Source organism: Delphinus delphis, chromosome 8, assembly GCF_949987515.2.
Source record: "Delphinus delphis chromosome 8, mDelDel1.2, whole genome shotgun sequence".
Classification (NCBI taxonomy): Eukaryota; Metazoa; Chordata; class Mammalia; order Artiodactyla; family Delphinidae; genus Delphinus; species Delphinus delphis.
This window is the reverse complement of record NC_082690.1, coordinates 29,793,744-29,937,922: the sequence shown is the minus strand read 5'-3', so window position 1 is coordinate 29,937,922 and position 144,179 is coordinate 29,793,744.

Below are 144,179 nucleotides of genomic sequence, written 5' to 3'. Positions count from 1 at the left end.
GCCTCATCCACCAGAGGGCAGACAGCAGAAGCAAGAATTTCAATCTTGCAGCCTGTGGAATAAAAACCACATTCACAGAAAGATAGACAAGATGAAAAGGCAGAGAGCTATGTACCATATGAAGGAACAAGATAAAACCCCAGAAAAACAACTAAATGAAGTGGACATAGGCAACCTTCTAGAAAAAGAATTCAGAATAATGATAGTGAAGATGATCCAGGACCTCTGAAAAAGAATGTAGGCAAAGGTAGAGAAGATGCAAGAAATGTTTAACAAAGGCCTATAAGAATTAAGGAACAAAACACAGAGATGAACAATACAATAACTGAAATGAAAAATACACTAGAAAGAATCAATAGCAGAATAACTGAGGCAGAAGAACACATAAGTGACCTGGAAGACAGAATGGTGGAATTAACTGCTGCAGAACAGAATAAAGAAAAAAGAATGAAAATAAATGAAGACAGCCTAAGAGACTTCTGGGGCAACATTAAACGTAAAAACATTTGCATTATAGGGGGTCCCAGAAGGAGAAGAGAAAGGACCCGAGAAAATATTTAAAGAGATTATAGTCAAAAACTTCCCTAACATGGGAAAGGAAATAGCCACCCAAGTCCAGGAAACACAGAGAGTCCCATCCAGGATAAACCCAAGGAGAAACATGCCAAGACACATAGTAATCAAATTGGCAAAAATTAAAGACAAAGAAAAAATATTGAAAGAAGCAAGGGAAAAATGACAAATAACAGATAAGGGAACTCCCATAAGGTTAACAGATGATTTCTCAGCAGAAACTCTACAAGTCAGCAGGGCATGTCATGACATATTTAAAGATATGAAAGGGAAGAACTTACAATCAAGACTACTCTACCCAGTAAGGATCTCATTCAGATTCGATGGAGAAATCAAAAGCTTTACAGAGAAGTAAAGGCTAAGAGAATTCAGCACCACAAAACCAGCTCTACAACAAATGCTAAAGGAACTTCTCTAAGTGGGAAACACGAGAGAAGAAAAGGACCTACACAAACAAACCCAAAACAATTAAGAAAATGGTAACAGGAACATACATATTGATAATTACCTTAAACATGAATGGATTAAATGCTCCAACAAAAAGACACAGGCTGTATGAATGGATACAAAGACAAGACCCATAAATATGTTTTCTACAAGAGACCCACTTCAGACCTAGGGACACATACAGACTGAAAGTGAGGGGATGGAAAAAGATATTCCATGCAAATTGAAATCAAAAGAAAGCTGAAGTAGCAATACTCATATCAGATAAAATAAACTTTAAAATAAAGAATGTTACAAGAGACAAAGGAGGACACTACATAATGATCAAGGGACAGATCCAAGAAGAAGATATAACAATTATAAATATATATGCCCCCAACATAGGAACACCTCAATACATAAGGCAACTGCTAACAGCTATAAAAGAGGAAATCAACAGTAACACAATAATAATGGGGGACTTTAACACCTCAGTTACATCAATGGACAGATCATCCAAACAGAAAATTAATAAGGAAACACAAGCGTTAAATGGCACAATAAACCAGATAGATTTAATTGACATTTTTAGGACATTCCATCCAATAACAGCAGATTATACGTTCCTCTCAACTGCACATGGAACATTCTCCAGGATAGTTCACACCTTGGGTCACAAAATCAAGCCTCAGTAAATTTAAGAAAATTGAAATCATATCAAGCATCTTTTCTGATCAGAATGCTATGAGATTAGAAATCAATTACAGGAAAAAATCTGTAAAAAATAAAAACACATGGAGGCTAAACAATACACTACTTAATAGCCAAGAGAAGACTGAAGAAATCAAAGAGGAAATAAAAAAATACCTAGAGACAAAAGACAATGAAAACAAGATGATCCAAAACCTATGGGATGCAGCAAAAGCAGTTCTAAGAGGGAAGTTTATAGCAATACAGTCCTACCTCAAGAAACAAGAAAAATCACAAATAAAAAATCTAACCTTACACCTAAGGGAATTAGAGAAAGAAGAGCACAGGAAACCCAAAGTTAGAAGGAGGAAAGAAATTGTAAAGATCCGAGCAGAAATAAATGAAATAGAAACAAAAGGAACAATAGCAAAGATCAATAAAACTAAAAGCTGGTTCTGTGAGAAATAAACAAAATTTATAAACCATTAGCCAGACTCAGCAAGAAAAAGAGGGAGAAGACTCAAATCAATAAAATTAGGAATGAGAAAGGAGAAGTTCCAACAGACACTGAAGAAATACAAAGCATCCTGAGAGATTACTACAAGCAACTCTATACCAATAAAATGGACAACCTGGAAGAAATGGATAAATTCTTAGAAAGGTATATCCTTTCAAGACTGAACCAGGAAGAATTAGAAAATATGAACAGACCAATCACAAGTAATGAAATTGAAACTGTGATTAAAAATCTTCAAGAAACAAAAGTCCAGGACCAGATGACTTCACAGGAGAATTCTATCAGACATTTAGAGAAGAGCTAACACCCATCCTTCTCAAACTCTTCCAAAAAACTGCAGAGGAAGGAACACTCCCAAACTCATTATGAGGCCACCAATACCCTGATACCCAAACCAGACAAAGACATTACTAAAAAATGAAAATTACAGACCAATATCACTGATGAATATAGATGCAAAAATCCTCAAAAAAATACTAGCAAACAGAATCCAACAACACATTAAAAGGATCATACACCATGATTAAGAGGGATTAATCCCAGTGATGTGAAGATTGTTCGATATACGCAAATCAATCAATGTGATACACCATGTTAACAAATTGAAAAATAAAAAGCATATGATCATCTCAATAGATGCAGAAAAAGCTTTTAACAAAATTCAACACCCATTTATGATAAAAACTCTCCAGAAAGTGGGCATAGAGGGAACCTACCTCAACATAATAAAGGCCATATATGACAAACCCACAGCAAACATCATTCTCAATGATGAAAAACTGAAAACGTTTCCTCTAAAATCAGGAGCAAGACAAGGATGTTCACTCTCACCACTATTTTTCTACATAGTTTTGGAAGTCCTAGCCATGGCAATCCGAGAAAAAAAAAGAAATAAAAGGAATACAAATTGGAAAAGAAGAAGTAAAACTGTTACTGTTTGCAGATGACATGATACTATACATAGACAATCCTAAAGATGCCACCAGAAAACTAGTAGAGCTAAACAATGAATTTAGTAAAGTTGCAGGACACCAAATTTATGCACAGAAATCTCTTGCATTCCTATATAATAATGATGAAAAATCTGAAAGAGAAACTAAGGATACACTCCCATTTACCATTGCAAGCAGAAGAATAAAATACATAGGAATAAACCTACCTAGGGAGATAAAAGACCTGTATGTTGAAAACTATGACACTGATGAACGAAATTAAAGATGATACAAACTGATGGAGAGATATACCTTGTTCTTGGATTGGAAAATTCAATATTATGAAAATGACTATACTACCCATAGCAATCTACAGATTCAATGCAATCCCTATCAAATTACCAATGGCATTTTTTACAGAACTAGAACAAAAAATCTTAAAATTTGTATGGAGACAAAAAAGACCCTGAATAGCCAAAGCAGTCTTGAGGGAAAAAAGCTGACCTGGAGGAATCAGACTCCCTGGCTTCAGACTATACTACAAAGCTACAGTAATCAAGACAATATGGTACTGGCACAAAAACAGAGATATAGATCAATGGAACAGAATAGAAAGCCCAGAGATAAACCCATGCACCTATGATCAACAAATCTGTGGCAAAGGAGGCAAGGATACATAATGGAGAAAAGACAGTCTCTTCAATAAGTTATGCTGGGAAAACGGGACAGCTACATGTAAAAGAATGAAATTAGAACACTCCTTAACACCATACACAAAAATAAACTCAAAAGGGATTAGAGACCTAAATGTAAGACCAGACACTATAAAACTCTTATAGGAAAACATAGGAAGAACACTCTTTGATATAAATTACAGCAAGATCTTTTTTGATCCACTTCCTAGAGTAATGGAAATAAAAACAAAAATAAACAAATGGGACCTAATTAAACTTAAAAGCTTTTGCAAAGCAAAGCAAACTACAAACAAGACAAAAAGACAACCCTCAGAATGGGAGAAAACATTTGCAAATGAATCAACGGACAAAGGATTACTCTCTAAAATATATAAACAGCTCATGCAGCTCAATATTAAAAAAACAAACAACCCAATACAAAAATGGGCAGAAGACCTAAATAGACATTTCTCCAAAAAAGACATACAGATGCCCAAGATGCACATGAAAAGCTGCTCAATATCACTAATTATTAGAGAAATGCAAATCAAAATTACAATGAGGCATCACTTCACACCAGTTAGAATGGGCATCATCAGAAAATCTACAAACAACAAATGCTGGAGACGGTGTGGAGAAAAGGGAAGCCTCTTGCACTGTTAGTGAGAATATAAATTGTTACAGTCACTATGGAGAGCAGTATGGACATTCCTTAAAAAACTAAAAATAGAGTTACTATATCACCCAGCAATCCCACTACTGGGCATATACCCAGAGAAAACCATAGTTCAAAAAGGCACATGAACCCCAATGTTCATTGCAGCACTATTTACAATAGCCAGGTTATGGAAGTAACATAAATGCCCATCAACAGATGAATGGATAAAGAAGATATGGTACATATATACAATGGAATATTACTCAGCCATAGAAAGGAGCAAAATTGAGTCATTTGTAGAGATGTGGATGAATCTAGAGACTGTCATACAGTGTGAAGTAAGTCAGAAAGAAAAACAAATATAGTATATTAACACATATATGTGGAACCTAGAAAAATGGTACAGATGAACTGGTTTGCAGGGCAGAAATTGAGACACCAATGTAGAGAACAAATATATGGACACCAAGGGGTGAAAGTGGTGGAGGGGGTTGGTGGTGCTGTGATTAATTAGGAGATTGGGATTGACATATACACACTAATATGTATAAAATGGATAACTAATAAGAACGTGCTGTATAAAAAAATAAATTAAATAAAATTAAAAAAAACCCAAAAAAGATCCTATTCCGTGGGGTTTCAGAGTGGATTAAAAGAGTGAACATAAAGCACTTAACATAGAGCCTGACATTTTAACAAGTGTTCAATAAATGTTAGCCTTATTAATAGTAGTAATAACATTTCCTTGTAAGTCTTTCTTACTATCTTCGACAACTTAGCCTACTATAAAAAAATACCATAAACTGGGTGATTTATCAACAACAAAAATTGATTACTCACAGTTCTGGTGTTTGGAAATTGGATATCATTGTGCCAGGATAGTTGGGTTCTAGTTAGGGCCCCCTTCCAGGTTGCAGATGATGACTTCCTGGTACATCCTCACATGGCAGAAAGAGTGAGCTTGCTCTCTGATCTCTTATAAGGGCACTAATTTTACTTGTGAGGCCGCTGTCTCAGGCCCTACCTCCATACCATCCCACATGGGGGTTAATATTTCAACATATTAATTTTGATGAGATAAAAACATTTAAATAATAATACTTACCTACTCTCAGGGAACAAATTATGTTCCAAGAGACACTGGAGCAACCCCTATACAGACACATTTATTCAATGTGAGTCAATGATTTTTAGTCCATCAGGAAAGATTGGATACACAAAAGGTTAACAGACACCATGAGACCTGGAGTAAAAAGAAGGTGTAGGACAGAGCTGGTATGATAAGAGGAGGAGACAGTCTCACAATTTTTTTTTTAATTTATTTTATTATTTATTTATTTATTTTTGGCTGCGTTTGGTCTTTGTTGCTGCGTGTGGGCTTTCTCTAGTTGCAGTGAGCAGGTGCTACTCTTTGTTGTGGTGCGCAATCTTCTCATTGTGGTGGCTTCTCTTGTTATGGAGTGCAGGTTCTAGGCCTGCGGGCTTCCATAGTTGTGGCACATGGGCTCATTAGTTGTGGCTTGTGGGCGCTAGAGCACAGACTCAGTAGTTGTGGCACACGGGTTTAGTTGCTCCTCGGCATGTGGGTTCTTCCTGGACCAGGGCTCGAACCCATGTCCCCTGTGTTGGCAGGTGGATTCCCAACCACTGTGCCACCAGGGAAAACCCCCCTCACAATTGTTTAAATACAAACTTTCAATCAGATGTATTCTCTTCAGTAAGGAAGAATATCTTATTGAGTAGAATTAATTACTTAAGAGAGGTTTCCAAATGCTTTCCTTAAAAAAATTGATTGCTTATATTTTTATAGCATGAAATTAAAACATTATATTTTATTAGGGACATTTTTTAATAATAAACATATAAAGAAATTATTTTATATTTTAGAATATTTCTATTTAATTGATATTTCTAATTCATCAACAATGACCAAATAATCTAAATATATATACCTTCTAAAATTATTAGACAATCACAGGGAAAAATATATTTTTAAAAAGCCTAAAAATCTATGGCCTTGTTTTTTTCTACCTTAGGAGAGAGGAAATATTTCCTTTTGAGATCTGGAGGTACAGCCTTCTTCTGTATAGAAGTAATAATTTTGTCAAACAATATTACATTGACAATTATTTTTATTCCTTTATCTGTGGTAAGCTAATGGGAAAATTTGCAAACTGGTCATCCTTATTGTTTAGACTATGGCTTCAGAATAGTGAATCTGATGGTGCCTTAACACACACACAAAAAAAAAGATTTTTCTTATTACCATATTTCAACAAAAACACTCAATATACCACAGCTTTAGGGATCTTAGCAAGACCACTGTGGTTACTTCTGTACCCCATCAGTCGCAAGCAGTCTTATTTTCTAAACTAGCTTTAAAATGGCTTCTTTATTATTAGTAGGTATTTATGCTTTCTTTTGTTACTCATTCTTTTTCTTTCCTTAATTGCAATAGAAATATCAAGTTCCATTAAAACCTAAATTTCCAGCGTTCTTCATACTGTAACTTAACTCATAGATAGAATAATTAAAAAAAATATTACTAAGATTTTTTTTTAATCTGATCATAGCCAAGATAGAAAGATAGTCCCTGTTTGTGGCCCTGATTTCATTAGCAGAGTGGCCAGAAGAATGCCAATTAGCTAAACTTACCTTCAAGAATAGAAAACATGGGCCTCCCTGGTGGTTGAGAGTCCGCCTGCCGATGCAGGGGACACGGGTTCGTGCCCCGGTCCAGGAAGATCCCACATGCTGCGGAGCGGCTGGGCCCATGAGCCATGGCTGCTGAGCCTGCACATCCGGAGCCTGTGCTCAGCAACGGGAGAGGCCACAACAGTGAGAGGCACACATATCACCAAAAAAAAAAAAAAAAAAAGGAATAGAAAACATGGCCAAATTAGCCAGACAATAAATATCTGTGGGTGATCCTTTACGGCAGTTGATAAGCCAAGGTTTTAGTTGAGTTGGGTTTTGATGCTTTCAGTAAGCTGTAGATATTTCCTCTTGAGAAAAAATGTGAAACAAAATGTAAATTGAATGAAATATGTAGAAAGTAAAAGTGGATTTCTTTTCCTTTTAAGGAATTATCTGTGCTCATCTGGGAAATTTATGACCACTTTTAGTATTGTTGTATTAGAATATCATACATAACTAATCCAATCTGCTTTATAAACAAGACATATCAAGTAACAACAGAACTATAGGAAAACATGTGCCTATTTAGGTTAAGAATTTATATTTATTTTGGTTGTCATGCTCTCTGAAAGTAATTTAAGTCACTAAAATCATGAGTCAGTTACTGTCTGATGTATATAAAGTTGAAAGCTATACCTTCTTATGTGTGGAGACTATAATCATAAACTTTCTGGTTGTCAATCTGTGTCTGCTCACCCGGAACCTGGAAATGTCAGGTCCTGTCATGTTTAGTGCTCTTTTAATGAGTCATGGTAACTCACATAAACTTAATCTTTTCTTTTTTTCCCCATATAGACATAGATATGGATTAATGGAATCTATTATTGGGATTTCCTGAGTCCCATTCTTAAAGTCAACCAATCCTTTCTGTAAATCTGGAAAGTTGGGAAACGAAAATATTAAAGATGAAAAAAATACAGTCCAATATTCTCATATTATAGATTACAAATAGTTTGGCTCTGAAAAGCTAAATGATTTGTCCTAGACCAGAAATTAGCAGCAAAACCAGGTAAGGAGACCAGATTTATTGATTCCTGTTTCCAGATTATAACTTATTTTCTCTTAAAAAACACATTATAAGTGTAAAATAATGTGTACAAGATGACATGAAATGGAAAGATTGTGCTTATAGTTATTTACGTTAAGATTATTTTGGATAAATTCCTTCAATTTTTCATTCAATTTCTACTTTAGCCAGTAATAATTTGAAAAAAATTCCATTAAGTTATTCTTGACATATCAACTCCTATTGCCACAATTAAAAAAAATAATAATAATTGACTTTCTCATTATATAGTTGACAGTCACTTGATAAGGCTAACACAATTTATGCATAGAAACATACATATGAACACACACAAAAATATCATATATAATCTCAACAATCTTAGATAATCACTGGTATCATTTTGGAGCATTTCCTTCTGTTTTTAATTTTTAATATCAATCAAGAAATCAAAAAATCTATGGATCATTTTTATTTACTCAGTTTATTTTGGAGTATCTACCAATGCACCATCTTTAGAAGCTGGAAATACACAAATATAAGGCAAAAACAGCTTCTTTTGTATGTCTATTTTATATTTCTTGTAAAAATTACAATTAAATACAGATGGCCTCAACTTACTATGGTTAGACTTATGATTTTTCAACACTACAATGGTGAGAAAGCAATATGGATTCAGTAGAAACTGTACTTTGAATTTTGACTTTTGACCTTTTCTCAGGTTAGTGATAGGCAGTACTGTACTCTCATGATGCTGGGCAGGGCAGCCAGTCACAGTGAACTCAGCCACACCATCATAAGGGTAAAAAACAGACACACTTACAACCATTCTGTACACATACAACAATTCTGTTTTTCACTTTGAGTACAGTATTCAATAAATTACATGAGATATTCAACATTTTATACTAAAATAGACTTTGTTTTAGATGCTTTTGCCCAACTGTAGGCTAATGTAAGTGTTATAAGCACGTTTAAGATAGGATAGGCTAAGCTACAGTGTTCAGTAGGTTAGATGTATTACATGAATTTTTTTTTTTTTTTTCTGCAGTACGCGGGGCTCTCACTGTTGTGGCCTCTCCCGTTGTGGAGCACAGGCTCTGGACGTGCAGGCTCAGCAGCCATGGCTCACGGGCCTAGCCGCTCCGCAGCATGTGGGATCTTCCCGGTCCGGGGCACGAACCAGTGTCCCCTGTATCGGCAGGCGGACTCTCAACCACTGTGCCACCAGGGAAGCCCTATTACATGCATTTTTGACTTAATACTTTCAAGTTACAAATGGGTTTATTGGGATGTTACCCCATCATAAGTCAAGTAAGATCTGTAATTTCAAAACAATGAATTACAACTATAATTACAAATGAGAGCTGTGTCATCTGAATATATAACAAAGGAAACTTAGAAAGAGGGCAGAGAAAGCTCCTCTAAGAAAATGGCAATGAAGTTGATTCTGAATGATGAGTAGAAGTTAGCTACATAAAGGAAAATTTGGGGGAGGAATTAAGGCAGGTGCCTCGCACGATATGTACCTCATTTTTAAATTTTTAACATTAAAAAAATAGCAGTAGTGGGCTTCCCTGGTGGAGCAGTGGTTGAGAGTCCGCCTGCCGATGCAGGGGACACGGGTTCGTGCCCCGGTCCGGGAATATCCCACATGCCTCAGAGGGGCTGGGCCCGTGAGCCATGGCCACTGAGCCTGCGTGTCCGGAGCCTGTGCTCCGCAACGGAAGAGGCCACAACAGTGAGAGGCCCGCGTACCACAAAAAAAACAAAACAACAAAACAACAACAACAACAAAAAAACACTTTTTGAATCTGGGAAAATTTCCCTAATATATATTCAGAAATCTGTAATAACAAAGCTAAAGTTTATGCCTTTATATATTGATATATATATTGATAAAATTATATAAATTATTTCATATTTAAAGTTATATATAGATAAAATTGTTTCAAGAATATATCAATTATCAGTCAGTTATTCTCACAGGATTATAGGAGAATTTTCATGTTACTGTACCAATGGCATATTTTTTATATTCAACAATAACTTGAAAATTTTGAATATTTGACAATTTTAATTTTATTTTTTTCCATTTCTGGCTATGATTATTTGCCACCATGGTAAGTTATTATCTTGTGTGCTCTTGCTGTGCATTAGTTTCTTAAATTGGTTTCTTCATTATATTTATTTTTGTTAGAAATTTCTTAGTGTTAAAAGTATTAACACATTAATAATTCTTTGGCAGTATTTTCCCTGTCATTTAGCTTTAATGTTAAAACATTTACATAGAACATATTGACATAGTCTCATTGCAAATTTTACAACTAATATATTTCATAGATTTTATATTCTATATAGACAGTTAGTAGAAATCCTACCCTGCCAGGATCCTCCACAACTAACCTTGGACAGCTACTCCATGTGTGTTCTTGTAGATTGAATTCTATGCATTTACAAATCTACCTAAACACTTATATAAGATTTTCTTTTCTACAAAAATCGTATTGTTATATAAGAATACCTTTTCAAGTTATTATTGTATATTAGAAATCATTTTATATCAGTAAAAACAGCTCTGCTTCTTTTTTTTAGCTCTGCCTTATTCTTGTAAGTGTTTAATAGTATTTAATAATGAGAAGTTAGAAATAAGAGCAGTTATGTGATAAGTGTTTAACAACCAGTTCAATGGGAAAAAAAAATTCTAAGCCCTGATTTTTACCTTCACTGACTTATGAGGTGGAAATATTCTCATTCTTGCTCATTTCAAACTACCAAAAGTTTAACAACCAACTCACAAAATTCCTGAAAAATTGTCTTCCTTGACAATTGTACAAAATTGATCCTTTGCAGTCCAGCTTTCCAGGTGGAACTGACTTTTTGCAGGATGTTGAAATTATTTACACCATAGTACTTGAAGGAAATAATGCCAGTAGAATGATGATGTGGCAGGTCAAGGTTAGAAACCACTGGTTTGTCATGTCATTTAGCTATAATCACAAGGCTTAGACCATAACACTTAATCATTCCAGGGGAACAACTGATACCCCTCTAATCATTAATGCAGAAAAGACAGAACAGATGTGGAAGTCAAATTTCTGCCATATTGTATGGCTATAACAACAGTCAGCCCCTGGTTCAGTCCAGAGGTCAGGTACTTCTAGTTATTCAGGTTATAACCTGGTTACCAAAGGATTGCATTTCTCTCTCTAGAATCTGACATCTTGCCTTGAACCTGTCCCACAATTCTGGATGCATTTTCTCCCAATAACCAATGTGGTAACATTCCTTTCAACTAATCCTCTATTAATTGATATTGTTTTTTTTCCTGTTTTTAATTCTCAGAAACATTTCATGAATGTCATTATACATACAAATATGTAACTCTTTCTGAAGGATAGAAAACTAGAAGTGGAATTGATTGATTAAAATAAATACACTTAAACTTGCAATAAATAATGCCAACATGTCCTCCTGGAAGGCTATGTCAATTTGGATCATCACCTCTAATATTTTGTGTGCCTGTTTTTCTTCAATGTTTACAGTATTGTTTATTTAAAGTTTTTAAATATTTCTAGAGTAGAGGACATAAAAAGAGATATCTCTGAGCTGGTTTAAGTTGTATTTTTCTGACGACTGTCAGTGTTGATCATGTTTTTATTTCCTTACATACATTTTTTTATTTCTTCGTGGAAAACTTTCATATATTTTAAGCAATTTCTGAGTATATATTTTTCTTAACAATTTATGGAAGTTTTTAACATATATTCTGGATGTTAATTTTGGTTTGTTATAAATGTTTTCAAATTATCATTTATCTTTTAATTTTGACTGTGATGCTTTTCCTCCTACAGAAGTTTATGTTATGTAACTCTTTATTCCTTACAGGTTTCAGTTTTTATATCTAGCTTAACAAGTCCTTCACTATTCTAAAATATAAGAATATTTTCTTCTTCTGGCTATGAATGCTTGACCTTTAAAAATTGCTTTTCTTTGTACTATGAAAGATTAATATAACTTCATAAATATTTTTTCAACTTGGTTACCTACTTGTTCAAATAATTTATTCTTTTCCCATTGATTTGAAAAGTTTCCTTTGTTTACAAGGATCTGATTATATAGACGCCTTATTTAGTTAAAATTGATTTATTTTTGTTTTAATAATATAATTTCATATAGCTTTATCATTGCCTTTCATTTTCAAAATTGTTTTGTGTGTTCTTGAGCATTTTATTTTCCTGTTGAACTTGAGAATCAGTTCAAGTTCTACACGCACTCCTTTAGAAATTTTCATTGGGATTGCATTGAATTTATAGATATGTATTTAGATATTCCATTTCTCTTGTAATTTATTATTATTGAGCCTTCTTTATCTTCTTTAGTAAAGCTTTGCCATTTTAAATAAATTATAACCATTTCTTGTTATATTTATCCCCAGGTGCTCATATTAGGATTCTAGGTTGCAAGCAACAAAACTCTGGACAAAATATGCAATAAAGATATTTTCTAAGCTTGGTGGAGGCTCAGAAACAAACACAAACAAACAAAACAAACAAACAAACAAAAAAACAGGAGCCTGGAAATTTATCAATAGGCAACATTGAAAGAAATTCTGGAGTGCTAAGAAAAAGGTAACACTGTGCTATCCAAGCACAAACAAGTATGTACTCTGCTACTAAAATAAATCGAATCCAAATATTTTTTTTCTGAACTTGAGTCATGAGCTCAACATTCAAAATCCTGGAGAGTCCAACAGACTGAGCTGAGATGGGATACCCATCCCCTCTCTATTCCAAGGAGTTAAGAAGGAAAGATTTTGGTCCCTTAGCTTTCCACAAATGGAGTTGGGTTCCTGGGATTATCTCCAAGAAAAACTACATTACATAGAGAAATGATTCCCTCAGAGGAAATGAGGGTGCCAGTAGGAATGGAGAGTGGGTTAGGTAGTAAAACAATATTATTTGTAGTAAAAAAATAATATTTAAACATATGTATAGCCAAGCTATTAACTTTTACATGTTTGTCTTGTTTTGCTTAATTCACTTTATGTTTTTATTAGTTCCAAGAATTTTTCACTTGACTGCCATGGATTTTCTTGGTAAATTATCATGTAATTTATAAATATAAATTATTATAAATATGTATAAAGTATTTATAAATAAAATATCTCTTCATGTCTAATATTGCATCTTAATTTTTCTTATTGTAATTATTCTTGGTCTTTCCTGAGATTACTTAGTTTTTATTTTATAGTTATTATAACAATGTTATATTATTTATAAAAATCAAATATTTCTATAATCATATTCAAAACAATTTCCCAATCCCACCGTTCCTTGTCTTTCACGTTCTCTCTGTTTCTAATGACAGTTACTTTTGATTCTTTTATCTATATTTTCTGATATTTACATTTATATTTCTGGACAATATAGCTTTAGAACTTCTTTCGAATTTTCAATTTTAGGCATATATTACTGATTTCCCATTATGGTAGCTGAGGCTTTAACTGCTTTATACAACTTCCTTCTTATTTTCCTACTCTTATCTTCCCAACATACTTACAATATAATTGGTTAAATCAGTAGTAGGCTCTTGGACTATTCTACTTGGGTAAATACATATTCTTGTGAAGCCAAAAAATATAGATTATGTTTTTTTCACTCATATTCCCCTTCCTCAATCATTGCCTTATTTCTTTTATTTACATAATTTTCTATTTTTCTACCATTACTTGTTCCAAAAGCAATAATTTCCACACAGCCGTAATTTTTCCAATGCTAAAACACACCAAGTGATATATTTGGTTTATCTGATTTTTCTTTAATTATTTTTTTTTTTTTTTTTTGCGGTATGCGGGCCTCTCGCCGCCATGGCCTCCCCCGCCGTGGAGCACAGTCTCCAGACGCGCAGACGCAGCGGCCATGGGCCACGGGCCCAGCCGCTCCATGGCATGCGGGACCCTCCCGGACCCGGGCACGAACCTGCGTCCCCTGCCTCAGCAGGCGGACTCTCAACCACTGTGCCACCAGGGAAGCCCTCTTTAATTAATTTATTTTTAGAATCTTGGATTTCTTCCCCTTCTGCTCCGGTCTGGACTGGTTGCTCCTAAGCCTGCTGAAAAGCAGTTATTGTGGGACTTTCTTTAACCATCCTTCTACAACTGAGGCCCTGCTTTCTGGATCCCACATCTTCCTCTTGTTTTATTTTCCACTAGCATATTTTCTAAAACTTCTTAGGAAAGGGTACTTGGAAGATTAAATGTTAAAGTCCTTGATTATTTTAAAATGCCTTCAATCTATTTTCCAATTTTAATGGTATTTGGTACTGGCAGAGCATGCTAGGTTAGAAAATAATTTTCCTCAGAATTTAGAGGACATTGTCTCTATTTTCCTATAGGATCCAGAATTGCTATCAAGCAATCTAAAGTCATTTTGTTTCCCACCCTTATGATATGCCCAGTTCCCCTCCCAACCCCTGTATGCTTTTAAGATTTTCTCTTTATCTACAAGTTTTTTTCCCCAGTTTTATTAGTAAAAAATTGGCATAAATCACTGTACAAATTTAAGGCACACAACATGATAGTTTGATTTACATATATTGTGAAATGTTTACCACAACTTGTTTAGCTAACATCTATCATCTCATATAGATACAATAAGAAAAAAGAAGGAAGAAAAGAAAAAAGGGAAAAAAATCTCCTTGTGATAAGAACTCTTAGGATTGACTCTCTTAACTTTCTTATATATCATACAGCAGTGCTAACTATAGTCATCATGTACATTACAGCCCTAGTACTTCTTTATCTTATAACTTATCCACAAGGTTTTGCACATGGATGCAATTTTTGATTTATTTTACTGATAATTCAATACAACTTTTTTAATATTGAGGTTTAATACATGCTTTTTCACTTGTAGGAAATTTCCTTGTTTTAAAAATGTCAATTTTGTATATATATAAACACATATGTATTACATATATACATATATATACATATAATATTACATATATTACATATATACATATGTATAGTATATATGTACATACATACATAATCTGCCCTTTCATACTTGTTCTCCTTTAGTTGGATTTCTTAGCCATGCCTAATAAGTATTATCTAGCTCCTGTCAACTTTGCTCCACAACCATCTTTCACTAGATTTCATTTTATTGTTCGTTATGTCCATTTCTTTTATTATGTCTTAATGAACTAGACCTGGTATTCTCTTAAAACCTGATTTTACTAGTTTTTGTCAAAATTCTTTCTACTCTTCAAATAAAAAGATTTTCTTAAAGGAATGTGACCTCAACAATTAGAAGCGTATGTTACTACAACCATCTTGTTAAACCTTGACTCTCACAGGCAAACATGGATAAAGAGGAAGGGAGCTGTTGTCAGGGTCTTTTCTGCATTTATAATATCTATATGTTTTCATAATACAGAAAGTGATGTTACTGATTCTAAGATTAATCTTGGAAATGATTAAAGCCCATTGTTACACAGTCATTCAATCTTTTATAGTTTTTTTCAATAAAATGTATGTCCTGTGGATTAGGAACTACTAGGCATTGACTGATTAAACAAAAAAAATGAGACATTCTCTGCATTTGAGGAGCTCTCAGTATGTTAAAGGAGACAAGTATGTAAACAAATTAGAATAAAATGTATTAATAATATACAACTGCATAATTGTTCACTATTGCCTGAATTAAATGATTAAGTTTTAGAATTTTAAAACTAACTATAACCCTAGAGTTTATTTTGTCCAGAAACAAACAAAAAACCATGAGTGAGTACTTACAGTTTGACTCTTTATTTTCATTGACTCCTCACATTAACTGGATACTATATCCAATTTTCAGATGAGAAATTATATTGTCTCATTTATTCATACATTCATTCATTATTTAACAAATGATAATTATTAAGTGTCAGACCCCACTCTGCACAGTTGAGACAATCAGAAGTAAATGTAATTGTCCCTGATTTCCATGGAGATTAGTCTGGTGGTGGTGGTGAGATACATTAGTCAAATGATCACAAAAATATATAAAATGTGTAAGTGTTTAGAAGGAATGTTACATGCAGTTGTCAGCATATGTAATAGGATTTGACCTTGTCATTCAATCAGCTATTTCAAAGTTTTGTCTCATTGCCAGGCATTGTTCTAGCTACTAAAAATACCACATAAAAAAGTCAGACATTGTCCTTACCCTCGTGGAAATTACAATCTAGCAGATGCTCAGAAAGAATAAGCGATACATTGGAGGTTATATATTTCAGAAGTGAGGGAGCCAAAATTCATGCTGTTCAGTCTGATGCCAAAGCCCATTATCCACTGTAACATGCCACCTTCCCCAATTTTATCTATCTGTGGTTTAGTGAGCATTTGCCTCTTTTTGTTTGTTTATTTATCTGCCCAAAAAATAGACTTTTTCTTTTTCCCCATGGTGAAGCATTCCCCACACACTCTATGAGTCTTAAAGACAGGCAAAGGCTGCTTTTCACCATAGACACTGAAAAGCCAGACACTCGTTTTCTGAGTCACCCATGCAGAAGTGAATGGCTTGGGCATGTGATTTTACGAATCCAGTATGCTTACCTTGCATTTTAATTATGTTTGGGTGTCTCAAAGAAGGAGGGAACATCTTTCACAGAAGTAACAGAGAAAACGCCTGGTGTTCAGGGTTCTCAGCTATGTAGGTGCAGTCTGTGCCTCTGATATGCAGCAGTGGCAACATCGATGGTCTCAGCGTGCTGTATTTCAACACCAGTCCTCCCTTTTTTCTTACTATTTTCTGAGTCTGGTTCTCCCACCTTTTTGGTGACTGAGTAAATCATCTAGATTTATTTTCTATTGCTTGCAACTAGGAACCCAAGCAAATTCAGTTTGAATTATTTCATGACAAACACTGAACTTCTCTGACCAATAGTGGATTGGATGATAATGGAATGAAATCTTCATTTGATTATGCAGAGTTCTATAGAACTTCCTCTTTCATTTCCTTCACTGTTGGGAAAGGTAAATTAACAAGAAATAGGATATTGATAGTGCTTTCAAGACTATCGATTGGTGTGATGGCAAATACAATACACTTAGAGTATTTGGGCTTATTGAAACCTATAAATTGATTCAACCTTTATGAATATCTACACATATCCAGACTCTAATTGAAAGCATCTTCAAAACGATTGAAATCAGAAATAAAACTGAGATATATTACTTTCCTTTTAATCTACTCCTATTAGCTGTCAACTGTTATTCTCATTTTTAATATTTTATTACTTTTGTGTGAGCATAATCCTCATTCTAAAAATGTGAACTGAAAAATCTGTCAAAATTTTTAATCTCATGATCAACAAAAAACTTAGTAGTTGTGATTTTTCACTTTTCAACTAGTTACTCTGATATTATATACATACAATCTAAAGGAGCTGTCAATCAAGGAATTTGTTGATCCTCAAAACTGTGATTTCAACTAGAGAAGTTTCCTTAACCACTGCTGCATTTGACTTTGATGACTGGTTTGCTTATCAGTGCATGTTTTCCTTGTAATTCATGAACAATTTGTTTTTCTGAGTTTTCACTAACATTTATTTATACAAACTTTTTTTGTTGAAGTTTATAATAGCTTTATGTTTGCTACAAGAGAAGTTTGTTAAATGGATACTTATCTGATGAAATGAAAATTTTCTGTGATATTTATCCATGATAGAAAGTATTCAAGAATCTATTGATTCAGCATGTTTAATTATAGGAATACAGTAACAATTCTGAAAAGGAGAATGAGTCAACTGTCTACTTTTTTCATATGTCAACCTTTAAAATCTTTCAAGGATATTAGTGAACTTAGCGACTGGTCATGTGGCTATATCAATTAATATTAATACATGGCAACCACTAAATATTAATCACCCAGAGGTTAAACTCTATATCCAGTAATCTGGATATTTCAAAATATCTGTATGTTTGATATTTGTTAGATGAATATCTAAGCAATTTTTAAAAATTCCAAATAAATGTTTATCTTTGAAGCCTATATTAACATGAACTTGATCTCAGGTGGTCTCGGCCTACAACTGCTTGAAGCAGGGTTTCGGTTCCCGTCCAGAAATTGAGGTCGGGTTGCAGAACTGAGAGCACCAAATCCTAGCCAGTAGACCAGTGGTCAGTGACAAGGCCCTGGCCCTTCGGCTTTGCAGAAGAGAACTCCCACAAAGATGGAAAGTAGTGAAACAAGTAAAGTAGTTTATTAGGAGAAAAAAACAAGAGTATAGAGTATGTGTGGATAGGCACTCAAGGGAGGACTCAGAGAGAGAGTCATGCCCTTGTGGTAGTTTGAATCACCTATATGGGACATTTCTTCCAGTTTTCCTTTGGCCAATCACTTTGATTTGCCTGGTTCAGTGCTGTATTTGGTATATCTCAGGATCCTCCCATGTGTGCACGTGCATCTCTCAACCAAGATGGATTCCACCGAAGATGCCTATGCGTAGTTGGTATCACTTACTATGACCTCCCTTTTTGACCTCCAAGGAGCTTTCTAGTCAGGAAGGTTCCCTTGACTTCAAGAATGAGGAATATGTGGTCTCTTCTATCTGTGCAGGGCCCAGCCTCTTCTCTCAATTGCCCTGCTATTCTCATCTTGGAGTATCGGTTCACAGGGAACGAATCTCCAATTGCTTACCCTGGCGGGGGGCCCATCTACCTCCTGCCTCAAACTGATGCCTTCAATGGCTTATTCCTATTTCATTGAGAATAAGCCAAAACATTTTATATTGATATCAAATAAAAATAAAATACAGCATGAAGAGGTAAAAAGATAGATCAAAGTGCCTAAACCTACAATATCATTAATATCTATGTAAAAGCAGATGCCAAATTTCTACAGATTGAGTTACCAATAGATGCTTTAAATCAATTCATTTTTGTGCTTTACTTATTTTGATAGTGTCATCACTATATTTCTAAGCACTTCAATGTCAGCTTTTTGTTTATTTCTTTTTGATTAATTTCTTTTGAGACACTATCTCTCAGATTGACTTAGTTTAATTTTAGCTATATTGTTTACGTTTTCACTCTAGCTTAGTGTACTCAAATATATTATCTTTAATCCTGAGTGACTTTCTGCATTACAGTTAATATTTTATAAGATAAAAGTTATTTACAGTAAATTTGTTTTAATATTACACAAAAACTTAGTAAAATCTTTCTAATCCAGATTTGGGGATGGAGACAAAAGAATTCCAGATAACTTGAACAGGATTGACAATATGGATGACAGGTGTTCTCACTGTTGACCTTCATGCAGTCACTTCCACCGTTCTTTCTTTTCTGTTTTTTAAATTACTGGGTGTATTCTGTGTAGATCATGATTTTAATTTTTTTTTAAGTTAATCTTTATTTATTTATTTATTTTTGGCTGCATTGGGTGTTCATTGCTGTGCACAGGCTTTCTCTAACTGCAGTGAGCAGGGGTTACTCTTCGTTGTGATGCACAGGTTTCTCATTGTGGTGGCTTCTCTTGTGGAGCACAGGCTCTAGGCATGCAGGCTTCAGTAGTTGTGGCACATGGCCTTAGTTGCTCCGTGTCACGTGGGATCTTCCCAGACCAGGGCTCAAACCCATGTCCCCTGCATTGGCAGGCGGATTCTTAACCGCTGGGTCACCAGGGAAATCACCATTCTTTCTTAAAGACCTTTATGTGAATGAAAGGCCTTTTGTTTTCATATGTCATTAGGAGATACTTAGTTTCATTCTCATCCAGAATTGGAGGAATTTGTGATACCCTATAATCTTACCAATTCTTGCCTTGCCTTCCTGTTTTCTTGCAGACACTACTACTGCTGTAATTTTATATTTGCTTGTGTCCTTATATATTGCAAATACTCACACATATTTTATTATTTTCTATGTCCAATACAGTCCAATAACTTAACAGTTTTTATCCTCATTTTATAGTTTAGGACACTAAGGACCAAATAATTAAGTCACACGTGATGGGTTGTTACATGGTTCCACAGCTGGCCAAAGCTAGCTCTATAACCTCTGACTCTAAGTTGTGCAAATTTTCTAATACACCACAACATCTCACTATCAGTTATTATGCTTATAGTAAATATTTATTGAGCCAAACTTTTATCTTTCAGTCCCATGATATAATCCATTGTCATTTTTATTATACTATGCCATCAGGTGACATAGTTTTAAGTTTGATAGTGAAGTATCAAAAATGTTGCTTTCTAGATGTTTGGAGTGTGGTAAGGGCAAGATAGAAACATTTTTGTCATATTATAAGCCAAGGCTCCAATTTGCTTCTGTATCAAAGAATTAAATTCCTGAGACCTGAGCCTGAATGAATGGCAAACAGACCCTTTAGTATTATTTACTTACAGCCTTTCTCTGGTTAGCTTCTTATGCATGGGGGCCAATTTCATCCTTTCTCAATCATCTTGAGAGTACATACTGTAAAAATGGAATAACAATACTATTCAGTTGAATTACATTTTGCAAGGTTTTAAACAGCTTGATCTGATAAGAATCTTGTGAAGTTCGTGGGTCAGATTTTATCACTCTCATTTTAGAGAGGAAAAACTAGGACTAAGGGAATAGGCCAGGTACACAAAGATCCTAAGCAACAGACTTGAGGCTAGAACTCAGTTTTCTTGACAGTTGGGTCTATATTTCTTCTACTGTAGTGCCCCACTTTTTCCCCAACTGTGCTGGTACTTAGAAGCCATCACAATGCTTCTGAAAAATGGAATTCTGTGATGGAGGAGTGGCAGCAACATTTTTTCAATTATGTTCAAGAGAGGATATATTCTCTGTACAGTTTCAGAAGGCTTCCCTCAGTTATTCACCAGGTATTGCACAATCAGGCAGTCAAAATTCTTTGCAATAAAATTCAAATTTAATTCCAGGGTCATGCACAAAAGAAATGCTTTCTGGGAGATTAATGTTCAGAAAAGTAAGAGAACATTTGTACTTCAAGGTGCTGGGTGCTGCTTTGTGCCACTACTGTGTGCACCTTGAGTTAAATCATTAGGCTATTGGTTAAACCAATGAACTTGGGTCTCACCAGTGGGTTATTATTCAAATTAGTATAGTGAAAAGTGTCATCGTCACAGTCATCTCAGTTTAAGACAAGGAAACAGAACACTTGTCTTGAAACAAAAATATGCAAGCAGGGAAAAAATGCTGACACTGGCTGTGTCAAAAGTAGTTTATCCCTGAGTTAATTGCCAATATGAGTTGACAGGAAGTGATTCCAGAGTCACTCTTCCAAGAGGCAGAACAATCCTGTACCCAGAAAGGAAGAAAGGTGCATGAGAAAAGAACACAGTGAGAAGCTGTGAAGAGGAGCTCAAATTGTTATGCAATGCACTAATGAGAACAAATAGATATTTTGTTCCAAAAAGATCTTCAGAGACAAATATCTCTAAATTGAATTTGTACATTAAAAAAAGGGATGTTTGTTGAATTGCATGTTATGTAAATGTCAACTGTTTGTTAGATCATAAGAAAAATATTATTCAAAACAGGCCAGATTATTTGGATGTGTGATCATCTCTAAGGCTCTAAAAGCTGAATGTAAGTGGCCGGTTGTATCATCAACCACCACATCATAATCGTGAACAGCATTTGACTTTACCTCACTTTTAGCTGAAATATTTCCTTATGCATGGACATTTTTCTATATTTTTAAAGTTAAAGTGACAAAATACTCTGTGAAGCTGTATTGGGCATCTAAAGAATTTTAATCTAGAAAAGATAACATACTGCTCAGGAAAACAGTATATTCAGCACTAGAAAAAGTTGCTATAGGGCTCAGTTGTAGGAATGGAAAGTTCCTTTTTGGACACTTCAAATGTTGCATTTCAGTGTCAACTCACTGTCCAATTATCTGTATTTACACTCCTTGGCTGAACTTCATGGCCACCCATTACTTTACTCTAATTTACTTTCATTATCTAATTTTCCATTAATTATTACTCCAGATTCCCTGTTTTCTTTTCACAGTGACATTTTCTCTTCCAAGTCTGTATTTATGCTCTTCCCACTGCTTAAGATGCCTTGTTCCCACTCTGGATCCCTCCGCTTAATTTTTTCTTTAAGTTCCAACTCAAATTTATCCTCCCCCTTAAAGTATTTTCTACTTCCCAATAGGCTTGAGGTCACCAGTTTAACCCTAATTGCAGACATCTGCAGGAGGTTACAACTAACAAGAGTCTTTTGTGAGCAATTTCTCTTTATTTCTTATGTCTTACTGTGAAGCAGAATAGGCAATGCCTCTAGGTATTGGTGACTAAAGAGGGAGACATTTTACTGATAAATGGTTACTTTATCAGGCTGAAACAACTAACCTGAGGGTGCTTTCTCTATGTTCACTGAGTAATTTTTGAGAGCTCAGGTAGCATTGAAGTAAAGATTTAAAGAGGCAGGTTCTATATTTATATTTACAGCATTTAATTTCAGAAAGATGCAGATGGACAGTCCATTTGTATTAACAATATTTTTATTATTGTAATAATGACTAAATCACTAGGTTCTTTCTATAAAATATTCAAGGTGCTTATGGTTGTCATGTGAAAGAACTTTGTCAGAATACAATGTCCCTGAAATTTTATGATCCTTAGAACATATTGTTCAGCTATCATGAGACATCCATTGTAATTGTTTTTTCTTATTTTGAATTCCAGAGATTATGAATAAACATTAAAATGTAAATTCATTAAAATTGCAGGAGACATTTGTATGTTTCCTTGGTTTGGGGATGCTAGGATATATATCCATTTTTCAACAAATAAATATTGACTAAGCACCCATTCTTTTCCTTAATATAGTATTATGGAAACTCAAGAAAGTTCCACTTGGAGGGGAGGGTGGTGGTGGTGGGATGAATTGGGAGATTAGGATTGACATATATACACTAATATGTATAAAATAGATAACTAATAAGAACCTGCTGTATAAAAATAGTAATAATAAATAAAATAAAATTTTAAAAAAGTCCACTTTACCTGGGGAATCACTATTTAAAAATATTTATTTTAATTTATTTTTTATTAAGAAAATTATATATATTAAAAAAAATCTCACAGTGCCTTCATGTAAAGTGATTTATAATATTGTTAATAATACAAAATTTTTTGAGCTTTGTGCTAATATTTGTCCATAAAAGTCTTACTTTATCTTCTATTTACTGGAACTTGTTTACCTACCAAATAAAAGGGAGTGAAAGGAAACATTGTAGGTATTATTGCTTTTTTTCCAACAAGCTTTTAGGGAGCATTTAATTATGTGTTTCAGGATTTATGGTCTCTACAATACAAAGGAGAGTAATATCAGTTGCTACCCTCAAGAAGCTCAAAGTATAGTGGGATAAAAGTAATATCTAAAGTTTAAATAATGCTTTATTGATTATATATTCAATATTTTACTTATTTTTATTAGCGCTACTTTATAGATGAGAAAATTGAATTTCGTGAGTCAAGTTGTTTGCCCAAAGTCACACAGTAATACAGTGGCAAAACCTATATTTAAACTAAGGTCTTATGTCTCTGAAACAGAGGCACCACCTGTTATGGATTTGACATTATATTACTGGGCACTGAAAGCCCTGAGGAGATTAAAACTTGTCTTCTTTCTGATTCTTGAATTTAGAAATGTTTACTGAAACAATGGCAACTTTATTCTAGATAAACAATTACTGTCTTCAAAGTTTTTCTTTATTAATGTTTTCAATTTGATCTATTTAGTGTTTCATAGTTTTTCAGGTGGGGGAGAAACAAAATCAATGTTGTGCCACACTAAAGACTCTAAAAACAGCAAGGAGCTATGGGAAAGCTCAGAGTCAATTATAAAGGGAGTCAAATCAGACAGGTAAACAGAATTCATCATTAATTAATGCAGAGTAGCTCTGTGAAGTAGCTGTAGTTGAGTGTTAATCAAACTTTCTGGTTGGTACAAAACGTTTTTGTTTTTGTTTTTAATGAGTCTAAATTCACTCAAGATCTTGCAGCACCAAGGATGCCACTGACCTCTCAATGGTAGTGACTGATGTTTCCACTAAAAACCAGAAAAATTCTAGTTTTGGAAACATATGACTGGTGGAAAGACAAGTAAAACTAATTTGAGGAAAAGTAAAGTTTCTATACCCTACTAGAAAATACATGTTAAAAATAAATTTGAGTTAGTTGAGCTAACTAGCCTAAGTCTAGAGAGTGATAGATTTCAGCTCACTATAAGAATTTTTTCTAAAAATTGCAACTGATCATGAATAGAATAAGCTGACTCTGAAGTAGCAAGGTTCTTATGATCAGATGTTTCAATAAAAGCTATATGAAAATGTTATAAGTTGTGGCAGAGGTGGTCCTCGTGTGTGGTAGAGGGTTGAAAGTGACTATCTTGAATTTCCCTTCCATTCCACGTTTTTAACACTATTCCTAAGTTAACTCTTTGCTCTTTCCTCTGTCTTAAAAAGGCTAATGACTTTAGAAAAAAAAATGAGGAGGAAAGCAGGTAGGAAGTATGAGGAGAGATGGAAAATTAGGAAAATAAATGCATATTGGAAGTATATTGAGTCTTAGCAGGAAAGGGCCAGTAAAAAATGACTGACATCTGCTAAATATGTCATAGTGTTTAAGCCACATACAACACCCAGTTCAGGCCTCTACGATGTTAAGGTATTAGGTAGATCTTTTCAAGAAACCAGCGTAAGCACTGACATTCAGTCTGATCCCTCACACATATACATCTTCATACATGGCCTGCATAGAGCACATAGTGGAGAAGCAACACTACAGTAAATATAAATAAAGCTGCAAGTTTCTGCACACAGCCTGTGGCATGTTCCTTGCCTATTCTGCTTTCAACTCTACATGTTTTCAGCATTGTCTCCCATCCTCCTGTTTTCTCCTGTCTTTTTCCTGTTTAATACAATGATTTCCTTCTGATTCTAACTTTACATCTTTCCAGGGAAATTCAGGCTCTCTGTTTTGACATTGTTCAGAGAGGAACATTGCATCTAACCTACATTCCCTCCATACTCGACTTGGCCCTTTCAACCCTTTTCATAGGCAAGACATGGTCTGATGACCCATCCTTATTACTCTCCAAATTCAAACTGTTTCTGTTTTTCACAGTCCCAAGGAAATTTGCTGATCTCTGTCTATGGTCATCTAACTCTAAAACGGATGCATACCACACTCTCCCAAAGTTTTCTTTGGGACAAGAAAGGTGAAGAAACTCTATCATTAATAAATCAAACACTGAAAAAAAAATCTTCTGTTCCTCTTGCAGTAAGAATAATATGTTGACCTATAAGTCGGTGAGTCTGAAGAAACTATGAAAGAAATAAATGAATATCAACAGTTGCTACTAGACTTTCAAGTCACATCAGTCTACTTATCTTTCACTTCAAATCATTAAAAATATTGTGCTTAATGTACACATATATAAATACTGTGATATGGGAATGAGCTCTGTAGTATATCCTAAAGCCTACACAGGAGTACAGGAAGACTCCCTTTTATATTGCAGACAACATAGGAATTATTCCAGCTATTTTCCTGAAGTTATTATATTTCTGCTTGTAGTTTTGCCTTTTAACATTTTCTCATTGATAAAGAATAGCTGAACCTCTCTCTTTGGAGGTCATCAAATATGAAATTGCTGTGGTATTTTGCTAGAACCACAACACAAAATGTGGGCAGTTTTAACATTTCTCATAATATCTCTATAATTTGGTATTTTGATTACAAAATACAAAAATAGTGAATATGTCTAGACTAGTAAGATATTAAATTGGAAGCAAACACTATTACAGTTTATATCCTTAAAACCAGAGTTGGAAATTTTTCTTCTGTCTATGAGGGAGTAGCATCTATCAAAGAAATTCTCTTGATTCCACATTTAAGCAAATGTGACATTTGTCCTTCTCTACCTGACTTACTTCACTTAGTTTGATAATTTCCAGGTCCATCAATGTTGCTGCAAATGGCATTACTTCATTCTTTTTAAAAGCTGAATAATCCATTGCATATATGTACCAACCTTCTTTATCCATCCGTCAATGCACATTTAGGCTGCTTCCATGTCCTGGCTATTGTAAACAGTACTGCAATAAATATTGGGGTGCATGTATCCTTTGAGCCATGTTTTTCTCTAGATATATGCCCAGGAGTGTGGATGCTGGGTCATATGGTAGCTCTATTTTTAGTTTTTTTAAGGAACCTCCATACTGTTCTCCATAATGGCTGTATCAATCTACATTCCCACCAACAGAGTAGGAGGGTTCTCTTTCTCCACACCCTCTTCAGCATTTATTGTTTGTAGATTTACTGATGATGGCCATTCTGACTGGTGTGAGGTGATACTTCATTGTAGTTTTGATTTGCATTACTCTAACAATTAGCATTGTTGAGCATCTTTTCATGTGCCTCTTGGGCATCTGTATGTCTTCTTTGGAGAAATGTCTATATAGGTCTTCTGCCCATTTTTGGATTGAGTTTTTTGTTTTTTTGATATTGAGCTACATGAGTTGTTTGTAAATTTTGGAGACTAATCCCCTCTCGGTCTCATCATTTGCAAATATTTTTTTCCCATTCTGTGGTTTGTCTTTTCTTTTTGTTTGTGGTTTACTTTGCTATGCAAAAGCTTTTGAGTTTAATTAGGTCTATTTGTTTATTATGGTTTTTATTTCCATTATTCTGGGAGGAGGAAGGATAAAGATATTGCTGTGATTTATGTCAAAGAGTGTTTTGCCTCTGTTTTCCTCTAACAGCTTTATAATATCTGGTCTTACATTTATGTCTTTAATCCATTTTGAGTTTATTTTTGTGTATGGTGTTAGGGAGTGTTCTAATTTCATTTTTTTACATGTATCTGTCCAGTTCTCCCAGCACCATTTATTGCAGAGACTGTCTTTCCTCCATTGTATAATCCTGCCTCCTTTGTGGTAGATTACTTGACCACAGATGCATGGGTTTATTTCTGGGCTTTCTATCCCATTCCATTGATCTATATTTCTGGTTTTGTGTCAGTACCATACTGTTTTGATGACTGTAGCTTTATAGTATAGTCTGAAGTCAGGGAGCTTGATTCTTCCAACTCCATTTTCTTTCTCAAGATTGCTTTGGCTATTTGGGTTCTTTTGTGTCTACATACAAATTTTAAGATTTTTTGATCTAGTTCTGTGAAAAATGCCACTGGTAATTTGATAGGAATTGCATTGAATCTGTAGATTGCTTTGGGTAGTATAGTCATTTTCACAATATTGATTCTTCCAATCCAAGAGCATGGTATATCATTCCATCAGTTTGTGTCATCTTGATTTCTTTCATCAGTGTCTTATAGTTTTCAGAGTACAGGTATTTTCTGTCCTTAGATAGGTTTATTACTAGGTATTTTAGCTTTTTTGATGCAAATGAACTTATTTACAAAACAGGAACAGACTCACAGACTTAGAGAATGAACTTATGTTTACAGAGGTGAAGGGTGTGGGAGAGGGATAGATTGGCAATTTGGGGTTGACATGTACACACTGCTATATTTAAAATAGATAACCAACAAGGACCTACTGTAAAAAAAATTAAATTAATTAATTTAAATAAATAAGTAAATTTTAAAATGTGAATAGTTTAGCTTTATGATTGAGCAGAGATTCTTTAGTTCAAATTGTGGCTTTTTTATTTGCATGTGTATGACATTTATTAAATTTCTTAAATGCACTCTGTTTCAATAAAAATAAATAAATAAAGTTAACAGTTTAGATGAAAAAAAAAAGAAATTCTCTTGAATAAAGTAAATGTAAAACCTGGAGAGAAAACAAAAACAGAACAAACAGCTAAGCTAAGAATTGTTTGAATTCTTCAGAGAACAATCCTTACTGCCAAGGTTTGTGGAGCCCAGACCTAAGACAAAAATAAATCGCATCGAAGGGAACCCCACATTTACCTCTATGTCTCCTGACCATTTATTTGCTGATTCTCAGTGGTGGGGATGAAAGATGAAGAGAAAGTAGGAGCCCTGAGTTATGAAAATCTTACTGTGATGGAAGGAACACAGAGCTCAGGGAAACCAAGTCAACCACAACTTGAGAGAAAATGATCCTGGAGCAGAGTGCAATGACTGCAGAGAATTAAGTTTAAATTCTGCATGCAATTTTGCCTGGAGCATTTGCCAACTCCTAGGGTGCACAGGTTTGAAGTGAGACACTGAGAAATAAGGCAGAGAATCCACTCATTCCATAGTACTAAGGAAGCAATTTTAAAGGTCTTATTTCAAAAAAGGACAGGCTCAGGAAAACACCTCAAAGGGTAGCCTCAACTGAGGTTCTCAGTTGAGAACCTCAAAGGGCTACCCTTAGCAATAAGAGTTACACTGAAAAAAATAAGGACCATGTTTAAAGGCAAAATAGAACTAAAACAGGGCTTAAAAAATGAAATCCACACTACACTATATGAAGATAATCTCATCATACTCCAGTGAAATGCAAAAGTCACACTAAATTTCTTTTGGAGGAAGATACTACCGTTCACTATCATTACAATACTTTTTATCTACAAAGTTCAGTTTAAAAAATATATTTGTCATGGAAGGAAATAAAACAAAATAACCAAAAAGGAAAAGAAAAATGCAAAGACAAGTGTAAACTCCCAAAAGAGATTTCGTTTTTGTAATTATGATACACAACACTTCAATATAACTATAATACATTTGAAAAATAGAGAAGAAAATGCAGAATTTAATCAGAGAACTGGAGTATAAAAAAATATATCCTAGAAATAAAATATATAGTAATTGAAATTAAGAAAGTAATAGAAGTTTCAATAGCAGTTTAGACACCATGAAATAAAGGATTAGTGAACTAGAAGGTAGTTCAGCAAGAAATTTCCAGATTGAAACCCAAAGAACACAAAAATGAAAAACACAAAAAAATCATGAGAGCCAAAGACAATAGGGTGAAAAATCCAGAACTTTTTGTAATTTGTCTTAGAAGAACTGCAACAGAGATTTGTAAAGAAGCAATAGTCAAAGAAAATAAAAGGCAATTATTTTTAGAAAGGCTTAAAAAAAAAAGAGCATCAAGGCCCATTTAAAATAACTTTCAAAGTAAGCCCAAATTAGAATAAACATACACACACACACAGACCCATTGTTCGTTTGGTTAAAAAGCTGAAAACCAAGGAAAAATTGAAAAGCAGCCATATAAAAAGTTATATTTTCTTCAAATGTGAAATAATAAGTTAAACTTTTTTTTTTTTTTTTTTTGTGGTATGCGGGCCTCTCACTGTTGTGGCCTCTCCCATTGCGGAGCACAGACTCCAGACGTGCAGGCTCAGCAGCCATGGCTTACGGGCCTAGCCACTCCGTGGCATGTGGGATCCTCCCAGACCAGGGCACAAATCCGTGTCCCCTGCATCGGCAGGTGGAATCGCAACCACTGTGCCACCAGGGAAGCCCAATAAGCTAACTTTTTATCAGCAACAGTGGAAACTAGAAAACAAAGAAATAATATCTTAAAAAATACTGAGAGAAAATAACTCCCATTTTATAATTATTAATATATTCATGATAAACATTGTCTTCAAAGAATAAAGAAAATAAAGACATTTATAAATAAACAAAAATTAGAGATTCATCATGGGGTGACCACAATAAAAAAAAAAAATCTATGAAAATATTTTATCAAGGAGGTAAAAAGAAGAGAATATTCACTGTTTAAAACAATAATAATGATGTGGTGGGGTTAATTACTAAATCTAATAGGCTACTACAATCACCTTACTACCTAGCAAGTTAGAGGAGAAGCTAAGTAAGAACCCTACAAAGAGTTTTAAACATGAAAGCCCTTTGGTCAAAACAGACAGGCAATCAACAATGGTTCTGCTCAGCTTGTACCAGCAGAAGAAATCTAAGAGGGATGACCACTGGCTGAGGGAAGTTGTCTCAACAAAAAGTCATGATCCCTTGCATAGTTTCTCAACAAGTTTCTCAACTTGAACCTGTTTTCAAATCTGGAATCCACTGACTGAAAAGGAAACGAGGTCCCCAGGACAAAGTACTCTGTGACAACACAAAAGTATATTCAATAATTCCCTCAGTTCTTCTTCTATGGGATCTATAGCAGTTATTCAGGATCAGCAATAGACTGAGAAAACGGTACTTTTCAAACATTTCAAGGACTATTGGACACCCATTTGAATTGGAATTGATCCCTGGAGACACAAATTATCATCATGGTCCTCCTGGTAATAGTAGGTAGGTAATTTGATAGGTACATTACCTGCAAATCTAGGTAATGTACAGAGTCTTGGCAAAGTTCTAACTACAGTGTATCTCTTGGGTCTGTGTATCCATCCAGTGGTTATTTTTCTGTTTCCCACATACATAATTAAAATACTTAACTTTTGGTGTACCTGTACTGATTCCTTAGCCTCTGGGGTAAGAGCAATTACACTGGGGAAGAACACGAAGCTGCTTCTGAAACTACTTCAATCCCTCAGCCAGGATAGTAACTAAAATAATATCATACACCAAGGTAATAGTGGACATTAGTACCTGCCTTCAGGTTAGTTTTCCCCTGCTTTCTTTTTTTATTCCTCCTGCTTTCCTCCACACCTTGTTCCAGGATCTCAAAGTACCTCATCTAGTCTATTTCAACATACTCCTTATAGGGTTTTTTGCAGTCAGTCTTACCACTCTTCACACTACAACTAGAGTAATCATCCTGAGACAAATTTAATCAGGCAATTACTTGCTTTCAAAATCCAGGCATGGTTTACTTCTGGATTAGTTCAAAACTGTGTAAACTTGCACACTCCAATAGCATGTACTTTTGAGTCCTCTCCAATAACATCTAGTATATGTTACCATGGTACCTTCTTTCATACTTTTATAAACCCATATTGAAATTCTGCTTTAACTTGTCTATACTCTCCAGCTGCTTTGACCACACTAAATTATATTCAGAGGCAAAATGGCTATGTCTTACTTACCTTTATTCCCAGTGCCTCATCTAGTGATTGATACAGAGTAAAGTGTTCAATTTTACATGTACAAATGAATCAATATTTGTAAAAGTATCTAGCCTACATTAGAAACAAAAATCAACAAGGGCTAGCTAAATCTGTTAGTTGAGTGCTTCCAGGAGGCATACTGAGGGAGCTACTAGAGTAATATTTTCTTTAGGAATGCAGGATTGACTTGTTGTCTTTTACAGAATTTGTTTTCCTAATTAATTTTTAGCTTAGGTAAACATTAAAATTAGTTGTTATTCCAACAGCATAAAGAATGTCAATAAATGGTAACAGGGACACTTAGAGTAGAAAACACAATAATATTGCAGTAGATAATTCTGATGCAGATACTGTAGATTTGGCTGCCATAACAATGTTGATTAATAATAAAAAGGCATGTTGGGTTCTTCTGCTCTTCCATGCAAATGACAGCTGCCCATTAATTCTTGCCAAACCAGTATTCAGAAAATATATATATATATATATAACCCTAGTCTGATTCTAAGTCCAGAGACTGGAAAAGTGACCACTTACCCCTCTGCTATGCAGCAGGTAGATTTGTCTTAATCTAAATATTTAACAATCATTATATTCTCAAATTTCTAGAAGAGTCAAATGTAAGAAATGGAAGAGTTTTAAATATTATTTTCATTTGACCCTGTCATTTTATAGTCTAGTAAATTTGGTCTAGAGGTATTCTAGCACTCTACCAAAAAAACTATAATCAGGTAGCATCCAGAGCCCTCAGGCAATTTTTTTTTTCAATGAATGATCCTACTCTGAGTGGTGTTGCCTTATAGGGCCTCTGTAGGATCTGACTTAGTGAAGTTCAGGTAACCACAGTATTATAAAAGTTGATCATAGAAGTAAACTCTGAGAAGTAGCCCAGTTCACGTATGCTTGTGCTTCTCAACTCAACAAGACTCCATGTAAATTTGGACATTACAAATTGTTCTTTGGAATATTTTCCTCTTTAATTCTTAAATGTTTTTCTTTTCCTCCTGAAAGCAGAATAAAATGCTCATTTAAATAACTTTGTTGTAAATTTGTCATCTATTGAGGTTTCAGGGAAATATAATTCATTCTTTTAATATATTTCTTTGGGTAAATTTTGGGGAGCAATGAAAATAATTCCATTCTCAAAGTATACTGAAAACTAATTCAACAACATGTTATAATCTAAGGAAAGCAAAATAAGTTAAATTAAAATTATGAAAAATATAAATTTTCATTACTAAAAACTGGTTTCTTGTCAATATATATTTAAAGGGCTACTATATTGTTAGAAATATTTTAATCTACAAATTAATCTAAAAGGATATTTTAATGCCAGCAACATTTAATTTGCTTGAAATTAATGTAAATTTTATTAAATTATCTATACGACAAATATTTTATCTATGAGTAAAAATTTGACAATTATAATTCCAAACTAAGAAACTTAAAATTTATTTTTGTCAGCTTCTATTGCCTTCTAGCATTTTCTGGGCAGCACTGATCTTGCTTGGAGATGCAGTAACTACCCTCTCCATACAATTGCAATGAACAAAATTCCAAGAATGTATGGATTCACTAAAAATTAATTTTTTCTCTCCTTTCTCAAACTGTGGTCAGATTAGTGTTTTAAGATTCTAGATTCACTTCTAGGAAGCCTCTAAGATTTAGAGAGATAAAGAGTATTTTAGAGATCATCTAAACTGATACCCTCCAATTCATGTATTTTTCAAGGTTTATTGTTAAAAAGCAAAAATTAAAATCTTTACATGCATTGAGGAATTAACCAACTTGCCCTCCAAACCTCTTAAGACTCATTTTCAAGTACTTTCCCTAATAAGCCATGCAGCCAACTAGTGTCTATGACATTTCATGTGAAAAAAAGCTACTATGTAAAATATCTATACCCTCAAAACTTCTCGCTCATTGCCCCTTCCATCCTAACAGGAGTCAGCAGGTTTACTGCCCAGAGAGTTTGAGAACACCAAGGGTAGCTGAGTACCTTACCAAAACAGGGCACCAATTGGAATTTTATTGATAAGAAAGGAAGAGAGGAAAAATAGAATTTAAGATCAGTTGTACTTCTAATGAGTCACTGCACCACCTCTGGAATCTCTCTGTTCAGATTTCTTGTACATCTCAAATCAGTAAATATTTTTAATGTTTAATCTACTATTTTCTTTCATTTCTCAACTTCCAGAAACACTGTTTACCAGGTCTGTAATACACTAGTCAGGTAAATAAAGAACTGTTATCTTATAAAATTAGTTCAGTAGAAAAAGTTTCTGTGCTCTACCTAGGTTTCTTTCTGCTGCAACCTCTAGCAACCACTTTTTACTGCCTCCATAGTTTTGCTTTTTCCAGAATGTCATGTAGTTGGAATCATACTGCATGTATAATTGGCTATTTTCACTTAGTAGTATGCATTGAAGCTTTTCATGGCTTGATGGCTCATTTCCTTTTAGTGTTGAATAATTATCTTTTGGAGGCTTCATCTCTGTTTAGAGGAACTACAACATCCTCAGATACATGCAAAATACATGGATACAAGAGAGGGAATAATTGGGACCATTTTCTGTGCAAATCTTTCAGTCCAGGCTAGCCAATTTATCTCCTGCTACTCACTGCTTTCCTTTTTATTAAAAGTATAAATGACATAAAATAAACAGGTTTTTTTCATTTTTTTTATTGCTGAGCAGCAGTTCATTTGCTACAATTTGTTCATTCATTCACCTATTGATGGAAATTTGGATTGTTTTCAATTTTTGTCTATTATGTATAATAGATAATAATGTTATGTATAACATCGCTATGAACAACCTCTTTTATGGACATATTTTTTCATTTATCTTTTGTACATACTTATGAGTAAAATGAATGTCTCCACATCCTTCACAACACTTGGTTGATTCAGTAATTTAATTGTAAACATTCTAAATGATGTGTAGAGATATCTTATTGTAGTTTGCATTTCCCTAATGATTAATAATTTGAGCTCCTTTTCCTGTGCTTATTTAGTATTCACATACTTTTTTTTTCCCTAAACAACAGAAATTTATTTCTCACAGTTCTGGATGCTGGGAAGTCCCAGATCAAGGCACTGGCAAAGTAGGTTTCATTCCACGGCCTCTTCTCTTGACTTGCAGGTGGTTACCATCTCCATGTGTGCTCACATGAACCCTTCTTTGTGTTTATGGTCGGGGGGAGAATGTGGGGGGATGAAGTGAGCTCATCCATACATGTTTTGTGAAGTCTGTTCAAAATTTTTGCCCAAGATTCAGTGTGAATTTATTTCTTATTTTGAAAGTTTCTTATATACCCTAGACACAAATCCTTTGCCAACTTTATGAGTTGCAAATACTTTCCCCTGGCCCATGGCTTTCCTTTTCATTCTCTTTACAGTGTCTTTTTATAAGAAAATGTACTTAATTTTGATGACATAGGATTTATCAATTTTTCTTGTATGTAGTTGTGCTTTTAGTTTTTTATGTAAGAAATCCTTCCTAACCCAAGGCAAACAAAAATATCTCCTACTTTCTTCTAGGAACTTTAATAGTTTTAACTTTACACATAACTCTGAGATCCATTTTGAACTACTTTTTGTATGAAGTATTAAAGCTCATTATTTTTTGCATGTAGATATCCAATTTCCAGCATTATTTTTTTTAAAAAACTATTCTTTCTCCACTGAATTGTCTTTGCATTTACCCTGAAAATCAATTTTTGGATTACTTAATCTGTTTCACTGATCTATTTGTATATCTTGATGCCAATGTCACACTGTCTTGATTATTGCATAATAATAATAATATTGTATATTTTACAATATTAATATATGATAATAATATTGTATATTGTATAATCTGTATTAAAGTCAGGTTGTCTAAGTCTTCCAACTATGTTAGTTTTCAAAGTTGTTTTAACTTTTCTAGACACCTTAATTTCCATACGAAAAATTAGAATTATATTTCCAATTACTGTAGAACAGCCTGCTGAGTTTTGGCTGAAATTGGATTGACTATGGATCAATTTGTGAAGAAGCAATATCTTAATAATATTGAGTCTTCTGATCTATGAACATGGACTGTCTGTCCATTTATTTATGTCTTCTTTAATTTCTCTCATCAATGTTTTGTAGTTTTCTGTGTCATGGTCTTCACATCTTTCATCATATTTATCCATAAGTACTTTATAAATATTTTAAAAGTTATAACAAATACTGTTTTTAAAATTTCTGATTGTATGTTGATAGAATATAAAATATAATGTATTTAGTCTATGTTCTTCCATCTTGCTAATTTCCTAAACTCATTTATTAATTTGAATAGCTTTTTTTGATGTGTGTGTAGATGCCATTGGATTTTCTACATAAGATAATCATGTTGTCTGCAAATAAAGAAAGTGACTTCTTTCTTTCCATTCTGAATGTGGTTGTTTATTGTTCTTGTCTTAGTACATTGGCTAGAACCTTCATTACAGTGCTGAACAGACATAATGAAATTTTCTTGTTCTTGATCTTAAGGGAAGAGCAATAAATCTCATAACACCAAGTATGATTTTATATGTAGGGTTTTTTTCAGATTTTTAAAAATCAAGTTGTCTTTTCCTCATATATTGAGAGTTTTTTTTTAATCAGAAATAGATGTGGATTTTGTCAAGTGTTTATTTGCTCTATTTATTGAAATTATGATTTTTCTTTTTTCATCTGTAAATATGGTAAATTACACTGATAAATTTTCAAATGTTAAATAGCCTTACATTTTCTGAAATAATCTGTACTTGATAATGAAGAATTGACCTTTTTACATATTGTTGGATTCCATTTATTTAGATTTGTTTATGAATTATTGTATCTATGTTCATGAGAAATATTTGTCCTTAGTTTTCTTTCCTTGTAAAGTTTTTCTGGTTTGCTAACAGAGTAATGCTGTCATCATTGAGTGATTAGAAAAGTATTCCCTCCTCTTCAATTTTTGGAAGATTGTATAGAACTGACATTACTTCTATCAATTATTGAGAATGAGGTCTATCTATTTCTCTTTGAAGTTCTATCTATTTTTGCTTCATGTATTTTGAAGCTCTGTTACTATATGTATAAATATTTATGATTATTGTATCCTCTTGATAAATGGACTCTTTTGGATAGTAGAAACAGGCAATATTCCTGGTTCTGCATAGTCTCCAAGAATTGTTCTCCCTAATTTTTCCAGGTGATTCTTTCCTCAGCTTCAGGTAGATTTATCTTTCTGACACACGTGTGCAGATTAGTCCTGTACTGAAAAATTTGAGACAGACCTTCTGCATATTGCCAGACATTTCTTTTTTTGAAGACCTTTGCCTTCTGGTACTGGTACTTGCTCTGTGGAACAAGCTACTTTGCCTCTAAACTATCAGCAGCTTCCTCATCTCAGCTGGAATGCCACATTTGGCCTCTGTCCCTTCTGTCTCAGCTAGGTGGGAAACTAGAGCTGATTACATCATTTACTAGTTAAAATAACCATGCCAATTTGTACAAAGGCCTGAAATCTCAGTTGAAATTGTTCTTGTGCTCTTCATTTAAGAAAATGATGTTATAATTTTGTTTTAAAACAGATGATCAAAAATATAAGAATAGAAACAAATGAAAGGATAAATAACATAGAATTTGTGAATAACACCATTGAACTAATTCACCTTTCTGATATCTGGGAAATAAAGTTTCTATAAACATTGTTAAAGCGTAATTACTCCTACAGTATGATATATTGTCACTATGTTGTAAAGAGAAACAAGTACATATAATCATTTTGTGAAAGATTGCTATAGGTGCATGTGCTTTAAATAGAAGAAAGCTAAAAAATACTTTGTTGTTGTTACTGCTTCTCAGAAAGTTTGGTGGTTCAGCTTACTTCATATAAACCCTCCAAATATCTGGGTCCTTGTCTAAGTTCATCCCAAACATGTTCAAATTCCTTCCCTCTCTCCTCATCACCTCTTGTCTTCTCATTTTCCGTCTAACCTTTTCCTGAACTCACTCTTATCTTCCAACATCTAATAGGCTTTCAATAAGGACTAAGCACATGAGGGCCAGATTTCTGTGCTGGAATTTTCTCTCTGTAGACTTTTCAAGTAAAATTCCACAATGTTCTGATTTTAGTGAATCAGTAACACTCCCTAATGTTTTCATTCTTAATATACCTCTACTTGTAATCTCTACCTCTTTTGTGACTTTTTGACACCCTCTTGATGTTTCCAAAATGTGGTGACAATACCCTTTCTCATTTCTGTCTAAGTTGACCTCAAATTAAGATATTTCTGTAAAGATTTGGTTGGACAAATATAGACATTTATTCCAAATTAAATGAATGGTCTTCTTCAGATTGAGTTTCAAACTGTGAACTTGAAAAGATAAGTTCTGTTTGATTAATTGTAAAGATCAAATCAATTACTTTATAAAAACAATTAAATTATTCTGAGCATAAGCTTTTATATTTGGAAAGAATAGAAGTAAGTTCTATATTCAAGATTTCTTAAGCATGTTGTCTGTGAACCACCATCAGAGGAAAGAATTTTCTCTTAAGATCTTAAAGCAGGATGTAGACAGGTAACCATAGTGGCATAGATGTCTCTCTGATACTGTGTGAACTAGGCTTATAAAAGTTGGTTCTGTATTGAGAAATTTTTGTGCAGTTTTTCTAATCAAAAACAAATATCTATTCCAAATACGTAGACTCGACTTTTTTCTTAGAGGCAACAGAATAAATACAATGATGAGCAACAGTGAGAGACAAGTGTCATAACTTTAATTCAGCTATGATAATGAGATGAACGCAACAATTGTGTGTGAAAAGAGCAACTTGATTGAACCCAAAAAATGTTACTTTTATCCTAGGGAGAATGCAGGCAAGCTGTGAAGTGTTGATGCAGTGAAAAAAGATACTGACGTACATTTCTGAGAAAATAACAGGTTGGTCCTGTACAAAGGGAATCTTGTCAAAAATATATTTGGGATCCTGTTCTCTTATTATTAGAACACCTTTAGGACATTTTATGATATTTTCTTCATTTTATGATATTTTCTACAGCAGGACTGTAGCTGTTTAGCTTGGTGTCTATCATTCCTTCTTTGGCAACATGTAGGATAACTAGCACATCTCATAAGACACTGGTATAAGACAATATGGACAACATAAAAATGGTATAGCATTCCTCAAAATGTTTTATGTAAAAAGATAGGCTGTTTTAGACTAGCTGATTCCCTAGAAGAATATGTCAAAATAAGGGCACAGAGAGGAACAGGTGATTTCAAGATGTTCCACATACAAACAACAAGGTGCCTTGTTGCACTGCTATATAAAATTTAAGAATGCCAGTATACTAATCCATTGATAGGGAAAGAAATGTCATAAATTCACTTACCTCTTACACCATTCTCCTAAATTGTCCAGTAAACATAGTCCATTGGCATCCTGGAGATGACATTCTGAAGGGAAAGTACTACATTCCTTGGTGGGTCAGTAGATGGCAGTATGTCTGAATTTAATGTTGTAGTAAGGGAAAACTTTTTAGCATTTTCCAGGAAAATGAGGGTTTTGACAGCTGTGAGGCCGCATGGGGCCTCACATGGGCCAGGAGACTTGATCTTTATTTCTGGCTCTACTCCTGAATAAATTTATTTGAATAAATGGAGACCAGCCACCTAACTTTTGTGTTCCTTGCTTTCCTGAAATTGAAATTAGAGAAAATACTCTGTCTCTTACTATCTCCTTCACAAGGACACTGTGAGTTTAATCATATTTCAGAATTATTTCTGTTCTTTGAAGAAAGACTATGAATTTGCTATGCTCTTTGTAATGTGGGTGGCAAAACTGATCTGGGTTGTTCATCTGGGACTTGAAGTTAATAAACACAAAGGCAATTGGCAAGAAGGGTCTTCTGTACTTCACTGACATAAACATTGGTGTATTTTGGTTTTGAGTAGCCAGTATTGGATCTGAGGATGCTAACTCCTGTTTCTTGGAATTAAAATAACTTTCTCAATGCCATGGAACTCAACAATTATGGAATGAAGCCAAAGGCCCCTGGCACCTTCCCAATTTAAAAGTTAACTGTTCAGAGCAAGTACAGATTCAGTCAGATACAATATTTTTTATTCGTGCCTGCTATTGAACATGAGAATTTTTACTTTGGCATTTTACTCTAAAGCTGGCACTATGACAAATGCAAAATGAAATTATAAATTTGAAATAGCATTGAATGATTGAATGATGATCCTTTCTCCCACTGAGATCCAGCTATGCATGGGAGTGTCACTTTCATTTGACCTTAGACTCTTCAACTGAAACATACTTGCAGATCCATGGCACCAAAATGAGCTGTGACAAGAACATGTGGTGTAAAACAAACTGTGATATCTGACCTGCCAACCTGGTTCTGGCCATGTTCACAGACACACTTCTCTGCAGGAGCCCTGCTACTTTGAAGCTGACAAAGTAGTGCAAAAAGGGATAAGATCACAAATACTATTTCTGGACAGGTGGGTATTGATAAGGAGGGGTAGAGTGTGTATAGTACGGACTCCTATCTCATCCAGTTTTCCTGGAAGCAAGAAATTGTATTATGTGGCATCACCAGAAAACTGCTTGCCATACATACAAAAAGTAAAATAATAAAACTTAAAAGATGTCATGACTTGAATATACACCATACCACAATTTCTAGCTAGCAGCCATTTAGTATATAGACAAATATTTGAAGTAAATTCTTGCCGTATAAGCAACCAGAAAAGCTGTGCTCATATCAAAATCCACTGTCAAAATGTTAGCAAACTGGGCCTTTTGGAAGTTTCCTGTGCAATAAGCATAGATTCGAGACTAGTGACTTTTGCTGTATGCCATCTTATTTGTCAGACATGGCTCTATAGTTGGATGGTGAATGGCTTGTTGGTTTGAATGTCAGGAGGTTAAATTTTAATTTAAATATGCATAAGCATTAAAATACGTTCAAGAGAATGTCACATCAATCTCAGCCTCAAGGTACCAATTATGTTGTTTGGGTTCCACATTTGACACTGTTCTGACTAAACTGATATCCCCAGCTCAGATTTTTTTAAAATGCTCAGATCTCAGTTTCATAAGACATTCTATTTAAAGTAGAAATATTAGGAAGAACTGAATTATAGGAACACTATTTCAGAGTTTCAAGGACATAAAAGTCAAAGCACAGTGCTTGCAGCTAATGAACAATAACAAAGATGTATAAGCGAGCACATTATCTACTAGCACTAAGATAAAAGAAATATACTTGGAAAGTATGTAACCATTACATAGGATGGATCAAAAAAAATGTTTAAGGCTGGAGTTGAATTAGAAGCACTAATTTGTAAACTGGATGAGAACATATAGCTATTTTTAATCCTTAGTTAACAAGTTTCATTTTTCCTTAAAGCCACTTAGTAAAAAAAAATAAATGATGCAGGAGAAATAAGAGGAATAACTATTAACTAATATTTTATGCATATTTGAATTTATTTAAAACCGGACTGTAGCACAATTTATATAAGATAAAATTTTACTTATCTATCAGGCAGTCAACCAAAATTCTCTATTAAGAATCTCATTATAAATCAATAGTAAAATGTTAACTGATGTTCATTGATTACGCTGAAGTACTTTCTGATTCAGAAAAAAATTAAATTAGATATTAAAGTATGCACAATACATTTTTAATGTTATGTATATTTATAATTTTGAATATTGTTTATTCATATCTAATTTGTGGTAATCTTATGAGTTCTATCATTGGTAAGTTGTAATACTTTCTAGATTATTATTTTTTAATAATTTACTCTATCAAAATAATTTTAAACTTTGGTACAATGATAATTAGAAATGGTTGCTCTGACAAGTTATGAATCAGGTTAGTAGTTACCTAAAGGCATGGAATATAAGAATTTATTTCTGCATGCTAGCTGCACACATCTATAAAATCTAAAATAAAAGTTGTAAAAAATAAGATGACATAAGAAACTGAGGAACTGAAAGCCATTGGGAGATCCATGGGAATGGAAATTGGCTTCCTGGACCAGAGGAAAAGGAATAAAATGAAGGAAAAAAACAAAGCACCAACAGGAATCAGAAAGCATTATATTTAAATTCTCTCTGTTACATGGATGATGATTCCTGAATTGTCCTGATATTTTGAAACAGGTGGAAAGTTGATAAAAATAGATTGACTTTCTACAAACTGAGAAGATCTCAAAATCTGGGAAGTGATAGGTCACAGATATACAAATGAAGAATTGCAACTAGTTGACTAAAAGATGATACCTATTAGGATTCTTTCTGCTCTAAATGGTTGACAACTTAAATTGGATTAATAAGCATGGCATATCATTGGCTAATGTAAACAAACAGTTCAGCTAAATTGTAAGCTAGAACTCTAATCATTAGGATTTCTCTTTTACACTACCCCCTGTTCCCTGGGCTAGCTCAGCTCTCAGGATGGTGTAAAATGGATGTAAAATGGCAGCTGCAGCAGCAACCCTCACATTCTCTTACCTCCCACTACAGAGTGAGTATTGTTATCTAGCACATCTAGCAATTGTTCTGAGGAACACACTTATGGGACTGGATTAAATGAATGGCCAATGCCTGGAGCAATCCTGATGGCCAGGAAAATATGCCTATTTGGTGAAGTCTGTATTCATCCATTGATTTGTGAACACATCCAGTAAATAAATCAATATGTTGAAACCTTTCCTTGACCTCAGTCACTATGGCCAATAAACCCTACGCAATACCCCCAAAAATGCATAACCAACAGTGGGAAAGTGGTAGTTTCCCCAAAGCAGCTGAAACGTTATTATTTGAAGGAAGGAAAATGAATTCTTAGAGCAAGAAACTGCAAGGGAATTCATAGCTGCTTTCATGATTCAATTCATAGATAGAATGGGTAGGTGTCAAGGAGGCTGAACGTAGAGAGTGAATTTCAATATTTGCAGTACTGGCTCAGGAAAAGGGGATATGTAAGTGACCACCAAAAAGGTGAACTAGTTCTATAAATCAAGGCCACACCAGCATTTTGGATCTGTTCACTGTCAATGACTCATTTATACATTCTATATCATTTATAGTTCGTTAAGTCTACACATATAACTGTGAGGCAGTTCTGTGTTTCAGATACATCCATGTGGATTCACTCATATCTGGAGACCAAATACTCATCTTTAAGAATCAGGCAAGTGTCTTCTTCTGTGAAGACAGAGCTGAACCACCTTCATGTCAGTCACAAGTATGCCTTATACATATACTGGGTTTGTGTTTAAGGCTCTGTTGTAATTATTTATTTTGGTTCCTGTCTTCCCCACTTAGCTTTGAGCTATTGGATAATAGGGTTATTCATTTTATCTCCAGGGTATGGCACCACAAGGTGTGATGCTTAACAAATACTTTGTTAAAGAATAAAACATATAATTTAAATTCCTCATTTATTATTTACTCAAATCTTAGCAATTTTATGTAGGAAAAACTCTCAAGATATGGAGACTAATTCATATAATCTGTGACAATAATAAATAACTTGTATTTATTTAATCCTGATTACATATCAGTTACATGCTTTACATGTATTATATCATTTAGTCCTCACATCAAACTTGTTTGGTAGGTGTTGCTATCTCCTTTACACAGATACATGCCTGAGGTTAAATAACTTGCAACAGACTGCAAATTAGTAATTGGTGAAAGTTGGATTTAGGTCATACCAGATCTGACTTAAATGCCAGGCATTTTCTGTAGTTCTTAAAATTTTCCTGCTTTGAAATTTTGCAAGGAGAGGGAAAATTCCATAGCAAACAAACAAACTAATAAAAAAATCAAACAACAAAAAAAACTTTCGCTCTGATACTGATACTAGTCAAAAAAGTGAAAAACTCATAAAAATGAAAAATCAGATCTGAATCTGGAAGCTCATCATATGTATAAAGGGAACTTAAAAATTAACACTGAAAGAGTGTTTGAGCTTGTCAGTATAGATTTATTTATTTTTGTGTGTGTGTGTGATTTTTGCCTGCGTGAGCTGTTAAGCACTCATATTCACATTGATCATGGTGTTACTCAGGAGAGCTGGCCTAGCACTTCAAGTATGAAAAACCAGAAGGAGGTCTATAAAAATTTCCAGAGAATAAACAATAAGGGGAATTGTGAAATGATTTTTCTTTTCTGATGTATTTTGCACAGTGTCCCTCTTTGCGTATATCAATATAAAAAATTGCTATAAATATAAAGATACATATGATAGGTATACAATATGCAGTATTTAACAGAAATGAATCACCTTAACAAGTCAGAGTGTGAAAGCTGAAGCAGCTTAATTTCCTTTCTTCCCTAAAAATCATGCTGATTTCTTAGGATTTATTTCAAATGTGACTTTTTGAGACAAAAGTAAAAAGTTTTGTGGGCTTTTGGGGGGATTGTATTTATACAATAACTGTAGTCAGAAAGGCCTTATCTGAAGTGGGTATAAATGATGGCACTGTGAATCAGTTATAGCAATATTTGGTCCTTTAGGAACCCCGGCCGCTTCTATAGTATCTCATGTCTTCTTTGGGTCCTCAAAGTGAGGTTTCCCTGGCTGATCTTTGTGTCCCCTCTGCCCTTGCTGTATGATTCTCCTCTAGATCTGCTTTTCAGTGCTTTCTTCTCTTCTGGGATAAGTTAGCTCAGTTTTCGATTTAACTTTGGGTCTCAAAATGTCTGACCATATATTAGCCCCTGACTCACAATTAACTTTATAAGATTCCATTTTTGTAACTGCTTTTTCCCCCTGAAAAAAAATAGTAAAATCATGTAAACTTCTAAGTTGCTGTGTTTTCCTCTTTATACTCTGACAAATCAGCTTTTTGTTTTTGTTGTTGTCGCATGTGAATCTAACCTAGCACAATGAAGTGGAAAAGAGCCAAATCATTAGGAACAGTTAAGTAGGTTGTTCCTAGAACAGATTTGGGAACTTCTATGTCATCGCATTTCTAGTTGTTTTGTCAGGAGAAAAAGTAGAGATTAGAGGAGGACAGGCAGCCTGGTAAGCCCCTTGTTATGACAGTGATTCTACTTATATGGACCAAATGGATTTACTGATGTGGATGGAATGCCTCCAGATATTTTGTCAACAACATCAGGGTAAACCTACTCCTCAGCTCCTGTTCTTGTGCATTTACTGCTCATCTGTTTGTATACTACTCCAAGTATGAAATTTCATATTATAGTCCCGGTTGAAGTGTACTAGCAATATTACAACTGCAAATTAGTGTTGGGTGGCCACTGGGAGGGAAGAAAGACATTAAGTAGAGAAAACGAAGGAAAATTCAGTGTTAAATTTCAGGGCTAAACTTAAGGAAATATGGGATGATGTAATCAAAAGGGAGTCCTTGACCTTTCTTTATTTTCCTTTACCCTCATTATTTTTTTCAAGTGCTCTTCCTCGGTTTAACCACCAATTAGACCATCAGATACAAGCCATTTGCATGAGCTCTAGATTCATGCCATGCTGCCAGCTCACTGCCTCACATCTTTATGGCAATGATGTTATACGACATTGAAAACTGGCTAAAGGATGAAGAAAATTAGAAAACACATCTACCAGGGAACTGAAAATTGAACATGCTAGAAGTACAAGGTAAGGAGCAGGTCCAGTGGAGAAGGAAAGAGCTAACTAGAGTGGGAGATGCAGCATGAGAAAAGAAGGGTAGAACTCAATAGGGAGTAAGGCCAGTAACCCAATCACTTAAGAATTAGCTTGGATAAGAGTAAGAAGGGAGTGCCACTGGAATTACAGAGCAGACACAGGGAGCACCATTATTTTCCATGAATATAAGAGGTTACAGGTGGGCCTTGAGATAAACAGAATGTCTGACATGGAAATTAGATGGATATGGGTCATTACAACTATATTATTGATACAGCCAATTAAAAGTTGGAAGGGAAGTATGATTATAATCATATTTGTTTGTTTGTATTCCTAGAGAATTGTATCAGGACCATTATAATAGTACTTAAAACTCCTGTAAGCTATATATCACATACATTAGGTGTGGAGGAGGCCAGAGCCAGAAAGGCTCATTCTTCTTCATTCTGTGTGTTCAAGAGAATGATTGGAGGGGGATCTGGTGCAAGAAAATATATTTAGCTTTCTCAAATAGCAGCTCCTTCCCTGAATGGAGAAAAAGTTTTCCACCTAACAGGAAGATATTGCTCAAGTTTTTCTCACCCAATACGGTCTCCTTTGGGAAGGCTGCATGTCTACCAGTAGATAAGGCCTTTGTGGGAAGCATGTATCATAAAAATACTCCATTCCAGACCTGCTCATATGTCCCAGAACTTCTCCCTGTGATGAGCCAGTGAGGAGAGGCTGAGGGTCCAAGACATGTGTCACACCTCAGTATCCCCAGGCCTTAGAATAGGAAACAAGTAAGAGCAAGACAGGGAGAATGAAGAAAGAAGGGATAGAGAATTTATTTCAATATCTAGTGAAGTAGTAAGGCACTGTAATAGATAGAGTTGGGAACAGCTTTTGTTGAAATTGGTTCAAATACAGAAAATAGAATAAATTTCTGGCTCTCAAAGTGAGTTTCCCCATCCACACCGGTTGTTTGTGAATATCTCAGACCTTATTCATTTCCTCTTGGCAGCAGCCTATGAAAAGAGGGGGGAAACTTTCCAAAGGCTTTTTCTATTGCAATCATAGAATGTTATTTTCAAAAATTGTAAAGAAGTATGTTTGTTAAATATTCCTCCTATTTTTTCAGGGACCTACAATTCAAGGAGAAATATTGCAATTTTATGGTTCTAAGAGGAACATTAAATGAACTTTAAAACCATAAAAGGCTTAACATTGCCAGCTCTAAAACTACCAAGTTGCTCTAGTGTCATTGAATTAGTTTACATATCTAAAATACTGTGCTACTGTTGTTATTCATAGAGAACCAATATGATACATCTCATTTCACTGTAGATTTGTGGCTCTGTTTTCTGAGGACAGTCTCTTTTTACCAAGGAATGTCTTTAATCATTATGGTCTTTTTATTAGCCTTTGTAATGTTCTTTATTGTACCTCTTTGTCAGAGAATGCAAATGCATGGATCAAAAGGCATATAAGGGTTTAAGGCTAGATTAAGTCTATGAATAATGTTATCCCAAGATGATTTTACACCCAGAGAGAAGTTGATGCTGAAAGTATCAAACACTAAAAATTCAGTATGACATTATTAGGTGAGTTTCCTGAGTGATTGGTATTACTTAAGTAAGTCAGCAGAGTTAACAAACCAGATTTTTCTTTTACAACCAAATATTTCCTGGAGCTATTGAGGCAAATTCTGTAAAGTTCCTATAACCAGAATTAGCTCAGAAAGTAGGGAATTTGATACCAGTGTTTGTTGTGCATAAATGAGCATAATATTTCTAAAATCTATATTGCTCCATTTCAACACATCTTATAAACTACTGCCAGATAAATATCTCAGAAACACAGTTCTGATGCTGTCACTCATGTCACCAAGAGCTTTTAATGGAGATTCTCAGATATGAAGAAATCTCTCTGGGAGACCTTGAAGCCGCCTTTTTCAACCTTGCTCTACAATATCTAAAATGGCTCAGAAAAACAGAATAGTCACAATATTGAGGCTCAACACTAATAGTCAAATGATTGTCATATTAAAAAAAAAATTCTACCTAATTTCAGGACAATGCAGTTGGACGGAGACAAAGATTTGGTGGCCCACCCCTGCTTTACTCTAAGAAATGCAGCAGCAAACATGGGCCATCTGGAAGAAGGCAGGATGACAGTCCATTTCTCTCTGTCAGCCCAGTGACTCAGAGAATTGGGAAGGCATTAGCTCTCTCTTAGCTTGTCAGAAACCTGATGAGCACAGTATTATGGTCATTAATGGACAGTCACATGTAAGGTGACACAAAACTCTGCCCTAAAACTTCATTCTTTTCCACTCTTTCCTTCAATCCTTGTTGAGACCTACTGTACAGGGGGCAGCATAACATGCTGGAAAAAAGATCAAGTCCTGTGCCCCAACTCTATTACTCACTGTCTCCATGACATTGGGCCTCTGTGGCTTAGTCACTACATCCAAAATGGGAAAATAAGAGTGATAGTTCTACTTCATGGAGCTGTTGAGAACTAAATGAGTAAATTTTATTATTAAGGCAATTTTTAGCCAGAGCCAGAGAGGTTGTTTTGTTTTGTTTTGTTTTGTTTTTTGCAGTGCTTTGAAGGAAGATTTTCTGAAGCTAGCTTAATCTTAAAGACCTTCCATTTACCCCACCCTATTCCAAAGGTCAGAGCAATTTAAATAAGCCCAACTCTGCTATCTCAGAGGACAGGGACAAACCAGTTCCAAACAGCTATGTCTGGGATTTGGGCAGAGGACACAGTGAAGGAGAGTTAATATTGGTAAGTCCTGCTATCTCAAATAGGACTTGAAGGGTCAAAGCAAATCCAAACAAATAGCTAAAGAGATCTAACTACTGTTTATGAAGATAGTACTTTAAAGTTTGAATTTGAGTAACTATGGACAGAGAAACCAAAACTGTTTCTTTTTATAGTCATTCCAATACAGGAAGTCACCAAGTCATAGAGGGATGTGGGCCATGGGAAGTTCCATGGGTGGATCAAACTCAGTATGTCTAACAGTAAATCAGAAATTATTTTTTAGTCAGGCTTTCTCATCCTTCCCTATTTCCCAGGTCATGGAACCACTATTTAGCTTCTGAAATTCCAGCTAACTATCCTGCCTTTATTCTCTATTATTTGCTAGCTCATATATCTTGTTTTGACTCCCTTTTCATAATTCTGAATGTGCTTATCTCCACCCATGGCTCTTCTCCTTTTTCAATTTGAATGACACTGGATTAACACAAGACTCTTTTCTTGACTCTAAGATCTGTTCAGTTTTTCAAGACAACTGGATCCCAAGATTTGTTTTTCTAAAGCCCCTTTCAAGAAGATGTACTAAGAGAGAAAGAGAAAAACAAATATTTTATATTAATGCATATATGTGAAATCTAGAAAAATGGTACAGATGAACCTATTTGCAAAGCAGAAATAAATAGACATACAGACATAGAAAACAAACGTATGGATACCAAGGAGGGAAGGTGGATTGGATGAATTGGGAGATTGGGATTGATACTATGTATAAAATAGATAACTAATGAGAACCTACTGTATAACACAGGGAACTCTATTAAATGCTCTGTGGTGACCTAAATGGGAAGGAAATGCAAAAAAGAGGGGATATATGTATACATATAGCTGATTCACTTTCTGTACAGCAGAAACTAATGCAACATTGTAAAGCAATTATACCCCAATTAAAAACAAAAAGAAAAAGAAATCAGTGATATGAAGCATACTAAGTTTCTTCAATTCCCTTGATCCCCATGGCATTTTGTCACATCTGTTCTTTGGATCTTCAACTCAGAATCAAACCTGGACACTGAACCTACCCTATTTGGGAAAATATATAAATATGCTGACTGGATTCATCCAAGAGTAAAACTTTCCAATATAGATGGGTCTCTAAAGTGCCCAGTGTTAATTTTATGTGTCACTCTTTCTCCATTTTCCAGTAGTTATTATATTTTCACTTCTTAACTTAAGCTGGCTATCTCTATTCCTATTATAAACTTGACTTTTATTTCCCACAGAAATAAAATCTGTTACATACTCTCTTGATTTATTCCTTCCCCCTCAAAACCTATATTTTTACTTATCCTTATGTAAATAGAAATTATGTTCTGAGTGGAATTTTCTTGTTATCTTAAAAATGGTGCTAAGCCCCAAAGTTAAGAAGAAAAATCCCTAAATATTCCATATTCTAAACTCAGAGAATGATCAACCATTGGACTGATCATCTCTCATAGGGATTACTAAAAGGTGTCATTGGAGAAACCATACAAGAACTATTGCCTCACAAAACCCTGCTAAGGAAATTTAAAAATTGAGGAGAGTCATGTGGGTCTTTTCATAGAGTGCAGTGTTCTTTACAAGAAGCTACTTCCTTCACTATCTATACAGAGGGAAAGAGTCTGCTTCCCCTCCACAAATAAAGAGAGAAAGGACACAAAGAAATCACTTGTAAAATGTGGAGTCCTGCAAAAAAAGGACATCAGCATTTTGCTTCCAGGTAGAAAATCATTTAAACTTTAGACATGTTGATCTGCCCTTTGATGCTGGAATAAGGAGCAAAAACCTAAAGAGAAAAAGCATGAAGAAGTGTATGGACAGCAAGGACATTCCCTCCATATCCTGAGTTTCAAGAGATCTAAATATATATGACAAACTTGCCTTTAGGTTATGGAGTTGGAAACCATGGAAGGAAGATGAAATTGTGGACTTGATAATAATATGGATCAGGACAAACTAGGAGAGAACTGAACCTTGACCACAGGCCTATAAGCCAAAAGATAAGGATGTCTTTGTCTCCACAACCCTTCTCCTCAGCCTAACAACAGAGGTGGAGCTCAGGGAAGAGAGAGTGAAGGTAGTTAGAGTACACTGTACCCCACTTCCAATCTGATAGAGCTACCAGGAATCCTTCTGTTGAAGAGTAAATGAAAATAACGAATGAACAAAAAAATTTAGAGAAATTAGAGTGAGGATATTGAATGATCAGTTACCAAAATAAAAATTAAGATTTTAATAACAAGTTAACTAGAAAGTGCTAAAATTGAGATAAATTTTTTAAGGGGACTACCATTTAGCAGGAAGAGTATAGTTGAAAGCAGGAATTCAAAAATTTTAAATGGGCTTCCCTGGTGGCGCAGTGGTTGAGAGTCCACCTGCCGATGCAGGGGACACGGGTTCGTGCCCTGGTCCAGGAAGATCCCACATGCCGCGGAGCGGCTGGACCTATGATCCATGGCCGCTGAGCCTGCGCGTCCGGAGCCTGTGCTCCGCAACAGGAGAGGCCACAACAGTGAGAGGCCTGCGTACCGCAAAAAAAAAAAAAAAAAAATTTAAACTGTCTCATGTTTATGTAAATTAAAATATCTATAATATCTTTTATAATCTTTAATAGAGGAAGAATTTTCTCTCTTCTTTACATCCAGGCTAATTTGGTCATTTGTAATCTTTGCCTCTAGGTGTTCTTTCCAGACCTTGCATACTTTCCATAGGCTTCCTCTCATTAGTTAAACATCCTAAGCTTCCCTCCTAAAATCAATGCAACACCACACAACACAACATAATACGAATAATAAAACTACCCCTCAACTCCATCTTCTACTTGTCAGGGAGAAAGAAATTTTGCTCTACACTTCTAGGTTCTTCCGGCTGGTCTAAGAATTAAATTGACATGAGACAAATTAACAGGAGAAAATGGCTGGAACTTTCACCTTAAATATCATCTTTAGCTAAAGAAAAAAGAGGGTGTTGGGGTCAGTGGCTTGGGACTTCAAAAGGGAGGAAGACAATTCACAGTAAGATAGAAAAGCAACTGTTTGGTAAACAAATATTTGGAGGGCTATGCTGAGACAATGGGGCACAGAGTGGACTCTGATCTCTAGGCCCTGTCCTCCCCGTCAACAGACACAGCTGGCCAATATTCTTTGCACATGTCTCTGGTGATAGCTCCATTCCTCCGGGGCCAGTGTCTTTATCTAAATTCTTTAGTGATTTAAGGGGGAAGGTCATTGTTTCTTTCTGAGTCTTTTGGACCTTTATTGTTTTCAGCTTGAAATAATCCACATGCCAAAGAGACATTTTGGAGTGACAAATTTTGTTCTCTTGCAATCTCAAACTACTATTATATTCTATGATGTTTTTGGTAATGAAAACAACAGGTAATGAAATATCTATTTTCATGATATTTTGACCATACGCTGAGAGATTTCATGAGCACATTTGTTGTATTATGAAAATCTACTTTAAAGCCTGTCTCTATTTTATTTATTTTCTTATTTTAATAGGGTCTGGGTCTATAAGCATTTTGAATTGGTCTAATATTCCCTAGGTGTTCTCATTTATTCCTGCAATACCTGTGACTCTTTTATGCTGCTATTTTTTAAGTCTGCATTTCCAGCCTTGACATCTGTTCCAAGCTCTGCAGGTATATATCTGGTTTTGTATTCATCTTCTCTACTTGAACCCTGCAGAACAGCTCATATTTGATATGAACTTATTCTCGGAACCTTTAAAACCATCTCTTTCTGAGGTCTGTGCATCAGTAAATGTCAATAGTGTCTATTTATTTCTTTTTCTAGCTCGTTTCTTGACATTTAATAGATACTCAATAATTCTTGGTTAAATGAAATTAATAAATTAATTAATATTAATTTAAAAATAAATCATGACTAGCATACAATTAGTCTATTAATCAGTATCTGCATTATTTTATTTCAAATAATATACTTTATTTTTCCTTTTTAAATCAATGCAAATTATTCTGCTTTTGCCCATGATGCTTGCTACATTTCCTTCTCCTTTCCAAGTTTGTACATCTCATTTAATTTAAATCTCTTAAGCTCTCAGGAATTCTCAAACTTTCCCTCTTTGATCACTGGTCTTTAAAATTCATATTTATTACATTCATTATTTTAATATTAAATTCAATCCTTGGTTATTACTCTACACTATTTTATGTGGGTTTGTTTTGTCAATTAAAGAATGCACTTTCCAATCCATTTCCAAAAGGATTGAGCCACTGCAATCATTGACCTTCAGCACAGCCAGAGAGGAGTTCAGGGTGGAGATCAGGAGTGAGGCACTCTGTGCTCTGGGGAAACTGGCAGAACAGGCCTTCAGATAGTTAAGATATCTTCAGGAGAAAGTTTTGTGAACTCCAATTCTTGCATTATCCCATACTTAGAAAAGCACTAAAACCATTAGCCAAGATATCTGTTCCTCATGAGTAGCAGCAGCCCTCTACTGAGACATGTGTTTGTTTACATGTACCCTTCACCAAAATCACATATATACTGAATTCCCTCCTTAAGTCTTCAGAACAGTTTCTCAGAGCTATTTGAGAGGTTGTCTCCTGGGCCGTAGTCCTCAGTAAGACACTGAATAAATTCGACTTACAGCTTATACATTGTGCATTTTTTTTTAAGTTGACAGTAATATCTTCAATTAATTTTCAACTCTGAGTTGTGATAAATATAATTTACATATTCCTTTAGACAAATAAGAATACTCAGTAGATACTCAAAAAATGCATGGCTAAATTATGCAAATAAGATTTATCTTATGTTTCCAGAATCACTTAGTGTTGCCCTATGTACCCTTTCTTGAAGTCTGGGAAATTGCCCTTGAAAAGTTACTAGTCATAGACCAATAAAGCCATGTGTTTTATTCAAAAACATAACTGTCACAGGATAATAAATAATGCTGTGGGCATTCATCTGGCTGATCCACTGACTCATTATTTGAACTGAAGGAAGACTGTTCACATTCTTTACTTCAACATTACCTAAGTGCCAGAGAGTCAAAATGAGATGTAGTGAGATAGATGTACACAGAGCTCATGCAGCCTCAGTCTAAAGGAGGCTTACTGATACAGAGCTCCCTCATTCAATTGTACAATTATCTGCTTAATTTAAATTTTCTCCTGGGGGAAAATGTTAGTTTGATGCTCTGTTAAAAAAAAAAAAAAAAAAAAAGGTCTTTGCACATGTATAATGAAAAAATTGTATTGCAGGGTGCAATTATTTAACATGTGTTATAGTTAAGTATCTAAAACATCTACAGGGTCTGAAAAAGCATATGGAAATGAGCTGTTTTCCAAGTTAATGTCACAGAAAATGACAGCTAAGCTGATCTCTTTTTCACACACTTTTAATGAAGTATTTCTCTTAGGGTTTGAAAGAACTTGCAATCTAGCTGCTTTCAACTCTGGGACATAGAAGATTCAAAAGAAATTAGTCTTGGGTTCTGATATATTAGTTCAGAAGTAACTGGCAGTTTCATTTATAGGTGTACAATTTCTATAAGTGATATTCAGGCAAGTAGGCAGACTAAATGAGCAACGTTTATCTCTAGCCCTTCAAGCCTTTCCATTTTCTAACCCATCCTTGATAATTTCTGCAACTTTTATATCTTTTCCTTCTTTCTAAAGATTCTCTCAGAACCTTCTTTCATACGCATCTATTCATGCTAAATGTAAGTTTCTTTTTCCAAGAAACCCTTTTTGGGAGGTCATTTTAATTTGTGCTTTAGAAGGTGGAGAGGGGCATCCACTAAGCTGCTCCCCACTGAATGTGTTTATAAGACAAACAATAGCTACCTCAGCAAATCATGTAAAGCAGAGGCACATTTCCACTGAATCCTGCCCAGGCTGCAGAATAATGACCAAATAATTCTTGCTGTTTTAAAACACTAAGTTTTAGGGTATTTTGTTACATAGCAATACTTCATTGGAACTTAGGAAAATAACGTGATATCAGGATATTGGTGTGGGGTGAATATCATGGGAAAATATATATGGGAATATTGTGTGTGTAAGGATTGAAAAATACATATTATTAGAACTAATGAAAAAAAGATGTGATGGTATATCTGAAATTAACTTTAAAGACATTCTAAACCAGACTTTATCTATGAGAAAATTGATTACAAATGAGGTGAAGAGACTAGCTATATATCAGTAGCTTAAATTTTGTGACAATTGCTTTCTGAATTCCTGAAAATGTTCAATATGGAGAAGAATAAGAATTAAAGCTCTTTTAGTGACAAATACAATAAAGGTTAATAAACATGTAACAGGTATGGGGGGATTCAAGCATGACTTTCTATTATATGTATGATAGAGAAATATGTATAGACCCTGATTTTTAAAAGGAAAAGAGCTGGTAAAATAATATCTTTTTGTAGTGTATTTATATATTGACACTCATGAAGTGTTTTGTGATACATCCTCCATGTAATACCTGAAACATATATGGGCAATCACAGAGGGAAAAAGGAAAATATGGATTTCATAATCACTTATGTGTACACGTCTATATATGTGAAAACATAGGGACATGCATCTCTATTTTACAACTGTATTTAACATCACAAAATTGGGAACCTATAATGTCATAGCAGACAAAAGAAGTTTACTGAAGCCGGTGTGTAAACGTAATCAGAAATATGAAGCTACTCTGAAAGTCCTATCATATTACTGGTATTTGATTAAATGTTGACTTGTAGAGCTAGACTTTCATTCTTAATGCCCCAATAGTTGTAAACATAATATATAAAACACAATTTATTACATACAATTTCAAAAGCTATAGAAAGGTGAATTACAAAGAAAAATATTGACATTTTAGATTTAGTGATCTGAAGAGTAATTCTATTAAAGAAAAGAAAAAAAGAGATCTTAGCTGAGAAGCTTTACTATAATAACTGAGAAAGTAATAAATTATGCATAGGCGGTGTCATTTTTAGGACAATTCTACACAGCCTGGTTCAGAAACTTGTGCTGACCTATATGAAATCTTTCCTTCTCATTAATTTTTTGAACTTTTCCTCTCTCCAGTACATGACATCACTTTTCCATTGCCAATTTCAAAATTCTGGCACAACCCAGATCCCAGTAAGAGAAGGAGGTACAATAACCAATCAAAGCATGTGGATTTTGGCATGGGGTTCATGCCCAGGTGATTCAGTTGCTCTGTACCCATCTCCAGAAAAGAAGGTCCCAGAGACCAGAAAAAGCTTCTCCCTTTAAGAACTCTGGGAGCTCTGCAGTCTATAGTAGTTTTAGAGAGGTAATATAGCCTAGTCAAAGTGGGTACTGGACACACTTAATCCCAGTTCAATCCCTTAATAGTTTTGTCTTTAGCAATCAATTTCAACAGTATTTACCCAATGAGTAAATAGTATAAAAACTTATACAGCTTCAGAAAATAAATTCTTAATAAATGGTAAATACTACTAGCTATTTTTCATGATAATTTCTTCTTATGCACAAGTAAACTTTTAATAAGTTTAATAAAGTTAATGTCAAGTTGATTATTACATGATGGATATAATTTCAATTTACTGTCACATATTTTAGTATAAAATATATCAATCCTGTGGAAAATATGTAAATTCATAAAGAACAGTAGTGTACTCACTACTCACCTTTTTTAAAAAATATCTTGATATTTGTTGTTCAAAAAATGAAGCAAACATAGATATTGGCAGCGCTTGGGAGACAACTCTCAATCACATTTTCTTCCTCCCCAATCCAAAGGAAAATCTTATATCTTCATGTCGAATATTATCCTTATGTTTTCCTATCTTTAAAAATACACTAGCATCAATAAACTTTAAAAAAATTGTTATTTTTTTTAGACTATGTCTTTCTATATATATATAAGCTGTTCATTGTATAACTGCTTTAAGCCCTCTATGAATATATCAGGCTTAAAAATCTGTTCTCTTATTAACGAGCATTTAGGTAGTTTCAATATTTTGCTGTTTTACACGCACCTATTTGCGTCTCATTCTCTTTATTTTTAAATTGGAAATATTAATAGTACCTCCCTCATAGGATTTTTGTGGAGAGTAAAATAGTTAATAAATATAAGAATTGTGCTAAGTGCAAAATAAATATGTGTCTGCTAATATTATAAATAGTGTTGCAAGCATCCTTGATGCACTCACCTCTTTGATTCCACCTGTAAAATGTAGGAATGACAACCAAAAGTGGAAATATATGGTATTTGGTATATACATTTCAACTTGACCATAATTTTTCAATCTGCTCTCCAAAGTAATTGTACTATTTTATGTTCTGAGGATTACATGGATTTTGGAATCAGACTCTCTGAGAACTAGCTACATGACCTTAGCAAGATACCTCTCTGTGACTTAATTTTCTCATCTGTCAAGTGAATATAACAATTATATCTATCTGATTGGGTTTCAATAAAGATTAAATAGATTATTTGTATAAAGCATTTGAAACAATGTCTATAACATGTTAAGTGTACAGTATATATTAGCTATCAAAACCATTACCAGCAGAATAGGAAAGTTCTGATTTCTCTACTAGTAGTTGAAATTGTCAGATTTATTTTGTTCTTTGCTTTCTTTCTTTATCCAGATTGATGGGTGTAAGATAGTACTTAATGTTTACTATAATTTACTTTCCTCTGAATAACAGATAGTCAGGTTAAGTATTTTGGAGGTGCCCAAATTCACCTTCTTCCATTTCCCACCTCACATGCAATGATTTTAATCCTTGAAGTGCTCATAAAGCCAACCCATGGCCAAACCTCCTGCTTCCAGCAGGCCAGAGGCTTCATCCTTATTCTCCTCTCTCTTCTACTCCATGCAGATAATTATCTTCTTTTTGAATCAGGATATATTCTTTTACTATTTCCTTTTTGTGTATCATATTTTCATAGTCATCTTATTGCTTTGTATTGGGAGCAAAGGGCTTACCTACAATCATGAACTTACAGACCATCTTAACCAGAAAAAAAAACATTGTTCCTGGAAAAATAATATATTTTCACTGTAGGCAACATGGGACTAGATGGCAGACATGACTACAATAAATAAAAGGTATCCATACTTCTACTAGCAGGAAACATTTCTTAAAACTATTTTATATTTCCATAAAATGAACTGTAAATAAAATTATGTAGATATTAATAGTACTACATTATCAAACTTATGAATTGTGGAAAAGCATGTTGTCAGAAGAGAGTTCCTCTTCTTAAACAATTTGATTATATGGTAATATAATATTAAAATAAATTGAATCAGAAATGAAATCTAAAGTTTGAAAGACAGTCACAAAATCAATGTAAGACAAGAAATTGTAATAACTTAAAAAAGTAAAATATGCAATTATCTAAGTAGAAAATGGAATAAAAGTTTACATTGTTAAATACAGGCATGAATTTCTTTCCTATAAACAATAAAATATATAAACCAATTGTTAATGTAAATGAAAAGTAGAGTAATTGTACAAACTTTAGTATGAGCAAAGAGATGTAATGATACTTTGTATTTTATGATACCAATAAAATTGAATCTGGTTGAAATGATGCTCTAGAACAGGGTTCCCAAACCCCCAGGCCATGGACTGATACAGGTCCATGGACTGTTAGGAACCCTCGCACAGCAGGAGGTGAGCAGCGAGCAAGCTATCAAAGCTTCATCTGCTGCTCCCCATTGCTCCCCATCTCTAGCATTACTGCCTGAACCATCTTCCTCCACCCCATCCGTGGAAAAATTGTCTTCCACAAAACCAGTCCCTGGTGCCAAAATGTTGGGGACCACTGCTCTAGGAAATATGTTACCTAAATCACCACAAAATGATGTAGTAAGTTGAATAGACAAAGAGCCTTGGAAAATTTTTGAGATAATTGTCAAAAACTACTAACAAAAGTGCTCCCAGAAGGCTTCATAGTTGAGTTTATTGTAAATTTCAAATAATTAATTCTGTCCTATTGACTCTTTCAGAAGTTAAAGAAAAAAGGAAAATTTCCCAATACTTTAATATTTTATAGCATAACCCTGACACAATACTATACATATTGTGCATAAAACTTGAAATAAATCTTACTCATAAAGATGCAAAATCTCAAGTAAAATTTTAGCAAATTAAATGCAGTAGATTAGCCATTACCAAGTAGAAAATGGAATAATGCTTAAATATTCAAAAAATCTAATCCTTCATGTTAATAAGTCAAAAAGAAAACCTTATGATCATCTCAATAGATGACACAAGTGTATATGGTAAATTTCCACACCCTTTAATAGTTTTTTAAAAAGTCAAAACATGCAAAAATAGGTTTTTATATGATAAAAATTAATTCTCTCACTTTCTATGCACCAGTATACATGTATGTATGTATACTTTTGTTGAAATTGAAATAAAAGCCTATGCTACCTCCAAAACTTCCTTACATCTTGAGTACAGCTGCATTAAATCTGTAAGATATTTGGGGCAATAGTTGTAATTATGCAATACTATTACATTTCCTAAATCTATGTGCTTTAGAATGCTAGTTCTACCAGATATTAATAGGTCTCCTTTGAATAAAATATTTCATGGCCAAATAAGTTTGAAGTGCACTGGGTTACCCAGATGAACATATTCTTTTGCTGCAAGACTACCTGGGAGAGAGATAAATTGTGTATGATTTCTAAAATGTATTTGGCCATCAGCTACACCCAGCTCATGTGTACACTTTCCTTTTCTACTTTTTAGTGCCCAGTGATGAAATGTACAAGTGAGCATTTGTAGCTAAGAGGAACAAGATCCCAGCTCTTACACTACCGATTTTAAGATTGTTTGCCAAAGAAGTGGAATCTTATTGTGTATTAAAGGATGTTACTCCAAAATTGCTCATATCATTTTCTTAAGCTGGATATTATAATTGTGTCTATTTAAAAGTCTTTTGCCTTAATCCCTTTAAATTTCCATTTAAAATGAAATGTGAATAATGTTGGTTTCATGCATGTATAACTTTCCTTCATTGAATAAACTTTCATGGAATGCTTTATAAGTGCCAGACACTTTCTAGAAATGGATTATTCAAAATTGAATAAAATAGGCAGATAAAGACCTAACTACAATCACTGTAGAGCATATAATCCCAGGCAGTAATTGCTTAATTTGTAAGAATGCATTCCCCTTTATGAGTGTGCAACTTCAAAATACATTGCCTTACTTATAAAGTTATATGCATTCACTGTTGTGCAAACATTTTGAGTAAATTATAAAATTTAACTTTTTGAAAACTTGAAGCTGTACAATATTGGGAATGATTGTGACACAGAGTCCAATACCTAAAGCATCTTTTTATGGGTAAAAATTCAGAATTTCATGCTCAGATTGAGAGCAAAATTAGATTTCATAGCAGTTCTGAAGTTTGACCCACCATATTGTACATCATAACTAAGATTTATTGAGTACTGGGGGGAAAATATGTTGTATTGGCTAGGAATTTACAATTTGAGGACCTCAGATAGAATCCTTGGTGGTTTCCTAATCACCTGCATGGGACACTAAAAGTAACTTACCTTCACACCTTGGTGAAAAAAATAGGTACCTTTTATTCTAGTATCTTTCATGCTGAAAACCTTAGGAACAAAGAGTGTATCCTGTAATATAATGATAGACCTCTGCTTGTCACCCATTTTATCCATGGATAGTAAAGTAACCTAATACAGTTTTCCTTTAGGACTAACAAAGTTATATGAGTTATAATAATATTATACTAAATTACTTTGACATTTCATATCCTGGAATGGAAAAATAAAATACTTCATTTTAAAGTTTATATTTTAACAAAGTGTATTTATATTTAAAGTTAACACTTTACAAAGCAAAGTTAAAATTTTTAGTTATTTTGTAATTGTGATGCATGGGCCACTAGATATACAGATGGGAGTTTGGTGATTTCTAAACCAAACCAATTAGTGGGAAAATCCTTTCAGTAATGAACTCCCATTTAGAAATGTACAATAGACAAGGCTGCCAATTTTATCAAAATGTAATAGAAATTCATGGAAGCAGATATGAATCATTCCTATTCATGGGAAAATGTGGAAGATATTTCCCTTAGCAATTGATCACCCTGAGGGAAAATAAGCAGTGAATATTCAATTGTCCATGGAAGTAAGGCTGAACTGCAAAGGCTATAAAATGTAGCACATTACAACCTGGCTCTAATTACCATTGCAATGTCTAAGCTATTCCTACCCATTTGCAATAATATATTAAAATGTTTCCACTTCTTTAAGTGAAGGAAGCGTCAATTTATACAAAGTCTTTAATGAAGCTACTGTGCATTTTTCTTTCCACTTCTCCCAATTCCCACAAAAAAATAGTTACCAATGTTGGCAATGTATTTTTTTCCAGAGGCAGCAAAATCATGATCTCAAAGAATTCTTACTTTTTGACCATATTTCAGTTTTGATGCATATTTAAAGGCTGACTTAGAGCAGCAGCCATCAAGAGTGTTTTCTCTGAAATGTACTTATGATGTTGAAATTTTTTATAAAGTTATTTTCTGACTTGACATTACATTCAAATGCAGAGTTGAGCATGGTTGAACAAATTGGTTTCTTGGAAACCCTAAAAATAAATTAGGATTCAGCAGCAGCAAGTCAGTTTTAAGCTGCTCCAGGCATTTTGCTATATTTATTATTATAATACTTGACCATGAGTGAAGCAAGTGGATCACAAGTACAGCAATATTATAAAACAACATAGAGAATAAGTGCCTTAAAGAACTAAAATGTTTGTTTTAAACACTAAACTTGCAAATTGAAAATCTTGAAGTTCAATTTGAAATGGGAAAAAGAATTATATCTCGTATATTAGTACAATAATATTAAAATCTAGCTGCATAAAGAAGAATGTCAGTAAAGTCATGACAAAGGATAGTGTTTTTCTTCAATATGAATGCATTGCTTTATGCAATCTCTCTTTGCTTGGTCTCAGTGACAATATGTTTGGCAACTACTATAAATTTAATATATTTTCTTTATTAAAATACACCACTTTCTTTCATATAAATATTTAATTAGTAATGAAGGAAAAGCTATTGGAACATTTCCCTCATTTGCAGAGTGACTCATTTGTCATTGAATACGGCAATTTCCTGGGGTTTACTAATACTAGCTAAAAAGCTCATCCATTTTCAGTCCTCCTTCAGAAAGTAAAAGAACTAAAAATTTATCCTCTGTAAGCCATCAGAAAACAATGAAGCAAAGGGTGGACAAATCAGGTTTTTTTTTTTTTTTTTGTGCTGTACGCAGGCCTCTCACTGTTGTGGCCTCTCCCGTTGCGGAGCACAGGCTCCGGACGTGCAGGCTCAGCGGCCATGGCTCACAGGCCCAGCCACTCCACGGCATGTGGGATCTTCCCGGACAGGGGCACGAACCCATGTCCCCTGCATCGGCAGGCGGACTCTCAACCACTGCGCCACCAGGGAAGCCCGACAAATCAGGTTTTAAAGATGGAAAGATAATTTATATTTTATTTATCTACAACTGTTATTTAAATTTTCTTCTTTTACTATCTTATAAAAAGATAATGGGGATGGTTCTGTTTCTCTGGAGAATCCCAACTAAGAGTTCTAAAGGAAGATACTTTAAAAAAATCCTAAAACATTCTGTTCTTTTCCTCTTCAATGATCCTTTTGTTTGCCCATGTTAAAATATCATGTAATTATGAAATATTTCTTCAGAAAAAAGAATAAAACTGTTTGGCGGCCAAATGTTTACGATTGTTTCTTCTTCTCTCTCTAATGTCATTTTAATAGTCACTTAACGCACTCAGAGAATAATGAAATTCAACTTTACTTTTCCTGTCTTTCCACAATTTTATTGCATAAGTAAACCACATAGGTCTATCATGATGATGATCTTTTCAGCACATTGATTCTGCGTCTGTTTCATTTATTATGGCTCCCTGTGGAAATCTGGTCAGGTCAACTATTTCTGCATTCTTTTCTCTAAATTGGTTAGATTGTCTCAGATTCTTTTCTCTTCAGTGTATACTAGATCTGGGAACATAACGTCAGTGCAGGCACCCTTGCTTGAGTTTATATAAACTTACTCTCTTTTCTCTTGGTCACATAAATGATATTTTGACAATCCAGTCAGAAATTTCTACTTGATTTGAAAATTTCTTAGAAAAAGTTAAGAAATATATATTTATCTCCATTTATAACTCTACTGCTCCTTTACATAACTCAGTATTTGTGGACACCTCCCCTCCTCCCCATCACCTTACCCTGTGACCCAACAATTTGGGCTTTTTTTTTAAACATCTTTATTGGAGTATAATTGCTTTACAATGGTGAGTTAGTTTCTGCTTTATAACAAAGTGAATCCGCTATACATATGCATATATCCCCATATCTCCTCCCTCTTGCGTCTCCCTCCCACTTTTCCTAACCCACCCCTCTAGGTGGTCACAAAGCACCGAGCTGATCTCCCTGTGCTATGTGGCTGCTTTCCACTAGCTAGCTATTTTACGTTTGGTAGTATATATAAGTCCATGCCACTCTCTCACTTCGTCCCAGCTTACCCTTCCCCCTCCCCATGTCCTCAAGGCATATATTTTAAAAATCTGTCTAGCTCTCTTACAGGTAGACTCTATTATTCTATCATCTTCATTCTTTCTTTGTATCTGGATTATAGTGCCTTTTGACTTAGGAACTAGGAATGGTGGTGACACCACAAAGACCTTAGGCCACATGCAGAGTTCGGTCCAGCTGTAGTTAATGTCTTGTGTTTTCTGAATCATTAGCTTCTAATTGTTCTAAAAACTCTTCAGAAATGGCTTCTCAAAAATCTAAATGCTCCTATTTCTAACTAATACTATTTCATTTAAAAAGTTGGTTTCAAATATTTTAGTAAAAAACATTGTTTTGATTTATATTAACACTCATTTCCTAGATATTTACCTCTTAAAAATGACATAAATGTATCTGGAATTAGTGACTTGACTATTAGATACATTGTAAAACAATTATACTCCAACAAAGATGTTTAAAAAATAAAATTAATTAATTAAAAAAATAAAAAAGAAAGAAACAGTCTGCCTTGTTGTTATATTTATCATTATATTTTCTCTATCATTCCTTGTGTACCATAAGCTCCTTGAGGTAAGGGACTATGTTTTCTAACTCTGTAAACTTAAGGTATCTTGCAAGCATTATACTAGTGAAACAGGGGAAAAGTTACAGACAGGTGTTGAATCTTTGTCTTATTGAATTGTGTGTATGTGCATGTGTGTGTGAAGGAAAATCTTCATAAACATTATAAATCTTCCTTAGAATTGCTATGTAAAAAATATTTAATACCCTCTTATGAGGATTTACAAGTGTCTGATTAACAAGTATAAGTGGCTTCACTCATGGAAATAATTAAAGTTGCTATTCACATTTACTTATCAATCATTTATTATGTGCTAGGCACTGTACTAGTCACAGCCCTTTGTGGAGGGCTGAGATATAATAAACATCTTCTTACTTAAGAGTTTACTAATTGTTCTTATTTATTAATTACATATTTGCCTAAGCTTGAACTTGTATTGCAAGACTTATATTATGCTACATATCAAGGACAAGAGGAATAGAGCCTACATTTTCTTGCCTCTCTGTTCCAATAAACTGCAATGCCATTGCTTTCACTGACGCTTTCATCCTGCAGGCAGTGCCTGACATGTAATACTAACTTCTATTTAGTAGGCTTTTTCTAATGAACGATAATGAGATTCTGTAATGCAGAAAGTATAAGTTATGAATCAGCATCAAATAAGGCTTTGCAAGTGAACTAAAGACAAATCTCACCAAGTTAGCTATTCATAGCCTGACCCTGGAATGAAATAAAAAGCACCAAATAGACTAACATCTAAAGATTGTGGGCCAACTGTCTTTTACAGCTGACAAGATGCTTGGCACTTCCACGCAAATCAAAAATTATTTCATCATTTATAATTTGCATTGGTCTTTCAAAACTGTGCAGAACAGCTAAAAAGGAACACCTATAGGCCATTAAAGGGGAGTATTTTTAGATGACAATAGCTCCTTGTATTGTCAGATGTTTATCTTGTTTTTAAAAATGTGTAATTTAAAAATATAAGTAATTGAGCTTCCCTGGTGGCGCAGTGGTTGAGAGTCTGCCTGCCCATGCAGGGGACACGGGTTTGTGCCCCGGTCCGGGAAGATCTCACATTCCAGCGGAGCAGCTGGGCCCGTGAGCCATGGCCGCTGAGTCTGCGCATCCAGAGCCTGTACTCCGCAACGGGAGAGGCCACAACAGTGAGAGGCCAGTGTACCGCAAAAAAAAAAAAAAAAAAAAATATATATATATATATATATATATATATATAAAGTAATTAAAATACACACCAAATCATTGACATAAAAGGTAGTCTTGAATTTTGTACAAAGGTCCATGAAACTTAATAATTCTCTTATTCTAACATGTACTATATATTTTCTACGTATTTGTGTGTTGAAAATTGAACTCATGATCTTTACCCAAAACCCTGTTCTTTGTTGAGAATTTTACTTTCCTGGTTTCCTGTCTTACGTCCCTTAGCTCAAACTACCCCATAATTAAGAGATCATAAAGCAAAGATAAATCTACTTCCTAAATATACCACTAAACTCTCCTCTTTTCTCTGTTCATCATGTCACTGATTCCTTTATTCCTGTCTTTGTCTCCTACCTGGACCAAGGGAAGAGGCCATGTGTAGGAAGGAGGGGGCAGGACGATGTCAGTATGGCTGCAATAAAAGATATGAGTGAACTACTTGTGCAAGTTAAGGATGGAAATGCAGATCTGCTGAAAAGAGTCCTGCATTGTAAGATCTTGGATTTTATCCAAAAATTGATGGAGAATCACTAAAGGATATTAAGAAGTGAATGAAGTTATCAGAAAACAAAATTATTCTTTTTATTTTATTTTATTTTATTATTCTAAAGAATCTAAAGGATTCTTTAGAAGGAAAGCATTGTAGGTAGAATCAAAGACACTCTAAAAATGTCTAAGTCCTAATCCCAGGAACCTGTGAATATGTTACTTTACATGCTAAATGTTAAGGAGTTTGTGATGGAGATTATCCTGGATTATCCAAGATGATTCAATGTAATCACAAGGGCACAGGGGCCCTTATAAGGGAAAGAATGAGGCTGGAATCAGAAAGGGCTGTATGTGTGTGTGTGTGTGTGTGTGTGTGTGTGTGTGTGTGTGTGTGGGAAAGAAAGAGAGAAAGATTTGAAGATGTTACCCTGTGGTTACCCTGGTGGCTTTGAAGATGAAGAAAGAAGCTGTGATCCAAGGAATAGAGATGGCTCTTAGAAATTGTTAAAGGTAAGGAAATGGATTTTCTCCTAGAGCCTCTGGGGCAAAGCCAGTCCTATTGACACCTTGATTTTCGCCGAGTGAAACCCATTTTGGAATTCCGACTTCCAGAATTATAAGACGATTCACTTGCATGATTTTAAGCCACTATATGTGTGGTAATTTGTTATATGTGTGGTAATTTGTATTTGTATGGAAACTAATACACAAGGCAAAAATGAATAAGAAAGTGGAGACAGCAGTCTCTCTGGGGTTGCATGACAGTGCATTATTGACCATTTCAGCAGTCCAGAAACACCAGGTTTAGAAGGTAAAGAGAAGATTAAGCATGATACTTGAATCAGAGTGCTTTAGAAAAATAATTAGGCAGTTAGGCTAAGGCATAGATTCTATTTTTTTTTTACACCTTTATTGGAGTATAATTGCTTTACAATGGTGTGTTAGTTTCTGCTTTATAACAAAGTGAATCAGCTATACATATGTTCCCATATCTCTTCCCTCATACATCTCCCTCCATTCCACCCTCCCTATCCCACCCCTCCAGGCGGTCACAAAGCACCGAGCTGATCTCCCTGTGTTATGCAGCTGCTTCCCACTAGCTATCTACCTTACGTTTGGTAGTGTATACATGTCCATGCCTCTCTGTCCTTTGTCACAGCTTACCCTTCCCCCTCCCCATATCCTCAAGTCCATTCTCTAGTAGGTCTGTGTCTTTATTCCTGTCTCACCCCTAGGTTCTTCAGGACATTTTTTTTTCTTAAATTCCATATATATGTGTTAGCATATGGTATTTGTCTTTCTCTTTCTGACTTACTTCACTCTGTATGACAGACTCTAGGTCTATCCACCTCATTACAAATAGCTCAATTTCGTTTCTTTTTATGGCTGACTAATATTCCATTGTTTATATGTGCCACATCTTCTTTTTCCATTCATCTGATGATGGACACTTAGGTTGTTTCCATCTCCGGGCTATTGTAAATAGAGCTGCAATGAACATTTTGATACATGACTCTTTTTGAATTATGGTTTTCTCAGGGTATATGCCCCGTAGTGGGATTGCTGGGTCATATGGTAGTTCTATTTGTAGTTTTCTAAGGAGCCTCCATACTGTTCTCCACAGTGGCTGTATCAATTTACATTCCCACCAACAGTGCAAGAGGGTTCCCTTTTCTCCACACCCTCTCCAACATTTATTTTTTCTAGGTTTTTTGATGATGGCCATTCTGACTGGTGTGAGATGATATCTCATTGTAGTTTTGATTTGCATTTCTCTAATGATTAATGAAGTTGAGCATTCTTTCATGTGTTTGTTGGTAGTCTGTATATCTTCTTTGGAGAAATGTCTATTTCGGTCTTCTGCCCATTTTTGGATTGGGCTGTTTGTTTTTTGTTATTGAGCTGCATGAGTTGCTTATAAACTTTGGAGATTAACCCTTTGTCAGTTGCTTTATTTGCAAATATTTTCTCCCATTCTGAGGCTGTCTTTTGGTCTTGTTTATGGTTTCCTTTGCTGTGCAAAAGCTTTGAAGTTTCATTAAGTCCCATTTGTTTATTTTTGTTTTTATTTTCATTTCTCTGGGAGGTGGGTTAGAAAGGATCTTGCTGTGATTTATGTCATAGAGTGTTCTTCCTATGTTTTCCACTAAGAGTTTGATAGTTTCTGGCATTACATTTAGGTCTTTAATCCATGTTGAGCTTATTTTTGTGTATGGTGTTAGGGAGTGATCTAATCTCATACTTTTACATTTACCTGTCCAGTTTTCCCAGCATCACTTATTGAAGAGGCTGTCTTTTCTCCACTGTATATTCCTGCCTCCTTTATCAAAGATAAGGTGACCATATGTGCATGGATTTATCTCTGGGCTTTTTCTCCTGTTCCATTGATCTATCTTTCTGTTTTTGTGCCACTACCATACTGTCTTGATTACTGTAGCTTTATAGTATAGTCTAAAGTCAGGGAGCCTGATTCCTCCAGCTCCGTTTTTCATTATCAAGATTGCTTTGGCTCTTCGGGGTCTTTTGTGTTTCCATACAAATTGTGAAATTTTTTGTTCTAGTTCTGTGAAAAATACCAGTGGTAGTTTGATAGGGATTGCATTGAATCTGTAGATTGCTTTGGGTAGTAGAGTCATTTTCACAATGTTGATACTTCCAATCCAAGAACATGGTATATCTCTCCATCTATTTGTATCATCTTTAATTTCTTTCATCTGTGTCTTATAATTTTCTGCATACAGGATTTTTGTCTCCTTAGGTAGGCTTATTCCTAGATATTTTATTCTCTTTGTTGCAGTGGTAAATGGGAGTGTTTTTTTGATTTCGCTTTCAGATTTTTCATCATTAGTGTATAGGAATGCCAGAGATTTCTGTGCATTAATTTTGTATCCTGCTACTTTACCAAATTCATTGATTAGCTCTAGTAGTTTTCTGGTAGCATCTTTAGGATTCTCTATGTATAGTATCATGTCATCTGCAGACAGTGACAGTTTTACTTCTTCTTTTCTGATTTGGATTCCTTTTGTTTCCTTTTCTTCTCTGATTGCTGTGGCTAAAACTTCCAAAACTATGTTGAATAATAGTGGTGAGAGTGGGCAACCTTGTCTTGTTCCTGATCTTATGCGAAATGCTTTCAGTTTATCACTATTGAGGACGATGTTGGCTGTCGGTTTGTCATATATGGGCTTTATTATGTTGAGGAAAGTTCCCTCTATGCCCACTTTCTGCAGGGTTTTTATCATAAATAGGTGTTGAATTTTGTCGAAAGCTTTCTCTGCATCTATTGAGCTGATCACATGGTTTTTTCTCCTTCAATTTGTTAATATGGTGTATCACATTGTTTTGCATATATTGAAGAATCCTTGCATTCCTGGAATAAACCCCACTTGATCACGGTGTATGATCCTTTCAATGTGCTGTTGGATTCTGTTTGCTAGTATTTTGTTGAGGATTTTTGCATCTATGTTCAGCATAGATTCTTTAGGATATATTTTTCTTGTTTTGTGAGAGGAAGATAAACATGGTGAAAAGGCAATTTAATGTTATTATTATAAGATGGCACATTTGAAATTTAATAATAAGTGTATCATTTTCAAAACTTGAAAGATTTCTTCTTGTTAAATCCAGTATCACTAATGTTTGCTTAGCCTAGGATAAGAATATACTGAAATCACTTTTGCTTTCATTCTAGTTCCCAAATACATGGTTAGAAGTAACACAATGAAGTGAGTGTTTGAATTTTGAGCATCACCACATTAATTCACATCTTGGGGAGTAGGTACTGCAAACAAAAACAAAATAGAGCTGTAGGTATGAGGGTAGAGGGGGAGGAGTAGTTTTTTAACTTTTTTGGTTGTACCTAAAATTTAAATAAAAATCTTTCATGATAAATTAGGTACCTATAACCATTTTACTAGCAAATCATTTGCACTCAAAGAAACGTAGACCCAGAAATACTAAACAACTTTCATAGATGATATAACCATAAATAACAAAACAAGGATTGAGGGCCTGATGTGCTGCTGACACCAGGGCCTGGACCCTATTTTTAACCTCTACACTATACAATTTATAAGCATATCATTGTTATATCTATTCTTTTACATTTGTGAACAACTACCCAGGTGAGTTAATATAAGTCTACTCAATATCTTAATGACTGCATAGTATTCAATGTAGTTTTAATTATTGTTGAACATTGGCTTACTGGATTCTTTTTCTAATGAACAGTGCTGCAATAACCATCTCTTTAACCAAATCTTTATATTTATTTTTATTTATTTACTTTCAGTTCCTAGAAATAGAATTTATAAATGAATTGTATGGTTTAAGGCTTTTCATTAAACAGCACTTCATTGACCTAAAGAAAGGATTTATTTATCATGACTATATATAAAATTTTCTTTCAGTAATGATCCTGTAATATGAGATGGTTTTATAATTACTTATAATGGTGGTTTAGGTTGTCATAGTCACATGTCCATCTTTTATCTGATCCCATGGATGCATTTCTGACATAGCTAAATGTAGTGGTAGATACAGACTGTGAACATTGAATTTTAAATGAACTGGTGGCATTTGATATTTCACTAAATCAGAGAAATACTTAAGTTATAAAATAGGAAACTTTCCACTATTCTCAAGGTAATTATTAAAATGGCTAACATGTTAAGGTCAGAGTCTACTCAAATTAACGAGGTGTTAACATCCTCTAAAAATAGTCTCATTAGAAGTACTGTTGGGTTAAGTTTTCATGCCTTCTGGGAGCTGGGTCTGATTGATCTAAGTCAATTTCCCTTTTCTTGTCAGAAAGTTTTTCAATATATTCTGTGCTCTTTTTTTTTTTCCTTTTTCCTCTTTCTTCCTTATAGTTTTGCTTAAGACATAGAGGGTAGAAATAACAGTATTTGAAAAAGAAACACATATGTCAAACTGCTATAATAAATGTGTTTCCTCTAATCCTTTCAGTTTTGTTCTGCATTGCTATAGCTTCTGCTTTTCCATTATTTTATTTTTAAAAGATTTGAAACAATTGCTTTTAGCTATTAGAATGGCTAGACTGCCTGTTAATTATTATATAATTATTTATATAATAGATAACTGAAATCCTCAGTTTATTGCCTATAAAATAATAGGCTCAGGAAATGCAAGACATAATCTTCATAATTAAGTCACAAAAAATCAACTTGGTACACACACACTCTCACACATATACTAACCAAGTTATTATTCATTCATTAATTCATTTTTCACACAACAAAGTATTACTCATCAGCTGTGATGTATAAGACATTAGGAGAGATAAAAATTAATAACATACAGTTCTTGCTTTCAACTAATCCAATAGGGAAATAAGAAAATTAAAAATAGAATGCAAAGTGAAATAAAATTAGATATCATAAGTTTGCCTATGCTTTTTTATAGGTGCAAATTCTGTATTTTTAAATAATGAAAAATACTAAAGGTATAAGGAATGCATGAGCAAAGATGTGGAGACAGAGATGACATGGGGTAGTTAAGGAACAGGTAGCAATTATTTCTACCTGATTGGGGTAACACAATATCTAAAAAGGCGCTTTTCAAATAAGGTAGAAAATGAACTACTGGAAGAGACATTTGGAGTTTATTCAGTTGGCAATGAAAAGTGTTTAAAAATTTCCACAATGGGAGTAATTTGATTCAATTTGAGGATGATTTACATCCTCAAGATTCATATGAAATCAAAGCAAAGGACAGAATTAAAAAGGAAACCTATCTTGAAAACAGTTATTATTATTATAAACTATTAACTTGATTAAACATTTAATGAGTTTCCAACATATTCCAGATTATTACACACAAAGCTGTAGAGAAAACGAAGGCAAACGTAGTGGGAATACAAAGGGAAATGTGTTTACTTGGGATAGTTCAGGGAGGGTAGGTGATTTAAAGCTTCCAAATCAAGGGCCCTGAGGAGACTTGTTCTAAAAATTAATAGAAGGTAACTTGTTTGAAAAGTTGAATATGTGCAGATAAAAGAAAATTATGACAATAGCACAAAGAATGGTAGTTTTGAAAAGCTAGAAGTAGGTGTGAAGGTATAGTAGGAGATGAGGGGAAGAAACATACCAGGTTTAAAAATTCATATATTTTCCTAAGACAATAAACAGCTATTGAAGAACTTAGTTAAGGAGTATCACGATCATATAATTGTTTAGATAGGTCATTCTCGCATAGAGTAAGGTTGGAAAAAGAGAGAAAAGTTATTTGTTACTTTAATAGTCCACTTGAGACATAATGTGGGTCTACACCAAAGCAGATATATAAGGAGGAAGCATTATGAAAGAAGCAACTGGTTCAACAGCTTTTGGAAGCTAGTTGGATTTAACGGTGGTGTTGAGAAAAATGGGAGTTCTCAAAAGGGAATAAAGTATTTTGCATAACAGAAGTAATTTCCAATGAGTTTCTGATTGGTGCTCTAGATAAGGCTTAAATGGAGAGTGGATCTCTTTTAGGCAGCAAAATTCATGGACCCTGAACCAAACATTCATATATCTACATTAAATTTTAACAGAGTGAAATATGTGACTGTGACATCATCAATAACTAGTCTGTATTATTGGTATCAGTGTTTTCTGCTTGAACTGTATCTCACCAGGGCATTTAGAACACTGTCTTATCCTTAGCAGACTCCCAGGAAATGCTGATTGATGACCTTGATAAAGATGAGAATTTGCTAGCTGGGCTAGGAGCCAAATGCCACAACTTCCTGCCAAATTTCTTACCTACTTCCTTTCCTTTGCTAACAACAAAGTGAATTTTATTTATCATTTTTTTCAATACAAAGCATCTGTAATAAAAAGAAAATCTTAACCAAGTTTTAAAAGTTGAACAGTTTTTTTCACAGTAAACAGAAATTGTTTGAACTTATGATGAGATGATTATTCCAGTATGTGAAATTCTTCCTCTTACTGAGCAGAACAGGCTCCATGCAGGTGGCTCTGGTTTGCAAATTTTTGAAAACAAATTGTTGATTAGTCTGCCAGTTTACTGATTATTCATTTGTTCTCTATTAAGTTTGGGGAATATTGTACAATTGCTGCAAATTCATCATGATTTTCATTGTTCTGGTATTCTTCAGGATCTGATGATAAACTCTATCAGTCTTTTTACTCCTTCTCTAACTTCTTGGTTGGAATGGGGAAAAGTGTGATAAATCCAGGCTTTTAGATCCAGCACATGGTTGATGTTGAGCAAATAAACAATAAATATATGAATGAAAGATCTTGATATTCTGATGGTAGGTAGAACAGTAAAAATATATATTTTCAAGGTCAAAGGAAAAATATGAAGCATTTTATTGAGGAAAGCTTTGAGCAAATAAAAATATAAACAGCAAGGTATTATGAAATCTCACATTTCCATCACAGAAGCTTTAATGATTATCTACTCTTAGCCAATGTTGCTTCATCTATATCCCTACCTATTTCTGACCCCTTCCTTCATGATGTATCTGAAGGAAACATTGCTATTTTCTGAATATTCCTTATTAACAATAAAACACTAGTATAACATCAAGAAATATAATAATTATTGGCCTTCCCTGGTGACACAGTGGTTAAGAATCTGCCTGCCAATGCAGGGGACACGGGTTGGTTCTCTGGTCCAGAAAGATCTCACATGCCGTAGAGCAACTAAGCCTGTGTGCCACAACTACTGAAGCCCGTGCGCCTAGAGCCTGTGCTCCACAGCAAGAGAAGCCACCACAATGAGAAGCCTGGGCACAGCAACGAAGAGTAGACCCCGCTCACTGCAACTAGAGAAAGCCTGCGTGCAACAACGAAGACCCAATGCAGCCAAAAAAAAAAAAAAAAGGAAGAAATATAATAATTATTAAATCACTACGATTGATTTACTTTAATACATTAAGCTTTGCACTTCACAACTTTTATTTTTTCCCCATTTTGAGTCCAACCCTCTATAATCTAGCTCTTGTTTCAACATTTTAGCCTTCCCCTCTAAATATATAATTTCCCTCTATGTATATCCTTCAGCTGCTATGTTGTCCATGGCAGTTAAAGTTGTTCAGATATCCATAGTGACTCTTTTTCTTCTATGGTTTTTTCTTTGAAACATTTCTACAGTTACTGAAATAATGTTCACCTTTGGAATAAATTGCTGTGTTAACCTTGTCAGATGTTATTTCTTCAACAAGTCAATAAGAGTTTTGTCACTGAATGAGTCATATAGTCAAGGCCTTCACTCTCTTTTTGTTTTTATTTAGAGAAAAATTTATTTACAGAAAAAAATATTATTTTCCTTAGAAATAGAGGTTCAGACATTTTTTGCCAACAAAATTAAAGAATCTATCTAATTGATATGGTTTTAGGCAGAAATACTACACACTTATAAAAATGACTGGTTTTAAAAATTATGGTTATTTAACTACAAAATCAAATCTCACATATTTATACAGATGTCAGCAAGCATGTCCTAGAAATGCTTTGAGATTAAAAGAAACCACACTATAAATTGTCACTCAGAATAATGCAAATATTTATTAATCATATCTTTTGTCACTACTTTGCTAAAGTCTTTAAATCAAAATAAGCAAATCATGTGCTGGGTAAAGTCTTCTAACTTTGTTTTTTCTTGCCTTTTAGCATGTCTTATAGTTTTTTTGTTGAAAACCAGACATGATGTATCAGGTAACAGGAACTGTGGTAAGTAGGCTTTCAATGTGAGGTTTTGATAATCCTGTTAGAAATTGCATTATGTTTAACGTTTGTTGTAGCTATAGGTGTCAGAGGCTCAGTTCCTTCTAGTGTCCTTGTCTTTATCTTGTTATTTTTGGTAAAGAGGAACAAAGATCTCCTTCTTAAGTAGAGTCTGTGTCATACAGTTCTTGCAACTGTAATCCACCATTATTATATTGAAGTTCTATTGATGTGGTAGTAAAGTATGTGGGAAGACACATATCCTATAATTTTATGATTAAATCTCAGGTTTTTAGGGGTTTGGGCCCTAGGGCTGCAACCTTCACAAGTGTTTCTTAACATTTTTTTTTTCTCCCTGTAGGTGAGATAGGAAGGCTAGCTAAGACTGGAAAGGGATGATTGCCCTTCCCTAGGTTGGATAAGGATTTCATAGTCCTTTTCCTCAGAGAGTAGGCCATTGTTATGGAGAATGCTCTGAGAATATTTCAAATGGTTAATTTTCTTTTCTTCTTGACAGAAACTCAAGGGGATTTTGTTTGTTTGTTTGTTTTTGATTTTCACCATGAGGATCTTGTGGGGCTTCTGGAGGTAATGAATATGTGGCTGTCCTCTCAGGCTTAGCCCCCAGGAGTTTCTCATTCTCATGTTAGTCCATATCCAGCATGTAGCAATTCATCAAAATTACCTTTTAAGGGTTTATGGTCCCACTGGGGTCTGCTCTAAATAAACTGATTTTGGCTTGATTCTGTGTATTTGAATGCCTCTCCAGATTTTACAGTTCCAGTTTGCCTTGTAACTTTAATTCTCTGATGGATCCAAAAAGTTGTCAATTTTCAATTTGTTTAGCTTTTTTCTTGTTGAAAGGACAAGAGTGATAAATTCTAAGCCCTTTACATGACAGAACTGAAACCAGAAGTCCTTAACCATCATTTTAAGCATTTATTATGAAAATTTTTGAACACACACAAATTATAAAGAATAGTAAAGAGGACCTTTATATACCCATCCCACAATTGATCATGAAAAGCAGCATTTGTTTATCTTGTTGCATCTATGCCTCCCATATTTTTATTTTGGCTGAGTATTTTAAAGCAAATATCAAACATCATACCATTTCACCTTCAAAAATATTTCAGCATGTATCTCTAATAAATGAGGTTATTTCAAAAATATAACTGTAATAATCAGACCCAACAAAATTAAACAATAATTCTTTAATAGTCTCTAATACTTTGTTCATGTTCAATTTTCCCTGATTGTCTCAAAATATCTTTTTACAGATAGTTAATATCAAGATCCAAACAAAGTCTAAGTACTTTTCTAAATATAGCTTTTAAGGCTCTCTTAACCTAAAATTTCCCTTTCCTTTTCCTATTTGCTTCAGGATATTAGTTCATTAAAGGAACTGTGTCATTTGTCTTGTAGTACCCTGCATGGTCTTGATTTGGTGCTTTGTATCCTTGTGGTTTAAAAAAAAATTGTTCTTCCATCTTTTTTATTTCCTATATTGGGTAGTTGGAGCTAGAGGCTTGGTTAGATTCAGGTTTAATTTTTTTTTTTTTTTTGGAGGCGGTGGGGGGGTAGGATACTTCAAAAGTGGTGGTGTGTACTTCCTATTGCATTATACCAGGTGTTTGATACAGCCTGATTTTTCTACTCTTAGTGATAAGGTAGTGTCAGAGTAATCCTCCCATTATGAATAGCAAACTCTAATATGAACTTTGGTAAGGTGAGACTGTTGGAAAAGACTATTGCAATAGAAGGTGAGACACTATTGTAGAAGGTGAGAGGGACTGTTGGAATAGGGTAAAGGGGACTACTGTAATAAAAAGAAAACTCTGACTATAAGATCTGCAGTTGTCTCAAAGATAAAGCAGAAGGGCTTTTCTTTTATTGAGTAAAGTAAATAAAGGTAGAAATAACCAGATGTATGTGTATGTGTGGTGGTATCAAAAAATTGAGCAATTGTTTCCCTTTGTGGTTTTCTTTTTTCCTTCCTCTCTCCCTCCCTCCCCCTTCCATCCTTCCTTCCTTCCTTCCTTCCTTCCTTCCTTCCTTCCTTCCTTCCTTCCTTTCCTCTCTTTCCAGTGGTTTTGATTTTGGCTCTCTCATGCTCACATTCTCACTTTTTAAAATTTTCTTTTGATGCTGGGCCTGGCTGAAGGGGGCTCAAAGCCCTAATGGCAGCATGGGAAAGAAACCTGAATGAAGTTTGGTCAAATAAACTTATCAATAATTTTTATCAGATTGGTCAGTGGAGACAAAGAGATCAGCTAATCATTCATGAGACAAAGAATGGGAACTTAGAGGGTCTGTGTATGGCCTAGTCTTCAATAAAAAAGGGAGTCATTTCTGAGACTTCTTTAAGTCATATATGGAAGAGTGATTCTCTGCAGTAAGCCACTTCCCCAAATAAAAAGAGGTAGAGGTAGTAAGATTTCCTAACCCTCATTGTTTTCCAGGAACACAGGGCTCAGGTAAAATTCAACATTATCATACAGTTCTCATAAAGCATTCACTTATGATTTAACAGCATTGATGGGTATCTCCTAGATCCATTAATTCATTAAAAGATATACTTATTGAAAATATCAGTCAAGATTTATTCCACATGATTAATCCTATGCATAGTCATAATTGTGTGTATTATTTTGTGGTGTTTCTATTCCTCACTGTTTAATTTTCCTAGCTTTGAGTTTATCTCTACTATGACTGCTTGAATGTTACATAACTCCATAAAAGAACTCATATTCTAAGCAATAAACATCAAAGGTCTTCAGAATTTTTGTTTCTATCAAATTCTGATTTTGAATTAGATACATGAAAGATGGTTTAGAATGTTAGTGTTGAAACAGGATAAATTAAGGCTTGGGAGTTTTTGTGTGTTTGGGTTTTTTTTGTTGTTGTTGTAGTTACTTAATAATTCTTTTTTTTTTAGACATAATAATTCAGAAAATTTTAAAAATTATTGACTTCTTATCTTTCTACATACCTGAAATTTCTTACCACTGAAGTAGAAAACACAATATGTGAAATGTTTTTTTACTCATTACTGCTTAAATTAAGTAACTGCTTAATAAAATTAACCTCTGCTCTTTCTTATTCTAATGAAAATTGTGTTTTATTTTTTTCCCAAAGATGGTTTCTTTGCAATTTTTCCAGACACTATCCATATAAAGGCTGGATATAGAATGCTAATTTCACATTAGGCATCAAGATGAGGGAGGTGTCGCTTTAAGAGGATGCAAGTAAATCATCTAAATATTTGGAAAACTATGAAGTATTTTTCTTAGCATTCATGTTCATAATCACTTCAAGGCAATAATAGAGTTAACAAGCAAAATTACTCTTTAAATTACTATTCATGACAATAAATAAAGACAATAAATAATAAAGAATGATTGATAGAATTAGGAAATCACCATTTTGCAACCTCTAAGGAATTAATGGATTGGGACAATAGTCATCAGTAGCTGAGGGCAATACGAAAAGAGATAGCCAGACATTGTGGAAGAACACACCACCATCTATGAAGTACGCTTGTGTTTTGAGATATATAGAAATAGATTAGCTATAGATTAGAGTATGGTTATAAATGTAGCTATAGATAACCAATTTCCCTGTATTTATAAATATTGGTGCTTAGATTCAGAGGCTTGAACAGATCTACCTCTCTTTAACTCACATTCATGCACACACATATTTCTAGTATTTCTTAAATAACCTAAGAATAATATCAATTCTTTAATTGTGGTAATTTAATTTATTGCTTACATGCTCTTATTCTCTTATACTAACAAATTCAACTTTCAAATATGCTTTTTTTAAAGTTGTATTATTTTATCTGAACTGGACAGATCATAAATGAATCTAAACTTACAAATATTTTTTTATAATTACCTCTGCTCACACTCACATTATGTCATAATTTCAGTTGGCCACCTGGGAAAGGCAGGTACATACGCACGATGCTAAGGAGTATCTTTGCTGGAATTGCCAAATATTGGTAATCATAATACTGAATGTAAACAATGTACCTGATTCTACTATTCTGTTTATATGCAAATTATCACTTATGTTAATATTGAAGGATACGGAAAATTGAAGGAAATTGAAGACTAAAGAGGATATGTAGCTTTCTCCACATTAGATAATTACTAAGATAGTAAAATGTAGTTATGTTTGACTCCCATGCTCATATTTTTAGTCGCAAAAATTAATTTATACTGCTAAAGTTAACTTCAGTGACAAGTCACATAGAATAATCTTGGACATACAATTTTCCTCCCCTTGGCACACAGTGTGTTTTAAGGTAATTTGATTATTTGAAATAATACCTATACACTTACTGTATGACTCTGCTTTTCCACCATCAAGAGAAATAAAGACATCTTTCCACACTAAAACATTGACAAACCAAAATCTGTATTAGTCCACTGCTATCATAACAAATTACCACAGACAAGTGGCTTAAGACAACACAAATTTATTCTTTACAGTTCTGAAGGACAGAGTCTAAAATTAAGGTGTTGGCAGGACTTCATTCCTTCTGGAGGCTTCCAGGAAAGATCTACTTGTTCAGCTTCTAAAAGCCACCTGCATTCCTTACTCACATTGCTGCTACTGTTGTTTCTATCATAACATCTCCTATTAGACCACTGTAACATATTCACAATAACTAAATTCTTTTAAAAATCCAAATGTCTAAAAATTATTGAATGTATAAACAAATATGGTTTACCCATACTGTGGAATACAACTCAGCAATAGACACAGCCACAATGAGGATAAATCTTGAATACATAATGCTATTAGATAAACCCACTTATACAAAATTCTAGAAAAGTCAAACTATTATAACCAAAAATAAATCATTGTTTGCCTAGGGCCAGGAGTTTAGTGAGGGAATTAACTGCAAATAGACAGAAAAGAAATTTTTAGAATGAGAGAAATGGTAGTATTTACCCAACATTATAAAATTTTCACAACTCAACAACTGTATGTTTAAAATGGATAGCTTTGAGTTTTTGTAAATTAAACCTCAATAAAATTGGAAAAATTTTGATATAATATCCAGGTTATTTTATGATTTCTTGTTTGTATGTCATATCACTAATTTTCCAATGATTGGGTTTGCCAATGATACAAACCTTGTCAACTTATGAACAGTGAGTTCCACCTTTTCCATGATGGGATACAAATAGGATTAGTTAGAAGTCATCAGAAATACAAATAGAAATTAAGATGAGACATCTTTCCTTTTAAAAACCTGAGATTAAGCATTCAAAATAGAAAATGTCACCAATAAAATTTCAAACCTTCTTGGATCATTTTCTTTTCTTTTCAGCAGCCAAAATACCTGAGCCAAGGATTGAGTACAATTTGGTCCCAGGAATGTTATGCAAATGGTTTTAAGTGAGAACCAAGTCATTATTTTCTATAAAGCTCATCCTGAAGATTATATAAGCACAGAAAGGCAAACTGTCAAATAAACTGTTGTGTGAATCCCTCAATGAAAGGAATATGGACAAAAATGACCCTCATTCTTTACAACATTTTCATTTGTAAAACTGTCCAAGGATATTGTTTTGATATGATGGAGCTAATTTTGTATAGTGCTGTAGAACAAAACATCAAGGAGATTTTTTCTTAGTTATGATTATTATAACTATAAAATGAACATATATGTCCTACTTTACATAAATTAATAGAGTTCAATTTCCTCTATTCTGCCAAATAAACCACAGAGCAACTTGAATTTAATTCATCCTTCTGCAGAATTATCTGAACAACTGGAGCAATTAATTTTTAAGTTATTTACAAATGCTCACTGAAGCACATATACTGCTGATTTTTGTGGCAGCTAAGGGTCTATGAAGTAGACAATGCTCACTAATCATGGACACCTGGGACATTATCATTATAAAGTAAATACATCCTGAGTGTCTGAAAACTGTCACATAAGGGTTTACATGCATTAGAGTCTGAGCACCAATGGCTAAAACCATCTATCCAGAGATAAAGCATTACTTAAATATTAGTATCAACTAAGTGCCCTGTGCCACTCATCAGGTATTATCTTCAACTCATCCTTTAACCCTACAACCAATCTTAGAATATTTCTTGGAATTCTACCACATGCATGTCTCTCAACTCAATTCTTCTTTCCTTCTATTTTGTCTGGACTGTTATAATGGCCTCTTACATAACCTCCCTGTTCTTAATCTGGTCCCACTGTACATGTTCAACTACCATGAACTATCTAAAACCAAATCTGGTCATATGACTTACCACTTAATTCTCTTCCTTACTTCTTGATACTTCCAGTTTGAAATTGGAATATTTTGACCTGACACACAGACCTCACTTGATCTGCCCCCCTACCCACCTTTCCAGTCACATTATCCATCAACCTTCCTCATGTCTTTACTGCTATAAGTACATACAAGTGTGTTACCATTCAGAAGTATTAAAATACTTTCTATATACATATAATTTTATTTCATGTCTCAAATATTTGTTGATACCCTCCTTCTGCTATGTCTTCCTGGTAAACTTTTATAATACATTTTATACACCCACCTTAGGATTACTTTCTCCCTGAGGCCTTCTCCAACTCAACATATTATGGTTATTCACTCCCTTCTCTATGTTTTTGCTGTATTACTGGAAAAAGTATTTTTTTTATTAATTACCTACAAACAATTTATTTCCTTGATCTTTTTACTTCTATACTGTAATTCTCTTGAGCACAGGAAATATCTTATTTATCTTTGCAAACCTAAAGGCTGGAACATAGGTGGTGTTTGCTGAATATTGAAATGGGCCCTGGAGAGAAAATTTTGTATTAATGGTAGGTTAGATTTTGTAATGTCCTTTTCAAGTGATGAATTATTATATCTCCTGCATTTCAATTTGACAAACCCTATCCCTTTCTAGTTTCATTGTCTTTATTAGGAAATTTTTGTTCATTATAGAACAAAATGCTCTACCTCACTTGTACATGAGGTAGAGCAAATATAACATTCTCTTCTATTTTTTTAAACAGCATGTAAGTATTGTATAGTGTTCTTTCTCAATACTTCTAGATCTCTTAGGGCATTCATGCTACAAAGACAAATATTAATTTAAGTTAACTCAAATTCACTCAGTTTTATTTATTAAAAAAGTCAAAAATTGTAACAACATAGAGTACTGACTCTAGTGTAAACCTACATACTTGCCACTCTTTAGTTCAGCAATATTACTTGAATCAATTACCTTTTGAGAAGGGTACATTTCCATTGGCTTTTAACTGAAGTATTGAAAAAATTTATTTCCCTCAAACTATTTTTGTAAAGGTTAAACATACACACTTTCAGTGTGGTGTGAATCTTAATATTACATTTTGGGAACACTGATTCATCCAATTTTCTATGTGGATAACAGACTGAGAATCCTTGCCCCCATAAAAACCATCAAAAAACATTATACTAAAAGAGGTTTCAATACCTCTTCTAGTCAGTGAGATAAGTGTTTAGGGTTATGTTTAAATTAGCTGATTTTTCACGACTCTACCACTTTACACTATTCACAATGATATTTATTACTCTTTCCTAACTGACTCCACGGTGCATAAATGAAGTTTATAGGAATCTAATGATTAAGTGGTGGATGCAGGCAAATGATCTATTCTATGTAATACCACCTCCATGTGTGCTCTTATTCTTCTCCTCTGAGAAATTGTTCTATCAATGCTTTACTTTCTCTTGTGTCTCTCTCTTGTGTTTTTCCATCTCTCCCTCACTACTAGCTTTTCTGCCCCTATACATCCACTTTTTACCTGTATTTTTAAGAGATCTTCCTTTGACCTCGTTAACTTTCCTTTCTTTAACTGTTAAAAATAATTTTAAAATAATTTATTCTCATTGTCTTCCTCTTCCTTGCACTCCCATCCTAACTTCTGGCAAAGTGGACTTATACTCAGTTTTTCTTTGTTTGTTTGTTTTTGTTTTTGTTTTTTTTGTGGTACGCGGGTCTCTCACTATTGTGGCCTCTCGCGTTGTGGAGCACAGGCTCCGGACACACAGGCTCAGTGGCCATGGCTCACGGGCCTAGCCACTCCATGGCATGTGGGATCTTCCAGGACTGGGGCACGAACCCGTGTCCCCTGCAACAGCAGGCAGACTCTCAACCACTGCACCACCAGGTAAGCCCTATACTCAGTTTTTTAAGGACTTTTCTTAGCCCTCACTGTCCTCGAATTCTTTGTTGGATTAGCTATGTTAACATTATAAATACTATTTCCTTCCTTTTCTAGAATTTCTTTCTCCCTAAAATTGCATGCAGCTGTACTCTTTTGATTATTTTATGTCATCTAAATCTTGGGCAGGCATAAAATTTTGACTGCCTAGGTCAAATTCTTACTCCATCATTAACTGCTGGGTGACCTGGCAAAATTACTTCCCCTCTTCATGTTTAAGTTCCTTCATCTAGATGAAGGTTTTATCGCTAAAGGAGGTAATCTGCCACTGACACTAAAGAAGAAGAAGTAATTTGCATTAAACTAATGGGTCTTCTCAAAACAAGACAGATCCAAAAGAAAGTTCTCAAGCAATAAAGTTAAAAATATAGCTATTTTTGAAAATTAAAATTGCACTATATATAATGTGCTGCATAAAACCTCACTGTTTTTGATGACCAAATAATAAAATGTACCTGAAACTAAAATTTAATAAATAAACATGTTTTTATGCAATGCTTAACAAATATTTGATCCTTTAAGTACCAGAAACTGTAGCAGGTGCCTGGATTTACAATTGTGAATGAAACTGAAATGGAACAGGACCCTGTTGGGGCCCTCCCAGGTACAAATCTTTTATGTGTCACCATTTCTTGTTTGTAGGAAATAGGCTTCAGCCTCCCTGACCTCCCTGAGTTCCAAAGGGCATATTCCCTGTTGCTTATCATGGAAGGGAGGGAATGTAGAAACAAAGGAGGAGCAGTCAAGAAACAATAGTGCCGCCCTGGGACAGGGTTCTGGTTTCTCCTCAAGGGATATACATAACAATGTTTCTTTGAGTTCTGGGCGCCCCCCCCCTCCCCCCCCCCCCCCCCCCCCCCCCCCCGTGGATGATGGTAACCTCAGGCTGACAAAAGATTCCTGGAACACCACCTTGTTACCTCACCACCAACCAATCAGAAGAAAGTCACACACCATGCAACCCTCACCCCAAATTTTGCCTATAAAAACTTCTCCCCAAAAACCATCAAGGATTTTTTGTTTGTTTTTATGTTTTTGTTTGTTTGCTTGTTTGTTTTGAGCATGAGCCACCTGTTCTCCTTGCTTGGCCCTGCAATAAACCTTTCTCTGATCCAAATGCCAATATTTTGATTTGTTTGGCCTCACTGTGCATTGGGCACACAAACTTGAGTTTAGTAACAAAACATGTCCATATAATAGATGTTAACAATAGACTCACTTATTTTGTAATTTAACTGGTGCCAACAGAATTTAAACATTTTAAACTTTCACTTGAAGATTGTGAATATGTAATTTATTAAGGCATAGATTTTCCTGTTGCAATGTAGACATCCTTTCAAAGCTCTAACATTGATAGTTTCAAAGTCTGAAGTGTTTGTGGACTAATATTTTACATCATTTAACCCATTTGTCCCAGGGTCTCTGAAATTATTTTATTTGCATACAAAGACTTTTATAATGTAAGCTCAAACCTAAAATGTTTACTTTCATTTTAGAGAAGTATATATTTACTTAAACTCATCATATTACAGACTGAAAATCTTATGTTGCACATTTTCCTGAGAGCAACCTTAGGGGAGGAGAAGGTCTTTAGCATCACTAGCATTTGGCATAGGAAATACTAATGTGTTCCTTATTAATACAGTTGCTGAAAACTCAGCCTCTGTGCTCTGGTGCCAAATCGAATCTTGGAGACAGAGTTTTGGGTGAAGGGGAAATAATAGCTTTATTGCTTTGCCAGGCAAAAGGGGACATAGTGGGCTAATGCCTTCAAGACTGTGTGTCCAACTTGGGGGGATTTGGTGAGGAGCTTTATAGCAATGGTTCAAGAGCAGGGTTGCTGATAAGGATCAGGGTGTGTGCAGGGCCTGCATTCCTTTAACCTGGCCTCAGGTTGTCTACTGATGAGTTTCTGTGGCTCTTGAGGTTATCAAACTGTGACTTCCTCTCTGGAATAAAGAATACTTCATCAAGTAGTTAAGTTCTTCCATTTGTTAGGAGTTTTGGTTCTGCAGAAGACCTCAAAGATATTGATGTGTGTATCCCTTGAGGCAGAACCAGGAGTCTGTCCCAAGGCTTCACTATTGCTTCTTGACTGCTCCTCCTTTGTCTCTTCATCCCCTCCCTTCCCTGCTTAGCAACTGTTTGAACCTGCTGTTTGGAACTCAGGGAAGGTCATGGAGGCTGAAACCTATTTCCTACAAACAAGAAACAGTGGGTAGAGGGGGAAACATAAAGGCTTTCATGCCCAAGAGCCCCACAGAGTCCTGCTCAGTTTCAATACCAATGTTGAAAATATGTACAAATACACAAATAGAAAGTTCAGGTTAGAGTAAAGGTAATAGGAGGAAAGAAAACTAAATCTCTTATTATGTGAGCTAATCTGTAACACATTTATTGCATGTAGTAATTTCAATGACAGTGTAAATCTATATTTTAATATACAGAATGTGCTCTGGGAAATACATTGCAATAAATGCTATTACTTTTGTAACATTATCATAATTTTTTAATGTAATGTCATATCCTCTTGTCTTAATATCAGTTCAAAATATTTATTAATCTATTTGAAGTTTCCTGCTGGCTGACATATTGGGATATTCTACATGGTTTGTAATATAATTTTTCTTTTCCTCTGTATTTTCTATATTTAGTCATTTCCCAGAAAGCTCATTACATTCTTTCCAGAATTTCATTACAACTTCTGATACTGTGAGGGGCATCATAGAAGTTTCTTATTGTATTGATATGGACACTTATTTTATTTTATTATTAATATACTTTTTAAGCAATGTGTGTTTCTGCTCTTTTCTTAGCCTGTTTAATTCAGTATCTCTAATTTTAAGGGGGACAAACCTCTTACTACAATCTTTACGCTTTTTTCCTTCTTTTTCTTCAGTCTCCTCTTCTCATTCCCTAGTGAGAGATGGGTTCAAGGGATATAAATGAACTTAACCAAAAAAGAGTAATCTGGGTGACAAAATACAGTTAGAATGGATAAGGTAGATTAATTCCGCTTCCTCCCTTACTTTCATAAGTCAAGATTTTGATACATTGTCTAACTTCAGAATATCACATAAGATTAATATTTGTATTTTGCATTTCAAAACACACACACACACACACACACACACACACACACACACACACACACACACACACACACACACACACCTTAAACAGATTTTGGGAAAATATTTACCCTTGATCCCTTCTATAAAAGAGAAGTTTAATGGCCCTTTGTCTACAAACCCCCAAATCTCAGCCTCAGGAATACAGGACAGAGCAGTGGTTTTAAACTTTATGTTGGAAAAACAACCACCTGGGTTTCCTGTGAAAAAACCAAATTCTTCAGAGATACCTTCAAAGACACTGATTTATGGGATCTGGATAGGCTCAGGAATCTGTATTTTTTGAATAAGTATTCCATGTGATTCTGTTCAAATAATTCAAGGACCATGGTTTGAGAAATTTTTGCCTGAATTTTGTTCCCTGGAAAAAAAATTTTAAAGCTCCAAACTGTCATCATTCAAATAATAATACAGACCTTTTCAACTTAGGATGGGGTTATGTCCCAATAAACTCATCATTAAGTTGAAAATATCATTAAGTTGGAAATACATTTAATACCCCTAAGCTACCATACATCAGAGCTTAGCCTAGCCTATCTTTTATTTTTAATAAATTTATTTATTTATTTATTTTAGGCTGCATTGGGTCTTCGTCTCTGCACACAGGCTTTATCTAGTTTTGGTGAGTGGGGCTACTCTTCATTGCAGCATGCCAGCTTCTCATTGTGGTGGCTTCTCTTTGGTGCGGAGCACGGGCTCTAGGCGCATGGGCTTCAGTAGTTGTGGTGTGCAGGCTCAGTAGTTGTGGCTCATGGGCTCTAGAGTGCTTAGCCTAGCCTATCTTAAATGTGCACAGAACACATACATTAGCCTATAGTTGGACAAAATTATGTACCAAAAAGTCTATTATATAATATAATATTGAATATCTTGTGTAATTTATTGAATACTGTGCTGAAAGTGAAAAATAGAATAGTTGTATGGGTACAGAATGGTCGTAATGTGTTGTTTTATCCTCCTGATCACATGGTTGACTGGGAGTTGTGTCTCACTGCTCCACCCAGTATCATGAGAGAGTATCGCACTGCATATCACTAGCCTGGGAAAAGATCAAAATTGAAAGTTTGAAGTATGGTTTCTACTGAATACATATGGCTTTCCCACTGTTGTAAAGTCAAAAAATCTTAAGTCCAACTCTTGTAAACTGGGGATCATCTCTGTTAAGGTCTAAACTGTCAAGGTTATGAAATTATGGGAGGAGGAAGTGACAGGTTTCTCATCATGTCTTTTGTGGAGCTAGCAGTCAAGTCAGCACCCTAGTGATGTATAGGGACCCAAGTAAATATTTCAGGGACATTCTGTCACTGTCTACCAATTCAGGGAAAGTGAAACAAATACTGTAAAGAGCTCAAACATGGTGGAGGATGAGGGACATAGTGCAAGTGAGATTTTCTCCAGATTTCTCAGAAAATTTCTACTGGCTTTTCTCAGACAATGCTTGATAAGTATTTTAGGAACAGACTAAAAATCAGACAGAAGTTATCCCAGGTTTCAGTAGGCATTAGGATACTGATGAAAGTTCAGCCATAGACTTTCTGTGATTTCCCACAAGCATCCAGAGAAAGGGAAGCCTGTGACTAGAAGAAAACCAAAACCATTGTTCAGAACTAGTTGGGTGATTATGTTTTTCTGAAATAACTTCTCAGTGTTGGACTTAGAGGTCTAAACAAATTATCCAGATTGTATCATTATTTTGTCTCTTTTGTAATGAAACTGTTAAGACCAAAGTACCAAATGTGTTAGTGAGAAAAGTTCAGTATTCACATTCCCTCTTCTTCAATACTCTTCTTCCCTTGAAGAGGCACATAAAGATGACAAAGAAGAAACACAAATATGGTCAGATACAAGTTAATGACTGAGATTGGTAGAATATTGTGAGAAATTCTAACACCCAGAGTGAGAAAACCTTGAAAAAATATAAAATTTTTAAAAAGGCATTTATAAATTTTATTTTGTTTAAAGCAACTTTCTTATAAAATAAAGTCTTAATCCTGATATTGAGGCAGATGGTCAATATGTACACAGGATGACAAGAGAGAAAATACTATTTCTATTTTATTTACAATTATAGTTTGGGTCAACAAAACCTTTTTTTTATTGACCATTGTATGCCTAGCACTATTTCTGTTTCTGAAGATACAAAGATGATTAAAAACAGTTCTTAATTTGAAGAACTTACAGTTCAAATGAATTGGCTAAACAAATTGCAGCACTTCTGTTGGTGCCTTTTTATTGCTGTCCACATTAAAGAAAGAGGGACCTAACATAGTGATATTCTTTCTGTAGTCCTGGATCTCTGTTAGTAGAGTTCCATCAACAACTCTATAACTTAGATTTTTTTTTTAATTTTTAAAACAACAAAACTGAATTGTTGATTAAAGACACCTAGCCTTAAAGTGGTAAGTCACAAATGACATACCTGTGTATATGGTCCATGGATTTTCTTTAACACCAACAATAATGATGATAAAATAACTATGCAAACAAATTGAATAAAAATGAATTTGATTTTAATACATAAAATAAGATTATACAAAAATTCATAGATGGTTTAAATGAATCCAACACTCCAAGTCCAAAAGTATGCATTTCTGTTATAAGGAGAAAATTCAGAGATAATTTTGGTGAACCAATGTTCCAAAATAATGGAATATTAAGACACATTTGAATTTTGGAAATGTGACTATTTTCTTAGCTTTTAAAAAGAGAAATAAGGTTGGCTGTATATATTAGAAAACATGGACCTGAAAAATAGTGGTTTGTTTCCTTAGAAAGAGAATCCATGATCACCAGTACTTATCATAGGTAATATATATGTATGTTTCTTTATCTATAGAATTCTTATACTCAGGCGTTGGGAAATGCACTTAGGTACTGTATCTGAATTTCAAAAAGTCACTAATCTCTGAAAATATTTGTCAGGTGAATTAATAATTGATAAAAACCTTATATATTAGAGGCATTGAATAATGATGTGTTCCCCTGGAGGAAAATTACCACTAGTAAACTGGACATTTCATCCTATCTCCTGTTCACAAATCTAGGCCATGCTTCAATAGGGGATAACTTAGGAGGGATGTGCACTGGTGAGAGAAATCCCAGTTTAAGGATGAACTGGAAACTTACTAAAAATATTATTCATGTGATAGTCAGGCAGAAAAAATAAGTTGAGATCAAGATACCAAGAAACAGACTTGGGGTCAGAGGTCTAGAATGAAGAGATTAGACACTCAATCTGGAGATACTAGATTTAAACAAAGAAAGAGTACAGGTTAGTGTGGTAGCCTCTAACGTAGCATTGTGTATCATCTACATTAGTGTTGGCTGTTTCTCTAGGTGTTTTTTTTAGCACAGGGACAAATGTACTGGGCCAGTCACAGTCACTAATAGGATTCAAATCTGAAGATACACTCTTCCCCTACCAGAGACCCACCTTAGTAGTGGGCCAGACATTGACAGATATCCATAGTCCACTTGAGGCATTGGAAATCATTCAGAGACTCCTCAAGGTCAGAGTGATTTTTATAATAACACTAAAACACTCTGTCTATTTTACTGTGCTGACGTTTTCACATTTGCTGATACAGCTGCTGGTGACATCATAAATCAAGGCAGTGGCAAAAAATTTCAGTCATTATATTCCTCACTGTCATGCAACATGCACGCACACACACACACACACACACATGCAGAGAAACCAATTTTACTTATGAATGTCTTTGATAAAATGATAAAAACTATTAGTTCTATTACTATTGACCCTTGAGTATATATGTCATTTTAATATTCTGTGGGACAAAATGAGGAATGTTTATAAAGCTCTTCTGATGTTTGTCTCTAAGTAAAGCCCTTGTGTGATGGTTTCAGTTGCTAGCTGAACTAGTCCCTTTATTCATAAAGCACCATTTTACTTGAAGATACAACAGGCTGACAAATTATGATTATTCAGAATTGAATATTTTGCTGATATATTCTAAAAGAAACCCAACAAGACAAAAGATGAAGCAAACCTGCCACCTTAGGAAAACATCTGATAGTATTTTCTGCAAATGAGAAAACTGGCACTTTCAAGTAAAAATTAGATTTTTGCAAAAATTTATCTAACACCATGCTCTTTAGAATTTCTCAATACTTAAAGATGTTTCTATTGAGATTTGAGGAAATATTAACAAATGTATAAAGTAATGTATTCAACTATGGAAAATATTTTTTTTTGTCAGTTAACCAGTATTTTCCAACTAGTTTAGGCATGCTGTTACACAATCAGCACGGGTAAAAGATCCATTCAAAGTGCACAATAGGAAGTACAATAAGCATACAATTCATATAAGTTCTTTCCTTTTGTCATATAAAAATAAAATAAATATCTATTCACACATACAACATACAAATCAAAATAATCTACAATATCACATTATCTTACAGTTATCCTACAGCTTATAATGTTGCCATAATACTCACAGTCTCTATTATATGGAGAATCTTTTCACATAAACTATGCCTATAAGTTTGTTCATCATATTTCACTGTTGCGGTCACTCCATTGATATTCTTACAGCTTGCTTCTTAGTGTGTTTTTTTTTTTTTATCTCCTGCCTCCCTCTGGCTGTCCAAATAACCACAGTTCACAATAAGTTGGGAGTGAGAGATTTACTCTTGACAGTTTTCTGCATACCCAACAGCAGACACCTTACCCTAGCTATTTCTTGCCTTTCAACAAGAGCATTCTCTTCAGGTTTAAATCTGAACTATTCAATACCCACAAATACAAAATACACAGATCACTGTTACATAAACCATTTGTTTTCATTTATGATGTTCTAATATAAATAGCTTCAATATCCCTAAATCCCAATTAGAAGGTCAAAGAAGAGGTGAAATAAAACTCAAGAGTTTGGCCAATGTATCTTGATTTTTTCACCATCACTGGTGAAATATATCAATCAATATATTTAGGAAATTAATAATGGATCAATGTTTCCCTTCACTTTGGCTTCGGAAATCTGATATCTGATCCAAATCATCTTTTACTGTTAAAAAAAAGTCTTAGAATTTGAAAGCCATGGATCCATTCTCATGTCCCCAAGTAGGTAAACGTCTAATCTATCCATTTAAGCAATTGTGAAAGGTGTCCAGGCAAAACGTGCCTCACCAAATCTTTTTTGTTTATTTGACAAATGAATAATTCTAGTAATCAAACATATTCAACTTATATCTAAGAAAATTCTTAGAGAAATTTACTTTTCATTTTTTGTTGTTCAAATAGAGGTCAGTTGATCAGCACACTCACTTAATAAATAACTCTTAGTATACTTTTTTTTTTAATTGGAGTATAATTGCTTTACAATGTTGCATTAGTTTCTGCTGTACAATGAAGTGAATCAGCTATGTGTATACCTATATCCCCTCTCTCTTGGACCTCCCTCCCACCCACCTCATCTCACGTATCTAGGTCATCACAGAGCACCGAGCTGAGCTTCCTGTGCTTTTTAGCATGTTCCAGCTAGCTATCTATTTTACGCATGGTAGTGTATATATGTCAGTCCTAATCTCCCAATTCTTCCCACCCTCCCCTTCCTCCTCTGTGTCCATATGTCCATTCTCTACATCTACATCTCTATTCCTGCCCTGCAAATAGGTTCATCTGTACCATTTTTCTAAATTCCACATATATGCATTAATATACGATATTTGCTTTTCTCTTTCTGGCTTACTTCACTCTATATGGCAGACTCTAGGTCCATCCACATGTCTACAAATGACCCAATTTCATTCCTTTTTATGGCTGAGTAATATTCCATTGTACATATGTACCACATCTTCTTTTTCCATTCCTCTGTCATCAGACATTTACATTGTTTCCATACCCTGGCTATTGCAAATACGGCTGCAATGAACACTGGGGTACATATGTCCCTTTGAATTATAGTTTTCTTAGGGTATATGCCCAGTAGTGGGATTGCTGGGTCATATGGTAGTTCTACTTTTAGTTTTATATGGAAACTCCATACTGCTGTCCACAGTGGCTGTATCCATTTACATTCCTACCAACAGTGCAAAGTGTGTTCCCTTTTCTCCACACTCTTTCCAGCATTTATTGTTGTAGATTTTTGAATAGATCTTTATTAGAATATAAATGCTTCACAATACCGTTTTAGTTTCCGTTGCACAACAAAACGAATCAGCCATATTCATACACGTGTCCCTATATCCCCTCCCTCTTGAACCTCCCTCCCATCCTCCTTATCCCACCCCTCTAAGTCATAGTAAAGCACCAAGCTGATCTCCCTGTGCTATGCTGCTGCTCCCCACGAGCCAACTACTTTACATCTGGTAGTGTATGTATGTCAAAGTTACTCTCACTTTGCCCCAGCTTCGCCCTCCCACCCCATGTCATCAAATCCATTCTCTAGGTATACCTCTTTATTCCTGCCCTGAAACTAAGTTCATTAGTACCTTTTTTTTTTTTAGATTCCATATATATGCATTAGCATACAGTATTTATTTTTCTCTTTCTGACTTTCTTCACTCTGTATGACAGTCTCTAGTTCCATGCACTTCACTACAGGTAACTCAATTTCATTTCTTTTTATGGCTGAATAATATTCTATTGTATATATGTGCCACATCTTCTTTAACCATTCATCTGTCAGTGGACATTTAAGGTGGTTCCGTGTCCTGGCTATAGTGAATAGTGCTGCAATGAACATTGTGATGCATGCCTCTTTTTGTATTATGGTTTTCTCAGCATATGTGCCCAGCAGTGGGATTTCTGGGTCATATGGTAGTTCTATTTTTAGTTTTCTAAGGAACCACCATACTGTTTTCCATAGTGGCTGTATCAATTTTCATTCCCACCAATGGTGTAGGAGGGGTCCATTTTCCCCACAGCCTTTCCAGCATTTATTGTTTCTAGCTTTGTTAATAATGACCATTCTGACTGGCATGAAGTGATACCTCATTGTAGTTCTGATTTACATTTCTCAGATAATTAGTGATGTTGAGCATCTTTTCATGTGCTTCTTGGCCATCTGTATGTCTTCTTTGGTGAAATGTCTATTTAGGTCTTCTGTGCATTTTTTAATTGGATTGGTTTTTTTTTTTGGTATTGAGCTCCATGAGCTGTTTGTGTATTTTGGAGATTAATCCTTTGTCTGTTGTTTCATTTGCAAATACTTTCTTCCATTCTGAGGGTTGTCTTTCTGTCTTGTTTATGGTTTCCTTTGCTGTGCAACAGCTTTTAAGTTTAAGTCCCATTTGTTTATTTTTGTTTTTATTTCCTTTATTCTAAGAGGTGAGTCATAAAAGATCTTGCTGTGCTTTATGTCAAAGAGTGTTTTTCCTATGTTTTCCTCTAAAAGTTTTATATTGTCTGGTCTTACATTTAAGTGTTTAATCCATTTGGAGTTTATTTTTGTGTACAATGTTAGGTAGTGTTCTAATTTCATTCTTTTGCATGTAGCTGCCCAGTTTTCCCAGCACCACTTATTGAAGAGGCTGTCTTTTCTCCATTGTGTGTTCTTGGCTCCTTTGTCATAAGTTAGGTGTCTATATATGCATCAGTTTATCTCTGGGCATTCTACCCTGTCCCATTGATCTATATTTCTGTTTTTATGTCAGTACCATACTCTCTTGATTACTGTAGCTTTGTAGTATAGTTTGAAATCGAGGAGCCTGATTCCTCCAACTCCATTTTTCTTTCTCAAGATTGCTTTGGCTATTCAGGGTCTTTTGTTTTTCCATACAAATTGTCAGATTTTTTGTTCTAATTCTCTGAAGAATGCCATTGGTAGTTAGACAGGTATTGCATTCAATCTGTAGATTGCTTTAGACAGTATAGTCATTTTCACAGTATTGATTCTTCCAATCCAAGAACATGGTATATTTCTCCATGTGTTTATGTCATCTTTGATTTCTTTCATCACTCTTTTATAGTTTTCTGACTACAAGTATTTTGGCTCCTTAGACAAGTTTATTCCTAGGTATTTTGAACATCTTTCCATGTGCCTCTGGACCATCTGTATGTCTTCTTTGATGAAATGCCTGTTTAGAACTTCCACTCATTTTTATAATTGGGTTACTTGGTTATTTTTGATATTGACCTCCATTAGCTGCTTGTATATTTTGGAGATTAATCCTTTGTCCATTTCTTCATTTGAAAATATTTTCTCCCATCCTGAGAGTTGTCTTTTCATCTTGTTCATGGTTTCCTTTGCTATGCAAAAGCTTTTAATTTTAATTGGTCCCATATGTTTATTTTTGTTTTATTTTCATTTCTTTAGGAGGTGGGTCAAAAAAGAACTTGCTGTGGTTTATGTCAAAGAGTGTTTTGCCTATGTTTTTCTCTAAGAGTTTTATAGTTTCTGGCTTTACATTTAGGTCTTTAATCCATTTTGAGTTTATTTTTGTGTATGGTGTTAGGGAGTGTTCTAATTTCATTCTTTTACATGTAGCTGTCCAGTTTTACATGTAGCTGTCCAGTTTTCCCAGCATCACTTATTGAAGAGGCTGTCTTTTCTCCATTGTATGTTCTTGTTTCCTTTGTCATAAATTAGGTGGCCATATGTGCATGGGTTTATCTCTGAGCTTTCTATTCTGTACTGTTGATATATATTTCTGTTTTTGTGCCAGTGCCTTACTGTACCTTTGTAGTATAGTTTGAAGTCAGGTAGCCTGATAGACCAATATCACTGATGAAAATAGATGTAAAAATCCTCAACAAAATACCAGCAAACAGAACCCAACCACACATTAAAAGCATCATACACCATGATGAAGTAGGATTTATCCCAGGAATACAGGGATTCTTCAGTATATGCATATCAATCAATGTGATACACCATACTAACAAATTAAGGAATAAAAAACATATGACCATCTCAATAGATGCAGAAAAAGATTTTCACAAAATTCTACACCCATTTATAATAAAAACTCTCCAGAAAATGAGTATAGAGAGAACCTACCTCAACATAATAAAGACCATATATGACAAACCCACAGCAAGCTTCATTCTCAATGGTGAAAATCTGTAAGGATTTCCACTAAGATCAGGAACAAGACAAGGATTCAACTCTCACCACTCTTACTCAATATAGTTTTAGAAGTCCTAGCCATGGCAATCAGAGAAGAAAAAGAAATAAAAATAAATTGGAAAAGAAGAAGTAAAACTGTTTGCAGATGACATGATATTATACATAGAAAATCCTAAAGATGTGACCAGAAAACTACTAGAACTAATCAATGAATTTGGTAAGGTTTCAGGATAAAAAATTAATACACAGAAATCTCTTGCATTCCTATACACTAAAAACAGAAAATCAGAAAGAGAAGTTAAGGAAACAATCCCATTTACCATCACAATGGAAAGAATAAAATACCTGGGAATAAACCTACCTAGCAAAAGATCTGTACTCAGAAAAGTATAAAACACTGATGAAAGAAATCAAAGATGGTATAAACAGATGGAGAAATATGCCATGTTCTTTGATTGGAGGAATCAATATTGTGAAAATGACTATACTACCCAAAGCAATCTACAGATTCAATGCAATCCCTATGAAATTACCAGTGGCATTCTTCACAGAATTAGAACAAAAAATTTTACAATTTGTGTGGAAACACAAGACCCTGAATAGCCAAAGCAATTTTGAGAAAGAACAATGGACCCAATATATACTTTTAGATCTTTGAGATAATGTTATCCTGGGCCCTTCTTTTTTTTTTTTTTTTTTTTTTTTCTTTTGATAAACAATTCTTACTTCCTCAACCTTGGGAACTTAATTCTATGCATTTACTCATTTTTATTGCTTGTCACTGGACTTAAGTTTTGTTCTGTCTTCTTTTCAAATATCACTTGAAAACATAAAACAGTCTACATTGTGCTCTATTTGAGCCATGCCATTCACAGACACTGAATACCAGCCACTTCATTAGGAGCAATTTATTACCATTTTTCCACCATAGGACAATTGGTTCCCATTTGTATTCCAGGAAAATTTCTTTTCCTGGAGGACTTTCAGAATAAAATAATTCAAACCCACATGGCCTACTCCTTCCTGCAGAACCAGACATTTTAGAGTAATTTGATTGTTCAAAGTTTTAAAGCATGTCCACACCTATGTTCCTCTCCTATACCTTTGTTCACTCTTTGCCTATCACATCTTTATCTTTCTATAAAACTTATTGGTGATATAAATTCAACTCTGCTTCTACCACAATAAGATTCCAGACTCATTTTCAGCTCAGTCTGGCTTCTGCCTGCAGGAGATAACCATCTCTTTAAATGTAACCATAGATAGCTTCCGTTTTTCACATTTAACTTTGTGTTGTTAATACCTGACCTGAATCTATAATTTTTTTTCCTTCTATGCTTTGATAACAGTTAACTCAAACCAACAAATCACCCAATCTTTGTAAGTACCATTGTCCACATATCTCTTAAATGTTTGTTTTTTTCCACAAGCCATTTGGGGTAGACAGAATAATGTCCTCCAAATGTCTCCATCTTAATTCCCAGAACTTGTGAATGTTAGTTTACATAGAAAAAGGGAATTTGCATATGTGATTAAGTTAATGACCTTCAGATGGTAATATTATTTATATTATCAGTGTAGAATCAATATAATTACATGCATTCTTTTTTAAATCTTTATTGAAATATAGTTGATTTACAATGTTGTGTTAGTTTCAGGTGTACAGCACAGTGATTCAGTTATATATATATATATATATATATATATATATATATATATATATATCCTTTTTTAGGTTCTTTCCCATTATAGGTTATTATAAGATATTGAGTATAGTTCCCTGTGCTATACAGTAGATCCTTGTTAGTTATCTATTTCATATATAGTAGTGTGTATATTTTAATCCCAAACTCCTAATTTATCCCTCCCCCTACTCCTTTCCCAATCACATGGGTTCTTAAAAACAGGACCTATGTAGGGTCAGAGGAAAATGTGGCTATGGAAGAATAGTGAGAGACAGGCAACATTACTGGTTTTGAAGGTAACAGGAAGACAAGGAATGTAGGTTGCCTCTTAAAAGCTGAAAAGGTAAGAAAATGGATGCTCCCTTAGAACCTCCAGAGGGAACACAAACCTACTTACACCTGATAGTCTATTGAGATCTGTACTGGTCTTCTTTAGAACTCAAAGAAAATAAAGTGTTGTTTTAAGTCACTAAATTTGTAGTAACTTGTTATGGATGCAATAGAAAGGCAATACACCAGTGCATTCCACTTTATTCATATTTTGTCTTAATTCTTCTCAGGTAAGAGCATTAGTAATTGTGATGTTAAAGTGTGCCAGGAATTATCTCTAGCCACTTCAGTTAAATCATTGGTGATATATTCCTAGAAACATTCCTTGTTAGTGTTTCAATCTGAGGATGTGTAGGACTACTTCCAGCAAAACTGTCTTAATTTGTGTTCTCCTACAAGAAGGTCTTGAAAAAAATAATTAGAATGCAAGTAGTATATTTGGGGAGTGATCTGGGGACAGCGTTGGAGAGAACATAGATAATACAAGGAAGAGAGTAAAGCTAATAAGAAGTATGTTACCATGTGAGCACCTGGAACTTAAACTTATTGAAGAATTGAGGGAGAGAGAGAAGAACAAAACTTGAGAATTATCCCACTCAGGGGACAAGGGAGACGGGGGTAATGATTCATATAGTTCCATCAGCTACTGGTTAAGGGATCCTAAAGACTACTGATCCACCAGTACTTCTAGCCTAACCATCTAGAAGGTAGAACAGGCTCTGGTGGTCATGGACACCTCGGCAACAAAAAATCAGAGGCATTGACAGTTGGAATTTGCTCCAGAGTGCACGGAGATGGTAAAGGCTGAGGGGAGATGGGTGAGTCATTTACAATATCTGCTATTATCAGCAATTCACATTTGTTTTACTGTAAGATAGTAACACATCCGTTATCTTATATCCTTGCCTTTTGCTACTCTATACTTCATATGTTTTTAAATGTATTATCTGACCTCATCTAATTAATTGGTAGTTGTTTTTCCTGATTCCACTCTCTTGTCCCCTTCTTCAGTAATTATGTTACTTGTGTTCTCAAAAATGTTTTATTTGTTCTCAATATTTTTTTAGCACTTCTTTATCATTCCACTGAAAGTTTTGTAATCTGGCTCAAAAACTCTCCAGGATTTCATGCCACTTTTTTCCATACTTCTTTTGTTTCAAGGACATCCACATAGTCACATATTTTCGCAAACATTAGATATTAATAATATGTCATTTAACGTATTTTTCTGGTTCTATATGCCTTACTACTTCTATTCATACTGAATTCTAACCCTGAGTTATTCTCCCTTTCCCAAGTATATCACAAGCTTTCATATCACAAACTTTCATCCCTCCATATCTTTGCTCCTATAGCTTTTTATGACTTGATTCAATTCATTCTTCATTGCCCAACGTAATTGTCACTTCTTCTGTGATCATTTCCTAATTTCCTAGATAAAATAAATTATTCTCATATCAGTGCTTCCATAATACTGTTTATTCTTCTATGAGTTTGTCTTGTATTATTGCTATTGTCTCTTATCTCTGTCAATAAATTTTGAACTTTTCAGATCATGCACCCACCGAAGTGCTTTACATGTAGTAGATGTCTAACAAATGGATCTTTGATAGCAATCAATCAGAATCAAATGAACTAGTTTACAAGATGAAATGAGAAGCTGTATTAGAGGATATGATTGTTTGATAGGAATAATATCCAACCAACAACTCTCAGGATTAAAGAATATCTATCTTTAGTAATCTTTGAAACATGCTACCAATGACAATAAAATGAAATAAACAAATTTTAGAATGACCATTTTCTCATGACATAATTCTCATTTTCTTCCTTATTTCAGACACTGCATGCAAGAAAGTGGTTAACATGCTTTCTGGATATAGGTTTATCTTCACTGTCTCAGCTAGCGTCACTATCTCAGGCTCACAAAGTATCAAATTTATGATCATGGAATTATCATAACACAGTTTTGGGTTAATGAGCCTATTTGACAGTGAAAGAAATATTTAAATATAGGAACATGAGATCCATTTTTCCTATATTATACTGCATCATTTAGAAACTATTTCCTGATAGAACATTAGAATGACTTCAGAAAAGATACATTTGAATTGAACTCTTTGGGATGAATCCTTGTGGAATTCAAGTCTAAGCCAACACCTATTGTATGGTACTACATCCTCAACAGTAGAACAGATGTCTCTGAGAGTAAAAGTAGGAGTACATACTTTTCATCATCAGTGAATACTATTGACACATTTGGGTAATTTTTAACACTTTTCCTCCAAACTTAACTAGAGTTCCAGTTTTAGAAGGAGGGCACTTCTACCAGGGCACACAATACGGTTCTCTTAAGCCTGGAGGTCTATCTGCCACTGGTTATTTTGCCCACTGCTATGTCAGTGGACTAGCAGGGAAAGAAAGGAATTACTACTCTAGCAGAATTAGTTGACTTAATACATTGAGGTGAAATTGTTGCTGCTATGTTACTGGGGTAGGGGGAAGTGTGTCTGAAATCAGGACACACTGAGGTTCCTCTTGATTCTCTCATGCTCAGTGATAAATTTAGGTGGAAAATTATAACAAGTATGGTCTGAAAGGATATGGTAACCAGGATGAAAATCCGAGTTATCCCACCATGGATGAAGATCTGAAACCCTAGATCAGCAGAATTGTTGACTGAGGGTGAGTAGCACCTAGAATAGCCAGTAAAAGAAGGAGGTTATGAATATCAATTATAACTTTGGGATCAATTACTGCAGCAGAGACAATAATAGTGAATATGAGAAAACAGAGAGAATTTTAAAGTTCTAAAGAGAACTTTAGAACTAAAGTTCTAAAGAGAACTTTATCTAAAGTGCAAGTAATATAAAGGCAATGGTATCACCTATAAATATCTTGGAGATTACAATTTTGGCAGCAACAAAGGTATGTACTCTTTATCAAATATTATTTTATTTTCCTTTTTATAAGCCCATTCTCCAAACTTCCTGGCTGTTAGATTAACTGACTGGGTTACAGACAATGTGATGTGAGTGAAAATTTTGTAGGCCTGGTCCTTAATAGTATTCTATGTGTTCATTTAGACTTTGCTCCCCTGACATTATGACCTGAAGGCTACATATTTCTGATTTCAGTGCCCCCAAACAGAGGAAGATTCCCTGAATGCCATCATTTTATTGAGTCAATAATAAGTTATTACTGTATTAAGCCACTAAAATTTCAAGGTTAATGAGGGCCATGTGTTCACTGAGCAATGAAGAGAAAATACAGATTCCTGTGGGATTTGTAGTACACATGAGGTCAGGCTATATTGTGTTTTCTGTCCTTACATACAAATAAATTTCTTTTTATCATTCCCTCAGTTTGTCTATTTAGGGTTCTCTGTGCCTTGCAACAGAAGAGCAATGTCTACAATAAACATAAACAGTATTTCTCAATTTTATTTATATCTAAATATATCTTGTATCCTGTAACATCTTCAATACATTTCTCCTTATTTATTACTAATATTTCACCATTTTTCCCGCACATATTTTCCCTTCCCATATAATTGTTTTTGTCTGACTGAAATGCTTTTTTCTTTTTCTCCGTCTGGCAAACTCATATTTATTCTTTGGCACTCAGATCAATTATATCAAACCTCTGTGTAACTTTTTCAGGTGCCTTAATGGAGGTTTAGTTTTCCTTTCCTTGTGTTTCATGGTTTCATGTTCACATATGTATAAAACTTCACTGGGCAGTGATGCATCAATTTTGTTTCATGTCTGTCTTGCCTTCAGTCCTTGGGCACAAGGTCCATGCCTTTTTCAAGTTATGTACGCTAGTGCCTATTACAATGGAAGGCATACAGTGCCTGCTCAATAAATGAGGGATCAAAAAGATGGCCCTGATCACATTAAATAGCAAGATAAATTGTTTACTTTCAGTTATTTTACTCTATGACACACCAATCACAAAATATCAAATCTGGGAATGGTGGTGATTTAATTTCATGAGACTGCTGAAATAAAATGATTTTACTTTAATTTCATTTTTATTCATTTAGCTTGGTACTCTAAGCAAACTAAAGAATTTGGGGTCAGGAGAGCTGAGCAGACCATTAATTCAACAACCACTAAGGCATATGACAGCCCTCAAGGCAGTTCAAGAACTGCTAGTCTCACCAACTGCTTCTGGAAGAGTCTGCCAAGTAGTTATACACTGTAGAAAGTGCAATTGCTCCCCATATGACATCTGTGGGCTAGAGTGTTCCTTTGTACTCAACTAGGGACAAAAATATTCATTTTACTGTTTTCTTCAATATTGGGGCAGAAAGAACATTATTAAAACCTTTACATTTTTCTCACTCATAACAACAATCCTGGTTGCATTGCCTTCATGCAAATAATAATCAAGAGAAAATTATAGATGGCATAAGCATCTATTTTTCAGGAGGCCAAAGGGCACTGTGTTTGCATTTCACAGCAAATTTAATCTGTAGTCGAGATATTTTCCCAGTTAGCAGTTTAGGGAAATGTAAGCTAACCACACATGCACACACATGTATGCACATACACATGCACACACGCACACAAACTTTTTCGTTTGAATTTTACATTAAGTTACTAGAATGAAAATTTTTTTTCTAAAATTACATGGTAGTAGCACTTACTCAAAATCTTTTATTGGTCCTAAAATTAAAAAGCTGATTAAAAACTAGTATAGAATTATTATTCTTTTTGTTTTAAATATGCAATATTTTGTTTAAAGTATTTTGTATTTTACTCAGTATTTCTAGAATATTGCTGCAAATTTAAATATATAAGCCTAAATTGCATTCCCTACCAATTCAACTTGCTATTTTTAATTGAGCTTTCCAAATAGACTGTTCAGCTATTTACAGCTTAGTTTTAAAGAAAAGAGAGCAGAATTATGATGAAAACATTTACACTGGTATTTGGTTGATCTCTAAAACTAAAATTGCTTTTCATGCTTCTCTTCTCGCTCATCAAGCCAGGGACAATGCTCAATTTATAAAAGAAGAGGAGGTTTCATTATATTATTTTATTTTCATTAGGATATAATTTACATACAGCAAAATTCACCCTTTTTAGTGTATAGTTCTATGATATGGACAAATGCATACATTCATGTAACCGCTAATGCAATCAAAATACAGAATAGTTTGGTTTCATCACCTCAGAAAAATTCATCCATGCCCTTTTGAAATCAAACCTTAACTCCACCCTAACCTATAGAAAGCTCTGATCTGTGTTCTATCACTATATTTTCCTCTTCAAAATGTAATATAAATAAAATTGTTTTAGTATGTACCTTTTCCATTCTGCCTTCTTGTACTTAGTATACAGTGAATGTGAGATTCATCCGTGGTGTTGAGTGTATCAGAAGTATGCTTCCTCCTGTTATTGACTACTATTCCATTTTACAGATGCATCACAATTTGTTTATCTATTCACTATTTGATGGATATTTAGGCCGTTTCCCGTTTGGGGTAGTTTGAATAAAACAACTATAAAAATTCACATATAGGATATTGTGTGAATAAAAGTGCTAAATTCTCTTGGGTAAATACTTAGGACTGAGATTGTTCTGTTGTATTGTTTATAAGAAACTGACAAACTGTCTTTCTAGACATGCCTCACCAGGGCCTCTTCCCTGGTCCAGATCTTTCTGGCGAGCACCCAGTGATGGTTTGTGAAGAAGAACCTGTGACTGTGAAGGAAATACCTGTGTGTCTGTGGCTTCCAGGAGTTCCATTCTCTCAAGCTCTTATGCTAGCCTGCACTCTACCTTTAGGAATGTATTAAAAATGTAGTTAAATTCGTATTGCTTTTTACGGCACCTGGCCTATTTTCCTCCATGCTCTGTCACAGGTAATCCTGGGTTCATGTCCTATTTCTTCCAGGAAAGAATGATCTTTAGATTTCAAGTCTACTTTATTACCATGCAACGCTAGCTTTCTTATGGGTTTAAGAAAATGTGTGATTTTTTAGTCTGTTTTTTCTAGTTGTTAGAGTGGAAACAATGCTCCTTCCAGTTTTCTTGTTCTAAGTGGAAGTTTAACTAAGCTGAGCTTTTAATGAGACTAAATTATAATTTCTGATGCTCTTAAGCACATTTAAACGAAAAATCTTTAGGTCAGTGAGCTACCCAGTGAAGGTGTACCTTGGTGGAAATATCTTGGCTAAGCTAAATAAATGCAAATTCATTTCTTTAGCTTAGTCATCTTGGAAACCTAAGAAGATGTCCTCTGGAGTTGACTTGAACTTTTACAAAACATAATAATACAATACATAAAAAAGGATAACTACTATGATCATTGTATATTCACATCATTAAGACAAAACTGCATATAAAAATGGAGACATTTTTGTATAATTGACCACTAGAACTTGTTTCAAAAAGCTAGTGAGGAAATCCATCCTCACACAGGACTTGTTGCCTCCTTGTCATGTTATCAGTTATGTATCATTACTTGTTTTCTCATTTCTTTGCATATTGTTTGCTTAGTTCAACATCCAGGCTCTGCTGGTGAAATTTTGCATATTCCTTAAGACTGAAACTATCTTTTTAAAATCCTGCCCCTTCCCTCAATGGAAGCAGTCATTTCCTTGCTTTTGATTGTAATCAATTTTGTACAAATATGTTATAGTGTAGTGGCAGATATCATTTGTTACCTAGGCTTTGTTTCTCTCTGCAGTTCTTTTTTAATCACAGAACTCTAGTTTTATTCAGGGTTTAATTTTCTTCAAATGTTCCTATTTATCACTTCTTAGATAAATTCCAGTCTTTTTAATTGGGAATATGAGAGATTCCATGATCTAATTCCATCTAAGCTCTCCGGCTTCATCCCCTTACTCCCTCATTCAAGCAACAAAAGGCTTATGGTGCCCTTCACAAACCGTGGTATTTCTCTTGTCCATGCCTTGCCTCAGAATGCCCACTTTTTCTGCAGTCTTTTCCTTACTCACTAACATACTTTAAATGTCAGGTCTGAAGGCATTTATTCCAACAGACCTTACCTGATTCTCTATGGTTTGTTATGTTTACCCAGAATATGTCCTCTTTATCATCCCTTTCATAACATACATTGTGGAGTAATCATCTATTCATTTTTTCCACCTCTGTCCTTGTATTCTGGGCTCCCTGAATGCTAAGATTTTATTCAGCATTATTTCCTTAGCACAATGCCTGACAGCATTATTTCCTTTTTATTCAGCATTATTTCCTTAGCACAATGCCTGACACATTCAATAAATGTTTCTGTTTGATGTTTCACTTAGAGGACTGTGTTTTGCTTGAATGAAATTCAGTGAATTAAGAGTTTAAAAATATAAGCCAAAAAAAATAAATAAATAATAAAAATATAAGCCACAGACTGGGAAAAAAAAATAATTGCAAAAGACAAATCTGGTAAAGGACTATTATCAAAAATATACAAAAATCTCTTGAAAGAATAATAAAAGAAAAACAAACAACCCAGTTAAAAAACTGTACAAAACACTTTAACAAACAACTCAGCAAAAAAAAAAAAAAGATATATAAGGCAAGCAAGAATATGAACAGATGCTCAGCATCATATATTATTGAGGAATTAAACATTATAGCAATGAGATACTACTGCACACATATTTGAGTGGCTTAAATCCAAAACACTGACAACACTAAATGTTAAAGAGGATATAGAGCAATGGAACTCTCATCCATTGCAGGAAGGAATGGTATATATAGCCACTTTGGAAGACAGTTTAGCAGTTTCTTACAAAACTAAACATACTCTTATATAATCCAGCAATCATATCTTTTGGTATTTACCCAAATGTGTTGTAAATGTATGCCCACAAAAAACCTGTACATGAACATTTATAGCAGCTTTATTTATTCATATTTGCCCCAAATTGGAAACAACCAAAATGTCCTTCCATAAGTGAGTGGATAAACAAACTGTGTTATATTAATATAATAGAATATTATACATTGTTTAAAAGAAATGAACTGCCAAACCACAGAAAGACAAAGAGGAAACTTAATGCATATTGCCAATGAAAAAAAAGAGAAAACAGTCTGAAGAGGCTACATAGGGTTCGAACGCAACTATGTGACATTCTGGAAAAGGCAAAACTATAGAAACAGTTGGAAATGTGATTGGGAGGGAAAAAGGGGGGAAGGGAGGGGTAAACAGATTGAGTACAGAGGACTTTTAAAGCAGTTTAACTATTCTGTATGACAATATAATGGTGAATACATGTTATATATTTTTCAAAACCCATTTGATGTACACCCTAACCCTAATGTAAACTATGGACCTTAGTTAATAACAATGTACTAATATCGATTAATCAATTAAAGTAATTGTACTACACTAATGAAAGATATTAATAACAGTGGAAACTGTGGAAGGTATATAAGAAATTTGTACTTTCTGCTTAATTTTTCTATAACTCTAAAACTGCTCTAAAATAAAGTGTATTAATTTTTTAATTTAATGCACAGCAACTTATAGGATATTATGTATCTTCTCCTTGAGGACTGTGAAAATAACTTAGAAAATGATTTGAAGAAAAATATCTAATATATCCTAGAGAGAGGTGGATAGCTTGGGACTGGCTGCAGCACTGATTTGTGAATGCTAGAATCAGCCATGGATCATGAAGGAAGACAAGATCATGGTTAAACCTACATATGTTGCCAAGACAAAGTCCTGCTTTTGGTAAAATTTGATTCTCCATGCCCATTAGTCAAAATGAGATGGATGACGAGACAGAAAGCCAAACAACTGGCTCACTGGCCTCCTCAAGACTTGACAAACTTTCCTTATTCAATTCCTGTTGAACTCTAAAAATAGCCTTGGGACATATGTAGGACAGCTATTATTAATACCATTTTACAGATGAAGATGCTAAGGCTCAGAAAACTTGAAGTTCCACTTAAAATAGGTATCTAATGAAAAATGATGGTGAAATTATCTAATAAGCTATTTCTCAAGAGATTATCAACCAAAAATATAACAAAATATAAAGAGATGCATCAAATACTTCAGAAACTCCAGAAGAAAAAGCAAATGACTATATAGGATAAGTGAGAAGAGTATAGCCCTTTCACTCAATGAGTAATGGAGACAAAACAAAAATAAAGAATTGATTAATTAATTAATTAATTAAAAAATAGGTATCTAGTTTACTTGTCCCCAACTGACTCATTTCTGCTCTCTTGTTAATATGGTACATGTATATCTATGTATCTCTGTCTCTCTCTTTCTCTCCACATGACACCTCTGGCAAAACTGCTACTTAAAATAAACAAAATATTTAAACAATTATATTTCACTATCTAAAAAGAGGTTATCAGCTTTAGTACTTTTGCCTTGAGTTTGGTGTCATAATTTATCTTCCCATCTACATTTTGCTCCAATATACAATGAGAGCTCAACTTTTCAAGCTAATCTTTTCAAGAGGACTTTTTCTTATTCCTCTTTATTTTATTTTCGTCTTTTACTTATTTATCTAAACTATTGTATTGCATTTTCAAGTATGCTTGACTTACATATACTTGGGGATATTTGATTATGTAAGTTCTTTGTCCATTTCAATTTCCTTTATGTTTGAAGGAATTTCATACAATTCTAAATTAAACACAATTTCGTAATGAGTGGAAGCAAGTAATTCAGATTATATTGACTCATGTTAGAATTAATATTTGACTTTGCCGCATAGAGAACAATGAGGCATTTGCCTAAGGCAGATTTTTGTGCTATCAACATAGGGGTATGGGAAGCATTAAGCGAGAGTCTGGAAACTAAACTAAAACTGGCATGGGTAAATGCCTTATATGTACAGCAGCAGTGTTGAAAATTTTATAAACAATTGAAGAATTCTGCCAACTCAAACATTTTATTTTTCCAAATGTTTCCTTCGGAGAAATTTGAAATCAAGTTCATTTGATAAATGTATTTTTACAATGTATTTGTAAGGGCAGCTGTTTTAAACTCAAACTGCTTATGTATACAAACCATTCATATTTGTAATGTAAGCTTTAATTATAGGTTGAGCTAAACTGTAAGATCTATACGGAATATAAAATTACTCTAATGTGATTACTATTTTTATATTGATTGTTAATTAAAATTATTTCACACTAGAGATTTATTACATTTAACAGAACTGAAATTAGAGTATATCAATTAAGTATATTACCCAGTAATTACATGGAACAGAAAATTGAATTACTATGTTTATTGCTGTAGGGATATACTTTGTGAAAACCAAGGTAATATTCTACCTTGAAAGTATAGCAATGCACAGCATGCACCTTTGTTGTGCATGGTCTAGAAATTATATCTCATTACCTATAGTTTTGTATGCCTCTATAGCTGTCCATGATGGCTCTCTTGTGTATTTCATTATGTCTTAAATTAACTAGTACACATTTTACAACCATCACTAAAATAATGAAAATCTAAAGCTCCACTAAGCTAACTCTCCATCCTCTTATCTCTCCTTGTATTGACTCCTTTCTGTGACTTGCAATCTTGGTATAGAATAAAGCAGGAGTCATAGACACTCCAAACTTAGCTCTATCACCTAGATTGACTGGCAAGTCATAATCTCCAAGAAAAAAAATTCCCGATTATTCATTCTTTCACTTATCCATTTGACAAATATTTACTGAGCACCTATTATGTGAGACACTGATATGAACACTGGCGATAAACCAGTATTCAAAGCCGATTGCTATGGTAGTTCTATTTTTAGTCATTTAAGGAAGCTCCATACTGTTCTGTACAGTGGCTGTATCAATTTACATTCCCACCAACAGTGCAGGAGGGTTCCCTTTTCACCACACCCTTTCCAGCATTTATTGTTTCTAGTTTTTTTGGTAACGGCCATTCTGACTGGCGTGAGGTGATACCTCAGTGTAGTTTTGATTTACATTTCTCTAATAATTAGTGATGTTGATTATCTTTTCATATGCCTCTTGGCCATCTGTATGTCTCCTTGGTGAAATGAGAGTAGCATCGACATATATACAGTACCGAATGTAAAATAGTTGACTGGTGGGGAGCAGCAGCTTAGCACAGGGAGATCCGCTTGGTGCTTTGCAATGACCTAGAGGGGTGGGATAGAGATAATGGGAGGGAGGGGCAAGAGGGAGGGGATATGGAGACATGTGTATGCATATGGCTGATTCACTTTTTTGTGCAATAGAAACTAGCACAGTATTGTGAATCAATTATACTCCAATAGAGATCTATTAAAAAAGAAACAATTGAATCTCTGCCCTCATGGAGCTTTCATATTAATTGGAGGAAGATGGAAAGAAATAGGCAAAAAAAAATAAATTATGTCATGCAGTGATAAGTGTTTTTTTTTTTTTTTTTGCGGTACACGGGCCTCTCACCATTGCGGCCTCTCCCGCTGCGGAGCACAGGCTCGGGACGCGCAGGCCCAGCGGCCATGGCTCATGGGCACAGCCCGCGGCATGTGGGACCCTCCCGGACAGGGACACAAACCCGTGTCCCCTGCATCGGCAGACGGACTCTCAACCACTGCGCCACCAGGGAAGCCCAGTGATAAGTGTTTGAAAAGAAATATAGGAAGGCAATAAAATTAGGTTGCTCAAGGAAGGCATATCTGAGGCAATGACATTTGGTTAAAGAAAAAGAGTGGGAAAATGCTATGTAGCTTTCCAGTAAGTGTGCAGAAATCAGGGATCAGCATGAACAATGATCTTAAAGAGAAAGAGAATTCCTGGTAAGCAAGAAGAAGAGCAAGAGAGCCCATGGACCTAGAGTAGAGTAAATGATGGGGCCTGTGGCAGAAGATAATTACTGAGCATAAGGGAGATGATAGATCATTAGGGCCTTGTTGACAATAGTCAAAATGCTGGATATTTGGATAAAATTGTGAAAATCCAGTAAAAGTCTTTATTATGTCTTTATCACTAGAAGTGTCTTCTAGAAGGATCCCTGTTTGCTCAAATTAAAGTGGTTTATGACTGACACAGAAATGAAAGTTTGGGAATGTTTAGTTGTTAAGGATTTAGCCATATAGAGTAGTGTGCATATATAGGTAACTGAGCCAGGAAAAACAGTATTCTTCAAAAGAGTATATAAAACAAAAAAGTGCATGGCTGAAGAGCACAGGGATAAAAAAAAAAATCTGGATTAGAGCAACCATTAAGAGCTAGAGAATTGGATTAATTGGGACAGCAATTGCTACTCAGTTAAGTAAATGAAAGCACAATTCTGGAATAGGACCACTGCAGAAAATGGGCCAGAAAAAGGCAGTTTTATTGGTTAGTCTTTATGGTTGGAAATTTCACAAGATGACTATGGTAAATAGAATGTGATTCTATTTCATCTTTCCATCTTTAAAATAGAAATTCAGTCTAGTTAAAATATTACAGAACTAGTTTTATTGGGTCCTGGAAACAATTTGATCCACTGATCCTTGACCTTGACAGTATATTAGATTCATCTAGGAAGATTTTTTAAAAATACTGATGGCCATGCCCAATCCTACAGCTATTAAATCAGAATCTCTGGGATGTAGGGTCTTGACATTTTTACATTTGATTACATTCCTGTTTGACACTATTGTGCAGGCATATTTTATAATCACTGATCTATTTCTTAATCACCTCTTCCAGCTCCATATTCCAAGGATTCTCATGGAAGTGATCATAAATGATTATTTTTCATTCTATGTTATATTGAATCAACATTTGCCTCTGTCCTTTGGTCATTTTTCTCTCCTATGGGATTATATAGAACAGTATGCTCCATCTTCTGTATGACAAGCCTCAGATATTAGAGAATCTCCCAAACCTCCTCTTCTCCAAGTATAATATTCTTTCTTTTAATATTTTTTTAAATTGAAGTATAGATGATTTATACTTATACATTTATACTACAATGTTGTGTCAGTTTCTGGTATACAACAGTGATTAGGATATATATTTTAATATTCTTTTTCATATTCTTTTCCATTATAGTTTTTTACAATATATTGAATATAGTTCCCTGTGCTATACAGTAGGAACTTGTCATTTATCTATTTTGTATATAGTGGTTTGTATCTGCTAGTCTCAAACCCCTAATGTATCCTCCTCATTTACCCTTTGGTAACCATAAGTTTGATTTCTATGTCTGTCAGTCTGTATCTGTTTTGTAAATAAGTTCATTTGTATCATATTTTAAATTCCACAAACAAGTAATATCATATATTTGTCTTTGTCTGACTTGCTTCACTTAGTATGACAATCTCTAAGTCCATCTATGTTGCTGCAAATGGCATCATTTTATTCTTTTTATGACTGAGTAGTATTCCATTGTGTGTAAATCCATATAAATATATATATATATATATAGATAGATATATATATATATATATAGAGAGAGAGAGAGAGAGAGAGATATCACATCTTCTTTATCCATTCATGTGTCGATGGACATTTAGATTGCTTCCATGTCCTGGCTATTGTAAATAGTGCTGCTATGAACAAAGGGTTGGACATATAATTTTGAATTAGAATTTTCTCTGGATATAGGCCCAGGAGTGAGATTGCTGGATCATATGGCAACTCTATTTTTAGTTTTTTTTTTTTTTTGCAGTGCGCGGGCCTCTCACCGCTGTGGCCTCTCCCGTCGTGGAGCACAGGCTCCGGACGCGCAGGCCCAGCGGCCACAGCCCACGGGCCCAGCCGCTCCGCGGCATGCGGGATCTTCCCGGACCAGGGCACGAACCCGCGCCCCCCGCATCGGCAGGCAGACCCTCAACCACTGCGCCACCAGGGAAGCCCTATTTTTAGTTTTTTAAGGAACCTCCATACTGTTTTCCATAGTAGCAGCACAAATTTACATTTCCACCAACAGAATAGAAGGGTTCACTTTCCTTTACACCCTATTGAGAATTTGTTATTTGTAGACGTTTTAATGATGGCCATTCTGACTGCTGTGAGGTGATACTTCATTGTAGTTTTGATTTGCATTTCTCTAAAAATTAGTGATGTTGGGCATCTTTTCATATATCTGTTGGCCATCTTTATGTCTTCTAAAGAGAAATATCTATTTAGGTCTTCTGCCAATTTTTTCATTGGGTTGGTTTTTTGTCATGAAGTTGTATGAGCTGTTTTTATATTTTGGAACTTAATTCCTTGTTGGTCGCATCTGTTGCAAATATTTTCACCCATTCTGTAGTTTGTCTTTCTGTTGTTTATGGTTTCTTTTGTTGTGCAAAAGCTTATGAGTTTGATCAGGACCCATTTGTTTATCTTTGCTTTTATTTCTATTACTTTGGGGGACTAACCTAAGAAAACATTGTGATGATTTTTGCCAGAGAATGTTTTGCCTATGTTCCCTTCTAGGAGTTTTATGATGTCATGATGCATATTTAAGTCTTTAAGCCATTTTGAGTTTATTTTTGTGTGTGGTGTAAGGCAATGTTCTAACTACATCGATTTACATGCAGCTGTCCAGCTTTCCCAACACCACTTGCTGAAGAGGCTGTCTTTTCTCCATTGTATGTTTTTGCCTCCTGTGTTGCAGATTAATTGGCCAGACATTCATGGGTTTATTTTGGGGCTGTCTATTCTGTTCCATTGATTCATGTCTGTTTTTGTGTCAATACCACACTCTTTTGATTACTGTAGCTTTGTAATATTGTCTGGGAGGGTTATGCCTCCACCTTTGTTCTTTTCCCTCAGGATTGCTTTGGCAATTCTGGATCTTTTATGGTTCTATATAAATTTTAGGATTATTTGTTCTAATTCTGTGAAAAGTATCATGGTAATTTGATAGAGATCACATTAAATCTGTAGATTGCCTTGAGGAGTATGGCCATTTTAACAGTATTAATTCTTCCAATCCAAGATCATGGGATATCTTTTCATTTCTTTGAATTATCTTCAATTTCCATTATCAATGTTTTATAGTTATCAGTGTATAAGTCTTTCATCTCTTTGGTCAGGTTTATCCTAAGTATTTTATTTTTTTGGATGCAATTTTAAAATGGATTTTTAAAAAAAAATTCCCTTTCTAATATTTCATTGTTAGTGTAAAGAAATGCAACAGATTTCTGTTTGTTAATCTTCTATCCTGCTTCCTTGCTGGATTCATTTATCAGTTCTAGTAGGTTTTGTGTGGAATATTTAGGGTTTTCTATATATAGTATCATGTCACCAGCATATAATGATAATTTTACCCCTTCTCTTTCAGTTTGGATATCTTTTATTTCTTTTTCTTCTCTGATTGCTATGGCTAGGACTTCCAATACTATATTGAATAGAAGTGGTGAAACTGGACATACTTATCTTCTTAATGAGAAGACTTTTAGCTTTTCACCATTGAGTATTAGGTTGGCTGTGGGTTTGTCATGAATAGTTTGTTTTATTTTTTTTTGTGTGTGTGGTATGCTGTGGCCTCTCTCGCTGTGGAGCACAGTCTCCAGACGTGCTGGCTCAGTAGCCATGGCTCATGGGCCTGGTTGTTCTGCGGCATGTGGGATCTTCCTGGACTGGGGCACGAACTTGTGTCCCCTGCATTGGCAGGCGGACACTCGACCACTGTGCCACCAGGGAAGCCCCATGAATAGCTTTTATGATGTTGAGATATGTTCCCTCTATACCAACTTTGGTAAGAGTTTTGATCATGAATGGATGTTGAATTTTATTAAATGATTTTTTTTGGTATTTTTTGAGAGGATCATGTGGTTTTTGTCTTTTATTTTGTTGATGTTGTGCATCACATTGATTGATTTGCAATGTTGAACCATCCCATATGACCCTGGGAGGAATCCAACTTAATCATTGTGTAATATCTTTTTTATGTTTTGTTGGATTCAGTTTGCTAATACTTTGTTGAGAATTTTGCCTCTATATTCATCAAAGTTATTGGCCTGTATTTTTTTTTTTTTTTTTGTAGTGTCTTTGTCTGGTTTTGGTGCCAGGATGATGGTGGCTTCCTGCTGCTAACTTTAGGTTTTGGTTTTGTTTTTCTAATACTTTCAGGTGGTAATTTAAGTTGTTTATTTGAGATTTTTCTTGTTTTTTGAGGAAACCTGTATCACTATGAAATTCCCTCTTAAGACTACTTTAGCTGCATCCCATGATTTTGTATGATAGTATTTTCAATGTCTTTTGTCTCAAGGTATTTTTTAATGTCCTTTTTGATGTCATCATTGACCCATTGGGTTTTTAGTAGCATGTTGTTTAGTCTCTATGTAATCATTTTTTCCTTATTTCTCTTTCTGTGGTTGATTTCTCATTTCATGCTGTTGTGGTCAGAAAAGATGCTTGAAGTAATTTCTACCCTCTTAAATTTGTTGAGGTTTGTTTTGTGTCCTAGTATGTGGTCTATACTAGAGAATGTTCCATGTGCAGTGGAAAAGAATGTGTATTCCTTTTTTTTCCTTTTTTTTTTTTTTGGAATGTAATGTCCTGAATATATCAATTAAGTGTAACTGTTATATTGTGTCATTTAGGATCTCTATTGCCTTATTGATTTTCTCCCTGGAAGATCTGTCCATTGATTTCAGTAGAGTGTTAATGTCTCCTACTATTATTGTATACATGTCAATTCCTCCTTTTATGTCAGTATTTGTTTTATATATTTTGGGCTCCTGTATTGGGTGCCTGTATGTTAACAAGTTTAATATCCTCTTATATTGATATATTTGTCATTATATAGTGTCCTTTATCTTTCTTTAATGCCTTTGATTTAAAGTCTATTTTCTCTGATATGAGTATTGTTACCCCCGCTTTCTTGTCATTTCCATTTGCTTGAATATCTTTTTCATCCCCTCTCTTTCAGTCTAAGTATGTCTTTTGCCCTGAAGTGAGTCTCTTATTGGAAGCATATTTTAGGTTATTGTTTGCTTTATCCATTCTGCCACTCTATATCTTCTTTTAAATTATTTTATTGTAGTATAATTGCTTTGCAATGTTGTTTTAGTTTCTGTTGTACAATGAAGTGAATCAGCTATATGTATACGTATAGCCCCTACCTCTTGGACCTCCCTCCCACCCCCCATCTCACTTGTCTAGGTCATCACAGAGCACTGAGCTGAGCTCCCTGTGCTTGATCAGAGCATTTAGTCCATTGTCCTTCAAGGTAATTAATGATAGATATGTACTTATTGTTATTTTAGACCTTGTTTTCCAGTTGATTTTTATTTCTTCTTTGTTCCTTTCTTTTTTTTTTTTCTTTTGTGTTTTTTTTTTTTGTATTATGGTTATGGTTTTCTTTTGTATTATGACTGAGTTACCTTCTTTTTGTTTTTTTTAAATATATCTATTATATATATTTGATTTGTGATTACCCTGTTTTTCAAGTATGTTAATCCGTTACTATATCCACTTGCTTTAGACTTGTAGTCAGTCATATAGGCTCAAACACATTCTAAGAAAAAAATCTCCATTTTTCTCACACTTCTCCTCCATGTTTTATGATTTTGATGTCCTCTTTTACATCTTCATGTTTATCTCTTTTCTGTTAATTGTAGTTATCATCTGTTTAACAATTTTTATTTGATTTTTTAAAAAAATCTATGTACTGGCTTATTTAGTAATTTACTTTCCAAATGTGGTTTCTCTTTCCTGTATATTTTGCTTCTTTTCTCTTTAGAGAAGGTTTTTCAATATTTTCTTTAGGATAGATTTAAGATAGCTGTATTTTTAAAATTTTTGCTTGTCTGAGAATTTCTTTATCTCTGTTTCTATTCTAAATTATAATCTTGCTGGGTAGAATTTCCTAGGTTGCAGGTTTTTCCCATTTATGAGTTTGAATACATCTTGGCACTCCCTCTGTCCTACAACATTTCTGTAGAGAAATCAGATGATTACCTTATGGGGGTTCCCTTTGTAACTAACTCTTTATCTCTTGCTGCCTTTAGAATCCTCTTGATCTTTAACTTTAGCTATTTTAATTGTAATATGTTTTTTATAGGTCTGTTTGGGTTCATCTTGTTTGAGACCTTCTGTCTTTCCTGTACCTGGATATCTGTTTTCTTCTTTAGGTTTGGGAATTTTCAGCCATAATTTCTTCAAATACATTTTCAATCCCCTTTTATCTTTCTTCTCCTTCTGGCATCCCTATTATGCACAGATTGGCATGCTTTATATTATCCCATAGGTTTTTTAGATTGCTTTCATTTTTTTTTTTTTTTTAAATTTGGCTTTCTCACTGCTGTTCTGATTGGGTTATTTCCATTATTCTCTCTTCCAGATCACTTATTTGTTCTTCTGCATTATTTAGCTTGCTATTCATTGTCTTTAACTTGGCTTTCATCTCAGCAAATGCATATCCTAATTTTAACTAGCTCCTCTTTATATTTTCCTTGTTACAGTGATATGCATTTCTATAAATAGTCTTTCTTAGTTTCCTCAGTATTTTTCTTTTAAGAAGATGTTGGGGGTAGGAGTTTATTAATTAATTAATTTATTTTTGCTGTGTTAGGTCTTCATTTCTGTGCAAGGGTTTTCTCTAGTAGTGGCAAGCGGGGGCCACTATTCATCGCGGTGCATGGGCCTCTCACTATCACGGCCTCTGTTATTGCGGAGCACAGGCTCCAGACACACAGGCTCAGTAGTTGTGGCTCACGGGCCTAGTTGCTCCGCAGCATATGGGATCCTCTCAGACCAGGGCTCGAACCCATGTCCCTTGCATTAGCAGGCAGATTATCAACCACTGCACAACCAAGGAAGCCCACCTCAGTATTTTTATTATCTCCTTGGACTCCAGGTCTGGTAGGCCAGAGGAGTCTGTTTCATTGTTTTTTTTTTCTTTCAGGGGATTTCTCTTGTTCTCTTAACTGGGTGTGGCTCTTCTGCTTCTTCATTTTACTTATATTTCTCTGACTCTATGAATTTAGGAGAACCGTTATCTATTGTGGTCTTGAAGGGCTGTTTTTATGTGGGAGCATCCCTGAGTAACATGCGTACTCGAATTTTTTAATGCAAGGACTGTTTTTTTTATGGATGCATTCCATGTCTTTACTCAATGTGTACTGGTTATTATCCCATTGATAGGGATCTGATTGGTGTTGCGGTGACAAAACCCTGTGCTGGATGTTGAGCAGGGCCTCCTCTTTTCTCTGTGGTTGTCACAGCCCTGCACATACCAGCTGTTGCTTGTCTCAGGCTGGGGAGTGCAGCAAGGTGGCCAGGAACGTCTGTGCTAGTCTCTTTATGTTCTGCCTGCTGCAAGCTGGCTTCTACACCCTTCTCAGTGTCTCTGAAACTGTCTATCTTTCCCAGATGACCTCCCAGCTGGTTAAGGGGGTTCCCAGGATGAGGGAACCTTTCTTCTTTCACAGCTCTCTCCCAGGGGGCAGGTCCCATATCAATTCCTTTTTTTAAAATTTTATTTTAATATTATCAGGTTATGTGGTGATCTTTCTTACAGCTTTGGTTGCATTTCTTCCACCTGTATTCAGTAGGTATTCTTTGAGAATTGTTCCACATTTATATGTATTTTTGATGTATTTGTGGGAGTAGGTGAGCTCCATGTCCTTCTATTCTGCCATCTGTGTCTCCCAAGTATACTATTCTTTCTTACTACAATTATTTTTTCTAAGGCATGGTTTATAAATGTCTTGCTTGTCTCTTCCTTACCTCATTCCTAATTGTCAATATCTGCTGATGAAAATATTCTTTTGCTAAAGTAACTAAAGCATGCATTGGTTTATTTTCACAGTCACATCAAGATGTCTTCTTATATTTAGTTTGTAGTCAACTTAAAATTCCATCCATATTTTCCCTCATAAGAACAGTTGTTAATCCAAATTTTCCCTACACTATCTTAGGCAAGTTTAAGTCATACATCTGAATGAACTTTTTGTTCATTCAGTTTGAACTGAACTGCTGGGATCCTAGACACAAGTGAATTTCATATTCATTCCCATGCTTTTTTCCATGACCCTGAGAAATGACCCTGGATACATATGGAAAAATTAAGGGCAAAGTGTGGGCACAGCAGAAAGAACTCACCATGGGGTGCAGAAGCTGAAGATTGTATGAGGATCTTTAAGATATCACTTTAGTGAGGATGAATTACTTTTCCCCCAATTACTATTAATGTATATTTCCAGTTACAGTGGGCTACAAGAGGTATTATTGGGAGATTTGGGGGGGTGGGAAGGAATTAGCCATTTTGTAATTTATGCACATTTTTGTTAATAGACTAATTCACCTTTACAGAATGATACTTCTTTACCCTTCCCTGAATCTTCATACCATCAAATTCGGAAACAACAAAACTTGACAGGGTTTGGGCTTAGAGGTTCCAGATTGTGTCTTGATCTTCTCACATTATATTCATCTTCTCTTCCCAATTACCTGCCCTATGGATTTCAAGTTCCAGTATTAGATTAAAGGACCTACAGGAACTGCTTAACCAGCTCTCACAATTGATTAAGGTCAAATTTCAATAATAAATCCATATGTATACTCTAGTGATTTATTTCTCTTATTAAATTCCAATTGATATAGAAGGGATTAGTCTGTGCTTCAGAAAAGGCATGTAGCTTCACTCCCCCTGCACAGTTTATTATCTCATATGGAGAAAATGTTTAAGCATTTGAGGAAAGACTGTGATCTATGTCACCTCCAAGGAATAGTTAAATAGCTATTGTTGCTGGGAAAAGAGTAGGTGAAAGAATACCCTCAGACATGGTCCACCATAGATATAAAGCAATATCTGTCTGCCTTGGAGAAGAGTGGCAGGGAAGCTATGAAATTCTCACCTCCAAGATCCAGACACACTAGCCTTATTATATAAGACTGAAGTTGGACAATAATAACAGAGAACTCTCCCTTCCCATCCTCTCACAACTAACCTAGTAAGCCCTTGTTAAATAGTCAGTGGATTCTACTGATCTTGTAGGGTTAGAACATGGAGAGGGAACCCCATGTAGCAAAGATGTTCAACATTGACTGAAATCTGAAGGTGGGACACAAATACTGAGAACCTTCACCACTAGGTTCCCAGTACATGAAATACATTGGAGGATTTTGAAGCCTACATTACAGTGAAAGTAGCCAGAGCAACCACACACAGAAACTCAGCTCAAATCCTGACAAAACTGACTCAACGTTGCATACTAACTGCATGATAGAATAGTATTTGCAGGTGTTAATATCATTTGCCTCAGTCTCTAATATTGTTCATATGATGTCACTTATGTGACCAAAATTTACAAGATTCACTGTAAAACAAGAAAAAAAAAAACACTCATTTTTCAGAAACAAAAGGAATTAACATAATTTAGGGAAGATAAAATGGTGGAACTATCAAACCAGGACTTTGAAAGTTCTATGGTTAATATATTAAGGTATTTAGTCAAAAGATAGACAGCAGGTGGGCTTCGCTGGTGGTGCAGTGGTTGAGAGTCTGCCTGCTGATGCAGAGGACATGGGTTCATGACCCGGTCTGGGAAGATCCCACATGCCACAGAGCGGCTGGGCCCGTGAGCCATGGCCACTGAGCCTGTGCGTCCAGAGCCTGTGCTCCACAACAGGAGAGGCCACAACAGTGAGAAGCCCGCATACAAAAAAAAAAAAAAAAAAGATAGACAGCAAGCATGGCTAGATTAAAATTTTTTAAATAGTTACAGAAGCTATAAAAAAAAGAGTCAAGTTAAAATATAAGAAATAAAAAGAACTGACTGATGAAAAAGTCCTTTGAGAAGCTTATTATTAGATTCAAGGAAGCTGAAGAATCAGTGAACTTGAAGAACTATACAAAAAATAACAAATTAGAAATACAAAAAGAAAAACAAACTCAATAAAACAGAGCAAAGTATACAGCGTTGTAGAACAATACTGTGAAGGAAATCAGAGAAAAATACTACCATTTAAAAAACACACACCAGGATTATAGTAGATTATTTGTCAGAAACTATGCAAGACAGAAGACAATGTAGTAGCACCTTTAAACTGTTGGAAAAAAATAAAGCAAATAAGCTGACAAACAAACAAAAACTGATAACCCAGAATTGTATGCTAATGAAAATGCCTTTGAAAACTTAAGGTGATATAAATATTTGTCCAGACAAAGAAAAGTAAGAAAATTCATTGTGCTATAAGAAATATTCCAGGAAGAAGTTCTTCACAGAAGGAATATAAAACCAGAGAGAAACATGAAACCACACAAATAATAGCTTCAGAAATGGTAAACATGAATATATATATGAAAGATATTATTTTTTAAAATCACTTGAGATGACCATACGGTGTTTAAAAATAGTAATAATGTACCTTCGAGTTTATAAACTATTAAAAAGTAAAATGTGTGACAAAAATAGCACACAGAATAGGAGGGATGACTTGGCAGTATGTTTATGTATGGGTTTTTAACTGTATAAGAAATGGTATGCTATCATTTGAAAGCAAACTTTTGATAAGTTACATGTGTATATTGGACACCATAAAGAAATCACTAAATTAAAGAAAAATTTTAAATGTGGTATAATAAATAAACCAAGGGTGTAAATAAAATAGAATCATGAAAAACAATCCAACTAACTCTATTAATCCCAAATAATATAAAAACTGAGGGAAAAAAAAAAAGAGCTGGAGGGTCAGTGGCAATATGGTGGAGTAGAAAGAAACTGAGCTCACCTCCTCTCACAGGCACACCAAAATCACAATGATTTACAGAACAACGATTGAGGACAAAGATCAGAACCTACTAGAAAATATCTTCTACAACTAAAGATATAAAGAAGGAACCACAACAAGAAAGGTAGGAGGAAAGTCACAATATATTCAAGTCCTATAACTTGGGTGGGCAAACAACAAACAGGAGAATAATTAGTTTTTTATTGAAGTATAGTCAATGTATAATATTATATAAATTATAGATGCAAAATATAGTGATTCATGAGAATAAATACTATTGCAGAGTTTCTCTCAAATGAGTGAGAGGTTCAAGCCCCACACTGGGCTCCCCAGCACAGGGCTTCTGACCTGAGAATTTAAACCCCAGAACATTTGGTTCAAAGGCCAGCTGGGCTTACTTTCTGGATTCTCAGAAGGCTGGAAGAAAGAATTCACTCTTAAAGTGTGCACACAAAATCTCACACACTCTGGGAGCCAGGACAGACCAATAATTTGAAAGTACCCAGAGTCAGATCTACTTGTTGATACTGGAGAGCCTCCCAGAGAGACAGTAGGCAACAGAGCTCACCCTAGGTCCAGAGACACAGGTGGCAGCCATTTAAGGGAATTCCTTCTACCATGTGGACACTGACACTGGCAAGTGTCAGCCCACCAGAGGGTCAAGGACCTGCCCCATGCCTCACTGTGCAGGTACTAGACATGATACCCCCAAGGCCCTCCAGCCAGAGACTCTGAGGCCCAGCTCCCAGTGGTCAGGCACCAACCTCAGAATCCCCTGGCCTTTGCCTTGTCCAGCAATGAGACTGCTCTAGCCTTGGGCCCAATCTTACCTAATAGAGGGCATGCGTTAGCAGCAAGAAAATCACAACCCCATAGCATAAAGACTTGGCCCAACTAGCAGGCCAATTCCTGTCCTGGAACTGGCTTGGACCTGGACCTGCCCACTAGTAGGCCAACACATCCTTCTAGACAACTCAGACACCATAGCCAACTGTTTCAAAAACAGTTTCCAGCCACCATTGATCTGAAACCAGCTTGGGGATCCCTGGACCCTGTAACCAGACTCTAGGACCTGGCTAACCAATAGACCACCACTGGCCCAAGAAACTGGCTTCACCCACCAGTGGGCAGGGAACAACCTCAGGGTCTCCTGGATGTTGACTCCACCCACCACTAAGTCAGCACTAGTTCCAGAGCCCCCCAGGTCCTGTAGTCAACTGCCTCATGACCTGGTCCCACCAACCAGTAGCCAGCAGCCTTCACACAAGTCAGGGCCTGGCCACCAACTGGACTGGTGGACAACAAAGCCTACGAGACTGCCCACAAGATTAACTAACCACAACAGAAAGACCCATATAGTCCTCATAGGGGGAAATCCTAGAGCATATATCTCTAGTGATAAGAGATGCTGGGACACATAGGACATTTCCTACAAACATCACTTGTCTAAGATCAGAAAACATAACCAGGGACTTCCCTGGCAGTCCAGTGGTTAAGACTTTGCCTTCCAATGCAGGGGGTGCAGGTTCAATCACTGGTTGGGGAGCTAAGATCCCACATTCCTCATGGCCAAAAAACTAAAACATAAAACAAGTAATATTGTAACAAATTCAATAAAGACTTTAAAAATGGTCCACATCAAAAATATCTTAAAAAAAAGAAAACATAACCAACCTACCAGATACATATATAGAAAAAACAGCAACTTAGGCAAAATGAGGCAACAGAGGAACATGTTCCAGAAGAAGGAATAACACAAAACCACAGAAGAAGAACTAAGTGAGGTGAAGATAAGCAATCTACCAAAGGAAGAGTCAGGTTAGTGATTGTAAAGATGTTCAAAAAACTTGGGAAGTGAATGGATGCACAGACTAAAAAGTTAGAAGTTTTTAACAAAGAGTTAGAGTGTATAAAGAACAACCAAACAGAGATTTAGAATACAATAACTGAAATGAAAAATACACAAGAAGGAATCAACAGTAGACTAAATGACACAGAGGAACAGATCAATGAGCTGGAAGACAGAGTAGTGGAAATAACTGACTCTGAACAGAAAAAAAAAGAAAGGAGAATGAAAACAAATGAGGTCAGTTTAATAGATCTATGAGGGAACATCAAGTGCATTATTACTCATATTTAAATGCCCCAAAAGGAGAAGAGAGAGAAAGGGGCTGAGAACATAATTGAAGAAATAACAGCTGAAAACTTTCTTAACCTGGGAAAGGAAACAGACTTCCAAGTCCAGGAAGTGCAGAACCCCATATAAGATGAACCCAAGAGAAAAACGCCTAAGACACATTGTAATTAAAATGGCAAAAACTAAAAATAAAGAGAATATCAAAAGCAGCAAAGGAAAAGTAAAAATTTACATACAAGGGAACTCCCATAAGGCTATTATTTGACTTTTCAGCAGAAACATGGCAGGCTGTAAGAGCATGGCATGATATATTTAAAATGATGAAAGTGAAAAGCCTACTATTCACAAGAATTTCTACTTGGCAAGGCTCTCATTCAGATTTGATGGAGAGAGAAAAAGCCTTATAGATAAGCAAAAGCTAAAAATGTTCAGTACATCAAACCAATTAAAGAAATGTTAAATAAACTTCTTTAAACAAAAAAGAAAAGGCCACAACTAGAAACATTAAATTTATGAAAGGAAAAATCATATTGGTTAAGGCCAGCTTAAAAGACAAAAGTAATAAAATCATCTATATCCACAGTTAGCAGTTGAGTACACAAAACAATTAGATGTAAAATATGATTTCAGAAGCAATAATTGTGAGGGGAAGAGAGCACAAAAGTAGGATTGTTAAAATGCATTTGGAATAAAGAGATCAGCAATTTAAAACAATCAAGTATATATATATATATATATATATATATATATATATATATATAATATATATATTGCTATGTATAAACCTCATGGTAACCACATACCAAAAAATCTATAGTAGAGAAGAGTTAAAACCAATCCTTCTCAAACTACTCCAAAAAATTGCAGAGGAAGGAATGTTTCTGAATGCATTCTATGAGTCTATCATCACCCTGATATCAAAATCAAACAAAGATATAACAAAAAAATAATATTACAGGCCAATATCCCTGATGAATATAGATGCAAAAATACTCAACAAAATATTAGCAAACTGAATCCAGTAATACATTAAAAGGATCATACACCATGATCAAGTGTGACTTATCCTTGGAATGTAAGGATTTTTCAGTATCCACAAATCTATCAATGTGATACACCACATTAACAAATTGAAGAATAAAAACTATATGATTTTCTCTATATATGCAGAAAATCTTTTGACAAAAATTCAACATCCATTTATTATGAAAATTCTCTAGAAATTTGGCATAGAGGAAATATAACTCAATGTGATAAAGGCCATATATGACAAACCCATAGCTAAAATCATACCCACAGATAAAAAGCTGAAAGCGTTTCCTTTAATATTAGGGAAAAAACAAGGACACCCATTCTCATCAATTTTATTAATCATAGTATTGGAAGTCCTAGCCACAGCAATCAGACACACACAAAATAAATAAATAAATAAAAGGAATCCAATTGGGAAAGGAAGAAGTAAAACTGTCACTGTTTGCAGATGACATGATACTATACATAGGAAATCCTAAAAGTGCCACAAAAAAACTATTAGAGCTCACCAATGAATTCAGTAAAGTTGCAGTATACAAAATTAATACATAGAAATCTGTTGCATTTCTATACAATAAAAACAAACTATCAGAAGGAGAAATTAAGGAAACTATCCCATTTACAATCATATTAAAAAAATAAAATACCTAGGAATAATCCTACCTAAGGGGGTAAAGGAACTATACTCACAAAACTATAAGACACTGATGAAAGAAATTGAAGACAGCACAAACAGATGGAGAGATATACCATGTTCATGGATTGGAAGAATTAATATTGTTAAAATGACCATACTACCCAAGGTAATCTACAGATTGAATGCAATCCCTATCAAAAGACCAAGGGCATTTTTCACAAAACTAGAAAAATAATTTTGATTATATAATAGAAAAACATTTTCTGAAATAAAGATTACATCTTATGATTGAAAAGATATCTCAAGGACCTTAAGGATGAGTGCAGGGTATATCCTGATAATATTTCTTAATTTTAGGGATAAAGAAAGAGCTATATAGTCATGCAGATAGAAAAGAATGAATAATATACAAGAAAAACAATTGGACTTGCTTCAGACACCTACGACATAGTGATATTAATGTCAAACAAAAATTTCTGCAGATTTCTGAAATACAAAAAAAGTGTATCTTATACATATATACATTAATTTCAAGTTTAAGTCAAAAGAAAACCATTCTTAGTTTGCAAGAAAAAAGAATAATAGTATCAATGACCTTGGGTGGATATGACGTGTCAATGTAGGTTCACCCTCAGTAAAAAGTGTACCCTTTTGATAAGTGAAGTTGCTAATAAGGGAGGCTATTGATGAGTGCGGGCACAGGCTATATGGGAAATCTCTGCATCTTCGTTTCATTTTTGTTGAAAACTTAACACATGTCTAGAAAAATAAAAGCTTAAAAAACCCAACTCTGTAAGGACTAGGGAGGTTACAGTGCTGAAAGGTAGAGGTATAAGAAAAGATCATTCAAAGAGACAACACATTTTACACATTCAAGAGAATTTGGGTTTGGGGTTTTGGCTATTTTTTAAGGTAGGGGTGTATGAATATACAAACACACACATATACACATGTGGAAAAATTATCAATAGAAATAAAAGCTAGAGATAAATGTGAAAGGAAAGGAGAGGTTGGAGAGCTTCTTGACAGTGTGATACAACGAGATCCTTGTTTAGGAGGCCAGGAAGGATGAGATCGGTATTAAAGAAAAAGTAATCTAGGAAACAAGAAAGTTGAATTTAGAAAAAGGAACAACTTTTCTCTGAGGCAGGAATAAGTTCAGGATATTTGACGGCATAGAGTATCCTGAGTATGACATAAAGATACAGAAAGTTGTGGGAAATAACAGAGGTAAGGTTTACAAGTGACCTAATATTTTTAGGAGAGTAACTACAAACAGGCTAACTACAAACAGGCTTTCACAGCAAATAGCAAATCCTTTTTAAACTAAAGGATTTGTTATTTGCTGTGAAAGCTGGTTTTAAACTAAAGGATTTGCTATTTGCAGTGAAAGCTTGTTTGTAGTTAGGTGAATATAACATCCGTGTAGCTTTGGGATCCTTATTGTGAGTCTCCTTGAAATTGCTCAGATTATATCACACAGAAGTAACTACTCAAGAAAAAGATAACCCTCCTATAAAAATCCAGACTCCTGAGTAATCAGCTCCATCTGTCAACCAGTTGTAGCTTTAAATTTATAAATCTACTTTTGCAGAAGTCTTCTAAGTTCTTTTTCTTTTTCTGTTTCTTTTTATTTTGGTATTTCAAAATTACAGAGAAGTTACATGAATAAAACAAGGAACTCCTACAGATATACCTGTCCAGATTTACCAACTCTTTATGTGTATGTATGTAAGAATTTTCTTAACAATCATGGTCCTAACTACTCTTAAATACATTTTTGTCTGCTTCCTAAAATCAAACACCCTTATAAAACCAAAGAAGAGTTATCAAAATTAGGAAATTTAACACTGATACATTATCATCTAAACAACTTTCCATATACACAGTTTATTACTTAACACAATAATGTCAATAACTCAATTCTTTTTCCTGGTACAAAATCTAATCTATGATCACCTTTAGGATTTAATTGCCTGTCTCTTTAGCCCTTTTTCATATGGAACAATTCCTCAGCTTCATTTTTGTTCCTTGATCTTAATTTTTTGAAGAGTAGATATATTTTTTAAAGAATATATGTGAATTTGTGATTATCTGAGTTTTCCTCATAATTAGATTCATATTGTGTCAGAGGCACTGATGAAGGCATGCTCTCTGTCCTTTCCAAATCATCACATCAGGAGACACATGCCAGTTCACCCGAATATCAGCCATGTCAGTTTTGTCACTTAATTACAATAATGTCTCCATACAACAATTTGTGGGAAGATGCTTTGATATAATGTAAGTATTTAATTCTCATAAAATTTCCATCCACTGCTTTTAGCATCAATTGACACATTTCAAATTACATTATTATTTCTATATTAATTAGTTGGCATTCTATTATGAGGGAGAGCTTTCCTGCCCCTTCCATTAGTTTATTTATTCATTTTTTAATCAGTATGGACTCATTGATTCTTGTTTTATTTGATGGTTTATAGTCTATTACTCCAGTTATTTATTTTATTGCTAAAAATTTCCCAGATTTGACAAGTGGAAGTGCTTTCAAGAAGGCTTCAGTGTCATTTTGCCATGTCCCTTTGATTCTTCGATTCTTATTTTCTGGCATAAGATGATCCAGGCTCATCTTGAACTTTTCCTTCCTCAGACTTGGAATCAAGCATTTTTACAAAGAGTCTGGTTCCTTTTTGCATTGAATAGTACATACAGAACAAGATCTGGGTCCCTAATGTGCTCATTACTATGGTTGTACCATTGCTTCTAGGTCTTCTCATACAAGAGAGCCAACGTATATATGTATATGCACACATAAAAGCATGTATTATTTCTATATATTCATATACATCCATAATTTCATACTATCTCCAATTTCAATCCGATAAGAGTAGATACATTCTAGTTGTTGCCATTTTTACATTTGTACCACTATAACAGTGAGAAAATGTACTTCCATTATTCCCAATGTATTTATCCCTTTGCTTAAGCTTAAAAGAAGCTAGTTTCAGAAGTTAGTTTCTAGACACAGAACTTAGTTTCAGCTTTTCTAGCCCATATCACTGTGAAAAGCAAAATTAATAATGAGAGTCAATATTTGTTTACAACTCCTTTTTTGAGGTAAAATTGACATCCAGGTGAAATGCATAAATCTTAAATTTACGATTCACTAAGATTTTAGAGTAAGAGTTTTAGAGTTTAAAGAGGTAAGTTACATCTCTGTAGCCAACATCCCTATCAAGACACAGACTATTTTAGAAGGATTAGTTTTGCCACAATTAGAATGTTATGTAAATGGAATCAAATAATATGTATTCTTTGAGGTCCAACTTCTTTCATTCAGCATAATGACTCGGGTTCATTGATGTAGTTGTATGTATCAGTAGTTCATTCTCTTTATTCCTGAATAGTATTTTATGGAATGAATACACCACTATTTGTTTATTCAACCCCATTTTAATATACATTTATGGGTTTTTTTGTTTGTTTTTTGTGTTTTTCTGTGGTACGCGGGCCTCTCACTGCTGTGGCCTCTCCCGTTGTGGAGCACAGGCTCTGGACGCGCAGGCTCAGCGGCCATGGCTCACGGGCCTAGCCGCTCCATGGCATGTGGGATCTTCCTGGACCGGGGCATGAATCCGTGTCCCCTGAATAGGCAGGCGGACTCTCAACCACCGTGCTACCGGGGAAGCCCTACATTTATGTTTATTGGCTATTGTGAATTAAGATACCATGACTATTATCTGATATTTATAAATTTTTTATTTCCCTATACAAATACCTAAGAATGTAATTGTTGGGCCATAAGCAGATGAATATTCAACTTTAAAAGAAGCTATCTCTCCCCAAAGAAGTTGTATTATTTTATACCACCACCAGTAATCATGTGCATCCTGATTTTAATCATTCCGGGGTATGTGTAGTGGTATCTCATTGTGATTTTAATTTTCCTGAAAATCAAAAATATTGAGCACTTTTAAATGTGTCATTGGCCATTTTTAATATTTTCTTTTGTGAAGTGTCTGTTCAAGTCCTTTGTCGATTTATATACTGAACTTTAAAAAAATTTTACCAAGGTGTAGGGGTACTTTATAGTCTTGATTCAAATATTTTATGAGATATGGCCATTCAATGTCCTCTCCAGTCTTTGCCTTGTCTCTTATTTATATGTTTTGATGAGAAGTTTTTTATTTTGACAAGTCTGTTTTATCAATTGTCTTTACCTATTGGTTTCTCTGTCCTGTGTAATAATCCTTTGTTAACCCAAGGTGGTAAAAATATTCTCCTATGTTTTCATTTGGAATATTTATAGCTTTGACTTGTTTGTTTAAATATATGATCCATCTCAAATTAATCTTGTTTATGGATATGATGGAGTGATGGCTTTCTTTTCTTTTCACATATGGATGTCCAGTTCTTCCAGCATCATTCATTGAAAATAATTTATTTCATAAGTCAGTGGATTTAATGCAAATAACCAAATTTCTTTATATGTGTGGGTCTATTTTATAATCATTATTGAGTTTAATTCATCAGATTGGCTCTCTTTATGCTGATATCATACATCTGGATTACTGTTTCTCTAAATTTATGTAGTGAAGTTATGTGTTATGAATCCTGGACCTTTATTATTCTTTTCCAAGTTATTTTTGTCTACTTTAAATCTTTTGTATTTCTATATAAATTTTAAATCAACTTATTCATTTCTGTTACAAAATCTGCTATGACTATGACAGAGATTATAGACTCTGTAGATTGATTAGGGGAAAATTGACATCTTAACAACACTGAATATTTTAATCCAAAAACATGGTATATTGCTCCATTAAATTATTTCTTCTTTATTTTGATAATGATTTATAGTTTGCACTGTAGCAATCTTGAACATCTCTTGTTAATTTTATACTTTCTTTTTGAAGCTGATATTCATGGAATTTGTAATTTTATTTTTCAATTATTTGCTGCTAATAATTAGAAATAAAATTCATGTTTCTCCTGTAATGTGTTAAATTTATTGATTCAAGTAGTTGTTTTGTATATTCTTTAGGACTTTTTTGCATAATCCATTGTGCTGTTTGTGATTAGTGCAATTTTATTTCCTACTACCCAAACTTTAAGCTTTTAATTTCTGTTTTTTTCTTACCCATTTATACCAGATAGAACTTCTACTGCAATTTTTAAACAGAATTGCTGAATACTAACAACTTTACCTTGTTCCAGATATTACTGAGGCACATTCAATACTTCAGAAATAATTATTTCTCCTAGATATAATTCTTTGATTCCCTTTATTGTACCAAAACTTTCCTTTTCTTCCTAGTTTCCTAAGATAATTTTCCCTTCTTCAACTTAAAAGAAAAATCCTGATAGGCATAGCATTATGTCAAATGTTTTATTCTCCATCTATTGAAATGAGTTGGCATGTGCTTTTCACCTTTATTCTTTTAATGTGGTAAAAGAATTGGTTTGAGTTTTAATCAAATCTTGTAATTTTTTTTACATTCTTGCAAACTCCCCTTTGTAATGATTGTATTTTGGTTGCTACTATTTTCTTACAAATGTCTAAGTCTATATTTTTAGAGAGAATTTTACCTTCTAAAGTCTTACCAAGTTATGGTATCAGGGTTATGCAAGCCACATAAGAACAGCTGTGACATGTTCCTTTTCCTATACAGTCTGAAAGTTTATGTACAACTTAAACTTATGTATGGTGATATTTTTTCCCTTACATTTTAGACTTCATCAGTGAAGCCATCTGAACTTGATGTTTCTTTTATGGGAAAATTTTCGATAACTTTACTTCTTCTTTTGTTTATAAACTTATTCCAACATCTTTTTGTTGAGTCAATTTTTAAAGGAATTTGTTCATCTTAATGATCAAATTTATTAGTATAAATCGTTATCATGTTTCTTGTTCCAAAAATATACAAGCTTCAGTCACATAGGCTACTTCATTCCTGAGATTGAGAATATGTTTTCCTCTCATTTCTTTCTTTAGCATTTTCTATAGGGCTATTGGTTTTAATACTTTTTCTTTTTTTAAATTCACTTCCGTCTTTGGTTCTTTTTTCTATTTCACAGATTTCTGCCTTTATAATAATAATTTTCTCCTTTTTACTTACTTTGAGTTTAATTTGATCATCTCTTAATAATTTCTCTTTGAAAAAAACTTAGAACGTTACTTTTAACCTTTCTTGTTTTTATTTATTTATTTATTTATTATTTTTTTAACATCTTTATTGGAGTATAATTGATTTACAATGGTGTGTTAGTTTCTGCTGTATCACAAAGTGAATCAACTCTACATATACATATATCCCCAATCTCTTCCCTCTTGCAACTCCCTCTCTCCCACCCTCCATATCCCACCCCACTAGTTGGTCACAAAACAAGGAGCTGATCTCCCTGTGCTATGTGGCTGCTTCCCACTAGCTATCTGCTTTATGTTTGGTGGTGTATATATGTCCATGCCACTCTCTCACTTTCTCCCAGCTTACCCTTCACCTTCCCCATGTCCTCAGGTCCATTCTGTAGTAGGTCTTCAGCCTTATTCCCATCTTGGCCCTAGGTTCTTCATGACCTTTTTTTTTTTTTTAGATTCCATATATATGTGTTAGCATATGGTATTTGTTTTTCTCCTTCTGACTTACTTCACTCTGTATGACAGACTCTAGGTCCATCCACCTCATTACAAATAACTCAATTTCATTTCTTTTTATGGCTGAATAATATTCCATTGTTTATATGTGCCACATCTTCTTTATCCATTCATCTGTTGATGGGCACTTAGGTAGCTTCCATGTCCTGGATATTGTGAATAAAGCTGCAATGAACATTGTGGTACATGAAACTTTTTGAATTATGGTTTCTCAGGGTATATGCCCAGTAGTGGGATTGCTGGGTCATATGGTAGTTCTATTTTTAGTTTTTTCAGGAACTCCATACTGTTCTCCATAGTGGCTGTATCAATTTACATTTCCACCAACAGTGCAAGAGTGTTCCCTTTTCTCCACACCCTCTCCAGGATTTACTGTTTGTAGATTTTTTGATGATGGCTATTCTGACCGGTGTGAGATGATATCTCATTGTAGTTTTGATTTGCATTTCTCTAATGATTAATGATGTTGAGCACTCTTTCATGTGTTTGTTGACAATCTGTATATCTTCTTTGGAGAACTGTCTATTTAGCTGTTCTGCACATTTTGGATTGAGTTATGTGCTTTTATGATATTGAGCTGCATGACCTGCTAGTAAATTTTGGAGATTAATCCTTTATCAGTTGCTTCATTTGAAAATATTTTCTCCCATTCTGAGGTTGTCTTTTGGTCTTGTTAATGGTTTCTTTTGCTGTGCAAAAGCTTGTAAGTTTCATTAGGTCCCATTTGTTTATTTTTCTTTTTATTTCCACTTCTCTAAGTGATGGGTCATAAAGAATCTTGCTGTGATTTATGTCATAGAGTGTTCTGCCTATGATTTCCACTAAGAGTTTGATAGTCTCTGGCCTTACATTTAGGTCTCTAATCCATTTTGAGTTTATTTTTGTTCATGATGTTAGGGAGTGTTCTAATTTCATTCTTTTACATACAGCTCTCCAGTTTTCCCAGCACCACTTATTGAAGAGGCTGTCTTTTCTCCATTGTATATTCTTGCCTCCTTTATCAAAGATAAGGTGATCATATGTGCATGGGTTTATCTCTGGGATTTCTATCCTGTTCAATTCATCTATATTTCTGTTTTTGTGCCAGTACCATAATGTCTTGATTACTGTCACTTTGTAGCATAGTCTGAAGTTAGGGAGCCTGATTCCTCTGGCTCTGTTTTTCTTTCTCAAGATTGCTTTGGCTATTCGGGGTCTTTTGTGTTTCCATGCAAACTATGAAAATTTTTGTTCTAGTGCTGAGAAAAATGCCAGTTATTCTGGTGAGTGCTGGGTCAGCACCGATCCCCTGTGTGGGAATATCTCTGCTTTGCCCTCTGCACCCCTGTTGCTACGCTCTCCTCCATGGCTCCGAAGCTCACCCCACCCCCCACCACCCACAGTCTTTACCCGCAAAGGGGCTTCCTAGTGTGTGGAATCCTTTCCTCCTTCACAACTCCCTCCTGGAGGTGTGGGTCCCATCCCTATTCTTTTGTCTCTGTTTTTTCTTTTGCCCTACCCAGGTACCTGGGAAGTTTCTTTCCTTTTGGGAGGTCTGAGGTCTTCTGCCAGCATTCAGTAGGTGTTCTGTAGGAGTCGTTCCACATGTAGATGTATTTCTGATGTATTTGTGGGGATGAGGATGATCTCACGTCTTACTGTTCTGCCATCTTGAAGCCTCCAGCCCTTTCCTGTTTTTAAATATGGCCCTTTAAAATTATAAAATTTCTGTTTGACCATTGCATTAGTTACATACCATAAATTTTTATTGTTCCTTCATTATTATTCAGCTTGAAATAGTTTCTAATTTTCCTTTTGATTTTTTTGTTGATCTATCACTGATCATGAAGAAGTGAGTTTTTTAATTTTCAAATACTGGAAGTTCCCTGAATATTTTATTTTGAAGTTTTCTAATTAAATTCTACTCTAATCAGAGAATACATGCTGTTGAAGATTCCATATGTCCTTGTACAGAATGTGTATTCTGCAATTGTTGGGTGTAGTATCTTATAATTTTCATTTGGGTCAAGGCATTTACTTGGTGGTATTGTTCAGATCCTCTGCATACTTGTTGATCTTTGTCTGAGTGTTTTTCAGTTTCTAAAGGCAAGATATTAAATTCAAATATAATTTTCATTTTTTTTCTATTGTTCTTTCTCTTTTTAGTTCTGTCACTTTAACTTCATATTTTGAAGCAACTTTTCAGTAGACAGTCTTCTGAGGTTTTTGCATGTTCCATTTGTTTGTATTGGTCATTGTATCTTTATGAAATGCCCCTCTTTAGCTATATTGCTTGCATTAAAGTTTATTTTGTCTGATGTTTACATAGGCTTAATACTTGCATAGTATATATCTTTCCATACTTTTGCTTTCATCCAGAATTGTATTTATATTTAAAGTTCATCTCTTATAGAAAACATAATATTGAACTTTGGATTTTCAACCAATTGGACAGTGTCTCCTTTTTAATTTAGGTGTTTAATATATTTATGCTTAATGTTATGTAAATAAAAATAATTTATTATATTCATCACAATGGTTCTTAATTTGTTTTTATTTGTCTCATATAATCTTTTATTTTCTCCTCTACTTTTTTTCTTCTTTTGAATTAACTGATTTTTTTTGTCTTATACCATTTTTATTCCTCTATTGGCTTTTCAAGTATTCCTCCTTGCATTATCTTTTAAAATAGTTATTGTGGTTAAATATGCTCCTTTAATTTATCATAATCTACTTAGATTTAATATTATATCACTTCATGTGAAATATAAAAATCTTGCAACAGAATAATTCCATTTAACCATTATCCTTTGTGTTAGTTCTGTTACTTATATTTCTTAATTCCTCCAGTAATTTTAATTCCTCTCTTTCCATCCTGTAATTTTGGATGTGAATAAGGTCACAGAATATAAGAATAAAACACATAAGGGTATAAGAAGAACTTAACTTCAAATCCCTGTCCTCAGTATTCTGTGTGATACCTGGAAGAAGGGGAAGATCTCTTTCTCAGCACATGCAAACAATGAAGGTTTATAGGACTTAAAAAAAAAACAAAACCTAATACACCCCCTCCCCAAATGAATGTGTTAAAATGGAAAGAACGAGAATTTGGGAAGTAAATTAACTAATTCTGAGTCTTGGAACTTTAAATTTTAGTGGTATTATTGAGAATCAACTAACTTTTTTTGCTTTTTCCCTCCTTCTCTCTCTCTCCATCTCTTTCTTCCTTCTTTCTGTTCTTCCTTCCTTCCTTTTATGCATTTTTTTTAAATTTCTTTTTTCCTTTCCTCTTTCCTTTCACAAACTTTGATTGAGCTCTTATTATATCTTAGGCACTGGGGACATAAAGTCTTGAACCTTTATTTCTTCATCTATAAAATTACATTGATAAATATCTCATCATATTCACATGGAGATTAAAATAGAGAGAAAAATCTGTGTCTTGCTAATTAGAGTCCCTCCATTTAGTAATTTATCAGTCAATGAGATTGGCCATAATTATTCAACAAATGTTGATTCCCTCCTCAGCCCCCAAATGTGATAAGTTATGGCAGGTTTACTTTGCTCAGTAAAATTCTCTAGGGAATTGTCCTTTGCACTGTGCCACTCAGAGGTCAGGGAGTTTTCACAATAGCTGGAATGATCAAAGTTTTGAAACAAGTGAACCCATTCCAGTTTAAACTTTAAAATCCAAGTAGTTTAAGAGCCACAAGTAACATCTTCTACATATAACAAAGTTCCAAATGTTTGATCAACAAACTCTATTGTTTTATTCCTATTTGTTCTTATGCATTCACTATACATTTCTGGCATCACTCATGTTAGACTTAGCAATGATTCTTAAAAGGATTTCTATATCTTAAAATTGCAAAACATTGATATTTAAAGACATCTAGCTATACATACTAAAACATAGGCAACTAAACATGACTAATGTAACACATTCATTAAACCTGCTGTCAGCAATTATTTTCTCAATCAAATCTTTTCTTTCTATTCTCTACATAATGGATTTTTAGCCCTCACATGAGATCAGAAATACTTTACAATAATGTTTTCCAGAAGTCAGACAAAACCAATCTGAAAGAAATGCCTAAATAAGTTGGACTGTGAAACCCAGCCTTATTCCAAGTTTTAGGGAGACAAGGCATGAAAGCTTGGACTTAAAATGAAACTGATTAATATGCTTATTAGACAAAAGAAAAATCAAGCTGATCATTTGCAGTTTGGATTTCTATATATTCTCCTTCATGAAAATCAACCTTTTATATTTTGTGGGAAGAAATGAGATTAAAAACATCACTCAATATTTACTTAGTCTGTTTTAACAAAATACTAAAAACTGAGTGATTTTAAAATAGCAGAAATATATTCTCTCACAGTTTGAAGCCCATACATCTGCAATCAAGATGCCAGCAAGGCCATGATCCCTCTGAGACTGGGTAGAATCCTTCCTTGCCCCTTTCTAGTTTTTGGTGGTAGTCTGCAATTCTTGCTATTTCTTGGTTTGCAGCTGCATAACTACAATCTCTTCTGTCTTCAAGTGACATTCTACATATGTGTCAGGGTCTGTGTATTTGTTTTCTTTACTTATGAAGACAACAATCATACTGGGTTAGGGCTCACCATAATGGAGTATGACCTCATAGTAAAAAGATTACATCTTCAAAAACCCCATTTTTAAATATGGTCACATTCACAGGTACCAGGGGTTAGGATTTGGCATATCTTTTTGGTGGTCACAACTCAAATCACAGCAATATTGTCAACCAAATTTTCTTTGAAATGAACGCCTAATGCTAAGAATCAGGTAGTCAGGATGAATTAAACATCTGGGAAGGACAGGATGTAACATCAAAATTTGGTCAAAATAGTATTTCAGTCCACACAAACACCTGCACACAGGTGTTTGTAACACATTTATTCATAATTGGCAAAACTTGGAAGCAACAAAGATGTCCTTGTGTTATTAATGGAAATAAACAAATAAACTGCAGTATGTCCAGACAATGGGATATTATTCCACTCTAAAAAGAAGTGAGCTGTCAAGCTGTTAGAAAACATGGAGGGACCTTAAATGCATATTACTAAGTGGAAGAAGACAATCTGAAGAGACTACATACTATATGATTCCAATTATATGACATTATGGAAAAGACAAAAAATGGAGATAGTAAAAAGATAAGTGGTTGCCAAGGGTTGAGGTGGGAGTGGGAGCAGATGATGGATGAATAAGTGGAGCACAGAGAAGTTTTAGGGCAGTGAAAATATAATGATGGATACATGTCATTGTACATTTGTCCGAATCCATAGGGTGTACAACACCAAGAGTGAATCCTTAGGCAAACTAGTTACCTTGGGTGATTATGAAGTGTCACTGTAGGTTCATCAATTGTAGCAAATATACCACTCTGGTGTGTGTGTGTGGGGGGGGAATGTCGATAATGGAGGAGGTCATACATGTGTAGAGGCAGAGCGTGTATGGGAAATCTCTGTACCTTCCTCTCAATTTTGCTGTGAACCAGAAGCTACTCTAAAAATTATCTTAAAAATATTATACCATAACACAGTTCAAATTGATTTCCAGTGTATTTTAATAACACATATTTAAATATTTCCATCCATGAAGACACTCTTGGCTCAGACAAGGATGCTCAGTTTCTGATTTTTTCATCTTGAGATGTTATATAATCAGAGAACCATTCCCTTAGGTCTCTGTTCAAAGGGGCACTTGTGATAGGTGCTTCCTGAGTTAGCTGACTCACTAATTTCTCTTCACTTAGGAAACATTTCTTTTTGCTTATCCTCAGGATTTTGAATGTAAGGGTTTTGCTCTGCTAAAATTTCCCTTTGAAACATGATGAAACTGGGAAAATGTCTAGGGCTATGCACAACCTGAGCCTGAACTAGATTTCATTTTCTCTAGTTCTCAGTAACTAGTGAAAGTAAAAGTAAGTAAGAGAAGATAGTAGTCTCTTGAAGAAATTGTGAACACATTACTTTCTTTCCATGATAATCAGTTGCCTTTTAATATTTCATCCCCTTGGAAAGTGTTGCTCTTGCCTATTTCCCAAATTTAGTTTTCTTGACAATAGTCAGTTATTGGAGGCCCCCAATCAAAATCTGTTCAAGTATCTCATCAAAGTACTGATAATTCACATGACAGCCCTGGGAACTTATGGGGAGCTCATTTTTCAATGTTACAGTTCAATATTTCTTCTACTTAAGTAAGAAAATGTAAGTATTAAAGTGATTCTTAGGCTTGTTACTCCATCGGGTGCAGGTATGTGAAGATCATCAGTATACACATCATATCTGGCACACATGGATTATTGGAGAGGCTTTAGAAGATATTATTTTATTTTAGTGGCAAACAAACAGAAATAAAACAGTAAGGTGGATTTATTAATGCCTCAGAATGCTCAGTTCCAGGCAAGATCTGATCAGAAATCTTCGGACTAAGGAAAATGTTTTCACTCATTACTAGCCTAGACTGTGTGGTGAGAATTTTCTTTGCACTCTAAGCTTACATAATTATATATTATATTGTATGTAACAGAATTGTCAGTAAATTGTATGAAGAGACTTAAAATTTAAGAGTGCTGGAAGGACTCCATGAAATTACTTAATCCAACCCACAATTTTGTATATGTTTGTACTTTAGCTTTTTATGATGAAGCTGATACCTATGATAAGCAAATATCACAGATCAAGGTAGTGCAGAGACAAGAACTGAAATTAGGTCCTTTGATGTTCAGTCCAGGTGTTTTGCACTGTACCATCCTGTCTTTCTTTTGTATAATGCTATGTATGATATCATTTGTCTGTTCTTCCTGAATCTGCTCAAATGTCTTTCTGGCAACATTTTGTCTAAACAGAATTATTTCAATTCATTGTTCTTTTCACTTGAAACTTACTCTTACATTGTTGGCTTTTTTTCTCATGTTTTTGGAATGTGAGGTTTCATCATGTAGTAGCTAATCTCTAAAGAATGTTTCTTTGATAGCACAACAGTAAATTCCATCATTCTGGAAATGATGATTTTTGTGGTTTGAATTATACACACAAAAATTCTTCATCACAGTCATGCCTTGAATTTAAAACAGTGTTCCTAATAAGATACAAATTAAAAACATAATAAAAATATTAAAGTAGCTAAATTCATGCTGGAGAATTGCCTACTTGTGTCACTAGATTACCTTTCTGGATTAACTCATTTTGTGGGTCCAGAGTGGGGAAAATAAACACATAAATGAATTATCAGATGAATGAGATAGAGCCTCAGAATTTGTTTGAATTTCCAAGCTTAACACAGACAATATTACTTAGGATTTAATAAGATACACAGACATGACAGATGCTTCTATTTTTCAGCAAGGACATGATGATTCTCTTTGACCAAATCTAGATGTGTTCATATAGCTTATGGTGACATTTTGAAATCATCAATCATTTTGTACTAAAAGGCTGAAGAAAGTGTCCAAATGACCTTTTTCAAAAGTCTACCAAGTACCTAGACTGTTATAAATATTTTTATGAACCAAAATGAGTCCTAAAGTGAAAAAAAATGCCTCTGGGTAATTTGGGAATAAATAAATAAAACCTGAGTTTATATCTCTTATACAATTATTTAAGGAGCTGGTTACACACACACACACACACACACACACACACACACACACACACAGGGTTCGTAAAAACGGCACAGTACAGAGAGAAAGAGATGTGTACTTTCCAGAGGTGGGACTATGTACAAAAGTACAGACAGGGCAAGTAGAACAGAGTGATTAGGGGTAGCATCCATGTAAGGATTTAGAGCAGGGATTGGCAAACTTTTTCTGTAAATATCTGTATAGTAAATATTTTAGACTGTTCCACCTTTGAAAAATATTCACTTCTGCCATTGCAATGTAGAAGCAGCCACATATAATGAATGAACAAATTTATTGACTGTGTTTCAATAAAACTTTATTTACAAAAACACACTGTGGACAGGGTTTGCCATATGAGCTGTAGTTCACTGACCCACCCCAGATATAGAAAATAGTCTAAAGGCCAGAGGACTTGAAGTGAGAAAATGTAGATTCAAGTAGATTACCTTTAATAGTTTTTTTGAATTCAGCCAAACACGTTGTTTTCCTAAATCTCTCATTCTAGTTCATCACAATATGATCAGTACGGGACAGGATCACTACAAAGATAAAAGAAAAGAACACAGACATCTTAGTTAACAGGAACCATAGAACACATAATATTTAAAAATCCATCCCATCACACCCTCCCTTAACTGAAATGTGAAATGATAGAAATGGAAAGTATAAATTGACAAGGAAAAAAATGATAGGAGAGAAGATACCAGAGACAAGAGAAATCAACAAAATTTTTGAATTTGGGAAGCTGAGGTTTGAGTAGCAACTTTTATAATATTGTTAAAATGCTGAAAATTAAGTATCTGCAGGAGAAAAACTAAGAAGGAAGCTGATTGGTGCTCCCAAAACTTCAGAAAGTTTTGTGAATTGACAGTTAGTACATCCAAAGGTGAGGATGCTGGGTGATGTTAAACACAGGAAAATTGATACTTGGGGCATTTAAACTGCCACGTCCCACACACCAACTAGCAGAGATTTCCTCCTCCACCTTTTCTGTATGAAACAGTTGGGAGATTTGGTCTCTACATGTGTTGATGCCATAGGCTTTGATCTCAGGGACAGGAAGCTGACTGAAGGTGGGTATTTAGTCTTACTGAATAAAAAGAAACTTAAGTAAAATCTTTATTCTCAATGATAATTGCCCCTCAGCTGTCTACCCAAAATTTACCAGAACACTGACAATATTCAGGTTCATAAGCCTTGTAGAAACTGACTGATGATCTAAGAGAAAAAAAACTTTGCATATTGTTATGATTAGGCCAGATACTCATCTCATCTCCATTTCAACCAACTCAAAAGCTGCCTCTCAGCTCTTCACTGTCTCACTTTAAAAATTAACAGTGAAAATTATGAGATATTTGGAAACCAGCTCTAACATGAATGACAGAGGCAAAACCAAATGAATGTACCAAAGAAATTTAGAGAAACAGAAACTATGCAAAAAATAGAGGGGGAAAGCTTCAAAATGTACAATTATATCAACAAAGAGATAAAATAGCTCATTCACAAAACAAGTAAAGAATGTTATTATAAAAAGCAATATCAAGAGAACAAAAAAGAAAACAGGGAAATAAAAGTATGACAGCAGAAATTTAAAAATTCAACATAATGACTGAAGCATAAATTCACAATGACTCTAGAGCAGTATTTCTCAAATTTTAGCACACATAAAAATCACTTAGAGAATTTGACAAAATGCAAATTATGATTTAGTATTTCTGGGATTGGACCTGAGATTATGCATTTTGAACAGGCTTTCAGATGATGTTGCTGTTTCCTGTCTCAAATACTCTTTGAGCAGCAAAGACTTTCTAGTATAAAAGGTAAACAAAGAGATGAGAAATCAAAAAGAAAATAAGAAATTAGAGTGTTAGTCTAGGGGATTTTATATCTGTCCAAGAGCAGACCCAGAAAGAGACAAAAGGAAGAAATTGAAGGAGGAAGAAATTTTAAAAGATGAAATAAAAGAAAATTTTCCCAGAAAATGAGTTTCTAAATTGAAAAGCCTAAGTCTCCAGCACAGTAAGTGAAAAGTGACCTACACTAAGCCACATAATAAGAAAATTTCAGAATATCAAGTAAAGATAAAAAGATCATAAAACTTCCAGAATACAATCAATCATACACAGCTCTCCCCCACAATACACATATACCCACACACATACCCCCCACACACACACCTCACAGCAAATATTCAAAAATTAAATAACCAGGTAGCAGATATTGTAGTATTGCAGACAGTTTTCCAAATCTAGAACCTAGATTAATACACAATCTAGAAAGAACAAAAAGTAAGTATGTATTCATATAGGCATGGTATGCAAATATTTTGGAGTAAAGAATTTTTAAAAGGCTGATTCATTCGTTCTAAGATGGAAGCTTGCCACTCAAAATGACATAAACCTCCTGAGATCCACACATCAGGGGATCTTACAAAAGAGAGGCAAAAGAGTTTCTGCAATGTAGGCAAAGTCAAAATTGACAGTTGTTTGACAGGTCTATATACTAACAAATAAAGATTGAAGCAGAGAACACAAGGTTCCAGGAAGGATGTTTCCAAGAATGGGGAGGGCCACTGGGTTAATGGTATCACAGAAAGAGTCTCAGCCTGGGCTACCAGATGCCCAGCAAATGAATGAGAAACTCTAATTGGCTCACTAGGGGAGAAGCATTTCAAGTAAACTTAAATTAAAATGAGTATTTTAAGGAAAGATGAGAGATCCTTAGTTATAAGATATCCAAAGAACTCATGCTTACTACACAAGAATGGCTATTTCAATAACTAAAATGAGAATATTATTTGAACAAAAGGTGACTGGAGGACTTTTTAATGTCCTAAAGATCCCAGAGAAACCTGGAGACCTGCCTTAGTTTTGCAAAGTAAATTTTAACAATCTGTGAGAGAAAAAATAAAGTTAATTTCTGAATCCATCCTACAACTCTCGCTTGTTCAGTGTAAAGGCTACAGGAGAATTTTTATGGACTAAAAGGGTTGCAAAGACTGTGAAAAGTCACATGCATGGCATTTTGGGGTCACTGGACAGAAATTAGAAGCATGGTTGAATCAGAGGGAGAGAATGATGTGAAATTCCATTTGATGACAGGGTTTGGGGCAACTGTTGCCCTATTTCTGAAAAGGGTTAAATTACTTTTACCATCTGTACATTTTTTTGTTCAGTTTGTTTTTTTGTTTTAAACATCTTTATTGGAGTATAATTGATATACAATGTTGTGTTAGTTTCTGCTGTAAAACAAAGTGAATCAGCTATATGTATAGATATATCCCCATATTTCCTCCCTCTTGTGTCTCCCTCCCACCCTCCATATCCCACCCCTCTAGGTGGACACAGAGCACACGCTCTCTCCCTGTGCTTTGCAGCTGCTTCCCACTAGCTATCTATTTTACACTTGGTAGTGTATATATATATATCAATGCTACTCTCTCACTTCATTCTAGCTTACACTTCCCCTTCCCTGTGTCCTCAAGTCCATTCTCTATGTCTATGTCTTTATACCTGTCTTGCCCCTAGGCTCATCAGAACCAGTTTTCTTTTAGATTCCATATATGTGTGTTAGCATACAGAATTTGTTTTTCTCTTTCTAACTTAGTTCACTCTGTATGGCAGACTCTAGGTCCATCACCTCACTACAAATAACTCAATTTCGTTTCTTTTCATGGCTGAGTAATATTCCATTCTATATATGTGCCACGTCTTCTTTATCCATTCATCTGTTGATGGACACTTAGCTTGCTTCCATGTCCTGGTTATTGTAAATAGTGTTGCAATGAACATTGTGGTACATGTCTCTTTTTCAATTATGGTTTTCTCAGGGTATATGCCCAGTAGTGGGATTGCTGGGTCATAGGGTAGGTCTATTTTTAGTTTTTTAAAGACCTCCATACTGTTCTCCATAGAGGCTTTATCAATTTACATTCCCACCAAGAATGCAAGAGTGCAAGAGGGTTCCCTTTTCTCCATACCCTCTCCAGCATTTGTTGTTTGTAGATTTTTTGATCATGGCCATTCTGACTGGTGTGAAGCGATACCTCATTGTAATTTTGATTTGCATTTTCTAATGATTAGTGATGTTGAGCATTCTTTCATGTGTTTGTTAGCAATCTGTAAATCTTCTTTGGAGAAATGTCTATTTAGATCTTCTGCCCATTTTTTGATTGGGTTATTTGTGTTTTTGGTATTGAGCTGCATGAGCTGCTTGTATGTTTTGGAGATTAATCCTTTGTCAGTTGCTTCATTTGCAGATATTTTCTCCCAGTCTGAGGGTTGTCTTTTCGTCTTGTTTAAGGTTTCCCTTGCTGTGCAAAATCTTTTAAGTTTCATTAGGTCCCATTTCTTTATTTTTGTTTTTATTTCCATTACTCTACGGGGTGCATCAAAAAAGATCTTGCTGTGATTTATGTCAAAGAGTGATCTTCCTATGTTTTCCCCTAAGTGTCCGGACTTATATTTAGGTCTCCAATCCATTGTGAGTTTATTTTTGTGTATGGTGTTAGGGAGTGTTCCAATTTCATTCTTTTACATGTAGCTGTCCAGTTTTCCCAGCACCATTTATTGAAGAGGATGTCTTTTCTCCATTGTATATCCTTGCCTCCTTTGTCATAGATTAGTTGACCATAGGTGCATGGGTTTATCTCTGGGCTTTCTATCTTGTCCATTGATCTATGTTTCTGTTTTTGTGCCAGTACCATATTGTCTTAATTATTGTAGCTTTGTAGTATAGTCTGAAGTCAGGGAGTCTGATTTTTCCAGCTCCATTTTTTTCCCTCAAGACTGCTTTGGCTATTTAGGGTATTTTGTGTCTCAATACTAATATTAAGATTTTTTGTTCTAGTCCATAAAAAATGCCATTGGTAATTTGATAGGAATTGCACTGAATCTGTAGATTGCTTTGGGAAGTATAGTCATTTTCACAATATTGATTCTTCCAATTCAAGAACATGGTATATCTCTCCGTCTGTTGGTATCATCTTTAATTTCTTCCATTGGTGGCCTATAGTTTTCTGCATACAGGTCTTTTGTCTCCCTAGGTAGGTTTATTCCTAGGTATTTTATTCTTTTTGTTGCAATGGTAAATGGGAGTACTTCCTTAATTTCTCTTTCAGATTTTTCATCATTAGTCTGTGGGAATGCAAGAGATTTCTGTACATTAATTTTGTATCCTGCAACTATACAAAATTCATTGATTAGCTCTAGTAGTTTTCTGGTGGCATCTTTAGGAATCTCTATGTATAGTATCATGTCAACTGCAAACAGTGACAGTTTTACTTCTTCTTTTCCAATTTGTATTCTTTTATTTGTTTGTCTTATGTGTTTGCCATGGCTAGGACTTCCAAAACTATCTTGAATAATAGTGGTGAGAGTGCACATCCTGTCTTGTTCCTGATCTTAGAAGAAATGCTTTCAGTTTTTCACCACTGAGAATGATGTTTGCTGTGGGTTTGTCATATATGGCCTTTATTATGTTGAGGTAGATTCCCTCTATGCCCACTTTCTGGAAAGTTTTTATCATAAATGGGTGTTGAATTTTGTCAAATGCTTTTTCTGCATCTATTGAGATGTTGATATGGTTTTTATTCTTCAATTTGTTAATATGGTGTATCACATTGATTGATTTGTGTATATTGAAGAATCCTTGCATCCGTGGGATAAATCCCATTTTATCCTGGTGTAAGATCATTTTAATGTGTTGTTGGATTCTGTTTGCTAGTATTTTGCTGAGGATTTTTACATCTGTATTCATCAGTGATATTGGTCTGTAATTTTCTTTTATTGTAGTATCTTTGTCTGGTTTTGGTAGCAGGGTAATGGTGACCTAATAGAATGAGTTTGGGAATGTTCCTTCCTCTGTAATTTTTTAGAAGAGTTGCAGAAGGAAGGCTGTTAGCTCTTCTCTAAATATTTGATAGAATTCACCTCTGAAGCCATCTGGTCCTGGACTTTTGTTTGTTGGAAGATTTTTAATCACAGTTTCAACTTCATTACTTGTGATTTGTCTGTTCATATTTTCTATTTCTTCCTGGTTCCATTGGGAAAGGTTATACCTTTGTAAGAATTTGTCCATTTCTTCCAGGCTGTCCATTTTATTGCCATAGAGTTGCTTGTAGTAGTCTCTTAGAGTGCTTTGTATGTCTGTGGTGTCTGTTGTAACTTCTCCTTTTTCATTTCTAATTTTATTGATTTGAATCCTCTCCCTCTTTTTCCTGATGAGTCTGACTAATGGTTTATCAATTTGTTTATCTTCTCAAAGAACCTGCTTTTAGTTTTATTGATCTTTGCTATTGTTTTCTTTGTTTCTATTTCATTTGTTTCTGTTCTGATCTTTATGATTTCTTTCCTTCTGCTAACTTTGGGTTTTGTTTGTTCTTCTTTCTCTAGTTCCTTCAGGTGTAAGGATAGATTGTTTATTTGCGATTTTTCTTGTTTCTTGAGGTAGGCTTGTAGCTATAAACTTCCCTCTTAGAACTGCTTTTGCTGTGTCCCATAGATTTTGGATCATCGTGTTTTCATTGTCATTTGTCTCTAGGTATTTTTTGATTTCCTCTTTGATTTCTTCAGTGATCTCTTGATTATTTAGTAACGTATTGTTTAGCCTCCATGTGTTGGTGTTTTTTTACGTTTCTTTTCCCTGTAATTCATTTCTAATCTCATAGCATTGGGGTCAGAAAAGATGCTTGATATTATTTCAATTTTCTTAAATATACTGAGGCTTGATTTTTGACCCAAAATGTGATCTAACCTGGAGAATGTTCTGTGCACACTTGAGAAGAAAGTGTAATCTGCAGTTTTTGGATGGAATGTCTTATAAATATCAATTTAATCTCTTTGCTCTATTGTGTCATTTAAAGCTTGTGTTTCCTTATTTATTTTCATTTTGGATGATCTGTCCATTGGTGTAAGTGAGGTGTTAAAGTCCCCCACTCTTATTGTGTTACTGTTGATTTCCTCTTTTATAGCTGTGAGCAGTTGCATTGTGTATTGAGGTGCTCCTATGTTGGGTTCATAAATATTTATAATTATTATATCTTCTTCTTGGATTGACCCTTTTGATCATTATGTAGCGTTGTTCCTTGTCCCTTATAACATTCTTTATTTTAAAGTCTATTTTATCTGATATGAGTATTGCTACTCCAGCTTTCTTTTGATTTCCATTTGCATGGAGTATCTTTTTCCATCCCCTCACTTTCAGTCTGTATGTGTCACTAGGTCTGAACTGGGTCTCTTGTAGACAGCATATATATGGGTCTTGTTTTTGTATCCATTCAGCAGGCCTGTGTCTTTTGGTTGGAGCATTTAATCCATTCATGTTTAAGGTAATTATTGATATGCATGTTCCTATGACCATTTTCTTAATTGTTTTGGGTTTGTTTGTGTAGGTCCTTTTCTTCTCTTGTGTTTCCCCCTTGGAGAAGTTCCTTTAGCATTTGTTGTAGAGCTGGTATGGTGGTGCTGAATTCTCTTAGCTTTTGCTTGTCTGTAAAGCTTTTGATTTCTCCATCGAATCTGAATGAGATCCTTGTTGGGTAGAGTAATCTTGTTGTAGGTTCTTCCCTTTCGTCATTTTAAATATATCATGCCACTCCCTTCTGGCTTGTAGAGTTTCTGCTAAGAACTCCACTGTTAACCTTATGAGCATTCCCTTGTATGTTATTTGTCATTTTTCCCTTGTTGCTTTCAATAATTTTCCTTTCTCTTTAATTTTTGCCAATTTGATTACTATGTGTCTCGACCTGTTTTTCCTTGGGTTTATCCTGTATGGGACTTACTGCTCTTCCTGGATTTTGGTGGCTATTTCCTTTCCCATGTTAGGGAAGTTTTCAACTATAATCTCTTCAAATATTTTCT